The sequence below is a fragment of the Genypterus blacodes genome, unplaced genomic scaffold (genome assembly GCF_046128005.1).
Source record: "Genypterus blacodes isolate CSIRO-AG114 ecotype Tasmania unplaced genomic scaffold, CSIRO-AGI_Gbla_v1 ptg000054l_1, whole genome shotgun sequence".
NCBI lineage: Eukaryota > Metazoa > Chordata > Actinopteri > Ophidiiformes > Ophidiidae > Genypterus > Genypterus blacodes.
Genome location: NW_027466866.1, coordinates 1,827,297 through 1,971,475, shown reverse-complemented (window position 1 = coordinate 1,971,475; position 144,179 = coordinate 1,827,297). Strand labels below are relative to the sequence as shown.

Below are 144,179 nucleotides of genomic sequence, written 5' to 3'. Positions count from 1 at the left end.
GTGTGTGTGTGTTTTTTGGGAACAGAATCCTGGCGCGGTCACATGTGGATCTTCTGTTGGCAACGTGCACCAAACCTACGTAGTGTCTGAGCGACGCCCACCGGCACCGCGAGGGCCTCGGCCGCGTCAGCAGGTGCCGCTTGCCGACTCGGCATCGCTGAGTTATAAGACACAGCGGGGGGGTAATTGGCTGGAGATGGCATCCAGACAGAACGTTGTACAGCAGGAAATGTGCCGTGTTGGGCTTTTTGTGTAATAAGTTCTATTTTAGCCTTTGTCACAGCTCGAGGTTTATTTTGCAGTATATTTGATATTAGACAGTCGTCGCTGTGCTGTGCAGAGATCAGCTCAACTAAATCTGGGTTTCAGTAGGTGGCGCCATTTTCTTTGCGTGATAGCCGCCCCTGTGTTTGCAGTTACAAAGTTTATGTTCAGAAGTTGGCCGTACAGAGTAGCAACGACTTTTCGGCTCATTACCGTCTTTCACTTCCCCTCTCTCTCACACACACACACACACACACACAAACACACACACACACACACACACACACACACACACACACAGGCATACACAAACTCCAACAAAGAGACACACAGGGATCAGTCGGGCGTCTCCGTCTGTGTCCCACCTCTCACCCATCTCAGTGATAAATTGGACACATCTGGTATTTCCCCCCTGATCCGCCGGCCACTGTGGTTGCTTGCCAACAGCTCCTGCATGCTTTTACTCAATCTTTCATCAGGACCACCTTTTTTTCCCCTCAGCACAGAAAGCGCACTCACTGTGGCTTTCTTCTCTGTGGTTTACCTTATGAATCTCAAGAAGTTTCCTTTGCATGAAATGTCACAAATAAGCCCAAACCTGCAATACCTCCCACTCCCTTGTTGTGGTGTTTGAGTAATGGGGAAGGCAGGAAAACGCTGTGTGTGTGCCGAGGCCCGATCCAGCTCGCCCAGTGTTTGATCTTGAAGATCAGCCCCTGTGTTCTGCGGGGAGTTGCTCCGTGGCTGCATCTCTCGTTGCTCTCTGGCCCGACCACCTCTTCTCCTCTGCTTAAGAAACAAATGAAAAGCCAACTCGTTGTGACAGCAGCTATTCCTCGCCCGGACCCCAGGGGCCCCAAGCGGAGGGTTGCTACGGTGAGGCGGGGTGGGGCGGGGGCTGGGGGTTGTTGTTGTGAGGCCTAGTGCCTGGGAGCTGAACCCCGGGTTCCTGTGACCTGGGTTAAGTGCTGGGAGCCCAGGCTGCTGAAGCCAGATGGGTCTGCTGCTGGTGTCTCCTTTATCTTCAACCACAACGCTGAGAAGTGAGGTGATCCACCAGCTGCGTGTGCTGGCCTTGACCCAGGATGATGGCCCGCTCTGTTCAGCTCTTGTCAGTCATGCGGCAAGCAAGCGAGCCGGGCAATGACATGTTTCCTTTTTTTTCCCCCAGAACGAGCGAGCAAAAGAAAGCACATATTCCATCACGGTCTAACTACGCTGTAAATGATGCGTCTCTCCCTTCCTCTTCCTCTCGCTTTCTCTTTACTTTGCGTCCTTTGCTCCTTCCTTCCTCCCCTTGTATTTGCGTATCTGCGTGCCGACAGTCTCACTCTGGAGCGACGAAGACGACCGCATCTTACGTGGGGAGGGGGCGAAATGGACGCGGATGGATTTACACCGAAATTGTGTGATCATTGGGAATTAGGATCAAAAATACGCTGAGTGGGGAAGCTTACCGCGTGTGGCGTGTGTTTGTGCCCGAGCAGAAAATCACGCCGGAATTATTCATACACGTGTGAGGGCACGTCAGAGGAGGAATTAATGTCGCACAATAATTGCAGAGCTTGTATCGGCGGGGACCCCATGCCAAGAGTTAATCAAAGTAAGATTCCATATTTGTCGATGATGGTGCACGTGTGTGTGTGTATGTGAGCTTCTTTCACATGACTGATCCCCTTTAATTCCACCTCCCACAATCCTCATTTCCATGTTACTGTGCCGTAGAGGTGTAACTGCCAGCGATTCCAAAGCAAAGTGAGCGAGTAGCAGCAAATGACACCTTTGGTCAAATGAACACGGGGAGGAAGTGAAGGAACAATCCCCGCCATCCCGTTGACAGAACTCATCCATATTCACGAGCTTTCTTCAGAGAGAGAGGGAAAACAAACAAATCTCATATAGAAAATTTACAAATGCATGAGATTTCTTAACACCCCGGCCCTCCCTCCCTCCTCCTGCCTAATCCTCCCTCCTTCCCTCCTTCCCTCCCTCCCCTCGATGCTCTGTTTCCTTCTGCCCCGCTGTTCTTTCTCTCTCTCCCTGCGTCCGTCTCACTCCTTTTGTCAAAGCCCTCCCTCCTTCTCTCTCTCTCTCCCCCCCCTCTCTCGCTCTCCTATCCGTCTCATTGTTCGCCGCCTTTCATAGTGTGTTGTCCCGTCCCGTCGCTCACGCATGGCCCCGCTGCAGCTATTTATGTCACTCTTTAAAGTTAATTTCCTTCTATTTGCACATGTCTCCATTATAATTGAGGCAAAGCAAACTGATTTTTCTCTTCTCCTTTCGACGAAATACACAAATGTCAATACCGTTGTTTGTGTAATTTCATGGCTAGCGCTCACACAAAAACTGTGCCAACACCGATCACGTTCGCCGCCTAATCTGCGCGTTCATATTCTCGACCTTGATTGTCACGTCTCGACAGGATCGCACACACACACGGCGCGGGTGGGAAGCGCGCGATGCGCTGTGCTCCATCTGCAGCGTGATCCGTTCCAGCTTTCGATTTCCCTTTCATGATATGGAGATACATTCACCCAGGAGCGAGCGGCTCATCCCTGATAACTTTTTAACCTTGGGGAAATATGCATGTTCAGGCCGTCCAAAGAGCAAGTTGTGTCCAGGAGTAAATTGATGAACTGGCATGCATTAGCATAGCTCAACTGTTCCCCTAGGGAGCGCCAGTAGCCTGGACCTCTGTGCTTGTGTGTGTGTGGGTGTGTGTGTATGTGTGTGTGAGTGCCTTGGCGTGCGTTTGTGTGTGTGGGAGAAACTCCTACTCTGCGTGTGTGTTGCCTGCCTGCGGCCCCTCTTGTGCAGGTGGGTGGATGCATGTAAGCCTGTCAAAAGCACTTGGAGAGGAGCTGCCAAGGTGAGAGAGAGAGACTGACCTCGGCCACCTGTCCCTGACACCCACCCCACCCCACCCTACAGCTACAGCTCGCTCTCCTCCCCTCACACTCCTCCCTTTGCGCACACACTCTCCTCTTTGCACAGGTGATTGATTAAGCTCAGGCATTTTTTAAGGCTGGGGGAGTAACGAGGGAGGGGCGAGTGGGGATGAATGACCAAATGCCAGAACCTCTGTCCTGGATTAGTCAAGTCTGACTAGGAGACAAGCAGACAACACCTGCATCCGGCTGTGGCGTCACCTGTCGGGGCACCAGGGTTCACAAACGGTGACGAACCCCCCCCCCCCCCCCCCACACACACACACACACACACCGCTTTTATACTTTGCACCAGCTCAGCGTCATTTTCACTTAATCACGCACCATTAAAACTGTGATTCAGGCTGAGTGAGCTGATGCGATAATTTGGACGGCGGCGCAGATAAAGATCTTATCCCAGGTAAACGTGCAGCGGCAGGATTTGGAGACTGATGATTTTGTTTTTGCAACACGAGCCTGGTTTTTTTCCTTCCCTTTTTCCTGTCTGAGGGAAGAGGTCCGTCTGTCATCTGCCCGTCACACTGATTTCCGTTGACTTTTTTCTTTTTTCTCCACCTAGTTTCCGAGCTTAAAGGGCCTTGTTGACACGAAATGGGGTGAATCCTTGCCGGATGAGAGGGAACACCTCGTCTGGTTGCAGAACAACACAAGGGTTGGTTTTTGGTGCCGCTTTTTTGAAAAAACTCGGGAGACTTGGCATGGGAACGGCCTCCCCCTCACACACAGTCCTCTGTGTTTATGCTGCACTGAGACTTGTGAAAATAAACACTCGCCTTGGCAGCCGCGGCATTGTCAGCTCGCCACCACGTAACGATTATACACACTTTTTGAATGATTACAGAGGAGAAATTCATCACTGAAGTAAACAAGAAGACAAGACGGTAACACTTCCGGGACTTGCTGATGCTTTGGAATCATATCTTCTGAGGAAAAATTCATTGTTAGAGAACTTCAGACTTTTTCCTTTCTACTTAAGATAGAATCTGTAGTTTGATACACAGTACAGTTGTACAGTTGGATGTTTACATACAGGTTGAGTAATGCGGCAAGCTGTACATTCCATACAAGACAACACACATGATTCATGCTGATATACAATCATCCATCAAAGGTGGAGAGCATCGCCTGGTGAACATTCAGTCTTCATTTGATCAGGTAATTCAATAGACTGACATGATGGACGAAAGAGAGTGACATTTTACCTCCACGGTAAATGAAATTAGCTTAAGTAGTCTGATTGTATCTGTCTCCAAATTTAAATAGATGACTCAGAAATTGACGGGATTCATCATGATTGTTGTGAAGGAGACATTCTAATAATTTAAGAGAATTTTCTAAATGTCAGATTGAAATCTTTATGTGCTTTGACATTCAGAGGAATTTCCCTGTGACTGCTCTAACAGCTTGACTCCTCGTGAGTTTGGGCTGTTTGGGTACAACTGACGAAACTGATGAAATTAAGAGCTTTTGATTTGTGGCACTTTTGTGTTAGTACAACATTTTTTTTTGAAAGCCGCAAACTTATTTATAGCAGCGGGACAACGTCGATATCGCCTCGCGCACACTCCGGCTGCCAGGTTGGGTCGGAGGGGAGGAAGTGAATTGGAACATATTCAGGCCATTAAAATTCAAGTCGGAGTCAAACTGAAATCCATATTTGTGGCTTTAAGCTGATGCACTTATCAAAATCAATGACAGTAAGTCTGACTGGAGGAGTGTTGAGGTCAAACATTGGCCCAGACAAAAACAAACCTTCAGCTGATCAGGATATTACAGCCCAGCATATTTTTTTAAACAAATTCTCAATCCCATCAGTGGCCTTGGGGAGCGCAGTGGAAACAGGGACATACATACATACATACATACATACATACATACATACATACATACATACATACATACTGTACATACACAACTCATGTACATTGCTTTCCAGTCTCATTTCTGAAGGGATTTTGTCTCAGAGTCACTCCAGTGGAACACTTCAGGGATTTCCTCCAGGGTGCTCCGACCATAGCCGCTGCAGAAGGGGCGAGCTGGTCACGCTTGATTACCCACTCCAGAAATTCCCATACAATCCGGACTCAACTCGATGACTTTCCCAACCACATAAATATACGGCTTGCTTGAAAGGTACAATGAGATACTATGGGTCTATTTTCTGCGCGAGACAACTGTCAAAAGTGTGAAAAAGAAGAGAATCTGTCAGTCATTTGCTTGGGGGACTAATAAAGCCAGACTGAGGGTTAAACACACATCAAGGTGAGGCGCTGTGTTGGGTAAAACAAGACTTTCATAGAGCTTTTATTGACAACTTGCAGGTTCAGGCAAACATCGGCACAGCAGTTTGAATTTAAGTAATTAACTTCTGACACCAATGACAAACTTGTGTCAATAGCAAAACAGGTTTATGAATGGTTGGTACATATACAAATGGCTTCTGGCGGCAGGATGACCCAATGTGAAAGAAAATCAGACAGAAATCATTTAACATCTGCTTTTTCAACTCAGCAGTCCTCATGTTCAGTATGCGGCATGTTAACACGACACACTCTTGAACCTTCAGTGGCCTTGCGTGTCACGTATACTGTAGATTGTTCCTTTTCTCACCAGCTGAGCCCTGCATAGAACTCCTGCCAGTGTTTGTCTTTGTTCAGATGACTTCACTTTCCCTAAATACAGCACACAGTTTGTTGTTAGACGCATACTAGACGGTTTGAGTTGCCAATGCAGGACAATAGAGGTGCAGGAGTTTGAATGTACAGGAATAGGGGTGGAAAAATGATTTGATGCAATGCCATACCTCCAAAATGACCACAGACAAATCAACGCCTCCCTGATGCAGGGTCGACACAAACCGATCATATAAACGTCCCAAAGTCAGAATTTATTGCAAGGTTGTGGCATTGGAGTATACCGTTGTTCTATTTTCTGATGTCTTGGTGCAAAGCCTCTGTACTTTTACCCCATGACACGTCAGGCGAGATGGTTCTAGGTTCACTGTGCTGCACTCAACTTTTGCATTACAGCACAACGCGGTGGCCCATTTCATCATTTATTCATTCAGGCTAACGGGATCATCTGCGGGAAATCCATGATCCCCTCTCTCTTAAGAGATGCACTCTGCACTCCACACCCTAAAGCCTCTCCTTGGCCTCACAAATTGCATCTCCATGAAGGAATGAGGACGGGTTATTTTGTCACAAACACTGTTGCTGCCTCTTCGGGGGATTCGCCTCGGAACAGTAATTGACGCTGTCACGTCCCCTTTTCCCCAAGCGGGGGCTGAGGGGTGTAAGTACCCCGAGAGCTGAGTAGCGGAAGGCCTGGGTCGGATTGAGAGGTTTTTGCGGCGAACACCATTACGGCTGTGAAGACCCAATGGCTCTCTGGTGGGCGGGCAGCTCTAAATGGACGAGCGCGGTGGCATTCTAGCTTTGTGCTCCTCAGGGACAAATCATACTCAGCCTTTTATGCCAGTCGCAGCCCTGAAAGGATGGATGGTCGGGCCAGCCAGACGTATTATTGACAGTAAATGGAAGGCAAGAAGTATTTTAAGATGGCGAAAAGGCTTGAACGCTTGACATACGGTTGTAATCAGGTGTTTTCAAGATTCTGTGGACAAACATGAGGCGGTTACATATGAAGGATGACTGGTGCACTGTTGAAAGGCCTGTCTCCTGCATTGACATCTGAGGTTTGATTTGTAGAAATGTTAGCCTCGTGGTCGTTGAGGAAAGTTTGCACTTAACTGACACACAGCAACACACACACACACACTTGTCTTTGCTCACACACACAAACATTGGAACAAACGCTACTCTTTGTGCTCTTTATGTAACCTTATGATTTGTCTGTTTGGCATACAAAGACATACTTATGTATACGTATGATCGCTCTCCATCGCCCACACATCCCTGATGTTTCACTGCATTCCTGAGAGTGTTTATTCAAAGGTTTCGGCCTCCATCTTTCACATTTACAGACACAATAAGTCAGAGCCTTGGACGTGTGGGAGAGGCTTGAAACCCGTCCTCTCCGTGGTTTTCTGAGGCTACACTGGAGGAGGCTAATGGCCGCGGCGTTGGAGGTAGCACTTGATATATGTCTCATGATCGATCGTCTTACTTGTCATTCAAAGGGAGAGCTTCCGCCGAGTCGGGCACGTCGATAAGACTCCCAATTAATACCGTAGGGTCAATAAAAGGCATCTGTACCAGGGTCACTAAGCGTGTTTGGAAGCCGCTCACATGCCAGCAGGCAGAAACTCGGAAACCACATTTTCATTAAAATCCAACAGATTCAATGTATACCTCAGGACCTCATTATTAGCCTTTAGAGTATATGCCTGCACGGATTTCCCTATAGATGTTTCCAGCGTGATAAAAGACCATTTCATGAATTTGTTTTGCGAATCCTCAAGAGAGAAACGTTTCTGCTGAATATCTGTACGAATGTCTGTCTGTGTGAATATCAGTGTGAATCTGAATCTGTTTCGGTGGAAGCGCCCCCGTGAAACGCATTGCTCCAGTTGCTACACACACACACACACACACACACACAAAGAGAGAGAGAGCAGTGAAAGAAGTCCCCTGTACTTGTTGATATATCCTCCAAGAAATGCCTTCAAATGAATGGTATTGATTTGTTCAGCCTGTTCAGTGGAGCAGAGCAGCATTGGAGGCGATTTGAATGGAAGTCAGCGCATTTTTAACAGGCCCGGTTCCTGCCCTGGCCTCTCGGCTGTTATTGGCATGCTACGCTTATTGACATCTCAAACACACGCTTCTATTTCTCCTCTATCTGGAAACTCTGTACGGGTGAAAACTTTTAATCGCTTGCATGAGTGTGTGCACATGTGCATTTGGAGGTTATCAGAGAGCAGTACACTTTGTCTAACCCTCTCGGAAAAACTGTCAAAAATAAAGTGCGAGTGTCAGTTCATTAAGAAAGTTCGACACTGGCTAAGTTTGAATTTATTTAAAAAAAAATTAAGGTCACTCCTCACCCCTTGGATAAAATTACATGTAGGAGGAATCAAGTTTTCCACCACAGACGTAGGGAGTTGGTGGAGTGAGGCTGGGGGAGGCCAGCGGGGGGCTCTAAGTGCTCTTTTAAGTGAGAAACAAGAGCTCTCTAATCACCAGCAAATGAGCGAGTGGACAAACATGTGGTGACGGCGCTGGTTTATTTGCAAATATTTAAGCCGGGGAGTCATAAAAGGAGACGGAGTGTGCTGCTGCGGGGCACAATTAAGACTCTTAGCACAAAGGCCGCCTCCATTCGTTTCACCACCGCCACCAGCCAATGACGGCGCAACCCTGCCTCCCCCCCACCCTCCCCTCTGTGAACCCAAAACATCTTTGCAACAACCCCCCAGCAACCCCACCCCCCATCCCCCCCACCCCCCTGCACCAGTCCCCTTTCTGCACTTACTTTTCAGAAAGCTGTCAGTCTCCCAAAGTTAAGGGCAGCCACTTTACAGAGGGGCAACAGAGGTGAGGGGTCAAAGGTTAACTACGGCTCTTTGGGGCCGAAGCGGACTTTGATGACAAGTTGTGTTGCTGACGTGCCAAGAGGGGAGGTCAAACGGGCCCTGGCGGAGCTGCGGGCTCTTCATCACTTTAACTGCAGGAATAACAATCAATTTGTCAGCCGACGAAGAGGGGGCCTTCATTTAGCTGGCACCAAAACGCATGAACACACTTTTGGAGTAACTGCAACCTAGGGGAGGGTATTATTTTTTTTTAGATTTCACCGAAAAGTGGTTTCGAAATTTAGTTTTTCTCAGAACTGAGCTATGTCTACACACTTCAAACCGGGAGGAATGCCTTGATAGAAGCCTGCTGCCTTTCCTGCAAGTGTTTGTTTATCTTGAAGTCCTTAACAGCGCTTATTCAGTGTGCCGCTGATGCTGTCAGCATCATTTTTCACCACAGCTTCTATTCCTGAACCAACTCTGCATTAAGGCGTAAACAGATTAGCTGATAATGTAATCAATAGCACCATCTATTTTCAATAAAAACACGCGCGCACGCACCCACAGACACAAATGTTGTGCTTGCTAATGCGCGGCCTTTGATTATAGATGGGCCATTTGCAGACAGCCGTAACTGCACAATATGTCTCGCCATTACTTTCCTGACCTCATTCTGGCTTGGGGACAACATTATTCATGTGAGAGCCGGAGGAGAGAGAGAAAGAGAGATGAGGCCTGTGGGGGAAATGGTGTGTGTGCGCGTGTGTGTGTGTGTGGGTACGTGCATGTGTGCATGCGAGGAACAGAGGTCTGCAGAATTACCATCAATAACCCACCAGCCCCTCCTTGTACACAAAGAGATAGGTAGAAAGGAAGGTGGAAGGAAGGGAATGAGGGAGTGAGCGAGGAGTGACAAGGGAGGTGAGACAGGGTCAGGGAGGGGCAACCATTAGTCCCAAAAAAAAAGCCCAAGTCCAAATGCTATTTTTAAGTTCCTCTTTTCCTCTCAGTTCGGCAGCTTGGCGTAATTTAAGAGTGTCCAAACCCAGACAGCATGCGAGGGAAGAGGCATTCATCACCCGGAGAAGACACAAGCGTTCACAAGGAAAGAAGGATGAGGACCCCAGGAGAGTTGCGGGGGATGGAGGGAGGAAGATGGGTCGAGATAGAAGGAGGCACTTTTGGCTCGCATTGCTGCCCACTGGTGTGTGTGTGTTTCTCTGTCTTAATCCTTGGTTTATATTTAATATAACGAGAGTGTGAAGTCGTGTGTAACAGCTGAATGAGATGAGATTGGTATTCTGAGGGTGTTGGTGTGGAGAGGAGTGTGTTCGCTCAGACACAGAGCGAAATAGTTTGTGTTGTTTCAGAGACAAAATGGTGTGTGTGTGTGTGAGCCGGAGGAGTCTGTCAGTTATGTGTGTATTATGTGGAACGGATAACTGTACAATCAATTTTTGATTCTTTATTGATTGGCGGCTGATTCCTTTACCCGTCTTGCTCCTCGCACTCCTGCTTGGTCCAAATAGTACCCACACCGAGTTTTCAAATCGCCTCTGCCGTAACTAAACCAGGCCATGACTGTGACCCCGATTCTCCCTGATGAACTGGACCACTTCTCCTGGCATATGTCTTGTGAAAGTTAATCAGGCCCCCTGTTTTCAGACTTATATCAAATATCCCTCTGGTCTCACATGCTTGTAGGTAGAGGAGGGTAGTGTATGGTGTATGTAGCATAGCTGAACAGACCTGCTGTAACCCTCATCCAACACACAGATCCATGGGCCCCGTGCTGTGAATCTGGCTTCATACCACAGGTGTAAAATCTTGACATGAATGAAGAAGGAAGGGTGTGAACGTACACAATCTCTCCCTACGCTCATCCGCCGAGGCAGAGACGAGCCTGTTTGTCGACTTCAGCTCAGCTGTCTATAATCAGGATGTCAGGTGCCTTGTGGAGACGAACGGGGCCTCACGGGTGATCCAGCCTGCCCCGGAGCCACAGAGCAAATGAAAACGTGTCATACCGATGTTTGCACCTCAAAGGGAAGTCACGCAGAGAGGTATGATTTCCACTCTATCTGTCCATCAGGATTACATTACACATATCAGCCTGCATGTGTGAGCGGCTGGGACAGGCAGGGACGCGAGAAGATCAGATACGAGGCAATTCGTGTACTTAGGGCTTCCAAACTGGATTGCAACGGGGTAAAGTCAGACATTATGGACGCTTAGAAGGCCAAAATTAAGTTAGAAGCCTTGAATTACCCTTGAATTTAGGTACAGGCTCTTCTCTTTCACTTCCCTTTGGTGCGGAAACTGGCTAAATGCTCAGGGGTGGATCGCTTTTCCAGAGAAGTAAACTGCATTAGAGAGTCCAGCGGGTCAGCATGCTTGACCGCAGCTCGAGTCTACTGGGGGAAATCCAACCATGTGTAACTTGTTGGCTGTGACCTGCAACCTGGCCCTCTGCGCCGCCGTTCCAAATACACAATCTGACCCACCCTGTGAGCTGACATGGATTTGTAATCTGTGTATCAACAAAACGGAGCCAAATGTCAAATTTTCATCCGGACCCGAGCTGGAGGAGACGACAGATAAGACTAGGACTGTAATTTGAGATTAACAGGAGGAATGAGGGGACGGAGGTGCCGGAGGCACACGGCAGCTTCGGACGCCGAGGTCGAAAGGTGCCTCATGTTGTGTTGCGTGTTTTCCTCGCTTTTCTCTTCTCTTTCTCTCTCCCTCAGTCCAATTAGAAACTGGGTCTTGGCCCGCTTTGCTGGCAGCGCAGTGTTAACTTAATGCAGCGTGAAAAAATCATTATGCCACACTACAGATGGGGCCAGCCATGCAGAGGGAACCTTTGCACTCCCTTCGGAAAGCCAGTTTAAAGCACGGGTTCTTATTATACTGAGGCTCGAGCATTTGTTAATGGCAGTAATGTGCAACAGGGCACTAGGAAGGGATGGAGGAGAGGAGGAGAACCAGCAAACTGTCAAAAAAACAAAACTCGACTCGGACAAACGATGCAGAAAGTGGTCACGCGTTGTAAACTTGGCAGCGGGGTCTGTTGAAAAGTTTAGATAATAGCAGGAAGCCAAAAATAATAACCCCTTCAGATTTCTGCCACCCAAACAGAAACGTTGTGCTCTCTTTTGAAGGACTCAAAAAGGATCAAGGCTCTTACCCAAATCCAGGTTTCGATCCTTTAAAAAAAGAAATCCTTCAAAGCCATTTTACGAGTGCAAAGGAGTGTGTTTGCTTTTGCTTTTTCCCCCTCCGAACATCATCTATACCTTTCCTTCCTTTCATTCTGAGATTACTTCGAGGCGAAACAACGTAGAGGAATTAAACAGTAAAAATCCAATAAATCAAAAGTGCCCCAAGCCAAGAAATGGAGAAAGAAATCCTTTGAAGGTAAGGTCAGATGGCCGCTCCATGATAACCTTTTCACCCCTGTGCCCTTGGGGTCCCACCAAGCGAAACACATGTAAACATGTTTTATTGCAGCATAAAACTCTGAGGCGGTCAAAGCATGTCTGCACTTCCTTTGGGCCTTTTATTTGCAGCATGTAGGCATGTTCAGTCTGTGCTCTTAAATGCAACGGCCGTAAACATGTATGACTAAGTGCACACTAATGAAAGAGGTCGGGGGCAAGGAATGGCCTCAGTCAAGTATCAGATTTAGCTGCAGGAACCACAGGCCGGTGATCGTTCACATGCAAGGCTGCGGCACGACTACTTCCCGGAATAACAGGGTGATGTCACCGTTACATGAAGGAAAAGGATCAGAGGAAGCAGGAGGTCGACGGTTACATCGTAAAAATTAAAGAATGGGTTGGAACACCTGCTCACAGGTAGATGAGGGAGTTTTACATTTGCAGCTTAAGCCTGAAGTGTTTGCGCAGCTACAAACATGTTTCAGTGTTCGCCAAAGCCAAAGTTTCAGTTGCCAGAACCTTCCTGCAGCTGTTTTACTGCCCTAACCTGAACAAAGCTTTTCACATGACAAACTCATGATACCAGCGTGTCCAACGTGTCCCGTCCAACTGTCACATTTGTTTCATGGTGGAGCAATGTCCATAATGTGCAGTTCACGTCGGTGAGACCTGCCTGGCAATAGGCCAAGAGCACGAAGCGTCCTAATGTTGTTTAGACGTGAACCCACACGGCCTGGAGTCTGTGGTGTGCTGGAGAAAGAAGCAGGATATAAGCCAGTTCACGGGATACTGACACATTTATTACCTGCTTGTTTCCATGAGAGTCATGTTCCTGGCTTTTTATTACATTTGTTTCAAGACACAAGGTCACATAATTCCGCTTAACTCGACCATGAGAAATGCTTTTAGACTAAACAATCCTGTATTGAATGGTTGGCCAGTCATAAAACAGCGGCTTTGTCTGTTTGGCAAAGCAAAACAAAGAGTTCAGAGCTAAGCAGCTATCAGAGGAGAGAAGTTGGATGCAAATATGATTTGTATCTGAAGTCAGCCAGTTTAATGTGTCGGAGAACGAATATCCTCCTGACTGCATAATATTATTGCGCTAATTCGTGTCATGGCAACAGCAAGCCTGCAATCATCTCGTATTTAAACGTGCAAACTCATCTCTCGTATATCTGCACTCCCCGTTCACCCTTGTCTAATAGTGACTGCGGCACCAAGCTGCATGCCGATAACAAACTTAAAATCATTAGTGGCAATATCGTATGAAGGAACCACCGCGGAGACGAAAACATCCCAAAGCCCGAAACAATTATGTGCATATCGCACACAAACCCCAATGTAAACAGACGGAGGAATGCAGCGTGACTGCACGCAGATAGCAATCTGGAGAGAAGTCCAACGCCACAGAGACACAGCCACAAACCTCCGAGTGTGTCGGACGTAGGCATGGTTTTACGCCCGGCGGCCCTCACAGTGGTAGGTCTTACAATGGGCCTGCACTCTGTCACACCATAGTATCCTACTTAACCTTTGTTTTATGCCCCGGTTTTGCATTACACACATGCTCCGCCTGGGCCGAGGGAACGGCAGATTTGGGAGTCAGGGGAGCGGTTGACATTTAGGTGGTTGTTAGGGTTTATACAAGTCGCCTGCAGGATGCACTAGATAGAAATGGAGGTCCTAACTGCATTGGGAAGACCCAGACGTCATCTAGGACTCATTTGGGGCAATTCGTGTGGCATTCTTCTGCATGCATAAGTGACGAGACCTTTTGGAAACACTAAAACAGAAAATGCCAACGCTTAACTATACCTGGGAATGGTATTTACTGTGTCTATGCGGATAAAATTTGCGAGTCGTTGCTGAATTTCACAATGCGGCATCAGGTCTGCGTAAAATTAATCTGCGAGACGAAGCTCATTTCAGATCAACACAGAGGAGAAAAAAACAAGTTTGGGATGATTTCCAACAACGACACAAAGGAAGCAATAAAAAAAAAGCAATGAAAACAGCTTCATGCAGACGTGCCGGATGCTTCCTCCCCTCCCGCACACCTATTCACCAGCGTATATCAACTAATTCAAAAATCTCTACTGCCCTTAATCCATTTAGTGCAAGCAGCCAAGTCAGCGGTTCCACACTGTGAATAATGAGAGGCGGCTACAATGCTTGATGAGTTGCAAAAACCCTCCCCCCTCCAAAAAAAAGCAGAAATGAAACGGGAGCGATGTGGATCCCTGACAGCCCGACCGGCCCGTCGTCAGGTCTCACTTCTGTCGGAACTGATCCATCATCGACTCGCATCCGCACAGCTGTCCTCCACCTGAGTCCCCCCCGGAAACGTTTATTTATCTTCCCCTCCGCTCCGGTGATGAATGGACGGCATCGGGCGGATGAATTAATAACGGCGTTAGGGCCTACGATAATGGCGGCAAAAGCCAAAGCGTTATTGATGACTCAATCAGGCGCAGCCAACCTGCAGCCAGCGTTCCCCCGTTTCGTAATTAGTTCCCAGTTTGTAAAATTGCATTTTATCCTCTGCCAAACCTGCCGACCCGCTGACAGGTAATACGTAACACTCTTACTCTTTATTTATTTGCGACGGGGGTCATTTCATTTTGGTGATACAGAATACAGGCCCCCTGTAATTCCTGCTGCTTCTGCTTTTTAATAAAAATCCCCCTTTATTTCAGGCTTTTTTGTTCTCACTAAACTCTCATTTCCTCTTATGCTTGGGAGGTTTGGTTGTGGTTGCCTGTGTTCAGCTGGCAAAGACTCCTGAGTCAGTGTCTCCACCTTAACGCTTAAGTACAAAACCAGTGTCCTTGGCTCTGTCAGAGTGGGCAGCACAGTTTCAAAGAAATATCTCTACGTCCGGCTCAATTTGTACACGTAAAAGGAATGTGAACTCGGTGGCAGTGATAAAGCATATTGGGCATAATGACATAGTGATGCAGCTTTTCACAGTTTTAACAGACACTCTTTAACCTCCTTGAAGTAATTTCTCTGCCTGCAGTCGGATTATTGGCGAGAATATACAACTATTACTCATTTAAACCAGTTCAGCTGATGTGTTTTGATGTGGAATGAACATACGTACAGTGCACTGGAATGGAAGGCCTCATTCTATACATGTATGAGAGCATAAATGGAGCGTTTACCACTTCTCTCCACTCTTACCTTTCCCTTTGTTTACTGTCTGTGCCTGGAAATGAATGACCCATCAGTCATGCTGTGTCCACACCGCTCACCGCTCTGACACAGCCTGTGTTTGGACAGGTGTGTGTGGGTGCGCGTAAATGCCCACCAGTGTGTGTGCGTGTGTATGTTTGCCTTCTCCATGGGCCGGTAGAATAGAGAGGGCTTTTATCACCTGACTCGGGGGTGTTTCATCAGTTTGCACGCTATCTTTACAAACTCTTTTCTCCCCTGAGAGGATACAACTATTTGTCTTCCTTTAATAAATGAGCTCAATCGGGTCAGAAATGTCAGCGGCGCTTTAAACTCCGCCTTAGAGAAATGACCTTTGACCTCTGGGATGCATGTGTTCTCGGCTATGATGTAAGATGAAATGCTGGGTTGGGACGTGTGTGTGTGTGTGTGTGAGAGTGAGGGGGGGGAGGAGTCCTCTGCATACCACTTTAAGAATCAGCTTTGACTTATCACTTCCATTTGCATACACTGCATGGGAAACCTAACAAATAGACGTTCTAGAAGCCTTAATCATTGAGTCTCTGGATGACTGGATGACTGTGTCCTGGCCCGTAAATAAAGCTTTAAACCCCCCCAGGCTCTCCGGCAGCGTTCACAGGTTGTCAGATTTCATTATGGTTACACCTTCGCTGAGATTTCCATCTCCTGATTACTCCAGGAAATGACTGGCAGGTGTGGATGTTTGATCCAAAATGCAATCCAGGCGCGTGTTTTTTTTTTATCAGCGTCAATATCAAGTAATGCGGAATACGAAACGTCGAAAGCGTAGAGCTCCAACTCACACCGACGACAAAGGCTACGGTTACGTTTGTCAGATATCCTTGACTTCACTGTGTGTGAGTGTGTGAGTGTGTGCGCGTGTGTGTGTGTGTGTGTGTGTGTGTGTGTGTGTGTGTGTGTGTGTGTGTCTGTTTTTGCTCCGTATACATTCCACCACGTAGCTCCAAACAAGGCCCCCTTTCTTTCTCTGTCCAAAAAGTGCTTAGTTACCTTTTGGGGAGTGCTGCCTCAACTCAATACCAGATGCTGGCCCTCTCTCTCTCTCTCCCTCCCTCCCTCCCTCTCTCTTTCGTCCCTGTGTGTGTGTGTGTGTGTCGCACAACTTCCTCCCATCGGTAGCGCCCTGCAGCAGCACACAATACGCCATCAACAGCCCCAGTGTTACAACTAGCAGACACACAGTTGTAGGCACGCAAACGTACACACATATGTTTGGAGCTCTCCGCTGCAGCTGGAAGAGCGAGGTGCACGGAAATGGGACGCAACAAGTGTGTCCCATTAAGGCCTCGGCACGCATCATCCAGAGCGATTTTAGGAGAGTAGCCTAGTCGAAGTGACGTCATCGTGTACCTAGCTTACAACTCCAGCTACGCTACAAAAATACCTACAGGAGGTGAAAGTAAAAATGCAAGTTAGTATGATTTTATTTGTGTGGTGGGAAAAGAAACAGCCTCTCTTAAAGTGAAAGGGTGTGGTGTTAATTTTGAAATTACACCACACACACACTCACATATACACTTTACACAATCTTCCGGAACTTTCACAGACTTGAGGTGTTCCCTACATTGCTGAGGCATGTCAGAAATGTATATATGCAGTGTTTTCAAACATTGGAACACCGTGTAATCCCTTAATTAGAATAAACAATTCACACACACACACACGAATACAGTAGTTGTGGTCACATAGGTGCTGACAGAGCTGCGTCCTTGAGTGTTGCACGGTTGCTGCTTTGTTTGCGTGCGTGCGTGACATGGCGAGTGAAGCGATCGTGCTTATCCGTTTGTGTTCCAGCTCCGGGCCAACCTTTATTTAGATGCCCCGGGTTTTCCGGTGCGGAGCAGATGACACTGTGGCGTCTCGCCTCCCACGCCCGCCCTGCCCTGACTCACACTACAGCCGCTAACAGATAAGCTGTGGGAGAGCGACAGAGGGATTCTTCTCTGGCTGCGCTCAGCCAAAGATGACACATTAACCGCAGACAGACGCTCCGTCGTAGAAATGGGTCCATCGCTGCGTTTATCACAGATTTACTGCTGAGGTCAGCAGAACAGCGGTGTTAATCGCGTTAACTGATCATTTCCCCCTGATGACTTGAACTTTTCCTTTGCTGACTTGCTCCTGTCGTAAATAAGGAACCTGTGATAGAAAAATTACAAAACAAAACCTGCTCTCAACCTCCTATGGACCTCCAGGACCCAAACAAATGATGATTTGTTCATTATAAAGACAAACTCTGCAATTATGTACAGCGTAAGAATTTAACTAAACCTTACATGGTCATTAGGAAATCTGGAAAGGAATGTAAATCTCCTCATCTTTTTGTTATTTCAAACTCGAATTAGAGAAAATCTTGTTTGTTTGTGCTGTAATGTCCTTCAATATTTTGGCATTCATTCTGCGAATTTCTGCTCATTTGGCTGAATCATTTAGTTGGATGTTGACAGCTACGTTACAGTGACAGATTCTGTATATCATCATATCATCATCGGCTCCCCAGCTGATGATGGACAGAACCCCACACATTAGCAGATGTGGGCCGTGGAGCCTGCAGTAGGCGAGGTCAGCAGGTCAATCTCCCAGACGAGGTTTTGCGCTCATTAAAGTGTTTTTTTTCGCAGCATTGGCTAAAAGTTGATAACCCGTCGATTTACATTCCAATATCAAATCCTCATCTCAGTGAACAGCAGCTTTCAAAACAATGGCAGGGACCACCTCCAATAAAAGGCTCCGTTTCAGCCAGTGGGAAAAAAACATCTCTCTCTCTCCTCCTACCGCTCAACCCCCCACCACCATCACACACACACACACACACACACACACACACACACACACACTCTTTGCATTCCCTTTGGTAGAGTCCGGCAGCTCCGGGGGGAAGAAGGGATTTTGTTCTGCTCTTTCCAGATGACCTCCCCTAAACTTGGGTCCTGGGTTTAACACACAGGAGGAGCACAAGGGGGAACAGTGTTGCAAATTTGTCGCCCAGAGTGTTAAAATTCCCCGAGGAATGTTAATCTGCCCAGTCCTCCCAGCACACACTCCAATAATCCTCCACCCCGTCGCTTAAAACGGATTTGGTCGTCCACCACAACTACTTGTATTAAGACTAAGCAGTGGACCAACAGCAGCAGCTCTGCAAACTCCAGCCAAAATAAAGTTTGGTTCACATTTCAAAGTGTGTTTCTCTCTAAACGCGGATTACTTTGCCACGTCTCTCTGTATACGCCACAGTGAGACGGCGCCTAAAGACTATTTTTAAGTATTTTTCAATCATGCTGCTTTTGATGGATGTTTAAGTCCACGGGAAATAGTTTCATAGCAAATGAAGACATTTGCGGCAAAATGAGAAATTAACATTTCCACCTACATTTAAAATATGTTATTGTTATTATAATCCCTGCACAACTAATTTATAGCAAAGTAATGTGCAAAAAGTTATTTCTCTTATTTACTCAGGAAAATACATTTTATTTGTTTTTCTTTTCTGTAATATGCACATTTAGATATAATTTAAATCCCTGTTTTGATGCGACAAGGACGACAGCGTTCCTCGCAGATTGCTTATGGCTGTGGTCTTTTCTATTTGTTTATTTCTGGAAAATACAGGCTGCTTAGTTGTCTGATGTTGTGACATGTCAAATTTTCATTTTGCCGGCTCTCCACACACACACACACACACACACACATCATCACGTCACTGTGCATCGGCTGTATGCGAGAATAAATGGACACACTGTTTTTCTGTGCACTGCTAGCGCTCTCAAAATAAACATACATTCCCCTTGGGGCTACCGTTTATAATATTCTTTATGGAAATGTGTGTGGTATGCGTGTGTTTGCGCATGGAGGCACCCTTACTGTGCGCTGGCCTCCGCAGTAAAACGGGGTGATGTTTACTCGCAGAATGATTCCCTCTGATTTGACTGTTTTCTCTTTTTTTTCCCCCCTCTCGCCATCTGACTGAGAGAGAAACAGGAGGCAACTTGGGGCTTTTTAACTTCTTGACCTTCAGACATGATTGAATCTGTTCTGCTGCCAAGCCAGACAAAAGGCTTCTCAAAGCAAAGGGCCGCCTCATGACTGGGCCTTCATGTAGCCAGAGAGAGAGAGAGAGAGGGGGAGAGCGAGAGAGCGAGATCGTGTCATGCACTGCATCTATTTATTCAAACTGTCCATCTGCTGTGTGGCCTAAGCTTACACACACACTCACACACACACACACACACGCATGCACGTAAACATGTGCAGACACAGGGCCTAACCGTCGTTGGAGTCATTTTGCATCATTGTTTTCATTCGGTAATCCGAGTCAGCACACTGCAGGTCAGCCCAGTGCACATGTCACTCTGTCAAACACACAACAGCCACACAGCAGGTTCAAATGGACTGATTTCATTAGTCAATTTTACAAAATGTTATCATTCATGCCAAATATAATAATGTAGGGGAAAGAGGTGCATGTCTGTTTATGTGTGGAGCTTTTAAAATTGCTATTATGTGCTGAGAAACCTGTGAATAAATGGGATTAAAGATAAAAAATACCAGAAAATAACTAGTTAATGTTAAATCAGTTTTGCTGGTTAAATCATCATCATCATTGTTCATCGTTTAGTATTATCAAAGCGCCTACTAGTGGCTGCAGTGTGTGACTACAGCACTAATCGACTGCTTAAGAGAACTCCAACCCTGTGACCCGTGAGCTGTTATTTTGGAACGTGTCTGAGAGAGAGAGAGAGTGTGCGTGTGTGTGAGTGCGTGTGTGTGAATGAAGCCTGCCAGGCTACTGACATGGACGAGGGGAGTTAGTTATCCAAGGGGTAAAAATATGTTTTCTCACCTTTGACCTTTTTCTTTTCTCAACTGGAGATGTCGACGCTTTGTAGCGGTTCCCATCCGTGTCTGCTCATCAACCAGCCTGAGATCTTTAAATGAAATATGTGATTGAGTCCAGACTGTGTGTGTGTTGTTTCCAATCATCAGGAATGTCTGAAGCATCTTGTTGTGTCTGGATCATTCACCTCTTCTTTTTCTTCTGACAATATAACTGGGATCATTAGAATCAAAAGCCGACTTCTGCTTTTGTTGACATTTCATATTGTCATGACTAATTATCACTTACTGGAATTCTGACTGAAAAGACGGCATGTTAAAAGGATGTCAGCAGTCAGGTGGGTGGTAGTCGCCCATACCGTCAGTGTTGTGCTCCAGCAGAGCTCGGGGTAGTGATGATAGAACACTGTAAAGGAGGCAGCTGTGCAGGCACGGCGCATAAACAGCTCCGGTACAGTGTTGATGTGTCAGTGCTATGTTCTTTTGTCTTCCTTTCACTCTCCCGTTCTAGTCGCCGCCACGACGATGATGATTTGCTTCCTTGTGTGACAGCTCACACAGCCGATGTTGGGAAAACAAGCAGAGCCACAACAAACACAAGCGGTGTGAAAATAACCAGGGATTATGTTTGCCTGAGTGTGCAGAGATCTGCACATACATGTAAAGAGGCGCATGCATGTGTTACAGGAAGGCAGGGGGAGGAGGGAAGGGAGGGGTGTTGAAACGCTCTGACACACACTGCACGGCCTAAGGACTTACACGCACACACACATCGGCTCTCGCTTGAATCGTTCTGGCATCGTTCCAGTGTGTTGTGATGTCAGTTTATTTATGAAGTTAATTCCTAAGAACAAAGTGTCATAACACCAGGAGATGCGATGTGATCCGGTTCTCCGGTCGGGCGTCTGCCTGGCCACATCTAGACAACAGGATACCAGACAGCAATTACAGTTTAATAGCAGATACATTTCCAACAATCTAACATCAACATTAGACGTCAGGTTTTGTTTCCGTCTCTCAGAGTCAAAAGTCAATGATTTATTAGGAGATCATTTATCCCCCCAACGTTCAATCAGACAGCGGATTACCAATTTAGCCCATGTGAGAATGCAATTCAGCCACAAAGTCTTTTAGCTGCATATAAAAAGTAAATTACAACACGCAGAACTGAGTATGAAATTTCTTTTGTCTTTTCTGTCACCCCCCCCCCTGCTTTATTTATTGCCACTTTCTACCCCTTGCATCACTTCATCTTAAAATAGGTACACACACCGCCCAGGGTTGATTCTGATTTAATCTAACGTATCGTGTGTGGTTGGAGTGGAGGTGGTGGCAGGAAACAGGGGGGATAATTTTACAAGGAAAAGACGAGACCTGGCAGCGATGTCCAGTAGAACGGGCTGATATCCTTGATGAAATGTTCTGGGAGAGAGCGTGCTGTTATTACCCTGGCGGATGTTATTGTACAAAACCGAAGACAGATAATGAAATGATGTATGGTCTCTAGCAGACGGGGGTGTGTTTGCTCGCATGTGTGTTAGCACAGTGGTGTGTGTATAAATGAGGAACCAGGAGGCACCATCTGCCTGACAGAGGCAACAAAAGATGATGAGATTTTGTCAGAGAGGAAATCTAGTTGTGTTTGCCTTGCTTGGCCTCCCTGCTTGGGCCTTAATGTGTATGCATACACACACACACCCACACACACAGCGGCTCTTGTGACCTCTCACCTACGGCCTTGTGGCGTTAGAGTGTTAAGTATAAGAGAAATCTACAAGAAGGCATTTTGTTATCAGTCAGTGGTGTCATCTTTTTTTGTGGCGTCTTTGTTTCCCAGGTAGCTCCTGCCAATAAAGGATGGCAGGAGGAGGGGCGGCGGGGGCAGGGAGAAAGAATGAGAGAGTGAAAGCATTGGCACACACTATCACAGGAGGAGGGGAGAAGGGGGGGGGGACTAGGAGGGCGTACAGACTTACAGCTTGTCCCGCAGTTCCTGGACCGAGCGACTCTTTGTTTGACACCTCGGCTGAAAGCGGAGCTCCACCAGGCACGTCCGCCGCTGGCTGACAAACGGCATATCCTGTCTGCGACGGCCCACCTCTCCATTTTCAGCCAGTGGTGAGGGCGATGGAGAAACGAGAGAGTGACACACACACACACACACACACACACACACACACACACCCACACACACACACACACAGGGAGTGACAGAGCCAAACAGGGAGAGAGAGAGAGAGAAACACGAGGGAAGGAATGTATCAGGTTTTGCCACCCGTGCCAAGAGACATGCAGGAGGCTCACATTATTGGCATTTTTGGTCTCAAGATCCTCTACCTGACTTTCCAGTGTCCAGGTTGCCAGATGCTTTCTTGCAGATCTTTGGTTTCACTCAGAGAAGAGGCCTTTGTCCTTGCAAAGGAGATCGACGGCTCGATCATTTGGGCCTAACTCTTTCCGAAATCGTGTAGGAAGCGTACACAGTAACATTATAGCGTTGTTGAGATTGTTTAGATGGATTTATTACAAGTGTGCTGACACCTCCATGGAGGAAAAGAAGTCGTCATGCTCTTACCCACAGCTGCCATTCATGAAAGCTGGTGAAAACATGACCAGATTCTGTTAGCCAATAGGATTGAAGCTAAACTGAGTACAGTTAGATGAGGAGGGTTCAATTCAAAACTTCCACTCCTGACCTCATCCTTTGATAATGAATTAATGAATTACTGTAGAAACGAATTTGGCATCGTCGTGATCTTCATTTGGCTCGGACATGAGACAGGAAGAGCGGAAATGTTTTTCACGAGGGTAGAGAGTCAAGTATGTTGGACAGATAATGTCTTCTGCATGATTACATCTGTACAGCTACACAGGACGGGCAAGTTGCAACTTTCTCCCCCTCCCACTTGTTACCGGCCCTGACTGTACGCACTCGCGACATGTGAATCGGTGTGATTTCCATCTCACCGGAGGCTTGCTTGTTTTGCTCTGTTCCGCTTGTTTTGCTCGGTTTTAACCTCGCTCCTTTGCCACATTTTTTGGAAAAGGTTAAGTTCTTTGTAAATATTTATCAACATTTGAATTTAAATGCAAAGCCAGAAAGCAGAGAAAGAACAACAGTGGGGGGGGGGAATCAAGTTGGAACAGCAAAGGGAGGTAAACCCCGGTAATCCAATACAGGAAGACTCCATTACAACATCTTATTTCCAAGTTCAAATTAAGTCACGGCACTGTATGTGCCCTACTGCATAAGCAAAGGTTGCCTGACAAAAGAGCTCTTTGAGAAGAAAATCAAATCTGGATCTGAGGATCCAGTCAGGAGGTTGAAAATAGGTGCGCATGTGTGTGCCTGCGTGCACAGACGAGAGTGAATGAGCTGTTTGTGTACTGCTATGTGTCTGCCGTGATGCACACATGCATGCGTGAGAAAGGGGGGAAATGTCGTGGATGTGTACATACCCATACACTTACCTCAATGGTGAAAAAAGAACCGAAACCTTTTCCTGTTCAGACAACAACGTCTGGCCCGCACTGTTCCCCTTTCACTGGCAGTAACCACCTCTGACCGATCCCACACATTAGCACCAGACCCCTGTGGTAATGGCACAGGGGCGTAAGTGTGTGATCGCCCCGGTGGCGTTCTGAGGTGCAAGAGCCACGGCTAATTTGAGCGATGACCTTCAAGGGATTTCCGAAAGCTATTTCAGCATGGAAATAAACAAACATTTTTATTTCGCTCTACTGAGCGAAGGCCACAAAATAATAGAGGTCAGTGAGTCATGGGGAGAAACCAGGTATAGACATAACAAGCGCGTCCACACCAACTGAGTCAAGGCCAAGGCATGAGTCCTCGTCTAGGCACTGAGGGGTTTAAAGATCAAATCAGAAATGCTTGTGAGTCACAGAACACCACTTCAAAATCATCGAGTTAGAAAAATATGTCCTTAATTTTGAGGATGCAATTACGAAATTGATTCAGAGCCAAACAGGAAATGAGGGCAACTAGACGACTAGAATGTAAAGTAATGTTTGAAAGGAGTTTTCAACTTGATGAACTGAGCAATCTCCTATTTTAAGTTTTAAGTTTCTTCCAGCTGTGTGATATGTCACAACAATATCATCTGATTAAGTAGCAGTAATATTGAAACTGACAACATTTTTGGTTTAACACTCGTGAGATAACCTCCTGTAGTTTCTTTCACAACTGAGAACACTGTCAAAGGAGGAAAATCTGCCTGGGGAACTGTGTCTCACCATGATAAAAATAAGTTGCAATATAAACACAGCTAAGGAATATTTTAACAAACCTAATCAGGGGCCCAACATGAGTTTTGGTACAAGCAGAAGTAAAGAGCTAAAAACTGAAATCTCCAAACTCTAGACTAAAGAAGTTAGACATTGAAAAAAAGAGCTGAGTGACTTCATCCACTTTCTGTACACGAGGCAGTTCCTCTGTTTGACCAAACTCCCCGAATCCAAGGTTTTAAAAATGACACATTTTCTTTTTAATCAAAGCAGGAAATGGCAGTCCTGCACACGACAAGCATTTTGCAGATACGCTCAACATGAATAGTTTGGCGGTATAATGTTTGACAACAAAAAGTGCAGCTCGTCCTTAGGTAGTAAAAAGGGACAAAATGTCCAAACTTCAGTGTTGACCTCTGATCTGAGCCTGTTTCCAGCCTTAGTCCAGCCTCAGTCCTTCGGGTTTTGAGCCATAACAAAGAAATAATACTTTTATTCCTTACAGTAAAGTTCCCGCATGACCTTGAAAGTTCTTTTGTGAGAGGAGAGCAAAAAGAAGCAAAAACTTCCCCCCTTCTCTATGCTTCGTATACTAAGTACAAATGTAAATCAGCATATTATACATTCTGCTGACGATACAGCGATGTCACTGCATGGCTCATGGAGCTGTGGTGACTGATTCATGTCACATGTCTCATCCAGTCATTCCTTCATCTTAACGCCACCAAAACAAAGGATATGACTGTCTCTCCCATGCTCAACAACAACTCTTACAAATGGCTGTGATATCGCTTTGGTTGACAACGACAAATATCTAGGGACAGGTAATGATAAGAGGTTGAGGTTTGAACTAAACGCTGCTTTTGTTTGTTTATGTAAAGTACAACGGTGCTTTCATTTTCTGAGGAGTATGAATTATTTTCGAGTCTGTACCACTGTGATGTCTTTGTTTTGATCAAGTTTCATTGAATCTGAATCTTCCTTCTATTCTGCTGTGGTTTGGCAATCTCCAACTGGGAAGTAAAAATAAGATGAGAAGTTAGCAAGCAGATTTTCTGGAGTCAAGCAAACCCAACCTCACAATATCTATAAAAAGAGGGTTCTTAAGAAGACTCAGGTTATTCATTTACCTGCTATTAAACTGTTACTGCTTGAGTTAGGTTCTCGTGAACTGTCCAGAAGATGAGTTGTATACCAAGCAAACGTCTGTCGGTTGTGTGGTAACGTTTTTACTTGGCGGCAAACCAGTTTTCCCTCTGGGACAATAAAGATAAAGAAAATTGAAACGGGCGATGTACCAAACGATGTGGAACCGTTACACCTTTGGCATTGAGTTTAGAACACAGCTTGAATCTGTTTGTGTTTAACAAACACACTTGTTTTTGCTCGACACTTTCAAAGAACCGACTCAATTGGTTTGGAGACAATGGGGAGCGAATCCGTTGCCAGGGCTGCAGACTTACCCATAATGCAACAAAGAACATGTCTGAGTTGTGTTGTGTTGTAATTAAGTCATCATTATGCATGATAATTAAAGTGCTCTGTTGTAGTTAAATCATTAAATGCAAGATAATCAAAGATTTGTAATTACAAGTTAAATATTAACATGTTTCAACTCAGTTGAGCCTCCCCGAGTCAGAGCCATATCACTGTATGTCATCTTGGGTGTTTGTTTGTATGTCACCCACGTTTTTCTTGCATTTAAATTATAGTTTTATTGTTAATTAAAAATATTTTTATCAGCTTCCTACTGTAGTCAATCCCCTCCTTCCAACTGCTGACTCCTTCCCTCCTCACCTAATCCCTCCAGCTGCTCCATCACTCGCTATCACTCTCTTTGTGTCTCTTTCTCTTGGCACATCCTGCCATCATTCCAGGTCCAATGTGGTGGAACAGCAGCTGACGTCGGCTCTTCTTCTTCTCCGTATTGCGAAATGCCTTAATTGCTGGTCTCGCGCACAAACACAGAGCTGCTTTATCGCAGGCTGGACACACTGCGCTTCAACAGACAGCCCCGCAGTAGCAGCACCCCCCTCCTCCCCTCACCAACCCCACTGCATCCCCCACAACCACCTTAAAAGCTCCAATTAAACCATTACTGTAAGGGAGGGAGGAAACAGGAGTGGGAGGAAGGCAGTGGAGGCAGAGATAGACAAAGGATGCATCAAAGACAGTGAGAGGATGAGCGTCAGATAAATAGGAGATTAAGCATTGTTTTGCCATGTGGGGAAAAATGCCACCAGAAGGCAAAACATATAAAGCAAGCGGACAAACAGTTGGAGATTTCTTGCTATTGCAGAATGCAGATCCGCCCTGTAGCACCAGACGCTTGTATGACGCTACAGACAGAGGGAAGGAAGGAAGGAAGGAAGGTCTAGAAGGGAAATAGAGTAAAGATATTGAGGCAGTGATTTACGCTCCTCTCCGTCTTGGTGTTCGCAGAGCTCCAGGGTAGAGGAAATGGCAGAAGGCACAAGGAGATAAGAGTCTTTGTTCTATGGAGGTGTAGAGATCGTTACATTCCACCAGATAGCCTCACACTCCAAGCTCTGCTGGCTGGAAAATGAAAAAGTATGTAGGTAACTGTCTGAGAAGGCCAGACGCTATATTTTTTATGGTTTTGTATGGTGGGTGCCCTTGGCTGTTTTCCGGAAGCTGTGAATTGCAAAACAGTTTTACCAATAGTTAGAATAGAGGCCTTTGCTGAATGAATCCACTGGGGTTTGCAAGGTTTCTGCAGTCGCACAGACAATACGGTTTCCTAATGTGAGACTCTTCCATTACATGTTAATGTGACTCTGCACGTGATGAGTCATTTCAAATATTCAATTACAGCCTAGAAAACAATTTACAACCCTAACAGGTTCAGAAGTGGCTTGAAAGTGTGATGATTTACAACAGCAACCAGAATAATGAAGCCATTCTCCTATGAGTAGACGTGGGGTTGAATGTATCACAGGCCAGGACACACAATTCAAAGGGCCTCATAGGTACCTGGAGGGCTGTGATACATGATAATACTTCCTGCTTTGTTTGTCATAAATTCAGAGTCCCGTGCGATACAGCAATCGGCGTCCAAGAACTATGCTGCTGTTGTACCCAAGGCAGCCATGCGTCAAGCCATCTGTGCTCGCTAGTTCATCTACTCACCGACGCACCCCGAGGTGTGATTCATCAAGGATAACAGGGGCAGGGCCAGGAAGTGGCTATTATGTAGTCAAAACAGTAGAAAATGACACAAAATGGCCACGCCTAGAGAATCTCCGGCCACCAAACCGTCTTATTCTATTTAATAGCTTGACGCTTTTACATGAGCAACAAGTCGAGCTGAGAATACTTAGCAGTGAACAAAACTGTCACTAATGGAGGATGAGGCGTACACTGCAATACTCCACATCTCTGTGAAATGTATTGCAACACATGCGACAGCACTTGCAAGAAAAAAATAAGTGTTTTCTCAGGCACTCTCATATTGTCACACTTTGGTCTGTGAAAACCAGGATGAGTGAGGAGAGGGGAGAGAGAGAGAGAGAGAGGGGCAGGAAAATGATGGAGTGACCGGGGGGGAGAAGGTGAGGATTCAGGAGGGCACCCTGGGGCCTTCCCAGTGTGTGTGTGCGTAGTGGAGGGGGGCTAAGGTTAGAAGGCAAGATAAGATAAGAGTGACAACAGAGGGTGGGGTCGTTTAATTGTGTTTATCCAAAGCTTTGGGGGCTGTTGTGTGTGTATGTGTGTTTGAGTGTGTATGTTGAGGGCAAGCATCTCTCTCTAGGTCAACATGGCCTGGGAGTCATCCCAACCAAGCTTGACACCAGGGAGACGGATCACCACCACAAAGGACCAACACACACGCTCACACACACACACGCACACACTCACACACACTCACACAGACAGGACGTTTGTTTGTTAGCATCCTGTCTGCTTCTTCTCCTCCTCCTCCTTCAACACCAAATGTCAGAGAAAGACGAACGAGATTCACCTGCTAACTAAACATAAAATTACCCCCCTTGTGTATTTTTAACTCTGCAGACCCGGCAATTTCCACCCACCATCCAATTCATTCAGGCAATATGGGATAGCTGAAGGCAGCGACAAGCTCAAACACCATTCCAGCTTCTGTTAATAGCAAAAAACACCCTGCTAATGGACAAAATGGTTTATTGCCACTTCAATCACTCCTGACATGTGTATAGCTAGTCTTTGTGTTAGCCCCCACATTTCACAGAAGCCATTAAAGTAGCCATCTTCCTGGGCCGGGGGTAGGCAGGTAAAACAGCCCCGTCTAATGCAGCTCATACATTACCTGTGAGCTGTTAGGAGGTCAACACCCTGAGGCAGAGATGAATGATAATACCCTCCATTGCTTCACTTAAGTGTTCCTGTCTTATCACTTAACTGTATTGTTTTTGATACTGCGGAAGTGCAATTTAGACGGTTCACCCCCCCGCTTGCATTCCAATGATGGGTAGGTAGATAGATGGATAAACTTAATGCGTCTTGGGTGGCGTTTTGTCTGACTAGGCTAGCTATCAGCACGGCTAGCTTGACTCTTTCTTGCTGCTGTCATACAGTATCTGCACAAATTGGCCTCGTTTTCTGTATATTCACAAGAGTTTTGTGTGTTTTATGTCTTCCTTCCTGGACAAAGTTAAGAGCATTCGCGTTCCCACTTGTATTCTGTCCGTGACTCACGTCTGTGGTTGTAGCGTTAGCGGGCTAGTTCTGTACACTCTCCACCGTGTGTGTGCTGAGGATGCTACTTCCAAGTGACGTACCTCAATTTGGGAGCAGTAAAGGTGACGTAGACGGCTCGAGGCACCAGGTCAGGTTACATCTGGAATGTGCCCCGAACTACCTCCCAAAGCGGTCTGAGTGATCAGATAGCAATCCATCTCCAATGCGTCTTGGAGGGTATTTACACTTGGTCTTGGGCTTTTCACGCATGAAATGTCCAAGTGTAAATACCCTCAAAACACACACACACACAGATTGATGACTTACTCTACTGGCATTTGGAAGTATCAGGCTAGAAACGGAGACAATGAGAGCTCGAGATATCAAAAAAAAAAGAATGACCTGATGCAGAGCATTCTTGCCTGGCCTCAGTGTTTTGCTCAAGGCGCCCACATGTAAGCACCCACACGTGACACACCAGTGATAATCACAGAAAAGGCACATCAGCTGACTCACCTGATAAAACTTGCTATGCTCAACTTTGACCTAGTAGCCCATGCAAAGCTGAATAGGAGTGAATGCCAAACGCAAAGTCTGAAGTTAGCGATGATTAAAGATTCTTTATGCAGCTCCTCTTAGACCACAATGGAATGTGTTAAATCTCATGGTGCTACTGGGAAACATTGTGTGATAGCAGAGCTGCCAAGTGGTGCAGCACTAACACAGCCTGATAGCCTAAATATTAGGAGATGACTACACATAAAATTTGATAACTTTAGTGATTTGTTCTTTAGCTACATTGACTTTTATGAGCGAACCGATGCGATAATTTTATTTATTGCGCAACAATAAAGCATACCCAAGCGGAGAAAGTAATAGGTGATAACTGGTACAACACAAGCATGCTGGGCACAGTATGCACAGGTGGCACGGTATAAATGATTAGATTAGTGGCACAAAAAGCAGATTAGACAACAAAACCCAACACAAAGCAAAGTGAAAACAGGGCTTGGCCCGTAACTCGCCAAACCAGAAACATTGTCATCCCAAAAGATCAAGTGTCTCATGAAAGGAAATGACCAGGCTTCTGACTCATGCACGGTATTCTATTGCTCTATGGGATTCTATCAAAGAAAACACGCTGAAAGGACGTCCATTGTTCCAGTACAAAGCCACCCAGTGGATCACAGGAAAAGACTGAGTCAGGCGAGGGGACAGCATTGAGAGGAGCGTTTACAGGCGCAGAACAGTCACCTGTTCATACATGATCTGGTTATACTGATATGCAGAAAGTATATTTACTGTACATATAAGACTTGAAAATGTTTACCAAACAGAACACAACTTTCTTCTATACACCACTAACAATCCGCGATAAGGCCGCTGCAAACAGCCGAGGCTTTATTGAATGACTCAGCACCCAGAAGAGTTGGTGCAGAACAAAATGGAGCTTAAGTGCAGGATTTAATTCAAGTGGACAGAATCATATTTTGGTGAAAAACTAATGATGCTGTCAGACATAATAACTGGAGAAGTGGAAAGTACATCAGCATTGTTTGGGCCTGTTTTTTTATTTTGGAGTTGATTAATTGATTGATGCGGCTTCAAGTATCCCCAAATAAAATGCAAAAAATGAATCCGACCACAATTACTTGTAATTGGAATTAATTGTATATAATCTCCTAGAACAGTGAAACTAAGCATATTCAGAGTAGACCAGTGAAACATGAAGTCATACACTAAGTGCCCGTGACCAAACATGCCTGTAAATGACTGTTAAACACATCAGGGATCTGAAAATGTGAAGCGATATGATTTCCGAGCCGGCTGGGGAAATGAGTCCAGAGCTTATATCATCAGGAAGGAAATGGAAATGTGTAACAAACGCAGCAATGATAGTCCTGAAAAATATGATCCAGCCTTGTAAAAATATTTTGTTTTACATTTTTATACATTTAACGCTCAGGTGTGAATTCAGTCTACATTTGAAGTTGAGCAGATATGGTTTAATAATTTGATCAAATGTAATGATGTTGTTATAGTAACCCAGTGTCCTTCCTTTAACCACTGCTATTATCTTCCCAACATTTGGATCCTAATTACTCCTACTTTGTCTAATTTACTCATTCGTGCTGAGAACAAAGTACAGAGCTGAGGTCTCCACTTGTGTCACGCGGTTTTCCCCGTGCTTCAACCTGAACCTTAACACCACGTGTCAGTCTTTTAATTTGCTCTTCTCTGCGAGGTGAGATTGGAGGGTGTTCGCAGGGGGAAATCGATGGGAAAATGGGATGGAATCTGCTGAGTAGACCAGAGCGAATGGAGTCGGCTCTCAGGGGTCAAGAGGGAGCGTTGGAATGAGAAAGTCTGGACAATGTTTTTAACTTCTTCGAGCAAGCTGAAGACAGCAATCTGCACTCTGAAATCCCCTCAGCGAAATGTGCTTGCAAGATTAATTTCTTGTTATTCAGAATTGATCGCTTCTTAATGGACTCATTTAGGGTTTCATTCTACTCAGGCCGGTGCGATGGCGCTCTGCCAGAGGCACGACATATTCCAAACACACGGGATCATTTTCATAGAGAGTTTGATTGGCAGTTTAAGTGCGAGACTTGGATACCGCTGCAGGGTTGTGGGAAGAGAAGTTCCTTTCTGTTTCGGATGTGGTTTAGACGTAACACGCTGTTATTGTTGTTTGGATAAAGGGAATCACAATAATGGACACTAATTAGCCTATATTAATTCTACATATCATTCTGGACAATGCTCTTAGTTGATGGTTTGGATTTACCCTGGTTAACTTTGTTTAACCACGCATTCAGACTGAAGCCATGTGAACAAGCAGAGGGAAAATCCTTAAACTGTTGCTGTTGGAAACGGCTCTTAAACAGTTTTGCTTTTCATGTCTTTGTTAAAACATCACTGGAGTCAATTTAGTCTCGGTATGTTAATGAGTGTTTAATGTACGACGGAGTCTAATGTTGCTGCTAAAGCAAAACCAGTTAAGGTACAAAGTGTGTGTTGGCGTGTGAGTAAGGAAGGTTGGCTGATCAAATAGCATTTTCACCAAATTCCAGGTACAATATGGTAGGAGCTGAAATTCCCCGCCGAGTAATGACTTACACGTGTTTTGCTCCGTGTGTGTGTGTGTGTGTGTGTGTGTCACTATTCCCTTTGTCTCAGCATGTCCTTCGTTTTTCCAAGACAAACTGTTCAAAGATTTCCCCCTGAAATGACACAAAAGTCTCTGCCCTGGACGGCACCGAAGATTATCCCCAATTAGTGCTCTGCCAGTAGCACGCGCTCTCTCCCTGTCATCAGACGTGTCATTCCCACCGCCGCCCCACAACGCGCTGTCATCCTCTGGGCCCGTCAGTGTCACACCGACCTCACCGATATGTGACAGTCATTGATCATCGGCGCTCGTTTTTCCTTTCCCTCTCCTGCAGAATCACAAAAAAAAACAAATCCGTTAATTTGAAAACCTTGGCGTGTTTGTCGTTTGTGCAGTTGTCAATACCTCCACTCTAGAGACTCTGATCACGTGTGGTTAATGAGGCAAAGCACTCAGCCGTTTGAGGATGTTTACAACTCACACTAATGTTTTTACTTCACGTCGAAGCACATTTCTCCTCTGGTAAGTTATTCAGCTCATTCACTCCGACGCTATCACTCACTAGAATTATCAGCAGCAAATATGATTGCCGCAATTTATTCTGCCCTCCTTCTGTGGCGATGCGACTAAATGTGTTGAATAGAAAACATTACAGTTTCATCGCTCATTATTTCCATATTTGCAAAATGCTTCATGTCAGTGGATTTATGGAGATGATTCTTCCTATATGAACTGTGATGACATTAGGAACCCCAAATTGGTTTTTGTTGGTTTTCCTTTTTTTTCTTTATCAGTTCACTGGCACTTTTTCATTTACTTCCCGTTGACTCGTGTGACCCAGGTCGCTCCCCGTGGAAATGTGATAACTAAACGGTTATTTAGGGAAATTACAATCTGACATTCGCAATATTTAATTAAAATTCAACGGCCTCTAAAAATTGTACGAAATGATTAAATTCAGAACTGTGATGATCCCTGATCTATTCTGAATTTATAAGCTGCCGTATAAGAGCTGCTCTTTTAAATATGTATCTCCAGTTATTTTAAACTGTTAAACGTATGTGAGGAAAGTAGTGCAGATGTTTTTTGAAGATCTGCTTTAATTTTCATGCTAAATGAGCTTTGCGTTAAGATATAAATTCAGTATTCATATTCATATTTTGCATATTTCCTATTTTCACAAGCCTTTGTTGCATATTCTGGACAGCGTGTGAAGAACATTCTTTCTCTTTCTGTGACATTCTACAGCTTTGTGCGAGTTAATTTTTATTCCTACATCCCAGCGAGTTTTGAATATCGCAGCAATTTACCACAAAATAACAAAAAAAAAATCATTGCAAATTGGGCCACGATCTCCAAAAAGCCACTTTAAATCCAGACAGAGGAATAAAAATGAGGTTATAGAACGCTCGAGATCTGGCGAAGATAAATAAGTGTGTGTGTGGAGTTTTGACATGTTTTTGGGACGAGCATAGCGTTAAATAAACTGTCACAGAAAACCAAGACGCAGTTCGGAGTCTCGTTGAATGTCGTGACGAAGCTACAAACTTAACTCGCAGCTCATATCGCATGAAGGGCGAAGTAATACGCCCTGCAGTTTTAATGATTCTACCCTATAGTCTGAGCCAAGTCACTAATGATCAAACCATAACTCAGCATAAACACACAAAAGCCACTCAACGCTGCAGTTAATAACTAGCCGGGGCTGCTTTGGAGAGTTTATGAAGCCGGGCTAAACAGATACTGTCTCCATTTCTCACGCAACCACGGCGAGCTAATTATTTCAGCATTGTGCTGGGAGGAAGGCTGCATGCGTGGCTGTCACAGCATGGGAGCTCTTTTGATGTCACAAATCTGTCCACTCTTCAGCCTTCAGACTCCAGACTGCTAATGATTATTTGGCTCTGGGAGGGTTAGAGAGTCGCCGGAGCTCTCGTGAGATGAGGCAGCCGCAGCACTAACGGCTTTGGCACAAAAACTCCTCTTCATCATCTATGCACCCTTAGGTAGCAGTGTGCGGCTGCAATTGGACTGTGCCTGGGAGGTGTGTGTGTGGAAGTGTGTTTCAGTGGAATGAGACGAGTGCAGCTACTATTTGGACTTTACAGGAGAACATATGAGCGTGATTGCTATTTTTTGAGGTAAGATTCATCCATTAATAAATATTTAAACACATCTCACCACACGCACAGCCAAAGGACAGAGCTCACACGCACAAAAACACACACGCACGCACTTGTCAAACATGTTGCGAGTTAAACCTTACACGTGTTCCTGTGTGTGTGTGTGTGGGGGGGGGATGTTTCCACCTGGTAAGCCGGCGGTAACCCGAGGTCTCCACTGCGCTGTGCCCTGCTCTGCTGTTTGTAAAGTGACACTTCAAGGATGTCTGTGGGCCTCCCTTCCTGTTAGAGCCAGCAAGTCCACTTGAGACTCAAGCACCAACACACGTTGCTCTCTCACACACACACACACACACACGCACACGCCCAAAATAACCCAAGCCAGGGCTGGTGCAAGCACATGCCCCCCACGGTGATCAAGCAAATACAGGACCGTACCATCCAGGACTGAGAAAGAAGACGATGAAAACTCTTCCTCTGCAGCTATTTTTCCACGGGTTGTTGAACAAGCACTTGAGTGTGTTTCTTTTTAAAACTGGCACAAATCGTTAATAATGAAAGCATTACTTGGGAGAAGCTGTTGCTGTTGAGAATTGGCCCAGTTGTAGATAACAGCGGCACGGCAGTTGTGAGGCGCCACTACAAATACATAATCATGGCCGCCGGCTCGCAGAGTGGCTTTGTTGCTTTGTTTCACGTTAGCCAGTGGCGCCTGTGTTTCACCGCGTTCTCCCTGTACGGTGTTGTTCTGCGGGTGTTTGTATCCGTAAATGCGGCAGGCAAGTGAACTTTTTGCCTTCTCGGTGTGCCGTCAGCCTCTGAACTCAATCACTCATGTTTTTATCCCTCATGGTTCCCTGTCTGTAATGAAATTAATGCCACTTTAATTCGCGTAGCCCTCTTGTTAAGTCTGACGCTGCGGAGGGAAGGAGGCATCGTTTGACTGCAGGACAAATCAGAGAGAAGCTGAATCATGTGTGTGTGTGTGTGTGAAGGGGTGTTACCAGAGCGCCTGTTGTGCCCCGAGAATCCCAAAACTTTTCTTGAACTTTTCTTCCCTTTGCCTCAAGGAAACAGGAAGTATTTACAGCACATTTTTAAAAGATCCTTTACCAGGGTAAGTTTAAGGATAAGTCTATGTCGTACGTGGCAAAACAAAGGAGTCGAGTGAGGTTAACCAGAATCAGGAATTAAACAGACCTGCGGCACCAGAGACTGAAGCCGCTCACGTCACAGCGAATTTGGTCCAGATACATAAATCAGTTTCTTCTGCAGTTCTGTTTGGCAACGTTAAACAACAGCACAGTGCTACAAGATGACAAATTGCAGCCAGAAAGTAATTCCACGTTCAAACACTGAGGTGCAGTAGGTCACGATACAGTTTTTATTCTTTTCGTTGCAGGTCTATTCTGTGAGAACAAGAAGCCCAAAATGTGCAAAGGTGGATTTGTACTGTTTATCCCAGCTGGTATACACTTGTAACATTGCGTACCATTTTCTCATAGCACTCTAACGCAGCATAAGTCGCAAGTTTGTGTTGAAGGCATGATGGAGTTGTTATGTGAGCGAAGAACTCGCACAGTTCAGGTTAATTAAGTGTGAAGTAGTTCAGAGCGTAATGAGTCGCAGGCACAGAGATCATCCATATTCATTTTCTTTTTTTTGTACCTCATCACAGTTTCAAAAGGCGCAACCAGCGAGATCCTGAGGTCTTATCAGGAACCCTGTTGAAGAATTGCCGCGTTGGTGGTAAACGCATCGCGACAAGTGTATTCCACACCCCCCGACTCGGTGTCACTGGATCCGCCGAATCATTCAGTGTGAGAATCAATGTTATATCCTGGGTGTATTCATTCTCTCACAAAGGCAGGAGGCTCATTGATCACTCTGCTCCTTCTCATCACCGCATCGCTCTCCTAAAGCAGAAGTGGGAAGGAGAGCCGGGGGAGAGGAAAAAAAAAAATATGTATTTCAATGCAAAATGAGCCGAGCGATTACTCTGCATGCTGACAACCAATCAATTCCACTACAGTGTTTTCTGTCTTCAGTTGGAGGAGATGCTCGATAAAATGAGCGAGATAAACCAGGCATGTGAATCTGGTTGTCAAACCTCTCACACAGATGGACATTTTATGAGTTGGAGTGAACGCTCTGTGTGTGTGTGTGTGTGTGTGTGTGTGTGTGTGTGTGTGTGTGTGTGTGTGTGTGTGTGTGTGTGTGTGTGTGTGTGTGTGTGTGTGTGTGTGTGTGTGTGTGTGTGTGTGTGTGTGTGTGTGTGTGTGTGTGTGTGTGTCTGCACCACTACATCCCTCCCTTCCCAATCCAAGAGGGAACTGTATAATTATGTTTTGACAGTGAATGTGTGTGTCACTGATAGCTCAGCACTAATCAATGTGTACAGGAAACTTACTTTACTTTTGGCCTGAGAGAGGTCGGTCTTTTAAAATATGCTTCCAGCGTTGCATCGAGAAATTTATTCCCAGACCTCAAAAATCAATCGTTCTGTTTTTCTCCTCATCGGAAGAGGAAATAAACCACAGTGTCGGAAAAGTCACTGAACTATGCAGCAAAAATGCTAAATGGCCCCGAGTCAGGGATTGGGAGCAGACTTCCACCTGCTGGTTGTCAAATATCTCAGCTGGCCAAAATAGATGTTGTCAGACTCTACTGAATAATACAGAGCGCAGCCACCTGCTTCCTGTGACAGACTTTCCCACATTCCCACTGTCCACCTATTAATACTTCACCGACTTGGCCCTGATCAGTCATTCAGAGCTCATCAAGTACCATAATTGTAATTTCCGTTCGTGTTTCCATCCCCAAACGGTCGTTGAGTTCAATTCCCCCCGGATGCTGATTTCATGCGTTTGCTTGCCTTTGCTTGTCGTATTGATTTGTTCGTTTTGCTTGTTCCCTTTTCATTTTCCTCATCGCTTGGAATCTTTTTCTAATATTTCTGTTTAACTGGTGTGAAGTTAAACCAAATTAAATTCCAATCAAGAATATTAAAAAACGCCCCCACACACTCTCTTAAAGCACGTTAAAATCAGTGCTATGATCCATAAAAAGGCAGTCTAGTATGTTTGCAGGATCAGCCTTCATATTCCTTTAACGACTTCCAGCCAATAATGTAAAACAACACAATAATAATTTGTACAAAATCAGTAAAACTCCTCAAAGAATGAGCACTTCAGCGTTTGTTTGGCCTAAGAACAACCCTTTTGTTTTGAAGTTTGCACAGAGAACAGTTTGTATTTGGCTTCACACGCGTGTCTTTGGTTTTGGTGCGTTCGCCTTCTAACTCGTTCTAAACGCTTGATTGGACACAGTTTGGAGCTCTCGTGGCATTTGTTTGCTTAATTAAATCATGAGAGGCATTCTCGAGTGAGACGGGGTGAGCGAAACAGACGGCCGCGGGTTTCTTCGTCTAATCCCGTGGAGACGCTCGCATCCAGGAATCTGGCACTAACGATTTCATTAACATGGCTAACAGGGCACGGCTACACCTGTTCACAGGTCCGCCGGCAGATACCTCGCTAACCTTGAGACTACGGTTCCGAGCCCGAGCCAGTACTTTTTGTTTTTCTGCTTCTGTCTCGGCTCTTGTTGATCCTCCCACATACTTAGTCGGAGTATTTCCTTTGCTCTCATGCCAAAGTGACGTCAGCTACAGTATCTATCCCCAGTGTCTAAGTGATGATATCTGCCCCCATCTGCCGGGATTCAGTCCGACCCCTTTGCTTTTCCCTGAGAACAGTCAAAGCTCTAAATCAAACCAGGTGCAGCGTCTCTGACTGTCTCGTCCCTTCCGCTCGTGTCTCTCCCTGCTCTGACTGCGACTCTCCCTGGACCCCTTTTCTCCCATTATCCGCATGCTTTAATGGTCTGTAACATGTCAAGAAAGCCTATCAGGCTCCCTCACTCACTCATCTGCCTGCCTGGCTGGTGTGGTTCCCCCTTTTTGCTTCAGGATGTGATCGATAGCCCCTCTGAGCCCCCCCACCCCCCAGTGTCCTCACAGGTGGACATCATTATAGGATGATTGATGCTCCCTCCACGCTCCCTGTATACACTGAGACACTTAGAGGAGCTTTAACCTACTGTATGAATACACACAAGCACAAGCAAACAATACATATCACACACATGTACAGAGGAAAGTGTTTATTTAATTTTTCCACTCAACAGAAATAATCTCATTGGTTGAGTTAAACCTCAGTGGGCGGAGCCATTTTAAAGACGTCATCGGGCCAAAAATGCTGAAGCATTAAAAATTCCTGCTGATCATAAATCACAGATCTCAGGAATTTAAGGGGCGGCTGCTGTGTTAAATAATTAATCCATCCGCACCATTTTTTTTTTGCATTTTCACTTTGATCTTCAAGTTGACCAGTCAGCCAAATGAGCCGCGCGTTCGCCCTCAGCTCTAAAATAGATCCACACCTCCACCCATGGGTGTGCTGCCAGGGAGGAAAGCCTACGTGAGGTGGAGGAAGCACGTAATCCAGACACGCTGCTGCATTTAGTACACAACACCTGACCTGACACACACACACACACACACACACACACACACACACACACACACACACACACACACACACACACACACACACACACACACACACACACACACACACAGAGCCTGGCCACCTGTGAGAGGGAGGGAAATAAGCTTTGTGTGAGTAGGTGGAGATGTTGAACGGCATCACGCTGCATTGTTTTTGGATTATATGGATAGAGAAATGCGTTTAAAGACGTGTAAAGGTTAAGTTGTTGTTGTCAGTCCATAACTTAGTCGCTATTGTTTGATAGGAAGGATGATGTGTCGCTAATACAATACTCAGTTTGAGAGACGACAGACAGAAGTAGTACTACGATAAAGGCAACGCTAGTATTATTATTCTACTGTTGTCCTTGATTTCCAATTATTCTACAACTACTAAATAATTCATGAGTAAGCAATGTGTCATCATTTGTGTCAGGTTGTTTCCCAAACCCTCAGATTTGACAAAGTATCTTAGAGATCTTAGAGACGGAGCACTATGCTGAGTCTTCCCAAACCCTTGACGTTCTTTATGTCAGGCTCTGAATTCATCTCATGGCCAAATGCACAGTGGACACTTTTATAACACGTTAAATCGGTTTCAAAAAAATAAATCCATCTTGACCCGGTGAAATTTCCCAGCAGAAAGCGTTTACATAGTGTCCTGTGGGAAAAGTGGAACTTCCGAGTTGATATTATCAATCCACAGGTATAAACCCGGGACTTAGTATGACTATCAGGGTTTTCACAGCAGGCACACAAGGAGCCCAAACACACGCCGGAGAGAGAGAGAGAAAGTCCGACCCAGGCGCGCGCATGTGTTTGGAGATTCCAGCTGTGCCTGAAGAGAGAGAGCGAAAAAGGCAAACTGCCCCCGAACAAGCGCTACATTCACAAGTGCCATGGGTTCTTCTGCTAGATCTGTGCTGATATGCAGTGATAACAGGTTTCCTTTATCACACACACACACACACACACACACACACACAGACAGGCACACACAGGCACAGACATACAGTCGCCCTGTGTACATAGACATATTCCCTCGCTGTCTGTCTGTCACACACACAAACACACGCTCACACAGTCAGCTGGGTGAGATCCCATAACAGAACAAACAGTATCCTGCCCGGACTTTCACAGAGGACGGAGGAAACGCGGCCGGCCCCCAGCGCTCTCCCCCCGGCGCTCGCCCCTCAGCACTCGGCCTATTATTCTAACAGGTTCTTGTGTTTTCTCAAACGCTAGGGTTGCAATAGAATAACTTCAGACCTCAGCACTGCAGATAAGAGGCAGCAAAATGGATCACAAGGAGAGCTCAGCGCCTGTTTGCCTAACCTGTGTACAGACAACCTTCACCCGATGGAAGTGAGATTAATGTGTTTAAACATGGCAGTAAGTTTTTACAGCGGGCCGTGTTATGCTTTGCTTCTTATTATACTGTGTGATAAACTCCGAATGCTGAATAATGCATAAGTGTATCACTCTGGGGCCGCAGCGAGTTTGTTCCCTCGCTCGGAGCCTTAAACACCCATCTGTATCTGAATAAGTCTCCCTTTGATCTGGGTAAATTGAAACGGGAAAGTAGTCGCCGAGTTGCCGTCGTACTGTTTGTGCTCGTTTGAGTCGGAAAGAAACATAAATTTAGACGGCGGATTGGTCCGGCGGAGATACGCCTGTGAATTCCTGACAGGAGGAAGAGGCGAGGTTGTCAGTGTTGTCTGGAGTTATCTGCAAGCCGAGGGACCCGCATCCACCCCCTCCCCTCCTCCGGCCTCTCCGAGTCCGAGCCAGGAGAGTGATATATCAGACAGGGAGGGAAAAGGGAGCGAGAAGAGAGACGGAGGGAGGCTGCAGGGAGGAGCGGCGGGGGGGGTGGAGAGAGGCTGCCAAGGTCAGAGTTCACCGCCTCTGCTGTTTGACTTGGCGCAGCGAAGGGGGGGGGAGAACGTCGCCCCGAGAAACACGCGGCATCGCTGGCCATTATCAGCCTCTCTCTCCTCCTTACAAAAACGAGCTGTCAAAACGTCATATCGGAAATATGTTGTTTTCGGGGTCAGAAGCGCGCGCTGCTCTGCATCAGCGTGCGGTGTGAACGCTGCCAGACTCACCATGAAACCGGTTGAGACACAGAAGATGCTGGTTGTGTGAGTTTGCTCTTTTCGGTATGTCAGATATTTCTAAACCTGGAGGAGAAAAGAAAATACAGCAGTTTTCCCGGTGGATAACGTTGATCTTTGACCTCTTCACCTCTCCGTTCCACTTAGAACGGAGGAAATGAGCCGAAGAGGAACGTATGTACACGAGTAAAGCGTAAAGAATCAAACAATTATCCGCTAGCGTGGATGACACCCGTGTTGTGACTCTATTGCTGTGTGTGGGTGGGTGGATGACGGGGCGTATATTTAAGGCTGCTCATTTAGAGAACACTGACCCCTGTCGAGTTTTACTCTCCCGGTTGGAAAGTAAATCTAGGTGGTGTCTTTCAGGATGCTAATTTATGTGTCCCTGCTGGCAGCTTAAGCCCTGCTCCCTTTTGAATTGGCAACACCACCAGCTGGTGTGTCCTCACTCTGGCTGAAAGCAACATTGTCTGGGGAGCGCTGAAAAAAAAAAAAGTGTTTCGCCTTTAAAAACCTGTCCCCGATTCTGACAGAAGTGTGGGCCGAATGGGTTTCAGCCCCGGCACTTTGCGTATGTGTCCTTAGAAACATAAAGACCGTCTCTGTCACATGCAATGTTACACCAGAGGGTTGACTAAACAAGGCCTTTATTCCACGGCTGCTTATCGCTGGGTCATCCTGCCGTTTTCCCGGGGAGGGGAAGAGTTCAGCGCAGTCTTACAGTACATGTCCTATTTTCTTTGAGCTCTGCTATTTTATGATCACATACCTTTATTTTTCCCACACTGGACAACAGGCTGGGTGTGTTAGCAGCTATTCAGCCCAGGTCTATTTATTTATTATGTAGGGAATTGCACCCATAATGTGGCTGGTATTTTATCGCAGCGAGATGGAAAGTGACAAAGGCTGCTCTTTTTGTCGCGCTGACCTCACACCGAGTCTGAGTTTCAACTGACTTTCAGTCTAAAATTCATTCATTCAGTCATTGAGAACGGATATTTGCAGCAGAAATGACGTAATGTGTTACTTCTTGTACTTTCTGAAAGTCATAGCGACTCCTTTCCTTCTGAACAAGATGCTCGTTTGCTGTATTAGCCAAATATGCCGCTAGTTTTCTGGCAGACCGACCTCACACACACACACACATACACACACGCAGTAGTACAGTGATAACTACAGTATTTGCCTGCTCTCAGTTCTCTTGCATCGCAGCCCTCAGCCTGACAGTCTGGTTTCTCACAGCAGAGGCCATGACAGTGATCTCACACAGCGTGGCTCTCGGATTAAGGGTTACTCCCCGGGAATAATTTGCATATTTTGTTTGGCAAAACTCAGCTTTGGAATGCAGCTGCAGGCCCAGTTTAAATACCAAACCGATTCATTACTTTCAGAAGACCTGAATAATTACACGATCGGGTACAGGTGCACTTAGAAATACTCTAAGTCTCCCCGAGGCAACGCAAACAAAGGGATTAACCTGGAAACATAAATGCAACTCGCGAAACGTGTTTAATCCGGTCTTCGATTGTGAGGTTATAAAGGTCAAGAGATTCCGATTTCACGTGTACGTACATGCTGGAGTCTAGTATCTATTTCCTCGGAATGCGGTGATTCCGCTTCGTTTTAAGACAATGACGGTATGGAGAGCGACTCGTGTGAAGGTTTAGACTCCAGACTCCAGTAGAAAAACTTTAAGATACAAAAGGAACGCTCTGTTACCTCAGATGAACTGACGGTGTTAAGAAAATGAGTTTTTTAAAAGAAGAGATTACAGCGTGGTGATGTTATGGTCGGCGCTGCTCTTGGTAATTGCTGATTGCTTCCAAACCGTCTTATATCATCTGAATCCGGCAATAACGGTAAAATACAACCTCGAATTCCATTGAAATGAGATGCATCTTCGCACATTAGTGACTGTGTTTACTGCAGATGAGCTTGGGCAGTGATATACTACCAGCCAAGTAAAGTGGATGTCTCACATCAGAATTATGAAAATCTTGGCTGGCCGCTTGATGTGTTGTTGTGAAATAATGCGCATAGCAAAGTGGTGCAGTAAAGCGAGCACGCAGAGTAAAATCAGGCGATAAAGGTTCACTTTGTGCTTTTTATATCTGTGTTGTCCAAATATCAAAACATTTACAGTAGCAGCAGGATCATCAAACCTCTCAGCGCTCACCGCACCCAAAATATAACAAAAGTGAATAGGGCAATGATCACAAGACACATTTAAAGGGCAGATACAAAGGTTGAACCAGCAGGATGTGATCAAACCGACATTTGATAACAACAGTGAGCATCAAACTCTGACGCATTGTTGAGATGCTTTGGCCCCGAGGTACTCGAGCCGCCACCGAGTGTTTGTCTTGATATGCATCCGCAAGCCCCAACAGGCCCGACCGTTCTGTCCGACGCCGTGCGCCGTATACTGCTATCGCTCACGTCACTCTGTAACACACTGATAACACACAGCCACAGCTGGGAGGAGGAGGGGAAGGGGGGGAGAGAGATTGAAAGCATTTTTCTAAGCATTATCTCATCTACAGTCTGACAAAGTTATGAAGCAACCATCAAAAGGCTTCCAGTTATGATTTGGATCAAACCAGATGTAGACATGACACACTCCCATTTTTAGAGTTAACACATTGTCTCAGGCTCTTACAGCCAGTATGTTACACGTGGCAGGAACCGGCGCTGTTTGTTGTGTACTGCTTCCTTTTGGCGTGAAGAGGCCAGAGATCGTCCACAATGTCCCTCAATTTGTCCCTTTGAGTCAGCGATATGAATGTGTGTGTGTCATGAGAGGACAGTAGAGGGAAGAGGGTAGAGAAGGTGTTCCTCAGCCGGATCAGACCAAACTGAAAAACGGCCGTTAGGCTGCGTGCCAACATGTCGGAGGAGCAAAGAAAGCAGAAGGCACAGCGGAGGTAAACACCAGAATCAAAAGGCTCCTCGGCACAAAACTTTGCCCTGTCTCAACTTGTTGCCAATGTGAATGAATTACCTCGGGGGGGGGGGGGTTTATCAGGTTGTGTGTGTGTGTGTGTGTGTGTGTGTGTGTGTGTGTGTGTGTGAGTTTACAGGCTAGCAGAGATTATTTAATAAAAGATCCCTTTGCAGTTGTGTTACAAACTACAATAGGCGCTGCTCAGCTGACAAGACAAGACTGGAAAAGACTCAACAGGAGAGATGAGTCAGAAAAAAACATAAATATTTCATCGGGCCAACCGAGTCAATGTACAGAGACTGAAGTGTCCATTATGAAAACATGAATTAAGCAGAAATAGGATCATCTGCCAGTATTGCCAATTTGTTGTTATCTAGGTCACCATCAGTCTTCGCCCTGATCACCCAAACTTAACTTTAATGGTATTTTTCTCAGATACAATGCACATGAATTAAAACTGTAAATGTGATGTGTGTAATATGTTACGTAAGAAAAGAAACATTAGCTGGCGACAAGGAAGTACCGTTTAGTGACACCGGCATGATCGGTATGCACGTGGCCTGCCTGCCTGATTGCCCACACACACACACACACACACACACACACACACACACACACACACACACACACACACACACACTAGCAAACAGAAACCAAAGAAAAAATGGAAGAAAACCGCGGATAACAGATTCTCTCTACACAAACGCCACATCAAAAGCCAACAAAATAGCGCTCTGTAATCCTGTATAATATATAATTATCCTGTAATAACATTGTAACACTATAATAACATTGTAACACTATAATATGCAGGTGAATATGTCAGTCGGGTGCGATCCTGCCCCATCTTGCTGTTTCCAAACTGTTAGCGTGTTATCGCAGCAGAAATGCTACAGTGCATTCCTGCCCTGTGTCTCCTTAGTTCAGATTCATATCACACACACACACACACACACACACACACACACACACACACACACACACACACACACACACCTCCCCACCTCCCCACCCCAGTCCCAGATGTATTTGGAGTATTGGAGTACTTCCTTTACCCACATCGCTCTGTAAATCTCTCATCGCAGCACGGTACAGTAGCCAAGTGAAAAGAAGAAGAGAGAGTATGGGGGTGGACGGGGGAGGAAGGATGGATGGAGGCAGAGATCAGAGGGCCGCTGCACCGATGACAGCTGTCCACACATGCCCCGGGAACACCTTCGTGTTTACTGGAAACCAGTTTGACTCGCTATTCATAGTTTTTTTTTGGTTCGCAAACTCTTCTGCTGGCGGTCCTGAGAAAAAGGAATCGTTCCTCTCTTTCAGGTCGTCTCCAACTTGGTTTTGCTTTTCATCCATCATCCACGAGGATCAAGCGAGCAAAACAATAGGATGTCAAAAGAAAGTATGCTGCCGCTGTCGTCACCACACCACACTCACACACACACACACACACATACACACACACACACACACACACACACACACACCTGCCCTCGATGCCCTGCTTGTTCTATAAAGGAAATCCGTAAGAAGAGAGAAGAATACATGCAGTGTGTGTTGTTTGTTTGGTGTAAAGTTAACACATAAAGAGACGGAATGAAAAAAAGCTTGAATTATGAAAAAGAGATTAAAGATGAAAGAAGAAAATAACAATGATCACTGGCTTTTTTTTTCTTAATGCGGCAAAATTGAGCGTCTTTGAAAGAAATACACTGTAATACACCAATCAGGGAGATTTACCTCATGAAAGACGATAAAAAGATATGATTTCTAAACTATCTGCTTAGACTAGAAGCTGGTGACTGTCAGAGCCGATATGTGACACAGCTGGACTCTGGGACCGGAACCTGCTAACATCAGACAAACACATCTGCCGATATTCTCCAATCTCTGTGTAGAAGAGGCTTTGGTGTGCTATAAATGTATTAAATGCAAAAAAATAAAGCGAGGGTAAAACGCAAAGTGAGGGTGTGTTTTGCAGAGATTGCTGGTTAATCTGTCAGGGAGGTTAATTTGTTTTTACTTGCGAGTACAATTTGCATTCTTGAACGATCATTCAAAAGCAGTTAGATTTTCTTAGTTTGCAATTTCCCTCAAAGGACTCCAGTGGAGCCCCGCGCCGCAGTGATTGAAGGTTTGCGTTCCAGTATGAGCTCGTCACCACGCTGATCATTATTATTAACTCGGTGCACTTGAAAGCAGAAACACCCCGACTCCACCGTTCCACTCATTTATCACGTGTTTCCTGCTGCCGCTCGGCTCGGCACAGACGAGGCCGTGATTGTTATCGTCTCTGCTGAGTGACACGGTTCTTTGTTGGTGCGTGTGGAAGATTCACCGCAGGACACACACCGCCCAGCATGCAGTGTGTGTGTGTGTTTAAAAAGGATCCTTGAAGGTTATGAGTTGCTGCACAAGGTGTCAACAGACCACATTTTTTAAATTCCTAATCAGAGTGAATCTATAAATCTTTATCTGGGCCGTTCCCTCCCGTTGCGTAACTTTTGTTGTCTTGTATGTTTAATGTTTTTGTCTGTCTGTCGCTTGTTTCATTGTGGCGAAAATGAGGAAGAGGAGAGGGAGTTAAAAGGGGGGTAGGGGGTGAGGGTGGTTGAGAAAGGAAAAAGTCAGAGTATAATACATAGTCTCTTGTACCGCCTAAAGCAATACATCTCCCAAGAGAGTCTACTGCTGACAATGAGAGAGAGAGAGAGAGAGAGAACAAGAGACGAGGAGAGGCGTGGGTTGGGGGGCGGTGGGGGTGGGAAAGGTAATCACCTGCTACACGCACGAGAGGTATGAAGATGAGAGCGAGAATTATATCTGCATCACTCAGACAGACACACCAGGAGCACAAAAGCTCTTAAGAACAAAAAGGCACATCGTGGGTTAAAGTTTGCCTTGTTCAAGGTGGTTCGTAGAAAACGTAAAAGTCACTTGATCGCTTAAAGTGGACCGAATCTTTTCCGTGTACTCTCCGTGGCGTTCCTGGCCTGATGACTATCGCTCCTGCCTCCTTCCACATGTTTGGGGGTCGTTAGCTCTGTTTGCTCTGGGTTACACATCCACACAGCACCTGCAGGGCCAGAATGGTCAAGTTTCAGGCCAATGAGGTCATCAGTTCCATCCAACACACACACCTGTTCTCACCCAAATAACCCCAATGACATCATGTATAAGTCAGCATATTGAGAACACGTAAAGGTTCATTGATCGACATGTTTCAGGGCTCTGATCGCTTTTTCACTTTGAGTTCTAGCTTTCTGAGAGAATTCAGTCTGGCTTTGATCTGCAGAGCGTCGCCAGAGCTCTAAGAGAGCAGCAGCACACCGAGAATGCACACAGCTCGTTTGATTTTTTTGGCACACTGAGTGACACACGCAGATTGACACGCTGACGTGTGTGAGACACTTTTAAAGGGCATGGACCTGTGTGTGTGTCTGTGTGTGTGTGTGTGTGTGTGTGTGTGCGCAAGCATGACTCAGCGATGACACGAGGCCTGAGGCGGATCAGCTCGCCCTGTCAAAGTGGTGATTTTACTCCAGAACACACTCGCAGTGGTTTAACTCTATTCTGCCCCTTTTCATCGTACAGGTTTAGTTAGTTTACACGTTCAGGAATTCTGTGGGAAAGTCACAATTCCAACCTCGCGTCATGATTTTGGTATTTTAGGAATTTAAGCCTTTGAAAGTGTTGACAGACTGATTATTGTTGTGTCACAAATGCATGAGATTGCAGTCTGCAAAGCTGCACATTCGACACTAAATCAACTTTTGGGCTCCTGTCTGTAGCTCTGTGTGTGTGTGTGACTGTGTGTGTGAGTGTTATTTTTATAATTAACCTCACTAAGCAGGTTTGGGTTTTGCCTTCTGTTTGTTTTCTTGGCGATGACTCAAAATAGGTCTGGACCAAGTTCCGACAAAAGTTCCTAGATCTGTTGTGGAATCCAGGACTTCAGGTATCTCTACCACATTTCAATCATGTGGTAGAACAATCAATATGTGAACTAATCGACAATTGAATTCAACAATCGAACGTTATGAGAGTTAAGAGCAAGACAAAACAACAAGACTTTTGAGGCGTGAGCTTTGCGCGTCTCGCCCACGCCCTCGTCTCTCACATCTCTCCTTGACAGCTCAGCCTTAAACGTTTAACAGAGATGATTAAAGTCGACTAATAACACCCTGACAGGTTTGGCCCGGCAGATGACCGCAGTAAGCTAGAGCTGCTTTGTTACCGAGCCAAGTCGCTCAGGTAACCGTGCACGTGCGCGTAGACAAACAAGTGCCGAAGAGGCAAACACGGAGAAGGAAACAGGGAGGACGGAGAAAGTTGGTAGTGCTCGGAGGCAGAGCTGCTCCGGACACAGAAATGACCTCATCGATCCATATGATCCAGCAGACGGACAGACAGAGCCGCGGGGTTTTAAGTTACACTCATACAACTTTGGTAACTCGGCAAACTCGATGAGGAAGAAACTCAGAGCAGAATATCTGAAATATTGATAAATAAGAAACATAGGTCAACATATTCCTGCAATGTTTATTTATCTGTATCCAACAAGCAAAGTGCAGAGCAAAGTGACTTTATTATCAGAAATCAGATGCAAACCAGCGATCGGATTTTGTCTCGTCTTTACTTTGCACTGGGAATCGCAGCAAAATTCGAAATCAACATTCCGGTCTGCATTTAACTCTGCAAGTCTACGTTGCACCAAATGCAGCCACTTAAATACTGGCGTTAATGATGCATGATGCAAAGGCCGAAACCGAACTGTTCCACATTACGATAAGAAAAAGAAAAGATATGGAAGAACGAAAAGATATGGAAGAACCTTTTTGAATAGAATCAGCTGCTGCTCCTCTTTCAACCTCTTTTATCTCCGACTTTTTGATTTTCTGTTTTTCTTTACTGGGTTTCAGCCTAATGATGGCACAGAAACTGGTTCATGAGATTTCACTGAAACTTTCAGATTTCTCTGCTCTACCAGAAGTTCTGAGAAGTGTTGCGCATAATCAAACTCCTGCGCCACACACACGCACACACACACGTAGATTTCTCAACTTTTATTAATGTTCACATCAAATTTGAACACGGCAAAGCCCCGTCAGATGGTTCTTACAGCGGCTTGTGGCCTCCCCAAGACATCTGCATGAACGCACACACACATAGACATGATCATAATGGGACACACACTAACACGCGCACACACACGTGCACACACACACCTTGCCCAAAGCCAGGGAGACCCAATTATAAGAAGAGGCTGAAGCCGCGCTGCATCCGAATGGGGAGGAGAGGATTAAGAGCTGTGAAGTACGGCGTGCAGCGGTGAACTGGCAACTCTGTGGCTAACAGGCACTTTAAGCATCAAACTTCACTGTCTAGGAACTGAGCACAAACAGCTGCAACCAGCGTGTGTGTGTGTGTGTGTGTGTGTGTGTGTGTGTGTGTGTGTGTGTGTGTGTGTGTGTGTGTGTGTGTGTGTGTGTGTGTGTGTGCGTTTGTGGGTGGCTCACACTGGACTCTACGTGTCATAATCTGCCTCGTCTCCTCTTTGCTGACAGTCCAACATTTATTTTGGCTTTGGGGGGTCACTAGGGTTTAAGAGACTGACGGAGTGGATGAGCTCTGCCACTATGTCAGCCATTTTGCGACAGAATAGCTGTCAGATATTGAGCCTTGGAGGTGAATGATGTAAGAAAGGACCGATCCATGCTCAGCCTCGCTGTTTAGCTTGTTTGTTTTTTTCTCGCCGCGATTTGCCGCGCGCTATTAATCCAATCGGCGTTTATTTAACAGGGTTTCATTTGTTGATTGCAACGTCTGAAGGTTCTAGACAGGAGCAGGCCTGATTGAAAACAGGCCCACGCCCTGCTGCACCAGTTCAAGTGAGCTCATTTCCAAGGAAGCGAGCGAGTGAGCGTGTTGTGTTTTCTGCATATTAAAACACACACACACACGCACACGCACACGCACACACACACAGAGTCACGAGCTGCGAATGCCGTCTCGTTTCTCCCTCATAAGAACACAAACAAGTACACACAAACACATATGCATATTCACGCTCCCCCTCCCTCTCAAGCTGCGCAGCTGGAACAGATGGCCGGTTTCACAGGCATGTTTGTGAACTCCCGGCCTGGGTCAATCAAAGTGTTTTATGGAGCAAGGAAGAGGAGGGTGGGATGAAGAGGCAAAGCGGAGGGGAGGGGAGATCGCGTTAAGACAGAACCTCAAGCAAAGCGTTTACAGAGTGGAGCTGCGCTGTGTTTCTCTGAATGAGATTATTCTTTAATCTAATCTGAACTGATTTCTTATTGTCTGGTCCAGCAGAGGGTTTTACACAGAGCACAGACTGACCACTGGACAGTGATGGATCAGGAGAAAGGTTCTTCTTTATGTTCTTTCTCGTCTCTTATCATTCAGTCAGTGTTGCCAGAACTCACTGGACAAACAAGCAACCAGGTCTATGAAAAACAACAGCAAAGTAAAAACTATTCTTTGGCCAAATGCAGGCCACTCCCTCCATTAAATTATTTACTTGCTTATGTTATCTTCAAACTTTTATGCTGTAGGAAAGAGGTAACGCATAGCCAACGGTCATCTTGTCTTGTTTTTCTCCCTTTTTCCCAATTCTGTCCTGTTAAAATAAGCCAGAAGTACTGCAATTACGTCGAGGCTGTGACATCTCGGCCTAAATCAAAGGGAAAAAAAGGGACAAACAGGGATATTTGGAGCTCCGTCAAACTTTATTTAGGGACAAGGAGCGAACCAAAAATAAGCCACTTCATCGTATCTCTGCAAAGAAAAAAAACAGGTCTTCTTCATCATCACCATCATCAACGAATATTTCTTCGCCTTCTCCGAGCTCTCAGACGTCATTTCCAGTGTCCGTACGAAGTCTAAGTTTATGGCCTCACGACGATAAACCATTTTCAAGACAGGTTGCGAAAAATAAAAATAGAGACAATTGGGGAGAAAGAGTTTGTACTTTTTTGTTCCGGCATGTCAAAGAGTCGGTTTAGATTAGAGTGGAACCCCAGGCGAGGATCCAGCTGCATATTCCCACCTGAGCGTCGACAGCCCACCGTCTCTCTCTCTCTCTCTCTCTCTCCCTAACAAGAGCTCACCTTAAATTTGGTCTCTGTGGTCCCTGAGACGAAACCTTGTTAAAACCAACCGGGCTTACTTCACCGCCTCTCCATTCCTTTAAAACAGCACAGAAAAAGAGAAGAGGAGTAATTATTTTCCTCTGAGTCGGTCCAGGTGCATTTCAAGGCGGTCCGACCGAAAAAACAAAACACACACAAATAAAACCCAATCTGATCCGATGTCTGGTTTCTGCTTCAATAAGGACGGGTGGGTGAAAGAGGTTAAGGTTTTACTTTCATTTTCTTTCTTTCTTTCTCAGTCTAGACCCTCTCGGGTCGGCGTTGGCATGGGAACAAAGGCGATGCTTGAGTCCGGCCTTCGCTCCGAAGCTTCTGCAGCAGTGCGGCCATGGCAGCAGACTAACAAAGTCTGGGATAGAGGAGGTTGACGCCATCGCCTGAGCTGTCTAAGGTCTGTCTGATCTGTCTGAGCGAACATAATTAGCCAGGTTGACTCACTGTGTCTCTACCTCCAAATAAAACTCCCGGTCTCAAGACAATTTGGTGAGAAACTGATCCGACACAGCTACCCAGAACCAGATTAATACAGTGAGGGTTCAGTTTTGTTTGGATGCAAACTCAAACACTGTGTGCTAATTACCTCCAGGACTGTTAGAGTGTCTCCACTACACACACACACACACACACACACACACGTGCCTGGGAGCTTCTAAGCACTTAGCTTGGTAACCACTAACCAGTTCAAACAAGCCAGTGTGTACGTCCCTCAACCGACTCTTCATTAGAAACAGATACAGTACCTCTGACAACTTAATCACCCGGGACCTATATATCTATATATTGTATTGGTGAGCCTGACTGACTGACCAACCGTCAATACCGCAGATTGATCACGTCAGATAATGAGTCGACCACGGTTGTGAGTTTGTGTAAACATTGAGGGATTTGACTCTAACAGGCTCTTAGTCTAGATAAGACTGATTCTGGAGCAAAATGTGTGATTGTACATTGAATGATGTCATTTTAAAGCCGGTCTGAGTGAAAGTTTGGCGTTGAGTACAGTGCAGTTGTTGGCGGTGGGCTGCTAGCGTGTGAATTCTTTTGTGTGTGTTGTAGAATTTTTAGCAGGTCAGACATGCTAAGGTTGTGCCTCTGGGGAGAAACGCAGGTCTAACACACTCCTACTGAGAGTACCATGCAGACTGAGGATCACTTGGCAACATTACAACAGTATCACTCTTGGGAACGCACTCTGCAAAGCCAGGGTATGTGCCAGATGTGAGAGATGCCAAGATATCTGGGATCACTTTGGGTTTTTGGAGCTAAATATATACAGATATATGAAAGCAGCTTTGCCAGTCTGAGCAGAATTTGATTTTTCTGATATCAAAACATGTTTGAACACTGTCTGATTGAACACCAAGAGGCAGAAGTGCAGGAGAGATGGTACCTCGTGATCCGCCAGGGCTAAATTTGCCAAATGGACGCTCCTGGACTTGTGCGCTGCTTCCCTTGAGACGTGACGCCTGTAAATGTCAACGTCCTTACAGGGCTCACGTCTTCGCTCAGCAGGGAAGGAGGAGCTGTTGGCTCCGGGTCAGTACTTGGGAAGCAGTGATCCGGTCTGTATGTTGAGACCCTCACCCTGCCTGTGCCCTCTCTGGCTTCTCTCGCTGCCTTCTGCCTTTCACTCCTGTTTTTGCCCTTTTGCACTTCCTTTATACTCACTTCTTGCTTTGCGCTGCCCTTCCTTGTCCTCGTTTCCATGACTACTGCCTTCTTTCAATGAGGCGGGAAGCTAGGAGGACTGTAGGAAGATGCAGGGGTCTGTGATACATGAACATTGTCCTGTTTTAGGTCTTGAATCTTTATTTCTTTCAAGTCCGTTCAATTAACGGCGGCCAGAGGGAGAAGTCATGCTGATGGCGTACAGATCTGGGGCCTCCTGAAGTCCCATTTGTCCCTCCTTTTCTGACCCCATATCAGAGAGTTTCAAAGCATTTCTACCATTTGATAGTTGTGTGAAAGCAGCCCCGTTTAACAGCGGGGAGTATTTAAAGAGAATTTTACATCACAGTTTGGAGTCAAACCTGTTTTGCTGGTAGAGATGTGAAGTTTGAACCTTCTTTTGTCAAGAAGATGAACAACGGAGGAAATAGGAGATGGCAAGCAAGGTAAAGGAAGAAGCTTGAAGGAACAAAGGTGTACAGTAGACACACCAGGTTCACGGAGAGGAAATATAGCTGAACAGCAAAGGGGGAACAAGAAAGAGAGAAAGAGATGTGCGAGTCTCCGATGCAGATCAAAGTCTTGATGATGCCCTGTGAGGGTAGGAAAGGAAGAAAGGAGGAGGAAAGCACACGGGAAGTGTCTGTCTGTGTGTGTGTGTGTGTGTGTGTGCGTGTGTGTGTGGTGGAAGCAGAGGAAGGAGTGAAGTCTAAGAAAGGAAAGGCAGTGATCAAAGGACAGATGAGGCGATGGAGAGGCGGGAGGAAAAGTCAGAGCTACCAGGCCCGGGTGTGTGTGTGTGCACGCTGCAACTTCACTGTTTCGTGTACGGGAATGTTTACCTTTTCATGATCCCTTTCCGTCTACGCCCACATCCGCCCACGCGCACAACTGCCACCATCTTTCATATCCAGCCTTACATGTGCCAGGCGGGGGGGCCGACCTGGGTAGAGACGTCGGAAAGCTCCGGCAGACGCCACGCCACCTTCCCCGCGTGAACTCATTCGCCGCTCCCGCCTCGCTAATGTAAAAGCACGGACGGAGAGGAAAAAAGGAGGGAACAGAAAGCAAGTTTACATACACTTGGCTCCCGTGCAGTGGCAGAAGACGTCATTTGCATAATGCCTCCCCGATTACCCCTCTCGGCGGCGAGGTGACGAAGAAGGAGAAATGGTAATACAGGCCACATTGCGATCTCCTGTGCGGTTGTACAATGCCTAATGAGATATTAATTTGCCCGTGTGCCCTTTGGTGGCCTTGAGCTGCGCAGATCAAAGGGAGAGCGTTTGTTTTGTGGATGCGGGAGGTGTGGAGAGAACCAGCCGTCCCTACGTTCACTCCTCTGATTTCGGTGCTTTGCCTCATTGCCGATTTGCACGTGGCGCGGTGGCGAGGCGATAAGACACATACGTAAAGTGCCGCCTACATGTTTTTGTTGACAATGGTAACATTACACAGAGGAGCCTTTGTATTGGCTTTGTGATTGGTGTACACTGGATAAGGTCAGATTTGGATTAAGCTGTTTATATTAACCTTTGGCACTGTGCAAGAGAAGAGAAGAGAAGAGAAGAGATTTCCTTGGCAAAAATATTTGTTTCTACCTCGTTTTTCGCTGAACTGAGCAACTAGCTGATGCTGTTTACCTCAAAATACTTCTACTACTGATTGATTACAGATTGTAATTTGTAATTTGGTTGGTATCTGCTGTGGAGCTGCTTGAAGCTTTGACCCCTGCGCTTGAGTTTGAGAAAAGCATCAAAACATTTCTTTTTAATATCACATTACATGAACAACTTCCAGAAATCAAAAGAGAATGAGTTTTCCTTAAAAGCACTGATGAACAACATTACGGTACTCATATATAACTCTATTACAGGTTTGGATTAGTTGAGCAGTCGTTGTACTTCATCACAGCAGGCGACACACTCGTTAAAGCCATGAGCTGTACGAAAACTAGTAACAGTGACACCTCAGGCCAAACTGAGACACTGCGCGCTCGGGTGTTTGTTGACAGGCCGGATCCAGACGACACTTGTACTCGGCGCATAAGCAGGTTGTCACGTTACCGAGCAGACACGGCAACATAACTCACGGAGGGGCCTTGGCATCGAGGTTAGAAGTCTCCCCGCCCCCATCCCCGCGGTTGCTGAGGTTCTCTTAACAAACCTTATGAATGATGCATGGCAGGCAGGATTTTGGAGAGCGAGAGAGCGAGAGGGAGAGAGAGGGACAGAAGCAAATGAGCATTGATCAAGGGAGCTGCAATTACACTGACCTCAGCTAGTTCCTTCCACACCGGGTGCCCCCAGGACTCGAAGGCAACGGTCCCAGCCAGATGAAAAGGTTGCCTTAGTGTGGGCGTGTTGGGGGGTAAAGGGATGCATTGCAGCTCCAGCAAAAAGAATTTATCACATATTTGCAATTTTGGTATCCGCCCTCGCCACTCTTGAGTGACTTTCAAAGCAATTCAACCATTGAAGTCGGATACAAATCTAATAAAAGTCTCCAGAAATACATCAGCAGACGGTTTCTTCATTCCTGAAAAACGTACGCCGCTCAAAAGGTTTTTTTTTTCTGCCGTGACAGCAGTGTTATGGCACGGCTAAAATGGGACGTGAAGGTGACGGGCGGGATGTGTGGGTTGGGGAGGAGGGGAGGGGGCAGAAAGAGAGAGAGAGATTGAGAGAGAGAGAGAGAGAGAGGTGTGAGATAAAAGGGAAGGATGAGAAGAATGTGAGAGAGAAGAGGAAAGGTGATACGGTGGACCGAGGAGTCGACAGATTGATGGATGTGTTAGCTGCAGATGGATACTGAGCAGAAACAGAGCTCCAAAAACACACGCACACCCAAAACACACACAGAAACATCAAAATGCAATCACACACACACACACACACACACACATTAAAGAATCATACAATGGTGAACATGAGCATATGAAAACTATCACCCACAGTAAACACACACACATGTAAACATAACCGCAGCATGTGAGAACAATCACGTCTTAATGCAGACGCACATCGAGTGGCACTTGCAGGCAGTTAACCCATGCTCTCTCTCTCTCTATCTGTAACATGCACACACGAGTTATTAATGTGTGTCATGCAGCAAGGGGTAGTGCTCTGACTAATAACTGTAAACAAGTATCACCATGAGGCCCATCACGCAGCCCAGTAACGGTTATTACCCTCATCATTCTTCCTATGATTATCCAGGCCCATCCTTATAACTGGATCCTCTCTCCCGGGCCAAACGTACACGCCGGCGTCACGCAAACGCACCGCGCCCCTCTCCACCGCCACTCCAACACCCCCCAACCCCCCCGCACGCTTCTCATTTACACCCCGAGCGCATCTGCTCGCAAGACGCCACCTCTTGCCAAACGGCGCCAAAGGTTCCGAGCCAGTCCTCAACGTAAATCCTCGCCTCGACGTATCTGTAACAGGCGGCGACTTCCATCTGTTGGACGTGTTGTGTTGTAGCTCACCATGGTGGCAAACTGTGCAAGCCAAGGGTACAACAGCCGCATGGTGAGCAAGGGCTTGTGGGTAGTGTTATTAATGCGTGAGAAACGTATGTACTAAGTAAACAAAGAGCAACTGTTCAATGAAATCGGTCCCAGCTGTCGGTGTTTTCATATACAGTACGTCTTGTCTTGTCTTGTGAATGTTCCGGTTAGAATCAACACGGAATTATAATTTTTACTTCTTCCAATCACTTGTCTGTGATTCTACAATTGTACTGCTTCAAACCTTGAGCTGCAGATGAAGAGGAGGAGAAGAAACTTCTTTTCTTCAAATATGTCATTCTAGGAATGTGGGTCGTTCTTATCTGCCGTCATGGATTTTCAGTTTCTTTTGTGGAGTTTGTTGGGTGATGTCCTTGCTCTTTGGAAGAGGCGGCGCTTTATTCTCTTCATTAGTCGGCGTGATAATGCAGCGGCACAAACGAGCTCAATCGATAGCAACGGCGCTGGAAGACGATCAAAGCTTTGATAGATTGAGGCGTATTGGCTCCGAGGGCTTTGGTTTCTTACTGCTTTCCGTCACGTGTTCATCGTTGGTGCACACACACACAGGTGAGGTTTGGGAAGTGATCCTAATTTTAAACATCATCTGGAGCATAATGGGGTTGAGCTCGTCCTTTTTGTGTCTCATATTTTACGAGGGGGCACTTTGTTATTCCTATTTCCTCCTAATTACTGGGATGAAATGTCGAATTGCCCCTGCTAGGCCCCTTTTGATGAACAAATCCCTTACACTTCCAATAAAATCTTAACAGTCAAAAGCTTGATTTTTGAAATGGCCATGAAACGGAGCTCAGGGGAATAACGCGGCTTCACTGGTTATGATGCAAACAGCTTTTTACATCAGTGCACTTTACAGATATATTGGCTGTTAATGGGGAAAGAAATAGAAACAGAGCAGCCGGCAGCCTCCACTTTTATTGATTGGAGCTACAAACAGACACTTTATATCCCATGGACATCCGTACGAATCCTGACAAGGGGAGCCGTTTCCTCGGTTCATCCTGACGACGAGCTCTGCAGAAACGGCTTCTGCTACGTCGGCGCTCGGCTGGATGTTTTCCTGCCTTAACAGGGAAATGAATGTCCCTTTGTTCACACACGCCCACATAATGAACTCAGTCATTCTAAAGTAATTAACAAACGCAACAGTCGGCAGTTACAGGGGGAATTGTGGGGATTGGCCGCGTGCATACAGACGCACAAATAGATAGATAACAATGATCAATCGTGGGATTATTGTGGTTCTCCATGCTTATGCTGTTGCCATAGAAGACGAGCGGAGGAAAGATGATGGAAATGTTGCGAAACCTATAAGCTGGACTTGATCCCACAATTCTACGACCCCAAACTGTAAAATCCTGCTCACTCACTGCACTCTCACAATTAAAATGCAAATCCTCCTTATTTTCCTGAATACTTTGCGTCGTACTCTCTAGGGAATACTGAACGCAGGACTGTCTTGCAGTTGATTAAGCTTCACACTTGCCTTCCCCGAGGTTGAAACTTGGACATGTCTGAATGTTTGTTAACTTGTTCAGGGAATTAATTAAGGTTTTTCCCTCATGTCAAGGTCTTGGCTGCTCTCCGCCTTGACTGCACTGTTTGCACTTTGCTAAACGATGAATCCTTTATTCGAGAAAACTGCCTAAACTTGAAAACTCGCTCGGTTCCACAGTTTTCCCTTTTTTAATGAAACACAGGTTAGCGCTATCAGAGTGGGGAACAGCTGATCAAATTCCCATACGCGTCTTTTCCCATTGTGCCGCTATGTACACAGGCGTTTCCCGGCGTTTCTCTCTTTTTCTCTTTCATCCTCACTACAGTCACCTCGTAATGGATTAAAACACAGAGTGAAACAGAAGCGGCACTTACTCAACATGATGAATAACAATGCTTTCTGCTTGACATAAATACACAAGATAAAATTAATTGCTTATATGAACAAGCCCCCCAGAGGCAGGAAACACCAAAAAAAAACCCATTACTGGACCACAGTGGCAACATGAAACATGCGGTTGCGTCGTGTTATGCAAGATGTATACGCACTCACACACAACGCACAACTGCACAGGTTCACATATTTACATGGACACATTTGTACAAAGTCATGCATACACGTAATCACAGACAGTGTGTGTGTAATAAGACACACACAAGTAATCATGCTGTTTTCACGAACTCATTTCTTTTAAATACTCCATTGTTTATTTTTGCTGCTCCGTCCTTCAGCTTTAACCAGCCATTAGCTCTGACTCACACAACCAACAGGTCTGTGTGAGTCCATTAGCTGCCTTTATTCTAACCCAAGCGCAATAAAACACGTGGCGAGATGCATCTGCGGGATTAAACAAGACTCCTTCTGGATAGTAAGTGAGGATCCAGGTTCCATTAGGGGGAACCATTAAAAGCATTCCTTCACCCTCCCCACTAGTTTAGGTCATTAAACCCCAGACACACTGACTCAAGGCTCCTTTCTCTCCAAAATCACAGCAAAGTCTTTAAAAACTCAAACCCTTTTATGATATTGATTGCGTGATGTTTTGAGTTGAAAAGGAGTTCAGTTGTTGAGTTTTTAACAGTAATTGTTTATTACAGGGAAAATAAAAGGCCTGTTGTTGTTATAGATATGCAAGCATGACGCCAAGTAAGAACATGATTGGTAGCTTCAACCTCAAACAAGGAGAAACTCCCTATGGTAGTCTTGGATTACACTCAGGTCTGGTTTACTGCCTGCTCCTGTAGGTATCATCTATCCATTAAATGATGCCAGTCAGGCCTCCAACATCTTTACTTCAGCTCCTTTAGGTAGTAGAGTCCAGTAGAAGTCGCCATAGTCGTTTAAGTCATATGTTTATGTTTTGTTATCCATTTGGACACACCTTTGCCGTCACAGCAGCAGGAATCCTTTAGAACAGAGACTAAACTGGGGCCCCTGGGCACTGTGCATTCAGAGCATAAAGGAGCACTGACTTTGTTTGCAAATGTTCGCATGTGTGTACATTCCACTGTGTAATACTCCAGTGTGAACACATCTGTGTGTGCTCACTTCTTTATCTGTTTGTTTGATTGATTACCCAGCAGCCTTTCTGTGCCTTTATACTTTGCTATTCATCTCTTGTTTCTTTACACACACACACATGCACACACAGACGCACACACGCACACACACACACACACACACACACACACACACACTCTTTATAAGGGCTGTGGAGGCCCTGCTAGGGGCATATTAGCCACCTGTGGGCTAGCCAAGTGCTGTGTAAATACCCAGGGGAGAGAGGGGATGAGCTGTGGCACCCTGTCAGCCCTAATCTAGGGAGACACCTAATCTCCACAATCCCCCATGGAGCCTTCTCCATCACTAGCAGATGGCCGCGACTAGCACCTGAAGGTTTGGAGAGAATTCCAGGGAATAGTCGGGGGCCGCAAGACGTACGGCTTCTCAGCGTGTCCCTATTAGAGGAAACTGCTGAAAACACACAGTAATCAGTGAGGCTGCAGCCGTACACAGATCAGCTGTGGAGACGTTGGTACCCACCGTGTTCTCAGCTCAATCACTTCCTGGTGGCTGTCAGGAAGGTGGCATAATTAGGCAGTCAATGTTTTTTCAAAAGCCATACTAAAGGTGTAATTCGCGCATATGATTCTATTTTCAGATCAAGCCCTCTGGTCTCATTTCACAGCGCGTGTGAGGGTGATATCACTTTATTCCCTGTGCTTGTAAATGCTTCTCTGTGCTTCGCCTGGTGGGAGCACTGATATGCACAGGGTCCGGATAGGAGCAGGTAGCGGTCGGGACAATAAATAATACATTCCTTTGAACGCGCTCCCTTGTACAACAGTGTTGCCAGCACTTATAATCAGATACGGGCTGCGAGGGCGCACGTTAATAATTCAATTCTCCTCTGCTGAGGGGCCTGTAAACACATTGGCCTAGTGCGAGCGCCGTTAAAGCCACTGCCCGGAAGCGGAGGCAGCGCGGGGGAGATCGGTTTTGTTCCTTTTTTTTTTGCTGGAACAAAAGTACATTTCCGTGATACAGAAACCTCCAACCCTTAATCCAGTAACTCACACTCCACTGTCACTAATGGCGTGGCTGCACTTCAAATGGCACTCCAAAGGTGATCGGGGGGGGAGGGAGGAAAAACAATGGCGCATTTGCATTTTTCAAGCACTGTGCTGTCAGGTGGATTGCTAATGAACAGTTCCATGATCCATTAATCGCCACCTCGTTTGCGCGCGCCGGCCGTCGTGGCAAAGTGGCACTTGAGTTTGCGTGGCTCCATCAGAGGGGCTAATGGAGACAATGGTGCTAATCAGTCCAAAGCAAACAGCTCTCCTGCAGTGTAAACTCACCAAGCAGCCAATCAGATGGGTAATGGCCGATTGGGTGTGCGGTTTCAATTGTCTCCTTTGTGAATCGGCTGTCACAACAATAGTCCCGTGTGCAGAGTGGGAGACGCGTCGGAGGCGAAATTAAAGCGCATCCCCGATCCAGACGACAGGGAATAAGATAGATGAGAGAAAAGATGGATGACATCAGCGTTACATCTCCTGCAAACTTGAGAGGGAAACTCAAATCTCAGCCTCATCATCACCTCCTCCTCCATCCTCTACCACGTTTAAGCCGATGAAGCACATTTCATTCCTCCGGTGTGTCATAATCCCCCAGTTCTTCGTTGACAATCACACCTGAGCGTGTCTGTCTCTCTGTATGCAATCGAGGGCGTCTATTAACCCTTTTTTTCTGCATTCAAACGTCGGGGAGGATTACAAGGTGAGGTGACAATGGCGCAGACAAAGGCGGGAGACGCACACCTCGGAGTCTTGTTGCCGCACACAAAGGGAGAGCACAGGGACACGCTGGCCCAGCTGTGGCCTTATTAGGTAACCTCCAGGTAGGAGTCAGGTGGCGAGAGAGGACAAAAGTTGGCGACAGGTGATGTGTGACTCAGGCCAACGCACTGCGGGGGCGACGTGTGTGCGAAAATCACACACATAATCACAACACAACAAACGTCTGTTATTCTGTGTGCATCCACGTTAACGGTTAACATTAACAGTGTCAAAGTTCAACCGAAGGGAAAGCCGATAAGAGACGCAGATTGTAACGAGACGGCAGGAACAAATTAGACTTGACATTGAAAGGTTAACGCAGCCGCACAGGCTCTTTGTGCGCGGCGTGTGCCTCCGCCTCATACGGTGCAGCCATACGTCACTGCCAGCGCCACAATGTAAACACTTGATGGGGTGCAAGGCCTAATAAGTCAGCATGGAGCGCCGTCAACTGTGCTGTCATGAATGATTAAAAGCCACCGTGACGGTTCCGTTCAGTGGATTGAGTGTTTTATTATTGTTATCAGCAAGTCAGAGTGGCGTCGTCTGGTTTCAGTCGGGTTCTGTGTGCTGCTTTGTCCTGTGTCCTCGTCCGAATGAATCACAATAAGGATGAGTCAGTGTCGACCGTTTGGTTCAAAATGTAGATTGGAGGACAGGAACCTGGGTGTCCCTCACTGCCTCACTCCCTCACTCCATGTCCCATCCTTTCCGAAATGGCTGATTGAATTTCATCCATTTGGGGATTAAAACACCATCAGCCCCCAGTGTGAACAGATTAGATTTTCCATTTGACTGTCCTCCAGTCTGCTCGCTGGTAAATACTTGAATTGAGGTCCCGCTCATTTGTCCCCTCCAACTGATGCACACTGATATGCAAAATGCCACTGATCTACTCAGGAGACAAAAAAAAGGGAGACAAAGCAAATGTCAAACTGTGAACCACAGATCTGGGACTATAGGGGTGTAGCTGGGAGGGAGGGGTGGAGGGGGGACATTGGAGGCTCTTTTAGGGGAATCAGGGGACGGTTATGCTAAGTGTGTGTGTGTGTGTGTGTGTGTGTGCATAACTGTGCAATTAAGTAGATCTAAGCTGTGCACAAGGGCATGTTGGTGTGTGTGCATGTGTGTCTCTGTATGGAAATGCATATTACAGGCTTCAGAAGTCCTCTACCTTTTTACCATCCCATCACCACACACACACACACACACACACACACACACACACACACACACAGCTTCACAGGGCTTGATGCTTTATGCATGGGGGGCGGGGGAGAGGTGTGTGTGTGTTTGTGTTTGTGTGTGTGTGTGTGTGTGTGTGTGTGTGTGTGGTGTTACTGTGGGGCCCTAAGCCGGTTAATGATGCCGGTCACCAGAAGCACCCCAGATGGCTAATCTAACTATTGTCTTCCCCACATAGACCTTTAGAGCAAACACCCACCCCGGTGCCCCACACACACACACACACACACTCACAGAGCCATGCTACTGTTTACCCCTTTTTCTGCCCAATTCTAATCCTGTTTAGCAACATTCTCAAAAAGCAGAGGGGAGACTTTGTGGGGGTCTTTGGAGGTTCCCCCCGCTTTGTTTTTTCAAATGGTGGGACTGCCGGGTGAAGGATGGGCCACCGAGGCTCTCCTCGCCCCGTGTGAACGCAGGGCCGCCGGAGACGAGGGAAGGAGGGAGTGAATGAGAGCGAGTGAAAAGAAAAGGGGGGTGGGAGGGCGGAAAGGTGGGACCGTTTTGGAATGTTGGGGGTGGAGGGAGGGGGGTTTCTTTTAGAGGCAAGTTCATGCCCCCGCTAATTAACGATTATGCTCCGCCGTCCTCACAGTCACTAATATGCAGGGATGATGGATACGGTGCTGACATCTTCAGCCTCCTCGTGCTCCTCTAGACTCTCTATCTCTCTCCCTCTCCCCCTATCTCTCTCCCTCCCTCTCTCTCTATCTCACTCCCTCTGTCTCTCTCTCTCTCTCTCTCTCTCTCTCCCCGCCTGTCACTGTAAATCTGTCGTGTCAATCTGGGCCCCGGTCTGCCTGACTGGTACTCCCAGAATTCCTTTGCTTCTATCTGGCAGGAGTGCGTGTGTGTTTAATGTTCTGTGTGAAGCATACAAACACATCCACCCAATCCAGTCCTTTCCACACATATGCTCGATAACTGGAGGACCACACACACACACGCACACAGACAAACACAAACACAAACACACTGTCACCTCTACAAAAGCAGCCCAGTGAGGATCAGTGGATTTGCTCTGTTTTGCCCCTTTTGTTTGCGTTCATATCAAAGCGTTTCTCAATCCGCTTGCTCTGCCTGTTAATATGACACATCGGCGTTTATACTGATTTGAATAAGTGGATAAGGACACAAAGGCTAGGCACAGAATAGGGAATGACTTGAAACTCTTTCATCATGCCCTGAAAAGGACGTTGTTACCATTCGGCATCAGCGCGATTTCAGCGACGCGGGAAAGATTACACGCGACGAAAGAATCTACTTAACATGTTTTGTTTTGTGTTTCTACCTTTTCTCACCTCCTCTTTGCTCTACGGCGGACACGTGAAAAGGAGGAATTATAAGCAAATGGGATTGCCGTCTATCTGTTGCACCCAGGTATTGGCAGGTGCCGACTTCAAAAGCCACCGGAGTGCTTTGAAGTGAGGCTTTAAGAGAGACACCTGCATTTTCTCTCTCTCTCTCTCTCTCTCTCTCTCTCTCTCTCTCTCTCTCTCTCTCTCTCTGCTTGTTATAAATGTTGGGCACACTGATACTTAACACCCGGTCCAATGACAGGACTGGACGCCCGTGAACGTGACGACCGTGCCGGGGTGACGATATCCAATGACTGGGCAGGGGAAATAACACCGTGACCAAAATGATAGCTTTGTGTTCGGAGATGTAAACAGACAAATCCCAGAGGTGCGAGGTGATGTAGTCGCTCATCAAATATGAATTCATCTGCAAAGTGTGACAAAATGTCTCCCGACTAATATAGCGCTGATTTAATCCATTAGTTCCTCCTTAAGATAGTCTGGTTAAACTACTCCTTCATTCCCTCCTCTGAATCCTGGGAAAAGGGATTCGGGATTCTGCAGGAGGAACTTTAAAGTCAGGCCTCATGGCTGCTGTCTGTGCGTGTATTCACTCTTAAATATTCAAGACGTCCTCAGGCGAGGATGAGTTTTTCCATGTGAGGCATGAAGGGGAAGGTCTTGACTATTAAGTGGACCTAATGCCGCCTGCCTTGGTTAATCTGCGGCCCTACCTGTGACTCCTCAGCCTCGCCTGTGAAGATGAAAATAAAAAGGTATTATGTTTCTGACCTCAAGCCATGCATATGCGGCCCCCCCCTTCTCCCTCCCCCCGCCTCCCCCGCCTCCCCCTTGCTCCTCTCAATCGAAAACTCTCAAAGCATTTCTCGCATTCCGTCTTCTATCGCCGTGCTTTATCTTCTTCTGGCACGGTGGCTGCTTTTATCCAAAGGCTCTCACAATAGGAAGGCTGCATGCATTTTTAGTCTGGGTGGCACCTGTTTCAATTGAACCCCCCCTCCCCTTCCAAAGGGCGAAAACCTTGAATCTCTGAATCTTTCTCCCTTTCCCCGCCGTCTGGGATGTGCTCACAGAAGTAACCGGGCAAATTTTGTCTAGTTGAAGCCGTGAATAAGAACACCAGACGTAAAAACCACCGTGGGTTGAGCGTCTCGTTCTCAGAGACGCGAAGGACGACGCTCGTCCTGTAGCATCTGCAGCATTGGATCTCCAATCTGTTACCAAGCCAAGCAATGGGGAGGATCCAGCACAAAGGGAAGCTCTGACCCCCTCCACCACCACCACCAGCACCCCCCCACTGATGAGCCAGCACATCCCGTCTGCCCCCTCACTGAATCATTCCTCTAGTAAATGTCCTTCACCATCAGCTTTTATGCAGCACACAGCTCCCTCGCCCAGACTTCAGGCACTGTAAACGGCAAGCAGGGTCAGAGTAATTGAAATCATTAATCGTGTTTTATTCCACTTTGGGGCGAAGTAAGCTTGAATTGGAAAGAGGCGGGTAATGGGTTCATATCCCGGGCCGAGCTATGTACAGAGGAGCTCATGGAACAATACTGTGTGTAGCATAGGCTATTGAATTGCAAAACCTGAAGTGCTTGCAGGGGGCCTGTGATATTATAGTCATTATAAAAGTCAATGTTTATCTTTTGCGGATAATCTCATAACGTATTGATTTGTCGCATCAAATTAATGTCATGAAGTTATAGATGAAGAGTGCGGTGAAGCGGTTGCACCACAGGAGGCCGATCAAGAGGTGGAAGGCGGAGTTTGCGGGGATGCTAATTATACCTCTGCTCAGCCATGGCGCTCAAAACCTAAAAAACAATATTGATTTGCTTATTTGATTAGGTTTTGTTTGTCATTCATTATAAAGAGTACCCAGAGGTAAATATATATATATATATCCTAACAGCACTCCTCCTACATTCTTATCCTTCTGTGTGTTCCTTGTATATGTATCTCATCTTTATTTCTCTCCGTGAGCCAGAAACAACATTTTTTTTTACTCCAAACACGATTGATGTGCAGCTCAGAGTCAAACTCAACAAACAAACACGCACACAAATTTATTGGCAATTTGGACGTATAATATGGAACGAGGTATCCGAGCACAACAACCCATTCATTACATGAAAGCTGCTCACTAACCTCAGAATGTTTTCATTTCTTGCCTAATTCCCCGTCCAAAATATGCAAATGTGTTATATTTTAATCATAGAGAAAAACTACATAATATTTCTAAGTTTCTCGTCCGCACCGCGCACCAGATAATGGAACAGGAAATTACCTGTTGGCGTTCACGTATAAAAGCCGAGTTGTTTAATGTGATTTTCCTATTAACTTTCAGCATAACAAAGTCAGAAAATCATGTCGGATCACAGCTGAGGCAGTTCAGTCACGCAGCAACACTGCACTGCGTCGTCAGTAAAGAAATGTTTCATGGACATTTAATATTCAAGGTTTCATCACGAGCCTGTCGCGCTGACACCGGTATTGATGACAACACACTCAGTCACACACTCATTTTAAAAAGCTGACCACAGATGAGCAGACAAAGAAGGAAATAACTCAACACTGATGAAGCTTTTAGTGTTTATTAATCATCTGTGACCATATTTGCTGATCAGTCTTTGGTGCTCTCAGCTGCCGCAGATGTTTTTGTTCTTTATACGGAACATACAGGTCAGGAAATTGTGAGGTATATGAAATGATATATTAGGTTTTCAGTGTCAGTGCAGAGGATTAAATGCTGCTGTTTCCGCCAAGGGACGACGCATCGGCAGAAACAAATCACCTTCGTTCAGAACCACAACAACCTTAAACACGACTTCCCGATTCTGCTGAACAGTGCAAACAAATGGAGCAACAATTGAGGAGATCAGCAGTTCGCTTGTGAAAGTAAAGGAAACCTGGCTTAAGTGTACGATCCCCCCCAATACACATCATTCAAAGCGAATGCAGAACCATTTCATGACATTATAGTCACCAACAGAATAGACAAGAACGTTTTTTTCTTAATCTAATGAGCCCAAATACCTGATATTTAGTTACCTGACAGCCATTATAAAGTGCAGCCATTTGCAAAATAAGGCATGTTTTGACAAGATGAAAGACGAGTAAAGAGGGCATGCAGAACAAGTTCAACTAGTTGAGCATCATTAAGAGAGATTATATTCAGTATGTCGGTGTGCATAATTTGTCAAATTGCCCTCAAATTGAAAAAATTCAAAAGTGATTTTCTTTAATCTAGAGTTGTTTGCTGATGGGCAACGACTGCACTAACTAACAAAGGATTATTCTCTTTCACAAGCAGGGTTAATCACCAACCTTAACAGCGTTCAAAACCACCTCTCAACTTTTATTTTCATTGATTTTAGCCGACTACAAACTATTTGAAAAAAAAGTGGCTCCATCTTTCAAGGTTAAAATGTTTTTTAATGCATGACTCTGATGAACCCCATTAGATTCTAATGAATTCCCCTCAAAGTCATTTGAATCGCTTTTGTTCCTAACAGCAATTAGGAGACCAAACCTTTTCCAAGAGGTGTGTGAACCCATTTTGTAGTCTGATTGAAACCTATTCATCATAGCTGCCAGTCTTCTCAGGTTGGCACAGAGCAGAATGGCCTTAGCCTTTGTTTACTGCATTTGGCAAGAAAATGGCCTTTGGTACTTTAAGTTTATAAATGTTGTGTTTTTGTATTTTTTTATTTTGAGGTTATCATTCCAGGCCTAAGAGTCTAGCTCAACGTTTAATAGGCCACACACAACAGCAACAGCAACTATGTATGTAAAAGGACCGACAAGTGGATTAAAAGAATGTAAAGCACAGGCAAAGGTTTTAAACCAGTCAGGTGCGTGTGCAGGAGGAGATGAAGTGCAAAGGTAACGTCCTTCCTGTATATGCAGTTACATGCAGTCAGGAGTTTGTGTGTGGAGAGGCAGATGAGGCTGCAAGGAGACAAAAAAAAATGGAGAACTGAAAAGAAATGGCACAGCTTTATATTAATCCTTACAACATAGTGTCTCTGCTAATTTGATCAGGATGTTAGAAAATATGACCGTTGTTTGACACTCGGCGTAGAGGGCAGATGGTGATGGGGATTAAGCCAAAGGCAATGGTGGGTAAATGCGTGGTGGATCAAAGAGGACAGTGGGGGAGAGAGAGAGAGAGAGAGGGAGAGAGAGGGGGCGTATACTGATAAATGAGAGTCCCTTTTTAGAGCTTAGCTGTTTTTTATCCTTTCTATGTGCCATAACAAAGATATATTATCATAATCGCTGCTCGTATCCGCTATCACCCAATCGATTCAATTCCCCTCCACTGTTTTCCATTGCGAGAAACATCACTTTGTGTATTCAAGGTGAACCATGTGCATGCGTTTCTGTCTGTGTGTGAGTGTGTGTGTACCTACAGTATAAAGTGTGTGAGGCCTCTCCACACTGTGTGCAGAGAGATACTTTGGGAATTATCTCCATTCCTGTGAGAAAAATGGCTTAGAATCTGATGGACAACAGCATTTGTACACTTTTGATGCATTTGATCCAATAAATTGTTGATTTGTTACCTTCTGGAACATGTCATGTACAGTGGCGTTCAAAGTCATCCGTTCTTTTGGATGTAGAAACCCGATCCTGACTGTGACTCCAACCGGTGTGCTAGGTTAAGGCAAAATCTGATCAAAACAACGTATCAGCATCAGCCATCAGTCATCAGTCATCAGTCATCAGTCATCATGACGATTATGATCAGCGTTGGCTCGTGCGTCAGGCTGTTGATGGGGTGCATCTAACTGTGATGCTACACAGACACGGAGACACGCAAAGCACACAAACACACACAAAATGATTGGCTGTTCCATCGTGCCACCCAGTAGACAACAAGAACCTCCATGCTACTTCGATAACAATTCTTGTTCTTCATCTGTGTATCAAAGTGTTGCATATACGAACATACATGCATTTCTATGTTTACAGATTTACTATTGGCTTTGTAAAGAAACCTTAAAATAAGTGTCCCAAAATAAATTTTCCTCTATTTCCACGCACCTCCACCTGAGGCAAATAGCTGTAAATAACAAATCAAAGTAAATTATAAAACCTTTCACCTTCCCACATAATGAGCCCCTTTTCAAATCATTTAGTGGTATAGAAACCTTTTAGCCATTGCAGATGTTGTTCCTTTTGAACGCGGTGGGGCACACGTACGTTGCCAGGTTGGCTGCTGGCTTGGGCTCTGCCTGTGCACGTCTACCACAAATCTGCCGTGCCCCTCGAACTATGCGGTGTTTTTGATCACATCACATGGGACCACTGGAGCGAGTCTTTGCTGAGGAGGTGCTACTTGTATTGTTGTTGTCAAGCGTGCACAGGTTTGGCTAATCCTTTTTTCTGCTCCCCCGTCAGGCAGAGATGGTGTCATCGCGGCTGAACACACAGGCAGGCGCACGCTTACAGAAGAGTTTAAAGACATAAAAGTAAACCCACACACAGCGACACACACACACACACACACACTTGGCCCTGGAAACACTGACTAGAATTCCTTCCAAGTGATCTTTGCCAACAAATATTTTTAGAAATATAACATGAAAATGTGAAATTCCACTAAATGTTTTACCCTTCAAGTTAAGGTGATGAATTATCCGTTGATGCAAGATTGGAAACACAATTTGGTTCTAAGTGAAGGTACCGTGTCATGTGACAAGCTTCAGCCAATGTCACATGACCTTTCACATCAAAAAAGCACAGCAGAGAGGCACAGTGTGACTTCCAGTGTGACTAGAAGCAGCTACAATTAACCACAGCACATCCTTTGGCCTAAATGTAAAGTGAAGTAAACAACAGAATGGTACTGGGGGGGAAATGAAGACCAAGTATAAATTCTCCTTAGTCTCGGGCTCAGAGGCATGGGGTTGCTTCTTTTCCCGCAAGCATCCAGCAGCTCTGGTAAATTCTGTTATTTGTTTCAATAAACTGGAACATTATACAGCTATAAGTTCACACCTAAATAGCCTGCAGGACTCTTATCAGGAGACTAAGTTAACATCCGGGGAAGTGCAAAGGCACAGAAGTGGTGATGTGCTGGGCAGAAGGCACAAACAAAACTTATGAAACTATAAACTTTTTGTTTTGTCGTAAACAGCTCAGAAAAGTGGATGGAACTTCGAAAACATTACAAAATATTCTCACGCTTTCGGTGAATCTGTAGCATTGAGCAGCATTTTCTATTAAAGTCTGGACTTACCCTCCAGTTTCTTCCTACAAACTCTCAGAGAGACACAGAAAACACAGAAAATTAGCACGTCCTCCTTTTATTACAGCGGCTGATTCTGTGCAGCCTTTGATGTGTGGACCGTAGCTTTTACTCCTCATTTTCCATGTGTTTAATATGACTGCGCTAACGAGCTAGAATGCAATGAGAGGTAATTGCCGGCGCTAACTATCGAAAGCCTTTATTGTTCTTTATTGGACACCATTTGCACCCTGATAGTGCATTCTGTTAAATTAGGCTTGATGCATATCTGTGTTAATGAGGGATATGTGAATACTGTGTGTTTAGGCTCCTTTCAGTGCGCCTATTAAAATGCAGCGCCCGGTGTTGTAGCGCGAGCGCCAGATTAGCTTGACTGTTTGATTAGTTTGTTTAAATCTGCGTCTCGTTTAACAGAATGATGACTTTTCCTGTTTGCCAGCTGCCCTACTTTCCTTCTTCCACATCCACCCACCCCCTCCCCTTCATGGAAAAAAACAAAACACGTTTTACCCAGCATGCATTGCGGCGTGGCCTTTATTTGACCCTATCTGCCAGGATGCCCGTGTTAGGCCACGGGCGGGGTCGCGTGTCGGTCACTTTTATCCAATCGCTAGTCGTCTGTGGCAACCGCCTGACTTGATTGGCGCAGCGTCATAGAAACAGTTGCAGGAACCAGACACAACATGGCGTTCCTCGCAATTTTCGAAATGGAGGATGACCCACATTTGTTGAATCGTCTTATTACCGCACGCCCTTTCCCGCTGCGTTCCCCTCACACTCAGGCCGCACATTTCTGACCCTCCGCCTTTGTTTTCGTGTCAAGCTCGGGCCACTGATAGTGTTTACAGGTCATCGGCGGTGCATAGAGGGGAAGCGGAGTTTGTACTGATTTGACACTTGTTCCACACATGAAAACACCTCGCTGGCCTTCGGACCCGCACAGCTGCGACGCCCAGAAGAGCGTTAGCGCATTCGATGACACCCCCCCGCCGCCTCACCTTTGTCTGCCTGTCACCTGACATTAGCCCGTTTCACTTTAGCCTCAGTGGGGCCGAACGCTCCAGCAGGACACCTGACCGTAGACATTAAAGTCAATACTTTATAATGAGGCGAAGACATTAAATTACTCCTATTTGCTCATGCGAAAATGTATTGAATTAATAAATAATTACAATATTTACTCCATTCCAAGTTTACAAACAATTTGTGCGCCAAGCGGCATATTGAATTTCTGAGATGTAACAACATGATGGTGTTCTAAACCATATATTTGCTATGGACACAAAATATTATATTATCAAATACAAATATTATCACAAACTTTAGCGATGATGTATTTCATGTTTGCGCGGAACAAAAACAAAGCAGCTGCTGCAAATTTCCTTCATTCATTTCGATTCTCTTTTAGACTCGAACCTGAGATTTCCTCTTGCCAAACAGCTTCCTCCCCTCCTGTAAGCCAAGGACAGCGAGGAGGACGAGGTGTGATTGCTTTCACGTCCAGGAAGTAATCACACCGGGCCCGCCGCAGCTCTGATTAAGACTGATAAATATCGACGCGCCATTAATGAGATGTCAGGCCCCAAACACGGACCTACGCGAGACATCGACGGGCCAGAAAAATGACCTCAACTTGCCAATGTCACCACCGTCTTTCATATGCGCAAAGCAGACGCCATTAATTATCGTCAGCCGGCGAGCTAGATTGGAGGCGGTGCGGCCGGATTATTCACATCAAGGAAATAGTGTCCGTCTGATGCTGCCTTTTGTTAAACACAGAGCGCCATTATTGAGAATTCATTCATTCATTCATTCCTGTTTTTGATGAGCAGGTTCAGACAGACCTGAGAAACACTCTACAAAGACACACACCAGCAGGTTAATTAGCTATTTAGAAGATTATCTTAAGTGTTTGCCTATTGACTGTGCAGCTGCTTCTATGAGCCAATGCAATCATGAAGCTTAGAGTCTAAAGCCTATCAATAAAATCCAAACTGGTCTGGATTAGGAATGTCAGCGCAGGAGAACGTTTACCGTGATTCGGCTTTGCATAAGTGACACGGCATCGTGTTTTTTCTCCCCCCTGCAAAGTAAACGTGAGGCATGTCTGAAACCTCTCGCAGACACTGCAGAAATCTCAAGCGCAAACACGAAACCCGCCAGGATGAAGATGCCAGCTCAGCAGGGGGCCGAGGGGAATGTAAATTCATTATCTCGCCAGCCATCATGTGTACAATGCTATATGTGTGGGCTCTTTTCCCAGGGTAGCAGGGCCCATCAGTGTGGTTTCATGCTAGGCCATGTGATTTATGCATCGTGGTATTGTACTGTGCTCTGGTTACACTCATTTAAAGCTCTGCGTAGATGACTGCAGGCATGAGTGCAAATTATCTGTTCCACGCCGGCATTTTCCCGTGCTCATTCATAAGCTTTACTGAGTAAATGTCTCACATATGATAGATTTCCACCAATTAATCACATCTGACCGTGAACTTGAGGTCACCCTTTGGTCCCAGAGTGCGATCCTGTTGGCAGACACATTCGCGACCCATCAAACAGAGAGCCCATGCAGCTGCAACCAAACACCCAACAATAGGATGCTTGTTCCCAGGAAAGAAAAAAAGACAGGGTGCCCCTCTGGTGAAGGGGGCGACACGAGGGGTGGGGTCAAATATTTCTGGGGGTTTAAAAATGCAAAAGCAATTTTCTTCATCAGTACTGAGCTAAGCTAAACTAATCTCAATGTAATTGACAGCACAACTGCAGCAATACCTGACATGTATGAGTCACTGCATGTGGCAGAAATGTGAGTGGAAATGCAAATTCGACAAATTAACACAAACTTTTTTGGGTGAATTTATTTTTTAATTTGACAGTATTCAGATGACCAGCGGCTTTATTTGAATAGTGAGCCAAAGTAGAACAACAAGATGTCCCAAGATGTGTGTGTGTGATTGTGCTCATGGGGCACAGTCACACACACACACACATCCTTTCTTTGTTGCAAGTACTTGCCAATTAGCGAGTTGTGGCGTTGGAGTGGTAATTAGGCTTTCCAGCCGAGCGCTGCCTGTGTACAGCTTAGCAGAGAGAGGTCCGAAGCTAAACGCTCCGCTGTTTGTCCGGCAATTATGTCAGGTCCCCATGTCACCGTGCAGACACCACCAATTAGCTGTAGCCAAGATGAAGTGAAAGAGGGGGATTATGGCAGAAGAGATGGAGAAGGATGATGAAGTAGATAGAAAATGGGTGGAGGGGGGCGTTGTTACGGGTGAGGGGGGAGATGGGTGTTGGCGAGCGGAATTCTTTTCACGAGATGTGTGATCATGTTTCTCATTGATCCTCATCCTGACCGACATGTGGCTAAGACATGCTAATGCACGGCGATGTTTATGCTAATGCGGGCCGCACTGACTGGGCGGATAAGAAATTAATCTTTATTGACGTCTCAATAATTCTCCCTGGTGTCATATGACATATTTTGATGAAGCGCGCCTGCGTACGATCAATGCGCTCCAGCACGGAGTATAGTGACACTATATCAATAGCCGTAAGGAGAGTATGCAGCGCTCAGCTCCACACTGGCTCGGGTCCATGTTCGCTCCAGACTGACAGGCGGTGCTGTACTGAGCACTGCAGCTAGTCAAAACAGCTCACGGGTCATGATGTGGCCCCACTCACTCTGCTTCACTATGCTAGACTAGAAGTTGTGGTTCGACTTCTCCTCACATGGAAAAGAAGCTTTGGAAGATTCCTCCGCAAATGTAATGCCACACTGCTGAAGCAGCGGACAAACGGTAGCTGGTTACAGTTCCGAAGCATGCAAACCCTTTAACACACACACACACACACAAACAGGCCTGCCCGAGTAAATCCATCATCTGACAAGGAAAGTAAAGAACGAGAGGCTGCAAAGTTTCTGGAGGAGAGGGGGGGGGGGTCTTGACATGAAATTTATTCTGCTTGCTGCAACACAAAAAAGAACCCACATAATCCTCTGTTGAAAGTTCTTCATGCGGATCTGAGGGGAGCGTTTCTGCTCTACCCAGACACCGAGACCGCCCCATCTAAGGCTCCATGTTTAATTGGACAGGGAGAGGGAGAGAGGGGAGCCAAGGGACAAGACGAGGGGGTGGATGAGGTAGAATCTATGATCTGAGCATCTTTCCCTTTTTTGCTGGAAAAACAAGACCAAGTCTAAAACAAGACGGTTAGCTCGGTGCCTACAGAAACGACTGTAGCTCAAGATTAATTAGTGGTTTTGAAAGGCAATATGGAGAACTTTGTGTCTTCTATGGTTCGCAGACTTTTAGATTTGGTTGCAATGTGCATCGCAACTGGAGTGGAATTGTGGTAGAGGATTTTTGTTAATAGAGCAGAAGTAAGAACCTCAATAATTGTAGGGAATTTAGCAACTAAAGGAGCATTAAAAGTGGATGAGCGCTTGGCAACATTTCCAAACAATCCAGTCGTACTCAGTGGAATCCTTCAGGTAGGAAGATGAATGTGAGAATCGCACAAAAACATTTAATGGAGAGTGTTCCACTAATTGTTTTGGCGCTTTTTCAAGAGGAGGGAAAATAATGTGTAAACCTTTGTGAAAGAGAAACATTGAATCAGCTTCAAAGGATGAAAAGTAAAAAAATCCTCCTCCAATACAGAGACATGCTGATTGGTGATTTGAATGCTGTCGTAGCAGTTTAAACACCATGAAATCTGCCATATACAACGCTGGAAATTAAATGAAATCGTTCTAGCTAGCGTGCATGTTTGAACTTCACCAGGGGGCAGTGTGAAGAGGGCAACGTGAAAATGTCCCCAGCACCCGAAAACCTTGAAACAATTTCCAAATTCTGCTTTATGATGGAAACAAAGATTGTGTCATTTGAAAAATTTGATTACGAAGGTCCGAAGGTAAAACAACACAGCGATGAAACATAAAGCCACTGCATGAATCCTTACATGCGTGTACATACAACATTTTTGCAGTGGAAGAACCTAGATGATCAATTCAAAACACCACACAAAGACTCATACAGGAGATGGGGGTCACATTTCTTAAATAATTTAATTGCAAAAGGGTCTTTTTAAAAATATTTCTACAAGAATGCATCATCATTTTTAGTAATTTGTTGTGTATGTCTGCACCATTAAATACATCTCAATGCTTCTCAAAGAGGAATTAACAATTGCATTTCTCAGCGCTTTATTCTGCACCCCCTGCCCTCCCCCCGTTTGACTATACATGTACAGTACTCTAACAAAAAAAACATCTCTGTCGCTTTATGTAAAAGGGGTGGGGAGCAAAGGACAGACGTGAAGCAAAAACACCAAAAAAAAAAAGAAAAGACAGCCCTGTATCTATATCTTTAAAATAGACAACTGAAGAAGAACTGAAAGGAAAGTTGCAAATACAGGGGATGGGGAAGGGGGGGTGGGGGTCTGTCAGATGGGTGATGGGGGAGGAAATCTGGGAAAGTGAAAAGGAATGTCAGGATAGTTTGAATCCTATTGGCACACAAAGAGATATCTGACTCTGCTGATCAAAATGTATCTATATAAAATATCAATACTATTATTCCGCACAGTCACACACATACACACACACGCACGCACACATACATACAAAACATAACAGTCCATCGTAACGTCAGCATTGTGCAGTCAGGAGGATTCAGGACAAAGTGTGGATATGAAGCTTTAACTACTCTACCGCCGACGTTCCACTTGTTTGCGGTTGACAGGGTCGCAGTTTTAATCGTTCTGGAACGTGCAACAGTGCCAGTGGAGCTCGCTGCCCGGCCCAACCCCCCGCCGCACCATGTGCACCTCATCAATAGTTCATACAAGTTCCACAAGCGTTGCCATTCTGAGTGGGCACGTCTGCCATCTGATTGTGTTTATGCCCTCCCCCTCCCCCGTCTGTTGTTTTTTGTTCTTCATATATGCTCATCAACTGTGTCTTGTTTGGAGCCACACGCGAGTTTTGTAGCAGTGAGTCTGGGCTGATTGAATGATTGAGCTGAGCCGAGGAAGAGGGGGGAGGAATATATTGCTTGGAGAGTTTAGCGATAGTGAAGCTTCTTGATTGCTCTCATTGCTGAATGTGGACCGCGTCTGCGTTACCCCCAATCCAAATTACGTTTTGAAACCGACTCAGAGAAAGGACGTCGAGACCACATGTTTGCACTTTCAACCCTTTCTCATTGGTATAAAAGGAAAGGAAGCATTGATGGTACCAGTTTAAGGTTTTTAAACTTCTTCCTCTCTTCAGTTTGAGTGTCCAATTGAAGATATTACAGCACAAGCGTGTACTACAACTGTTCCGGGTTAGTAATAGAATATACCAGCAGTACCGAAAACTGCTGTGTTTGGAACAAAATGAAAGGAAACAATATGAAGAACACATTGGTATTTGGGGATAATATCTTCAATGGATTCTGGAAGGGTTTATAACGGGCTTGACAGAGACTTAGACACGACGTATGGGCACGGATGTCAATTATCATCACAGACCTAACGAGTAATATTCACATATTGCGCTGATCAGCAAGGACCCAAACAATGCCTTGACTGTCTTGGAGATGAGAACAGCGTTTCAGACCCTGCACCTTCAAACGCCCCTCTGTGCCCAGCAACAATGGTACAATCTCAGCTGCGATCACTTAGGATGAGCGGGGGCCTGCAGGTTTTGTCTGCCTGCGTGCCAGGGCTGTTGATCCCGCACTGTACTAATCACGCTGCAGGCTGAGACGGGATGATTGCAGGCCAGACAGGAAATGAAGACAGATAATGATAGGTCAGCGCACCGTATGTCTGCGCTCTCTCTCTCTCTTGCTCTCTATCTGGGCTAGTACTTCTCACAGGGGCAGACTGGTTCCAGCGCTAATCGAACTGACTGGCGGAGGAGAAGGATCAATAAATTCGTTGTTTTTGGTCAGACAACCAAACTGTAGGTGGCGTGATAGAGTTCCGCCACGGGCTCTGTTGAAATGGCAGAGCGAGTAAAGACGACGGGTTAGGTTTATTTAGTAAATCACGATGAGTTTGCAGGGAGGATTCAGTTAGAAGAACGTGACAGGAAGTCAAATCGCATCGACTCCAAAGCTTTTCCTGCTCTTCTTTATGTTGACAACGGATTGCAGAGATGGGCACACACGACATCGCTCTAACAGATCTACTGTACACACACACTCACACAGAACGGACAGAAAATGAACGGCTGTAGGTCTGATTTAGATATTCATAACCCACCGTCTAATTATAGCTAATGTCCCTCTCTCCCTCTGTCCTCCTCTCCTTTCCTCTCCCCTTGCTCTCCCGCCCACTTCACTGAGAGTCAAACATGTCACAAACACTTCCATTTTGTCAAAACACCGTTTTTCTTTTGTCATTTATCGTATTTTTGTTACAAAACATGTACAGGCTGTTTAGAACAACAACAAAAATACAATATCCAATTCATATGCAATTTCTTTTTTTTCCTTTCTTTCTTAATAATCATCAATGAATTTGTTGAATCCTCTTGCAGTCTCTCTTCCTTTTGATTGTTCAAAGTCCATTGTTCCAAATGGCCTGTGGTCCATCTGGTTGTTGGTGGTGTCGGGGGTGAGGGGTGGGTGGGGGCGAGGTACAAATAAATACATAGAGCAGGATACCAAGAAATTAAAACAAGAATTTTTGATTATTTCTAAATCCAGATAATAGTAAGTAGAAATTAAGGTGTCTGTCATGATTTGCGTTCAGTTTCTGTATGATGCATATATTTATATATATACGTCCAAAGTTCATTTTTTTGGATTCAATAAAAAAAGAATGTTTAACAGTTGTCCACAGAATATAGCGTAGTTGTTTCAGATATATTTGCTCCTTGTCACAGTTCAGTTCATGCGTTAGTTCTCCACGGTGGTGAATAGCGGGAAGCTGTATTGTACAGTATACTGGTGTGCAACTTCATACACGCACGCGCTCACGCATCAACACGAAACCACACAAACGCACTCGCACACGCGCACACACACTGCACACACATACAAAATGCACACAAAAGGCCAAGTGGTCTTTCTATTGTGTTGACACAGTCCTTGTCTCCCCCTCAATCACATCAAGCGTCCAGTAGGGGTTACCAAGTTTGACCGGCCATTTCTGAAACCACAGATCTCCCAAAAAAATGTGAAGGAAAAAAAAAAATCTAAATGGCAGGTGGACAAAGAAAAACAAAAGCATTTTTGCATGTAAAAAAAAAAAAAAAACACAGATGAGCAGGTGATCCCAAGTTAATGAAACTATCCTGAGTCGCTTCAGGTCATGGGAGCAAGTCGCCCGGTGACTTACAGGAGGGGGCGGGGGGGTCAGCAGCCAGAACAGTCGTTCTAGTACTTGGCCACGCCCCCTTTTAACTTCTTGACCTCAGATCTTCTTAATCCTCGAACCCAAGGCCATCAGATCTCCTCTTCCACCACCTCACCCTTCTCCAGCAAGTGCCCTTTCAGATAACCCACCTTCAATATGAAGATGGAGGGTAACAACACGTGCACAGTAAAAACGACTTCTAACAGTGGGGGGAAGGGGGATCTTGTCGTCTATCTTCTCCAGGTCCAATACTCTTTTTTTTTCCATTTATTTTCTCAGGGTGTTTATTGTTTACTATGAAATACGTCCATCATAGTTGGGGGGAGTGGAGGGATCGGGGGGGCAACAGGTTGGGGGGGGGCTCTTTGCATGGGGCCACACGGGGCTAAGGCCGTCCTCACTACAACACGCATGCATGCAAACGTCAACCCGCACCAGAGCTGGTGAGGCATGCATGGGATATACAGGGGGGGAGGGGAGGGGGTTAGTTCGCTCTTCCTCCCCTCTACAAAAAGTGAATCCTGGCTGGATGGAAGAACCATGAGTAACAAAAAGAAACGGGAAGAGGAAATGGAAGATTTAGTGCGGGCAGGGGGCAAAAAAAGAACAAAAAGAAGTAGTCAGAGGCACTGCAAGCCAGTTTGGTAGCGTCTAATTGGCAGAGATGGGTCAGGCAGCTAGGGTTTCCAATGGCTCTCTCTCTCTCTCTTCTCTCTCTGGCACAGTCCCTCACCCCCTTTTCTTTCCTGTCCGGCCGTCCGGTCCATTGGCTGCATCAGTCTGTGTGTCCTTTTTGCGCTCAGACCTGGACAGGAAGTGTTTGGTTCATCTGTAGTCTCATGTCCTGAATGCTACCCAGAATCTTCTTCTGGTGGCCGGCCAACGTCACCCCTATCCGAAGCAGGTCCCTGTGGAGGAGGGAGGGGGGAAAAAGAGGAGTCAGAACAGGTGGCTCGGCCATAAATATAAAAGTAGACAAACATCACACGCTGAAGAGCAAACTTTACTTTCACCCACAAGCAAACAATCTTTGCCAGGTGGGAGCAGGGATGGACAAGCACCTAGGCAACCTATAAAACCAGCTCTCCCCGGCAACAAAACAGGGACACTCATCCCGCTATAATGAACGTTTTTCCTAATGCGCCATACGTCTGTTGCCTGGCAGGTGGGCGAAGCGATGGGAGTCAAGCAGCCTTAATGCGATCGTTAATGATTAAAGAGCGAGCGTAGCTACTGTTTGGCAGCTGGCAGACTTCACACAGTCCACGCCACTCTGCATGCGAGCCAGAGACGCAGGGGGAAAAAAAACCCTGTTAAATTGTCAATTGTCACAGAGATTACACAGTTAGTAATCTGTCATTCACATGCAGAATGGGCCCGCGTGTCAGCCAATCAGCTCGCAGCTTTGGCCGGTGCTGCACGACATTCCCCGGCACTGCACAACATCCAAGACAAACTGCAGCAAATAGGACTGGGAACTGTAAATTAGAACTTTCAGTGTTTTACACGGCAGCTGTTATGTCATCTTCAAGAATAAAAGCCTGCGAGGACAGAAGAGGCCTAACCAGACGTCCAGGGTACAGCAGAGAATTATGAAAATACTGACATGCAGTTGACATAACGCCGCTCTTAAACAGGCCTGTGGGAGAGTCTACCTGCTCTGGCCGTCATTAGCAGCCATAATCTAATCACCAGGACTGTGTTGGTTTAACGCCGTACAATCGTATCAGGAGAACGTCTCTTTTCCGCTCGTTTGTTTGATTTCCCCAGTCGATAGCTAAGCGAAGGGCAAACCCCGGACGGCGTCTTGTGGAAGCGATTAGCCGACTGCCGCGACTGTGCCACCGTCTGCATTCTCTCCGTCTTCTCCCACACACACACAGGCGCGGATACACACACACACTCACACACTCTGTACTGGATAATCAAATTCTACACGCACACACCACAAACATATGTGCACACACAGACACACACACTCGCACAAATTCCCACTGCAAATCCATCCTGGCTTCCCACACACACACACACACATTTCGAATAAGGGCGCATCACCACAATTTCACACAAATAAATTATGTTTTTTTTCCCCTCCCCACATTTTTGCCATCGCCATCAGTGCAGCAGCAGAGGATGAAATGATAATAAATGGGGACCATTAGAGGAATTACTGGCCATTAAGGGCAACAGAGAGCCCCAGTACACCACACCTGTCAGCTTGGTCAAATTGAAACAAATTACCCCACCTTCATTGCCTATTATACAGCTAATGAGGATGATTTATTTATCATTATTACCCTAATTCATTTATTTGATCATCACTGGTCTCCAATTTCCTTCACCGCCATTGCATCACATCCTGTTGGTAAACACGCCAGCAGGTTGTTAAGTCAAGGTCAGTGTGAGGACGCGCGTAAATGAGGCTGCTACTGGAAAAGGGCCTCAAAAGAGTAAATATCCGATTTGTTTGTCACTTAGTTAATCCGATCGGTCAGTTACAGACCAAGTGCATAGATTTTTGTAATTCCTCATCTAATTTTCTTCATGATGTCTCTCTGAAGTCACGACTGGCAACTGAGTCGCGAATAGATTTGTTGCTAACATCCTTAATAAATGTCGCAGAGTGTGTGCCCGCGTCTCATTCATGGTTTAATTTAGCCATGACACTATTTTTATCCCCTCAAGGTCAATCTGTATTAACTCTAATTTGACTCTCAAACTTAGCCCAATCACTTCAGGCCTGATTAGCTGCAAAACGGCTCTGTCTCCACTCACTCTGCTGTCATCTGGGCCACCAGGTCGAAGGAGGCGAATCCGGCGTTGATGAAGTTGTCACGATAGCGGCTCATTTTGATGGCGTCCAGCCAGTCTCCCACAGTGGTGAAAGTGGAATAGTCCGGCACGCAGCGGTCGAGCAAGGGCTGGGATACCCTACATAGGGGGAGGGGAGGAGGAGGAGAGAAAGAGACAGAGAGAGAGAGGGTTACGGTCGTTACTCCACCACCTCTACCAACCTCACCCCTTAACACCACGCCAACACCACCTCTCCTCTCTCCCTCTCCTCTCCTCCACCTGTACAGAGTTGTGTGTATGTGGGGGGGAGGGGGTCCCACCTTTGTGACTGTGGAGAGACTGGCTGGAGGCGTGGCTTGTGCGACAGTTAGCGGAGAAAAGTGGCATTAGATGCTCTCAGATCTGATCTGATTGGTGTTACTAGTGCTTTTTTGTAGCTGCGACTGAGCATCACAGCAGAGACATCGGCGTTTTCTCCTCGCAACCACATCTCATCCCATATTGAAATAAGAATTCCAGGGATGTGATTGAAACCTCTTCCTGTACCCTGGCACTGGAATTCTCGCTTCCTGTTTGTTGGTTGCTGTTCTTGTTGTAACAAGATGTCAAGTATGGGTTGCGTAGGAGTTGACAAGACAGGAAAAAACATCCTTAGAATCCTAAATGAGTGGTCAGACTGAGTTACACTTTAAAACCAACAACAAATCTAGTTTACACTCTGTCTGGGAAGATTGGGTTGCACGTATTTTGTGCAAGACAGATTTCAGGGGAAGAAAGACAGTTGTGTGAATATACTTAAAGGCCGAAGGCTTTCTAATACTCGTCCCTCGGTGCGTTTGCACATATGTGCGTGCGTGTCATCTGAGGTTGGCAGCATAATAGGATGTGTGCAACACAATCCCACAGCGGTGGAAAGACATTTCAGACAAAGACTTCACAACAGGGGAATAATATCCGTGGAATGTAAACACAGATGTAGCTCACATGTGTGTGTGGTTGGGGGCTGGCGGATATTGGCAATGCACACAGGGAGTGACGCACAAACCTGTATGTGTCCATGTATAGTATAGTGGCTTATGCAGTGTGATAAATGCAGTGGGCTAAGTGTGTTTGAGCTTGTTTAAGTATGTTTTCCATCTGCCTACACACCTGTCGACCCGGGAAAGAAGAAGAAGACCCCCACCGCTGATCAATGTTACAGATAGAGAGGCCACCTTGGAAGTTTTAATAAAAAACGGTGCTACGACTCGTGTGTGAGTGGAGACAGGAGAGGAGGAGGCGAAGGAGGAGGCATGGGGGGGCAGGGGACCCAGGGAGGCAACGGAGGAGACGCGGACAAGGGGGCGAGCGAGGAGAATGAGCGCCACTGTCTTCCCTCCTCTCTGCTCTGCTGATCCCTGTCATCCGTTTTGATGGCATTAGATTCATTAACAATTAAGATAGGAATGGAGAGCGGGAGGGACAGGGTTAAAAAAAAAAGAAAGAAAAGGGAGCGAGGGGGAATTAATAAGAGTGATACAGAGGGCCCATTGACCGGCGCAGATGGAGTGATTTTTAATATGGCCGGTGCTTGGGAGCTCAAGGCCTCAGGACGTTGTTACGGCAGGACGCTAGCTCCTCTTAATGCAGCATTGTTAGCCGCTCCGCTCTGAAGTTTGGCTTCCGTGTCTGAGTCAACACAGCAGGAGAGCTCAGGAATATTTCACACTCACAGGTCAGTCAGGGTTTAGTTACTGTTTAGCTTTAGTCATACAGTATTTTGGAGTGCTAGCGTGGTTAACCTGTGACTGTGTGTATGTGTGAGAATAACTGAAGATAAGCAGAAGCTTGGTGTCTCCACATCCCTGTTTACTTTAACAAACGCTCAAACTTTAACGTTTAACGCTAAATTACTTTTTGATGCTGGACTGCTGGTTAGCCAACCTCCAGCGACCCTTCAACACTGCTGACCGGAGCGGTGGCATCATCTCTCACTCCTGCCTCGTTACGGTTGTCGGCAGGAAGCCACCTCTCCACTGGCCCGTTTAAAATCTCGTTAGTGGCTAATTAGAAGCGCTCCCATCTCCCTCTCTCTCTCTTTTTTTGCTTCGCCCTAATCGAGCTAATTAACCGCAAGCTTAATCTTCTAAGAACGTCACTTCTGTGGCCAACCGAGACCCCGGTTTCCCCCAAGAGCCCAACACAGGATTGTCTGTAGCCCTCCCACAGGACAGAAAGACCCTGATGCGGCGTCAGATAGGTAGGTCACCCCTCCCCCTCCCTGCCCACCACACCGTCTCCTCCGCACTGCTTCAACTCTGCCACCTTCCAGCCTTTCAAATTCTTTCCAGGAAACAGGTTGGACAGGAATGTAGCGCAGCAACCGGGCTACATTTAGATGTGACATCATCATAGATTGAGCTCCCCGTTGGGTGGACGTACTTCTTCAAGGAAGTCATCGAGTGCAGGTCCTTTTAGATTTACAAGGCCCTGGCTGTGTTTGTGAGAAGTGGAGTTGTATGGGAAAACTGTTTGGCAGTTTGCAGTGACTCATGTAAATCATATCAGTTTGGATAAGCAATATTTGCACAGTGGAAATCTTAATCGCAGTCTGTGTGGCTGGGGTGCCAGTGATATACAGCAGCTTGACTAAAACAAGCTCACGCTGACAAATAAAAAGTCAAGCGACTTCATTCTAAACACTGATAACCTTAAATTCAACAGCAGACTCCATTCGGTCACCTCCAAGATATGACGTAAGAGAAAAGAGACGATACTTACAAATATCTATTTGCTCTAATTTCGAATAGGCAGCGACCATTATTAGATTAGATAGACAACATTGTTTCATATGAAGACCCAACCTCATAAAAAGCAAAGCATGAACAATGGATACAAGCAACAACGTCACAGCGTAAATCTATTCTTGTAAATGCCACCTCCGAAGAACATATACACTAAACTCTCCGCAAGCTATACCATGTAATTGGGTTACTCTGTGCTGCCTGCCTACTTTTGCAGATCCTGCGTCCTGGAGCGTAATGTGAGCACTATATTTGTAGATGTTCGTATGAAAGCTTACCCAGAGGACTGTGTGCTGTTGGTGACCACCTTGAGGCTGGCGGCGTTGCGGATGAGCTTATCCAGCGTGGCCACAATCTGGGTGAACTTGGGTCTTAGGTTCCTCTCCTTCACCCAGCAGTCCAACATGAGCTGGTGCAGCGCGGTGGGACAGTCCATGGGCGGGGGCAGTCGGTAGTCCTGCTCCACGGCATTTATCACCTTAATCAGGGAAAGTGAGAGGGGGGAAGATGCAATCAGTGTGTGATGTCATCGGATATCTCACAGAGAGGAATGCCGCAAGTGAAGGATCAGTACTTAAGTCGGTTAAGGTCATAAAACAAAGACTCCACATTGATTTGAGCTTACATCCTGATTGCTCATGTCCCAGTACGGCCGCTCGCCATAAGACATGACTTCCCACATGACGATACCGTAGCTCCACACGTCGCTGGCCGAGGTGAACTTCCGGTAGGCGATTGCCTCGGGCGCCGTCCAGCGGATGGGGATTTTGCCCCCCTGTGGATATGCGAATGAGTAGGTGAGCGTGAAATACTGGGGGGGGTATGGAGCACATACACAGAGTCACACACACATACAAGAGGGAGAGAGAGGGTGAGAAAAACACAGTCTGAAAAAAGGAGCGAAGCACAAGGAGGGGTACACAGTACAGAATCGCAGCAGCACAGACAGACAAGAGCAGCAAGCACTTACAGAGGACACGTACGATCACGGGACAATGTTAAATGTGCTACAAATAACATGATCAATATCAAGACCACATCAGATTCATTTACAATCTGTGGTTTCCTTTTTGTTTGCTCAATGATACGAAAATGTTACATGTAGCACCTTTGAACACCATTCACACACGCAGGGAACACATACACACATTCCTATTTCTATCTCCGCCCCTACTCACCAAGGAGCTGGTGTAGGTGGGGTCTGTGGGGTCGTCCTCCAGGAAACGAGACAGGCCGAAGTCGGACACTTTACACACGAGATTGCTGTTCACCAAGATGTTCCGGGCAGCCAAGTCTCTGTGCACATAGTTCATATCTGACAGGTACTTCATGCCCGCTGCGATGCCACGCAGCATGCCAACCAGCTGGATCACTGTGAACTGCCCGTCATTGAGCTAGTGCAGGAAAGGAGAGAGGGAGAATAAATAGGATTTTAGATCAAGGGTGTACTTTCAAAAGGACATTCTCCAAAGTTTTTCTCCTTTCCTTGCATTTGTCCCCATCTCTGTTTGCAGCATCTCTCCCTTCATATATATATTCATATATCCTCAGTCCCATCTCTTCTCACTCTAATGTCTTTCCTCTTTGTCTCCCATATCTTTTGTCTCTCCCTCTCTTCCGTTCCTCCCTATCTCTCACTATTACCGCTTCTCCCAGGCAGACAATCTTTGATGTGACTTTGAGATGGTGATTCATTGGAGACTGAGCTCTCGGTAAATGTCACCAATTGCCTGAATGCAGCATTTGTCAGATATCCGTCGCAGGCACTGCAGCATAGCTTAAGAGGACCTTTTATCGCTCCAAAGAAAGTGAGCGCTAGATCACTCGGATTTTGATGGGCTTATTTGGCAAATTGTGCTGTATTAAGGATAAGATCAAAGGCGCGGAGACATTCTGAGTGTTCCATGTCAGGGTGTTTTTTTTGTGTGTTACGTGAAATCGTGTCTCTCACCCTCAGAAAAGAATCCAATGCTCCATTCTCCATGAATTCCGTCACTATCATCACAGGTCGACTCTTGGTGACCACCCCCTCCAGGCGGATAATGTTGGGATGGTCAAACTGGCCCATGATAGACGCCTCGGACAGGAAATCTCGCCTCTGTCGGTCGGTGTAGCCCACCTTGAGAGTCTTAATGGCTACGATGATCTCTCGGCGGCCGGGGAGCTTGAGTCGACCACGGCACACTTCCCCAAACTCTCCTGCGATTTTTCCCAAGCGGAAACAGCAAAAAAGAGGGAGATGGAGAGGAGAGAAAGAGAGACAGAGGGAGGGGAGAGAGGAATGGCGGCAGAGTGGAGGAGAGTGGGGGGAAAGAAAGGGAGAGGGGACAGTTAACTGGTTAGAACCAAGGAGCCAGGGAAGGGTAGCAGGGAACGGAGAATTCGCAAGAGAAGCGAGGACTCTAGAGCAGTGTCAATGCGAGGGAGAGATGGTGGTGATGGGGGGCGCATACAGTGACATCATGGCATGAACGGTCAGCTACTGATTAGGAGAGGCGGCGCGGTGAGAGCGTGAGGAATGGCGATGAAGTCAGAAGGTGTAACGATTTCAAAAAAATGCGTGTTGAACATGAAGAATACTGAAGAAAGGGGAAGAGAATACTGAAGAGGAGATGGAGGGGACAGAGAGGTGGAGGCGGTGAGGGTGAGGGAGGGGAAGGGAAAGGAGGGGAGGGCTAAGCGTCTAAGGAGCCAGAGAAGCGGACACGGGAGGAGGAGATAGGAGGTGAAAGAAGCTTGGTAGTCCTGGTGGCCGTGGATGCTTTACGTTTAGAGTCTACGCCAAGCGTGTGCCAGAGTAATATTAGGCAGTGAGAGCATTGTGGCCCAGCGTGGATGCAAAGGTGGAGGAGGTAGGGAGGGAGGTGGAGTGGAAGGAATGGGGATGAAGGTATGGAGGGAGGGGTTGAGGAAGGGGCGGGAGGGGGGAGGGTGGGGCAGAGGAGGAAGGGGGAGGGGAAGGGGACAGGGGAAGACAGGGGGTTGAGGGTTCGTCACTTTAAAGGCGAATGCTGAGAAGCGACGGGTTTTCAAGTAGTAGCCTCAGCAGTAGAAGGGCTGTCGTAGTAGTAGTAGTAGTAGTAGAAGTAGCAGCAGAAGTAATGGTAGTAGTAGCAGAAGCAGTAGTAAGGGCTCCCATCTCTGCCATCACGTCTTCCATTTTTGGCTCAGATATAATGCTAAGAATTGTCAGCCTCACTTGGCACAGTCCTGCAGCTTTCGAGCAAAGATATGACTATGAAATATATCAAATGCATGACAGAAGTTACGGTCAACAACATCAAAAGCTAGGGGGTGAGGGTTCTAAAGGAGACCACAACCACATGGTGCCACAGGTAACAAGTGATAAAGGGACAAAAGGGGGCAAATAGTGAGCAAGTAGCAAAATAACGTCAATAGGCTTTCTAGATGCATGGAGAGTAGTCGTGAACACGCACGGCCAATCCTGAAGCAGAAGAGGGCACATTTAACTATAATATAAACCATATTAAGATTGGATCAATGTTTCAGATGGTTGTGGCCGATTAATATTAAGCTGCTCCTTGGTAATTATTTATTCCAGATGGTGTTTTTCCCCGGTTCCAAATAGCAGGAATTGCTTAGTAATACCAAACATTCCCCCCAGACCACAACACATAAAATAAGTCATTGTAAACGTTCTATAGCCTCTAGAACGCTCATCGTAAGCTCGCCTTAAAAGCGTTTCATGAGATTTCGGGGCTCTGGCTCTAAGACCGGCTTTCCTTTTTTCTTCACAGTGTGTGCGTTCCAAGAAAGACCAAATGTTGGTTTAAAGGGTTTTGCATCGACTGCAATTGTTATTACATCCTGAATAACACGAACGCGTCGAAATTCAAAAGTAGGAAATGGAGCAGAAATACGTCTAAGAAAGTCGATCAGAATGTGTGAGAAACTGTAGCGCCGACGGGTACGAGAAAAAAACAGAAGGGCTGTAATTAATGCTGTGGTAAGAAGTGAATTATTATACATGTGCACTCTGGGCTGGATTATAATACTGAGTAGTGCATGCAATAATAAAATCCCCCTACATCCCCTACGGAAATACATGCCGTCTTAATGAGCCTTTAACCACAAAGCTTCCAGAAGATTTTTTAGAATCATTTCGATTTGACTGCTTTGTCATTTAACATTAATCATCCTTGAAGAGCACCTCTCCTGTTTCAGGTTTGGGCTAGACGAAAGTGCATTAAAGCTACTCTCAATGCAGAGAAAACAACATCAAGGGGCTACGGGAGGACTGTGAATGACACTAAATTAAACAGGACGTAACTTGTAGTGGACTTATGCAAAAGAAGGGTGGTCGAGACATTTTTTTAAACTGGAAAGGGGCTCCTATAAGGTGATGGGTGAGATACGGGAGGGAGTGAGAGGGCGGGCGATGAATTGAGTGGAAGTACCGCTTGGCGTGAAGTCCTCTAATGGTATGGCCTGGAGGTGACTAGCAGTCTTCCCCCTGTAGCTCAGGAGCTTGGGTGGGTTACCTGCGCCGATGACCTCCTCGATCTTCACGCAGGAAACATCGATCTCCTTGGCAAACTCGCGCACCGCCTCATTGGGGTCCTCGTAGGTGAAGGGATCAATGTAGACCTTCATTCCCGGCGTCACTATCGGGGATTCAGTGGCAAGAACAGGACTGTGAATCGATGGTGCCAGACAAAACTTTGAAAAAGGACAATTCTAACTTTAAGTACAAACTCTCCAGTCAGTAGACTTACGTTTATCATAACAATCTAATAAATGTTTGACCTTGGATTAAGTTATCTGTAACTGAACTAGCAGCAAATATTTGCTGCTAATAAATGAAGGAGTATCGCTGCTAGCAAAAGGGAGTGGCATCTCAGCAAAGATACTTACTGTACTGCTGCAGTTTCTCTGTGTACTCTGACTCTGAACCATTCCTCTGCTTTCTGTTGGGAGAGACGACAACACAAATTGAGTCACATGGACAACGTGCACAGCAGGGTGCAACACTGGAACAGAACAAAGGCGCGAGGAAAGAAAATGGATCCTAATAATGAGATTCCTCGTTAATGTCGCTGTATCCAGGGATACAGTTAAAGATAACACCAGTGCCTTGTGGTTAAGTGATTCATTATAATGCCATTCTGAACATACATTAGGGGCGTCGTGCTGTCAGACATCACTCCCTTCATTCAACTCATTCTGCCACACGCTTGGTTTTGCTTCTTTGCTGACATTTTTCCTTTTATCCCTTATCAATTTTGCATCTCTCTCTCTTCTTCATTTGTCTCTAAATCTCTTCCTCTTCACCTTGGGCCTCACTTCCTGTATCATTCTCCCTGTTCTTCTGCACTTGGGGGGGGCTATGGCAGGTTGAGGGGGTTGGGGTTGCTGAAATTACATGTTAATGCCCTTCCTTTGTTGTCAACCAGTAACCAGGGCATTAATACCCAATGGTAATTTGCATCGTATTTCAAAGTCAAATGCCATTCTGGAATATGCCGAAGCTCTGCGTTTTGTATCACTGCTATTCTTCTTGTTATTCTGTGGTCGTCACTGCAGGAGCTAAGCCAAGGCCCCGAGAGAGGCACTGTGTAGCGTTTTGAAAATGGAAGAGAGCAAGGAAGCAGGAGAGAGGAGAGGAGGGCAGATTATCATTTAGTCTTGTGTGACCGATGCCCACGCCTGTCAGCCCCTGCCTGAAATGGCTCGCAGACCAAGCCCAGTGGCGTCTAGTCAGCAGTTGGTGCCAACCTTTTGGCAAATGTACCCCCATACCGCATATGCTGCCAGACAATGACTGATACAAGCATAAGCGAGCACGATTAGAAGTAGCCGATGCAGCCTCAGACCCCCTTTTTTTTTTTAAGATGCGGGCAGTTGCAACGTCCCAGTCAAATGCAGCCAAAAGACAGGAATGCATCTGGGGTCTTTGTGGTCGGGCAACCGCACAGTCGATTGGGAGCGCCGAGCCATGAGGGCAGTCCTATCAGACACGACAGCTGCTCCACCATGCTGTGTCCAGCGCACAAACTAGCATTTTGTCTCTTTGCTATTCACGCATTCAGAGGACTAATCTGGCATTCAGGGGGCTCACAGGTGGCACAGAAATCCACCCGAGACTGTTCTAGGGTCATTTGGAGGACGGGCAAACAAAGCGGACATTTGAAGCTGGGTCATTTTTATCTCAAATCTTGAAGGAAAATGCTTCTATAAGCCATTGCTTTAGGTCAAACTGTTTTTGTCTGTTTTATGCCAAAAGAGAGGATTCCTTTTCTGACCTGAGGCAGACGATAGCGATGACCACAACTGCAATGATGAAGACCAAGATGGCGGTGCCTGATCCCACATAGAGGGGCAGCTGCTCCTGCAGGGACTTGTGTTGGTCATCTGAAGGGTCAAAAGTAAGAAGAGGGATTGTCTGATTATGCAAGTGAAATCATGGTAGGCTCTTCTGCAGCATATATTAGAATAGAGAGCAACCAACTTTGACAATTCATTCTGTCTATTTCAATTGATTAATGAGGGTTCATAGTCGACTGTAGATGTTTGGAATCGTAATTCAATTTCTCCATGAGGATTCTCCCTCTTTTCACTATCTCTAAGCTTTGGAGCCTCCACTATCATAACAATATACACAGTGTCTTTAAAGGTGGAACATAAACGTACTTTGTAGGTTGGTGCTGAAGTCAGCAGGGCTGCTGTATCGCCCATAACCGGCCACCGTACGGGCGCGGACCTGTACCACATACGGTGTTCCGGCCTTGAGACCTTCGATGCGGGCTGAACTCCTTTGGGCAGTCATGGTGTGAGCAATAGCTTCGCCCTGATCCTGCCAAGACAGACACAGTCGATGATTAAACTAATATCAAATAGCAGTAGCCCCCCTGTGTGCTCATCCATAGAAACACTGGTATTGGCTCTAATCCCTGCACGATTGACCAATCTAGTTATGCAGGTGGGTGGAAAAAAAGGCAGCGAAAGAGACAAAATGGTGAGACAGATTGGAGCCAGCATGTTAATCCGACAGGAGACGGACAAGACAACAAACAGAGCAGAAATACACTGGCTGCCTTTGTTCTCTCCCCGAGGCAAATCCAGTCACAGCTCTGTGCGCCACTGGAAAATACTGAAACTTTCAAATGCATGGATTGAGGCTAGAACGAGGGTACGAAGGAGAGATGGAATTAGGGTGATGGAAAGGGCACAGAAGCATGAAAACAGTGCAAAGCATTCTCGCGAGGGACAGAGACAAAAAGGAAGGGAGGAAGAATAGAGAAGAGAATAAGTAGAAACGGACACACTGGCCTCACTGCGACTGTAGAAAATGTAGTTTCCATATTTAGAGACATGGAATGGGATTGAATTAGGAGAGTTGACTTACATTTTTGCCTACCTTCTCATGGTACTTAATCTCGTAATCCAGGATGATTCCGTTGGGTTTCTCTGGAGGCAACCAGGAAAGGCTCATGGTGCTCGCTGTGGCCGCCATCAGGTGAACTGTGGGCACTGCAGACGGTGCTGGAAGGGAAATAGAGGGGAAATCAGCTTTATTTGCCATGCCATTTTTGTATCATTGTCTTTTCAAGTCCAATGTCCTTTGTTTGTCCACAGAAGCCCAGATACAAAGTCTTAGAACCGGGCTTTGTGAGTGGCTTTAATAGTTGGTATGCAGGACCATTCTGCAGTAATACTCAGATTCTCCCTCCGGGTTCTCGGGGAGGGAGTTGGAATGTGTAATTCTCTAACAAGAGAATCAAACTGCAAAACTGATCTTACATGCTGCTCCCTCTGCGATACAACATCGAGTGAGACACAAACACACACATACAAATGCAGGCATTTCCATTCTACGTGCCTCACTACTGCTGTGACTTTGTACCACCATCATCAAGGAGACATTTGGGAGTCAAATGTTTCTCTCTTTGGATCTTTCCAAGTAATACAACATTGGACAAGTATTGTTCCTACTGTACGTTTACATAAAACAGCAACAAAGTCAACACAATCTAGTGGATGTATACACATTCACACGCGCGCACTTAGAAGCATAAAACTACCTGCCACTCCACCCACGCCAGCGTTTCATGTTTTCTTCACATGTGCCTATTAACGGCCAAGTCCTGTCTGCCTCCCTGTCTCTCTTTCCTCTTCGGTAAGTTCAGGCTTGTTCTGCACCTCTGACTCACTCCCTCTTCTCACTCACTTTGTTCTATTGTTCCAGTTTCATAACATCAACTGTCTCACTAAGTAGTACCTTCTCTCTCCAAAAATACCTTTTCCAAATTCACATCCTCACTTTTTACAATTTCCGAAATTACAAATTTTCCTCCCAACTCTTCAAATTTTAATCTATCTTTTTTCACCACTGCAGACCTCCACCTCCTTTCTCTCTCGGCCACTTTCTCTCCCTTGCTCCCTTCCCCCTCGATCGCACCCTTTTCTGTTAAAAGCTTTTTAATCCGCAGTTCTGCTTCTTTGATCCCCCTTGTATTTCCTTTCTCCCTCTGCTGCTTGTATTTGCGACCAGACATCCTTCTGTTTCCCTCTCTTTGCTTCCCAAACCTTTCCTGCCCGGCCTCTATTCCTCCCCTGCAAGCTTCATCCACCCAGGCCCTCCTTGTCTCTTTTTCTACCCCAGAAGACAATGCTTCCTAGCCAGATCTCCTGGTTACTCGGGCTAGGGGATTAGGGGCCCTTCTTGGGAGAAGACCGTGAAGTAACCATGGAGGTGGCCCTCGAGGCTTATCGCCGCCTTAGTATTTATTTTGGGTTTTAAAAGGTGAATGCACATACAGGGATGGTCTTGGGACTACAACAGGGGATAATCTGATCACAGTTGATGCTCTCTTGTACCCTCCTTTCCCCTCTCCTGCTCCTCCTTCTCTCCACACCCAAATGACCATTGGCACCCATGGGCGGACACTACACCCTGTCACCCCAGTGCCTGACCCCTCAAAAACAATGAGGTCCTCACATGGGGATCTGTTGGGCCTTGGGGCCCAGGACCCGCAAGCAAAATGAATTCTTTAGGTATCTTTAGAGAGCAGGAACACAAGGGAGACGTGAGGAGTAGAGAAGTACAGGACCGTGGAAAAGAAGTGATGGGGTGGGGGTGGAGGTGGAGTAAGGGATAATCCGTGTTGTTGTCTAAGCCTGCCGAAAGAGCAAATTTAACTAAACACACCCAAGACACAACTTAAAAAGCTCTGGGAGAAACTCAACTCACACGATCCAAAGTGCAGAGTAAGCTCAATAGCACAGAAATATATGAAGAGGTATACGCTGGGAAAAACTCATCCGACTATAATTACCAGGATCTTTAAGTTATTAAAAACAAATCACACACTTTCATATTACTTCTGTGCACATAGACTTCCATTTTCTCTGCACAGAACACTTTTATCTCAGCACTGACTTGTACTCTGGCCTAGATACGGTTGTTGCAGTGGGCTGGAGGAGTGGTGGGTTGAAAGCAGTGGGCAGCGAGAATACTGCAGGTTCAACACTCCGAATAGACGCTGCCTCGCTATTGCTATTTGTAGCAGTGTTAGTACAGAGCGTCGTGTGGGCGTGTGAAAAAAAAGGTCTCTCTCTAAGCTCATTCAGAAGAACGTCTTTCCTCTCAATCTCTGTTCAAAGGAAAGACATGTAACGTACTCCTACATACAGCACACACATGGCAATTGATCACCATTTCACCAGCAAAGCCCAACCTATTCCTTGACATTCCCTTATATCTTTCTCCAGACTTTGAAAACTCGGCAGTGCCTAGAAATTCAATATCAACCTCTGACAGGTATCCTTCTATCCACAGGTGCCCTCAGGCCTTGACGATTGCACCTACCAGCCTGATTGGTGGTGATGTTCACAGCGGAGAACTGAGGAGTGTATGGACTCTTGTTGGAAACACCGTTGACCGCCTGGATCTCGAAGCTGTACTGCGTGTGCGCCTGCAGGTTGCGGACTGCCACACGGCGCTGGGTCAGGCCCAGGTGGCGTGGCGAGATGTCTACGTTGTCATCACACCGCGAGCACATTCCTCGCTCAGGTAGGCACTTCTTGCATATGACGTTGTAGAAGATGTCCTCGCGTCCCCCGGAGTCACGTGGGTCGCTCCATTCTAGCACTAGCGAGGTTTCGTTGACGATGGAGATGACGCTGCGTGGTGCCGAGGGGACAGCTGTGAAAAGAGGGTGGAGAGGGTTTTCAGAATTCAGAGTAATGTGTAAATAAATTGCTTTGGGTGAGCGTAAATGAATACTGAGAACCAACAGTGATACATAATACTGCCTATAAAACAGTTCATATACCATTCTACACACTGCACACGCATACATTAGCTGTACCTGCTATCAACACCCACGACCCGGTATCATGAACAAGCAATTTCCTCGTGCTGTGGCTGAATCTCATGCATTAATTAAACATATCAGCGGTGCACTAGAAGTGAGTCTGCGTCAGTAAAGTGCTGTGGCAGGGCAAACTACCGACAGAGTCTTGGCAGTTCTTATCCAATTACTGGAGCTTTATCTCCCACTGTGCACTGTGGAGGAATCAACATCCCCACCTACCCAGCAACAACACAAGAAGACCTTCCTCTCTTTTAAACAGTGAATGGATTAGTTGACACACCTGCGTACTGTTTTGCTGTAAATGAAACACCCTCCACTTTCTGTTTCTGGGAGAGAGGGTGGCAGTGGGAAGTGATAAATTTCATGGAGGGGGAAGGGGGCTGGGGGTGATAAGTTTGGATAACTCTGGGAAAGCAAGCAGAATTGTTTGCCTTCTCTGCAGTGTGGTGGGAATAGACTCCTGGAGGCTGATAAATACTCCAGAGGGCACAGTTCAGACATGGCGGCGTGGAAGTTAATCTTTACCTCACCGAGAAGAGTTTGACTTTGAGTTTATGACTGCCAATGCATTTGATCGCTGGATGGAGATGAGATGCAAAAACTGTTTCAGATTTTCATTAAGGAACCAGGAAATGGGTGTTTTTTTATAAGGGAAAGGAAGTAACAGTGCTGTCACCTTTTCACAGCATTTACATTCTGACAAGTAAATGATAAGAGAAGCCTTTGTCTGATATCAGATGGCCTCGCTAGGACAGCTTAGCATGATTGCACAGACAAATCCTGAGTTCTCAGTTTGAAAAATGCTCATAGATACTGCGAGAGACGAGAGTTGACTTCACTTACTCGTGCAGGGCGAGTCGGGAGAGTCGGTGTCAGAGCGGTAGTAACCATTTCGACAGGAGCAAACGCTGGCTGCTCCCGAGCTGGCACGGCTGTTGGCAGGGCAGGGCAAACAGAATCCGTCACCCTGCTTCGACTTGAAGCTGCCGGGGTTGCAAGCTGGAAAAGAGATTGGAGTGAAGAAAGTGTGAATATTCAGGCAGTGGTTATAGTAGAAACAAGAAAACATTACTTCTAAAATAGTCTAACAAGTTCTGCTCACTTCACTTTGTCAAGATTTTACCAATTTTTATTCTCCAAAACATGCTTTAATTTCTCAACTATATTCCAAAGTTTAATAATTGTGTGTCATGTTCTGACTTGAAGATTCTATTTGCAACATTGTTTCAGCTCACTGGTAAAAATGACTGACAGGTCTCATTTAGTTTGTTCAATGTGTGTGTGTGTGTGTGTGTGAATGCGTTTGTGCATTTGTTTTCCCCCCATCTCCCTTTCCCTTCATTTATAGCGAGGGAAAGAAGGGGGGTTTCTGAGCAGCATGGAGCTGTTTGCATAAACCTCATGCTCACACGAAGCGACTGTCAAACCAAATTATAAACACAACCCCCAGAGCCAGAACACTGGCATGGTGCTTTCATCTGAATTCTGCCTTTTATAAAATACATATAAACATACACACAGAGATTCAGAAAAGCACACATACCACATGGCATGGCAATGTGCATATGTGTAAGTGTACAAAGTTGTCTGTGTGCACACACACCGCGCGCACACACACACACACACACACACACACACACACACACACACACACACACAGCATCTAAGACTCAAAGTACTTGCAGTAGGCACTTGCCAGCAAAGCCCAATGCACTCAATGTTAAGAGGCTTTTCTAAAACAGACCACCAAAACAGCTTAGCCACATTGAAATAAATGCCCAAGACAAATTGTTAAATGTTTTGGAGGAGGACTTCATGAAAACACACACCACAATAATTGAAGATCATTCATAAACTCCCTAGACCCTCTGTCCTCATACGTGGACATCACATTTCTCCTTCCCTACACCTTATACATCATTTTGCTGAACTAAGACCTGATGTCTGGACATTTTTCGCAGCCCCCTACTCATATACAGTTAATACCACATTGGGTCGCTAGAACACGGCAGACAGGAAGAATGTTGTGTTATGTACTGTGTTCCATATGGACACATGAAATCAACAAAGGAAGGCTTCAAAGCTCAGTGTGTGTGTGTGTGTGCGTGTGTGACACAGATTGGCAACGCTGACATGCAAATGAGTAAATCCTGTGATAACGCCTCTTTCATGGCAAACTGTAAAAGAAGGTCATAACAGTCGTTCGTGAATGAAGGGAGGCGGTTGTTTTCTGTTAAAGTCACATCAAATCTGCCGCTGTGCTTTCTGAATTATCTCCCGTTGGCAACAACACTGCTCGCCATTGTCAGTGGCCTATCTCTGTTTATAGCAGCTGTTTGCAAGTTTATAACTCAGGTGATAAGCAGCAGGCTTGCAGCGAAGCGTCGGGGATCCAAGCGGCACTGTGATCCAGAACGCTTTGGCAGGGTCCATATCATTGATGAAGTGTCCCGTTAAAAGATGAAGGAGTTTGCCGTGGTGCTTAATAAAAAAGACGCAAGCAGGTAAGAGAGGCGCGGTTTACAGGGGGGGGCCAGTTGATTAGGCGACCTAGCCGCGCGTTCGCTCGTCAATGTCAAGGACACGTGACGTTTATCCCTCAGAGTGACATCTATCTCCACCGGGAGTTTGTTTTTCCAGTCCCTGCTCGGAAAACAACAAAGGTTAGAGGTCGACTCAACAGTGGAGTGGTTCCCTGGTTCCCTGCTACTGTCACGTTGTTTTTCTCCCCCGACCCCTACCTTTTTTTTCTGAAAGGTCAATATTAACACAAACCTACCACTCAACTGTGACGTTTACATTAGCACTGAGTGTGTTTGTTCTTCCACCATTCGTCAGACATACACGGCACTGGTTAACAGGAAGTGCGGCTTGATGAACAGATAAGGAATTTCCCCAGGTCCCACCAGGTATGAGAACAGTGACTTTCACTGGTAGCTACTCATGCAAGTTCATCCCAGTTCAACCGCTCGAAAGTGAACTAGAAGCAACTGCAGTGGATAAAAATGGTGGTTTTTGAACGTTGGCTAATGAAAAATGTTGATGGAACGTTCCCATTAGAGGAAGCGCTTTTCTTGGAAAGGTTAAAAGTGCTGATCAATCACTTCCACTGAGGAAGGGGTCATCGTCTTTCCTCTTCCTTTCATCCCCTTTCCCCTTAGAGGAGCCAAAGAAGAATGCATATGGAAGACTAAGGGGGGTGGAGGAAAAAAAGGGAGGGTGAGGTGGCGGAGGTTGAGGCATAGAAAATGCTAATCCAGCAGGCTCTTTTCTCTCTCTCTCTCTCTCTCTCTCTCTCTCTCTCTCTCTCTCTCTTCTCTGCTCCCCTGTGTCTTATCCTCTCATGCAGAACATAGAGCTTAAGGAGCTGATTAGGATGTGTGCTGAAATTGGAAAGTGTGGCACAGGAAAGAAGAGGCAAAGAATATTGGGGAGTGGGTGAAAAATGTGGAGCAAAAAGAAGAAATCGATTAATATTCATGCGGACGTCCTTACTGTAACTCGGGTGGCGCATTAATGAGAGCAACGGCCTTCAGATTAGGGGAAGAGCAAGAGGGGGCAGCGGGGGTGGAGGCTGATAGAAAGAGGGGTGGAGAAGAACTGTGTGTTGGACTAGAAGACGAGGCGAAAGGATGATGAGGAATGACGATGAAGTCAAAATAAAATATAGAACAAAGCAGAGAGGGGATGGGATGGGGGATGTATTCCAATGAATTCTATTGTGCTTCCCAATGAAGGCTGATTAGAGAACATTTATTCCGGGCCCAGTCGCCAGGGCTTTCACCTTGAAGTGTCAGAAACAAACAAATGGGTCTCTCTCACACACACACATAATGTGTCTGAAATGTAGTTATTCCCACGACATAACAAATGCACACAAACTGTACATGCTCAGACAAGTCCCTATCAGTCCCACTGAGACCAACTCTCTCTCTCTCAAACCAAACCCCCCCCCCCCCCCCCTCCCACCACCACACACACTCTTTCCATTTATTGCGCCTCCTCTTCCTGCTGTCACCTGCACTCCATTTCAGCGGAGACTGTTTAAATTCACCCTGCTGTCAACCTCTTTTGAACCTGTCATGTTCTCCATCAGACCTGTAGCCGTCCCCAGGACTCCCGGCACTCATAAACAGGCAGCCTCCTGTGCATTTCTATTTATTTATCAACCAGCTGCTGGGCCAAATTGAGGTCAAAGGAGTAAACGGCCTTAGACAGTCTTGCCGAGTGACTATATGAGGTAACTAAATGGCTGAAAGTAATGAGGCAGCTCGGCCATCCCATGGTAAAGATTGGAATCTGTAATCAAAACATTACAGGTAAAAAATAAAAACAAGTGTGGGTGTCCAGAGCAACCGTGTGTCCTTGAGCAAGACGGTGACTCCTTCCTATTCTCTCATTGTGATTCAGTCTGTGTAGGAGCGTCTCACACACAGCCTAAATGTAAATGTATTTTGTAAACAATAACAATTTCTTAAAACATGGATCTCCATAAAGAAATTCTGTCTTGACCCAAGTGCCGTTGCTTTCAGAGAAGGTCAGACGGTTCTAATCTCCCAAACTCGGCGATGCAATCCGACATAAACCTCTAGATGTCTGCAGTCAAAACTCTCACCTTGACATTGTGTATCCTTCATCGACGCTTCAAAACCAGCCGAGCAAGTGCAGGCACCTACGGGAACCATCCATTCTCCATCGCCGTTGCAATAAAGCTTCAGCGGCACGGACACCTCGAGGGCGTTAGGCACACAGGTTCCGGGTGCGATGACCAACGACGTCGCCTCGGCTCCCGTTGCTGTCTCGGGGAAGACGGCAAAGTTGGCGATGGTGGTGGAGCACTTCTTATAAAACACCCTCACAGAGATGAGCGACATGCAAGCGCCAAGGTCCTGGAAGGCCAAGTAGAACCCGGCTTTGGAGAGCGGCCCGAAACTTCGGACTTTGGTGTTGACCCGGCCAGACTCGAGCATAGAGAAGCTCTCGTCTGGAGCGATAGTGTCCACCTTCACGTAAGGGTTCTCCATCCAGAAAGGGCTTGTGGCTGTGGCTGAGTCTGAGTCGGACTCGTAGTAGAAGAGGTTGAAGGTTTCTTTGCAGGAACCTGGGATGTTGGGAATGCTGTTGCAATCGCGAACGGTGAATTTCATCTCCACGTATACTCGCAGGACGTCCTTTCGTGGGATGAAGTCGCTGCGCAGCCAGTTATTCTGGTTGAGCTCACGTACATTGCACACTTGATATGTCCGGATGGGGTTCATGGCGTCATCATAACCACTCACCTCCTCCCACTGCAAACAGACGGAGAAGATAGAGGCTTTAAATTTCACAGATCACATTCAAATGTTTCTATACATCCTAGTCAGTCTCTATTCATGATGAAGAAAGAATGAGCGGAACAGGAGGGAGGTTAAGGCCGAGTGAGACAGAAGCAAATTGAAATGCAATTTCTCGCTTTTTGGGTCTTTTGAGTCACAGTCCCTTTCACTGGCATTGCAATGATTTTTCATCTCTGGTTACTGTGGCGAAGACCAAAGGACAAGGACTGTGAATTCATCACAATTACAGCAAACTGTCAGACCCCACCACCGAGCTCCATATCTGTTTGGAAGTAGCAGCCACATTGCTTCACAACCAATTACACTTCAATTACAGAGCAATGATCGCATCGTCCCCTAATAAAGACGGGGAAAAGGCGCTGGTTAACCTTCATGCATTCTGTTTTTACAGTCTTTTACATCCTTCAGTGCTGCTACAGTGCCCAGGGGGTGAATTATCGAGGATAAAATGGGATTACATTTTCTAAACTTTGATTACTTGCTTCATTAAATGAGCACAAGCAAACGAGATGCCAAAACCTTCGGAGTAGGACACTCGTCTAATCGCGTACACTTTAAATTTTTAATGAGGGCATTACAATTAAATCATTTCCCTTCAAATTTGGATTCCGGTAGTGTGTGCCGTTTGTGTTTCTCTTAAACAAGCTTCCCCGATCTGTAACTCAGCCTACTTTACTTCGGCCAAAACAAAAAAATCTCAAACTTCTAAAATACTGAACTCTTAAATGTAAGGACACGATTCTTTCCACTCTTGGGACAGAAGTTTGCCTTAGAACATTTTACAATCTCCAAACTATTGCAAAAGACACCAATTTGTTCTCCGGAGCCGGTTGTTTCCATGTGAGCTCTGGGCATCTTAATTAAGGCGGTGGTATGGATATTCCGGAGACAGGGCTATTCATCCAAGACCCTGGAGGCCATGAGGGAGCGAGGGAGGGAGAGGGAGAGAATGGACGTAGCTTGGCTGTGGCATTAAAGCGATGGTCCGATGAGAGGGAGAGGGAAGGAGGGAGTGACCAAAGGGAATCGATAATCACCAGCCGGGTCAATGGGACGGCTAAAAGCATGAAGTGTCAATGGGTATTTAGTTCAGTGTAATAAATCACCCACTGCAAAAGAGCGATAGAGGCCGAGTGTTTGTGTGTGTGTGTGAGTTTGAATTTATGTCTCCTCTGTTCTTGCGCAAGTCCGTCTGTGTGCCTGGGTGTGTGTGAGTGTGTGTAGACGGCGAGAGAAAGAGGGAGAGTCGCTCCTCTTGAGACACACACCGGTGGCCAAACACTCTAAGCCCTTCTGCTTACCAAAGCCTGAATGAATTAAGTAGGTCATGTGAAAAAGGGGTCAAGTTTCTCTGCATCAATTTCCACCCAAGATGAATCGTTATGCACGATTTGAAGTCCACTCCGTTTTCCCTTTTGTGTCCCGGGCTTTACTTTTCGGATAAAAATGAACTTCAGAGCGCACAGGACAAAGAGAGAGAAAGGAGTCATCTCAGCTCCAAACTAGTTCTCACCTGCCTCACCTTCATGACATCTTAGACAAATAGCTCTTATATAAATACATTATAAAATTCTTATCTGCAGTACAAACACGTACTGTGGCTTTTATTTAATCAAGAACAAGCTCTCTGACTGTAATTTTGACATTATACCTTGTTTGCGACAGGTTTTAGCACGCCGTGAGACCATAAAGAACACGGTAATGCGCTAACAATAGTTATTATCCCGACAAGCTCACTAACTAGGTATCTTGTTATTCGAGGAAGGGTAGGGAAAACCCTGGAGGCTTCATTCCAGGCCTGAGGACAGCCCAGATGAAGAGTGGAATTCCCCCCTCTGTTTTGGATGATAAATGAGACGGAATAAGGGGCAAACAAACAAATGCAAACACCCACCAACGCTGAAAGTGAAAACAGGGAAATTCAGACAGAAATGCACGAACGCCGAGGTAGATGACAAATACACCGAAGCACACCCTGACATGCATCACTGTCCAGACAGACTACATGTCTGTCGTCTCACCCCTATGAGAGACGCTGTGACTCAGACCTGACCGGGTAGCGTCCCTGTAGGGGTCTGTGTACGCTGACATGTGTTTGTCTGGAGTTCTCTTGGCTCTCTACTATCTTCTCTTGTGTCCGATGAGAAAAGACAAACCTACGCGCAAATGTGTACAGAAAGACATGAGGAGAGGAGACTGACGCACAGGGAGTGATAACTCAGGGACAAGCACCATCTGTAGCACTTTCTGCCGAGAGACTTAGAATAAAGAAAGAGGAAGAGGGGAGAAATCGTGTCCAAGCCTTTCGGTCGGCATAAGGGGAAGTCTGTTCACTGTATCTATATCTGTTGAAAAGGAGCATCTGTTGGAGCAAGGCGTCGTCTCGTCCCTCTGCCCGCTCTGTGTGGGACCGGTGAGAGCATCGCAACCACATTGTAACTTAACAAGAGAGGGGGGGGGGGGGGCTCAGAGGAGGAGGCAAAGGAAGATAGATGGATGAGAGGAGGTGTGGGGGGATGGGAGGGGGGTCATCCTTGAGGTGTATAGTGTGTCTGCCTTCATTAGTGCCTAGTTGCTCGGAAGTAAAGCTTGTAGAGAAAGAGGAGGTGGGGCGACTTTGGAAACAGCTGGTGTGGCATTGCTGTAAGTGGTTTGGCGTACATAAAACAAAATATAAAATAAAATGGGCCTCCGCCTCTCCGTAACAACAACAGAGCCCAGTCAGAGGGGAGGGGAGGGGGGCACAAAGGCGAGGGGAGGAGCGCTGGTGGTCTTTGAAGTTTAGTTGAAGAGGGGTCAAGTCTCCGTTTCCTCCCTCCTCTGCCCTTTGTGGGGAACACATGGGAAAGCAAGATGGACCCGTCACCGCTACTTTGTGTGCGGTGAGATTTGGGCGCTTCAGTGTGCGACAGGTCAGCGCCCGGAGATATTTCACGAGGTCCGGATGGGAGGAAAAGTGGCATTATTCACATGTTTTGGGTGCGGTGAGGCGTGGAGGACGGAAGGGACCATCTGTGACTGGGCGGGGGTCATTGGAGTTTAATTGCGATGTTGTGGAGGCTTTTTTTTCATTTTTTTTTTACTGTTCACATCCCGCCAAACGTGCTCGGGACACAGAACGCACGGCCTCGCGTACAAGACCAGATCTGGAGCCAAACGAACATGAATATGCATTTCGTGGCATTTCAATTATGAAAAACAACTGACAATACGTCTGTGAGTGTTTGCTGTTGGTGACTGGCTCACTTCACACACACTCATGCATGTAAACTCACCCCTGTCTCTGGGTGTGCGGTCCAAGCTAATTCCGTCGTGGCCCACTTTGTGTCCATCAGCGTCTCTGTAAACACAAGCAAGCAGATAGCAGGCAGGTCAGACAACAGGGAACAGAGTGACAGATTAGGATCGATACAACTTTGAATAGTTTTATGATGATGATGTCATAAAGCCTCCGGAATGATCAATGGAAAAGGAAAGTGGCCGCTCGTGAACAAAGTCTACTCTCCTGGAGAGAGAGAAAGAGCGGGAGATAGAGAGAGTGAGTGATATTGGAGTAAATTAGAAGCAGCGTGTGTGTGTGTGAGAGGAAGAGGAGGGAGGAAGAGTGAGGCTGATCTGTCATTGTCTGACATTTCATTGCGCCTTCTTGGCCAGCTAATTAGTCTCAATTAGACATTTGCTTTTTTTCAGGGAATGGAAACAACAGCCAGTCTCACTGAGGGGCCGTTCCGCTTCCCACACACACATACACACACACACACACACAGGTTATAAAACTGCGGGAGATATACAACCCAGCAGACGGCGTGAATGGAAAGCGGCGGCCATAAAGTCAGGCCTGACAAAAGAAGAGCTCTTGACCAAAACAGAGGTCAATGCACTTAATTAGCTTCGGCGTTTTGGCCTTTCTGTCAATAGCGGGACACACACAACCTTTGAGGTTTACATTATATTTGCCTCCTACACATACACACTAAAATCACACACACACGCGAAGCTCCGACAAAATGGTGAGCGTGGGCACTTCCTGCAAATCCCTCTTTTCTCTTCTGCATTCATTCGCTCTTCTCGTTCCCGCTGATAAAGACTTTGTGAAAGTGTGTGAGTGTCTGTGTGTGTGTGTGTGTGTGTGGGGGGGGGGGGGTTCTACAAGATAGTAAAAGACGATGAAGCGTCCCTTATCACGGAGAGGAAGAGTAGAATATTCCCTCTTCTCCCGCACGACCTTCTCCTTAAAAAGACTCTTGAACTCGCAAAGTTTCGCCGTTACTAAATACCTGCAGCCTTCTGGAAAACACCGCCACTGACACACACACACACACACACACATATTCACACACATGGCCGCGTACCATCAAAACTCAAAAGACCCCTTGTGAATTATGCATTACTGCTCTGTCGAGACGGAATGTGTCCACAGCTGGGAATTCCCGCTGAATTCCGTCCCTGCTCGCTTTGACTGACTGCCTGACTTGTCTTTGTGCTGAGTTTGCGTCTCCTACGTTACGAGGACGTTACTGCTGCACCTGCAAGGGGCACCGGGTTAAATCTGGCTCCTGACCTTCATCCCCCCCCTACAAACGCTATGGAAATACTCGTAAACTCTGCCTTTGCCTGGAGCTCTTCCTCTCCTTCTTCTCCCTCTTCTCCTTCTTGTTCCCAGCCAAATGCAATGAACCACATTTGTCACTGGAGCCGCACGTCATTACCAAAAGTGTGTCAGTGGCATATTAGCTGCGGGACTCACACACACACACACACACACACACACTGACACTGTGTGATCTGGGACCTGTTACCATAAGACGCAGGTAGCTAAGACAGTGTGGTGGAAATGATATGGCTGTGCACGCTGTTTATTGTTATGGCTAGTGTGTGGGGCACCGGGTTGTGTGTGTGTGTTTGTACGGTTGGCCTGTCATTAGGGCTGACCTTGTTGAAATGACAACGCGGTGAGACACAATGACAGAGGGAGAGAATCAAAGAGAGACAAGGGGGCAGTGTGTGTGTGTGTGAGAGGAAAAACAGGGATATGCAAAACACACAAACACACACACACCTGCGTGGCCTGACTCAGTGCTTTGGGTGGTGGATGGTTCGGGAGTGCATGTGCAGCACTTACCCTTCCTCACCTTTCGAGATGCATCTGTGTTGTTTTAGCTAACCAGGCTGCTTTGTGTGTTTGTGTGTGTGTGTCTCTCTGTGTTTGACTCTGTGTGTGTGTGTGTGTGGGTGGGGTAAGTGTGTGTGTTTGTGCGCATGTGTGTGTTTGGTGCAAAGCCCTGCATTGTGCCCAAAGTGAAGCACCAATTCTGAGTCAATGGGCCAGAGCAAAAGCACTGGATGACCCCGACCTGACCCGGCCGCTCCCTCCCTGCCAGCATGTGTGTGTGTGTATGTATGTGTGTGTGGGTGAGTGTAGGAGGCTGTAGTATTCATTTATCTCTGCAGGGTTTTGTTTCTGTGTGTGTGGCTACAACACCAGGCAAAGGTGCAACTGCAGTATTCATGACCATACAGCAGAATCAGGCACCTGCGCCGCCGCCGCCAAAAAGGAAAACGAAACACAGAAACAAAAACAAAGCCAAAGAATAAAAACGAAACGTTCACGTATTCCGCGACACAAAGCGACGAGGCTCCTGTGGGTCAGAACAGGCCGACTGACGCCAGGCACGGGGACGCGGGAAGACAAGAGGAGGGAGAGCAAGGTGTTTTCAAAGTAAATAACTTCTGAGTGCCCGAAAGCATCCTGGCAGCTCGCCTAATGGGTCCGGTTTAGACGGAAAAAAACACAAAGACAGAAACAAAACCAGATGGACGGGTTGAGTGTGTGTATGTGTGTGTGTGTGAGAGTGTGTGTGTGTGTTCAGAGACCTGTGCAGGGCACGAACGGCGATTCGCTCCACACGGGAAAAGTGTAAAAGAAGGAAAAGTTGGCAGGGAAAATAGCAACAACGAAACTGAGCAGGGCAGGAAAATGAGCATGCAAATTTACTGATGTAACAAGCACTCACTCACTCACACACACACACACACACACACACACACACACACACACACACACACACACACACACACACAAACACACAGTCCTGCGCATCTGCTGGGAGGCAGAGCTGGATCAGGATGCAGAGTCGTACCATCTTCTTCGCTCTTTCTCCTTCGTTTTCAATGTCTCCCTCATCCTCCCTGTCAAACTATGGGGCTCATCTCCCTCTGTTTCGTCTTCCTACCTCCATTCTTTCTTTCTTTCTGTCTCCGCCCTTCTCTCCGTCTGTCCGTCTCTATCTGTCCGGGAGGCTCTGACCTCAGTGTTATTTATTACACAGGTCAGACCAACCTGGGCCAATGGGACGGTGAAATCAAGTGTTTTTGTTTTGTCTGCACTTCATTTTCCCTTTGTGAGAAAAATTGCAGAAATACAAACATGCCTGGGGTGTGTAGCATGCACACACAAACACATACACACACACACACACACACACACACACACACACACACACAGGCAAAGCCAACCCCTAAAGTCTAATCCCGTAATGACAGGGCAGACCTAATAACAGGGGAGGCCACTGAAGCATTCGTCCCTATGGCCTCATACTACACACACACACACACACACACACACACACACACACACACACACACACACACACACACAGAGTGCCCAAGAGTTACAAGCCTCTTAAAATATTTCTTTGTTCAAACAACCAGACTTCTTTTAAAAGAAAAAGAAGAAAAGAGAGAGAGAGAGAGATGGTCTGAGGGAGGAGAAGAAAGGGGGGGAGAGAGAGAGAGAGAGGGAGAGAGAGAGAGAGAGGAATGTGGAGTGGTTTCACAGGCTGAGGGGTCACAGGGGGCAGACAGGTGGAGGGTTTAACTTGGATCTCTGCTTTGAGCTTTGCCTTTGTTGCCATGACGTCGTCCAGACTACACCTGACAGGTAAACTATGTTGAACCCCCCCGACCGTCCTTACCTGCGGGCGTGAAGGACGGAGAAAGCGACTTGTGGTCTCTGACCCGGGTGAGGCGTCGGTTTGATTATCTCTTCTAAACAAAATGGCTTCCTTGCACGCAAACGCACCCAGACGCCATTTGAACTCGACTCCCTCTCCCCCTGAAATCCAGCAGCTAATGATCTTCTCCTCTCTTCTGGCCTTTGTGGCGTTCAGACGGGCCGAGCGCACGAGGGCGTCCCTCCATTAACACACCCTGAGCCGCCTGCTTCCAAACACTCCAGCCTCTGTTTAGGCCCAATGTGTCAACATCGACCCCCTCCCAACACACACACACACACACACACACACGCTCGACTTATTAGCCCGATTAGCCTAGATTGACTATGTGCGCCACCTTTGTTGCCTCGGCTTTTGTCAGTCTGACGCAACGCTGGAGAGAGAGGAAGAAGAAGAAGGAGAAGAAGAAGGAGATGTGCCATTCAAATTCAAATCGAGCAAACAGCCTTTTTTGGCCTTTGTGCTCCGGGCCAGAGAGCGATGATTAGAAGTCCCCCTCCATTTTATAGAGAGACCTCCCCTTCCCTACACACACACACACACACACACACAGTCACAGTAATTGGTTGCTCCGACATGGACAGGCCAAGGAGGTGATTCCTCTGTGGAATTCCTGAACAGACTGGCCTCCCATCCCAACCCCCCCTCCTCCTCCTCCTCTTCCATCCCCATCAGAGCACACACCTCCTTCCCACACACACACACACAAACACACAAATCACCCCACTACCACTCACTGTCAGTCATCCCACAATGGTTGTCACACACGAGGGTTCTCCTGTGTGTGCTAACAGGGTTACACTGGCAAATGAGCTCTTCCTCCCTCTCTTTCACCTTCCACCCCCCCCCCCCCCCCCCTCCCTGCCTTCGTTCCATCTAACTCACATCATCTGTCCCTATGGGGGTCGCCTAATGAACAGCGAGCCTGCACCCTTAAATTATGTCTCACACACACAGCCACACACACCTCGGGGCTGAATGCTGTTTGTGTTGCGTCCGTCTGCTCGGCGGATTGCTTCGTTTCGTAAGTGGTTCTTAAAGTGTCGAAGTCGGAGCTTTGAGAGAGAATAAACACAAATGAACCTGTTTTTGTGTGTATGTGTGTGTGTGCTTATTTCTTTTTACAGCGGGCACAGTAAAGCCAGCTGAGAGCTTACATGTGTTCCATGAGAGTGTGTGGTAAGTGCTGCTTTCAAGGGCTCGTGAAGTCTGGTCTAGTTCCTGTACCGCCAGTGGAAAAGGCCCTTTGTCTTCATCGCCCCCCTCCCCATCCACACACACACACACACACACACACACACCCCTCACTCTCTCTCTCTGTCGATCTGTAGCCTTCCATTCCCTTCTCTCACCGACTCCCCTAATTACAAAGCAGAGAGGATCTGACGAACAGGTAGCCCTCAGGGTAGCTGTCTGCAAAACCAGGTGTGCCTGTGTGTGTGTGCGTGTGTGCGTGTGTGTGTGTGTGTGAGAACTTGTACGTCAGCATGTGTGTGCACCAGTGGCCGTGCTGTAATTATGAGTGGTCATATTCTTGCGTCATCAATGTGTGTATTCATCGAAATTGTGAAAAAGTGTGTGTGTGTGTGTTTGCCTTCTGTTCCTCACTTAACAATCTCTTGTTAACTCGCCGCCCCTCAGCCTGGACCCATGAACAGGCACTTACGTCTCTTTGTTCTCTCCCATGGGGTAACTGGATGATCAATTTCCATTTTCGATTGAATAAAACACACACACACACACACACACGCATATTGGTCAATTATTTCTGACTCAAGCACTTTAGATCACCCTTAACAAAAAAAATCCAATACTGGAAAGGTTCAATGTGAATCTTCAATAGTGTGTGTGTGTGTGTGTGTGTGTGTGTGTGTCACCGCCCTCTTGGTGCACCTCTACATAATCAGCATTCTCCTCTGCTTGTTGTTCCTCTTGTTAACTGGCGGCTGTAATAACAGCGCAGCACGTTGTTGGAGACTCACTGTGTAATTTACAGCTGACTCGCCGTTTTTTTCATTCGCGGTGGCGTCGAACCTTTTGGTCACAAGTTCACTCCCCCCGCCCCCACGGCGAGGTGCCGACCTGAGCATTCTGCTCTCACTGAGTGTGAACACTTGTACCCATCTTGTTAGACATTATTCACCCTCCTCTAAACCGAATCTGGAGTTTCTTTGATTGGAAATTATGCAGCACCTTTCAAAATAAATGCTCTGTAAAGATAACGCTGCAGTGTGTATGAGCGTGTGTGTGTGTGTGCGAGAGCCGCCCAGATACAGTCATCTAATTTCCTGGTGAATGACTCAGCCGACTGAGATTGCAAACGCGTCAGTGAGAAGCAGGTACGCCATCTGCATATGGAAATATGGATCAGCGTGTTGGATTTTGTGGCTATTTGTGCGTGTTTATGTTTGCATTTGTCAGCGTGCGAAAGGAAGCGAGACCGACCAATTTGGCTGTCTATTTGTGTGTATATATATGTGTGTGTGTGTGTGTGTTTCGTGATTTAATTTCGTTTCACCTCTTGCTTCCTGTGGAGAGGAGGGGGGAGGGGGGCAGCAATACCTGGAATATGATTCATATTTAAAACACAATGTAGTGTAACTGCAACCTCAGCAGGCCCCTGATTGATTTACTAGTCTGCCACACAGCTGAGAGGCAAACAAATACACACACACACATACACACACTTAAGAAGGACTACCCAGGGCCTATAAAAAGACTCGTCTGACACGTACCGGAATAAAACGCCGGTAGCACAACTTATAAAATCAACTATGCCATGACTAATGTTTCCTACGTGTCTGTTTATATTCAAAAGAAATCTCTGCTCCCTGTCTGTAATTAAGGAAACACTTGCAGCATTGGCCCGTGTGTGTGAGTGTGTGTGAGAGTGTGTGTGTGTGTGGGGTTGAAAGCCTCTCATCAGCATCTCATCTCATATTCCGCAGTAGTAACAACACTCAACTCAAACATGCGCAATTACAGCTACTTAGCAGGTTTCGGTGCGGTCTAATTGCTGGAAACAAGGTGTACGATATACAGTATGTGAGGTACGTTAAGACGTGGATGTAAAAATAGATGCAGACCTTCCCTGCCTTGTGTACAGTGAGGTTCAGGTTCGGTGGCATAAAAAAACCCCAAAAATAGCTCACGTGATGAAAGAGTAACCGAGTCGCAGTCAGCAGTTAGTCAGCAATTCCAGGAAAACAGCATCCCAGAATTCTCTCTCTCTCTCTCTCTGTCTCTGTGTCTGTCTGTGTGCAGATATTCACCTGGCGCCTCTGCCTCTCTAAGGGATTTTGGGGGTATTAGTGATGCAGCCTAACACTGTGACAGGTGAGCATCCCCAATCACATTAAGCCTCCAAACTAACACACACACACACGCTGTCTCTGCCAGCCATCGCGCCCTCGCTTCACCTTCACCGGGGCCGCGTCACGTTCCTATAAGTAAGTCTTCTCGCCATTATGAGAGACGATTATGGGAGCTGGAAGAAGTCATGTTCAAGTTTCATCCCCTCAGGTTGCGTGGGAGTCCATCAGTGTCCTTGAGAGGGAAGATGAAACTGTATTTGTTCTGTTTAAAGGCTGAATTATGTCCTGATATTGTTGTTGTTGGAAAATGAAGGAATGTCCAGAATAGATGCAATGAAATGTGCTGCACAGCCCGATAGAGCCAAAGACAACCACATTTGAATAGGTTTGATTTGTCTGCATGAGCAGGGAGAGAGAGAGGGGGAGAGAGAGGGGGAGAGAGAGGGCGAGAGAGATAGAGACAGAGAGAGAGAGAGATAGTTTAGGTTCCCAGCTTTGGGTGTGGCTGTTTGTGATTAAAAAAAAATTCCAGTGCTCGCTGATTTATACCAGCGCTCCTCATGTCTACAACCTCCAAAGGGTTTAAGCTAAAGCAGACAGACAGAGAGAGAGAGAGAGAGAGGGGAGAGAGAGAGATAAAGATAAAGAGAGAGAGTGTGTCTTGGAAAAACCTGGAGGAGGGGAGATGCGACGCAAACGGAGAGATATTCAGAATGGAGACAAAGAGGGAGTGAGTGAGTGAGTGAGGGAGGGAGAGGAGGAGAAGAGCGAGGTAACAAAGGAGGAAGGAGAGGAAGCAGAGCAGGTACATGCTCTCTTCTTTCATTGCCACCGTGTTCCTGCCCTGCTGACACGCAGTAGTCCTCAGAAACTGTATGTGTGAAGTGTGTGTGTGTCTGTGTGTCTGTGTGTCTGTGTGTCTGTGTGTGTGTGTGTGTGTGTGTGTGTGTGTTCAACATGAAGCCTGATGGGAAATGTTTTTTGTCATTGACTTTGTGCAGTCGAGGGACCCATCATGTTACCTCACTCCTCTCCTCTCCTCTCCTCTCCTCTCCTCTCCTATCCTATCCCATACTCCCCTCTCCTCCTCTCCCCTCCTCTCCTCTTGCCAGCCAATCTGTCCATTCACAGCAGCTCAGCTCTGGCAGCAGCCTGTGTGTGTGAGTATTGCAGCAGAGCTTTGCTGACCAAATATATGAACCAGCGATAGCAGCAACGTGTCCTTGGGGAGCAACGTGTGAATTTCAATGCCGATATTTCATTTGTGCTGAGAAACGTGTGGGTGTGTGTATGTGTGTGTCTGCACCTGTGTGAGTGAATGAGTATTTGTTTGTATGGCTGGAAGCTGATTATCTGTCTCACAGGCTCTAGAAACTCACACACACACACACAAGCACAGCCAAGCACATTAACCTGCACATAGTCAGTTATTATCTTACACACACACACACACACACACACTGGCTGTCTGGCCTTTTCAATAGGAGGTGGGCTATTGTGCTGTTGTGCCTGTGCTGTGTTCGTGCACAGTTACCTCATTGCTTTAATAGCAGGGTTTCACACCGAGCAACAGCTGACTCAGCACACACACCTCAATCGACACGGGAGCGCAAACCGACACACACACACACATTTACATCACGCACAGTAACACCTAATCACAGAGCGCGAGACGGTGTTAACGCAATCATACTGCAAGCAAGCACAAAATAAGACACGCTACAGAGACGCATACACACACTCACACACACACACACACACACACACACATACAAATCCTGTTGGTGCTCTGGTCTGTGTGACCTGGAAAGAGCTGGAACTGACCAGTGGATAAAGCCACAGAGCTCTGAATGGCTGCAGAGCACAAGAAGAAGAGAGCTTAACACCCTGCAGCTTTACTGCTCTGTTCCAATAGATAATGACTCTCTCTCTCTCTCTCTCTCTCTCTCTCTCTCTCTCTCTCTCTCTCTCTCTCTCACTCTCTCTCGCGCTCCCTCTCTCTCTCTCTCCTTCTTTCTCTCCTTCTCTCTCTCTCTCTCTATACTGTCTTTCATCCACACATCACTTCCACTGCAATATAATCAAGCATGTTGTTGGATCTTCTAAATCAAAGATGGCCACTTTGCGTCACACCCGGAGCAGCTGTCTGTGCGTCGGTGAAACCAAACCGCTGGCCGCGTCTCCCCCCCCCCCCCCCGCAACAAATACCGACGAGCTTCCAATTACTTTATAAGAGCGAAAGCCGTTGGGGTTTCTTCCTTCCCTTCTTTTCTGCTTTCTCCTTGGAGACTCGCTCACGATGGAGATAAACAAGCATAAACAGATTCAGAAATAGAAGCACGGGACTAAAAGAGCAGAAGAAGAAGAAGATTGCGTTATTACTGAAGCCCGGGTCGGAGATGTTAACCGTCATCTCTCGCCGACCACAAATGATTTATGAAGATGTTGCAGTGTAATTATGGAGGCAATTATCACTGCCAGTCACCTTAATTTCCCAGGTATGCCCTCATTTACCTGTGAGGAAGAAGAAAGGGGAGGAGAATGGAAGAAGAAGAAGAAGGAAAAAAGGCAGATGGGGAATTTAACTAGTTGAGTAATTACACTTTACACCCCCCCCCCCCCTCGCACACACACACGCGCACACACACACACACACACACACACACACACGCCACCCTCACTCTGCCGTCCTCCTGTTTTCAAAGAGGTGGATGAGGAGGTGACGCGTGAAACACACCCGGCGGCGGACTGCTGCTTTTCACATCAGCTCGTTAGGGAGGCACGCAGACACACACACACACGCACACATACATACACACACACAGCTTGTTAAGCTTTTACCTGCCCACCTGGTCAATTACCGCTCAGGTCAAAGACGTGCAGAACAAAAGAGAGGTTAGAGTAGTTAAACGTAAGGAATGCAAGCACGCAGACGCTCCGTTCACTCTTCCTCGCTCTCCGTCTCCATTTTCTCCACTTCTTCTCTATCTCTCGCTCTCTCTCATTCACATGTACAGTCCAAGGCCAGCACTCCCATGTCTCCCTGCCATCCTCCTCCCTCTTCCTCCCAAGGTGTGTGTGTGTGTGTGTGTGTGTGTGTTTGCTGGCAAAACAACTAACCCCAGCCTGAGGATCTGTATCCTTTCATGTTCCCATGTTTCTTACTTCCATCCAGCAGCACCTTGGCCTCTTTATCTGCACAAACAGCTTCTTCTTCTTTTTGTTATGATAAGCCAGAAAAAAATACTGTTAATGGTCACCGCTGACAAGCAGCTGCCGATTGATTACGGCTGAGAGTTTATAAATGTTTTTATTTACGTCGGGGACTGACGCACTTTTTAATTAATTTCAGGCGCGGGCGTGGCAGATAAATGTGTTCATTTGTTGTTGGGCATCATTAACTGAGAGTACGAGGTTTCAGGGGGAGCCGTCGTTATTATTTATGGTTATTTTGCCTCTTGATGCCGCACGTAAACAAATGGCCGGGTGAGATTAATCACATTGATCTGTTTCGGAGTGGAACGTGCCCCTCCCTCCCTCTCTCTCTCTCTTTCTCTCCCTCTTTCTTTCCTTCTTTCTCTCTCTCTCTCTCTCTCTCTCTTCGCCGGACCTGAATTCTTAATCGCCGCCAAGTTAATTAATCTCACACTCGGCTTGCTGTAATAACTTGACTCGTTCGACCTCCTCCGCCGCGCAAATGGACTCTGTCGCTTCGCCGGCTAAAAGCAGCGGTAATGAAGCAGGCGGGAGAAAAGGCCGAGCGTCCATAAAGAGGCTTCCAACGCGCCCGTGTCGCCGCTAACATCAGCCTGACCTTACATGTACATTACATTTACATTTTAACCATTCATCTTTATCTGTGGAGCCTGTGCCAGAGACCGACCGACGCTTGGGTTTCTTTAGCCTGAGAGAAAGCAGTGAGCGTAAGTGACAACGCGAGAGGGAGAACGAATAAGTTATCAGTTGCCTCGTCGCTTCGATGAATGTTTGCCGCATTCTATTGAGAGACATTAGTATTATTATCATACCGAACTACCTCATTGCCGTGACGACTGGCAGGCAGGAGCCGCGCTACACGTTACACTTCAAACCCCCAAGCCACTTGGTCTGATTCCAGCGACCTGGTAAAGGGAGATTGCTTTGTGACGCAGCAGCAATAACCGGTTTGACATTGCAAACAACACACACGCAAGTTCATCGCAGGTCACGATTTGTGCCTGTGATGTCTCGGTGTGTACGGCGCTCAGTTGGAGCTCAGTTGGAGCTCAGTTGGAGCTCACACACTCGGACCCTGGCGTCGCCTCATTTATGGGGAGTTATGGTTTTAGCCTTGAATCCTCTGGCTAAATCCGTGTAATACAATTATGCAAAAAAACATCAAGAGAGTGAGATTCCAGAGTTCCGGAGCTCGTACCTGCTCAGCATTATCTGGTCAATCTCCTGGTCAGGGATTGGCGCGGTCCCAAGGCTTATTACATATTAATGTATTTAACCTATGGAAGAAGCCACTCGATAGACAGATAGGAGGAGCGGCACAGTCGCCGGCTCGGGGCAATTAAGAGGGATTGACGGACGGACGGACGGACACGGGAGGCAGCAGAGGTCCATATGGCAGGAGGCTATAAGAGGCCCACTTCAATTACATAAAGACCTCTGCGCCTTGGCATGATACACTGAGGACCCCAGACAGCAACGAGAGAGAGAGAGGGAATAAATCATACAGCAGTTAGTGACACACACACACACACACACGCACACACGGGTGCGCACACAGAATCTTGCAAGGACACAAATCCCTAAGCACAGAGGCTTCACACCCACACACATCCGCCTATACAGAACCGGTATAGATACACAACAACACACAGGCCGTCTTAACTCTCTCTGTTACACACACACACACACACACACACACACACACACACTAACAGTAACATATCCTGTCGCTGTTCAAGTAAGATGGATGTCTATATAATCGTGCCATGATTACAGCACCGGTTGCACCCGCTGATCCGTGCCACATGGCCCCCACCAACACACACACACACACACACACACACACACACACACACACACACACACACACACACACACACACACACACACTCACTCAAACCTGTACCATGTGACTGGACGCAAGCTTTATGCCTCAGCTCCCTTTTTCATCTAACGCGCGGTTATATAAATCTAATACAAAGACGCTGGCTGTGCGTCAGGATGAAGGAGGCTCCGCGGGGATGTCGGGGAACAGGAAGTGAGCGATGTGGAGCTCCGGATTACTGTAAATATATCAGCATATACTACAGATACTCTGTGTTTGGTCGTGTGCGTTTGTCTCCAAACCGCTTTCTTCCTCTGGGGATGAGGAGAAGGAATACACAGCGTATGGGCAACCCTGGCTAATGTATTATTCACCCTTCATTGATGTGTAACTAAAGCTGGCAGTTTGGGGAGGGAGTGGAGGTGTCACCGACCCACCACCACCCACACACACACACACGGTAGCTGGAGCCACAAGGCCGCCAGGCAGCCATTGATTTATGTGCTGACACACGCTGCACATTTGCACATTCACATGCATTTCAGTGTAGTTCCATCTTTACTGTGTGTGTGTGTGAGTGTGTGTGTGGGTAACTAAATATGAGTTCTATTGTCTTGCATGACAATATAAATCACTTTTGTTATGATAGGAATGACCAAAGGGAAGATGTGATGGAGATGAAATGGAGCAGTGTTTTTGGAGGGTTTGCACTTACAGGGGTCACCGGGTTGATAAGGTCAGACTATAGACGCTGTCAATAGTCCGTCTATACATTAACCTTTACTGTTTTGACAGCCCGGTCACTTTAGAATGACGCCATCGAGCTTAACAAGTCGGGTCAGGGGACGACTCAGTCACTCAACAGGTTCTGATGATGTCTGCTGGAGTGTTTCATCCATTTCTGTGAAGCTTTCTATCCGTCTCCATATCTTTCTTCCTTCCTTTGTTCTCTCTGCCTCATCACACCTACACACACACACACTGAATCTTTTATAAAAGGCGGACAGGGGGATTTCCGCGCTGATAATCAGATTCACATTTTTGGCATTTGGAAGTCAACCCCAATAGTCCGAGAGGAGCGAGGGTTAAATGCTTCATTCCTCCTCCTGATGTTCCCTCACCTAACTCTCCTTGTCCCTGTGCGATCCTTACAACACGCCCTGTGGCACAGTTAGCTAGTTAAAAAAATAACAATCCTCACATTTATGCCTAAGCTCAACCATTAGCAGCTGGATTCTGCTCTGTTGTGGCCTGTGGCAATGAATTTTGAAGGGAATAAACAATAACGAGGTGCAAGTTTTCCCTCCCTCCAAAACTGAAAGAAACGGGAAATGAGCTGTACCCAAAAATATCACCACTGGCGTAACCGTGCTGGAGTGTGTGTGCTTTATGTCCCGTATACACACACACACGTACAAGCCAGAGCACTTGGTGGTCCGAGCGAGCTCCTCCAAACCACAGGGTGTGGATCGGCGCTAACCTGATTAGTCACCGGCCCCGACCCTGAACCCGCCAGGAATTGAGCAGCGTGCAAATAAATCTCAGCGCCGCCAGCCAGTAAATCTGATTCAGGATCGGCGTTTATGGGATTCGAAACCACACCAGGCAAGGCCGCGGCGGATGAGCTCGCTGACCCTGATCGGTGACTTCATCGTCGGACGGAAGAAAGGAAAAAAGAGGCTTTCGGGGCGTTTGAGAGTTTGGCAGGACTGATTGGTAGTTACAGTAATCAGAGGTGGTTATTATCGGAGCGACGTTACCGTGCCGACGCGGTTGATTCGAAAAAAAAAAGGTCCGACTAGGGTGGCGGTTTAGACGCGCTCCGATTACGCGACTTAGACACCAATCTGTATAAGGAGGATATACAGAGCGGTAATAAATCATGGCAGGGTTCAATCAGCGGGGCCCCTGGGTGCTGTGGGAGTGTGTTAATATCTCACCCACACCCAGCCGCTCACTCACTCTGCTGCTGCTTCAGATGTGCCTCCATATCTAACGGCCCGACGGCTGGACACATTCAGACGTCTCTGTTCTTGGGTTAATGAACAGGTGAGGAATTACTTAGACCGACGCAGATGGAAATTGATTTTTTAAGTGTTGCCTCATTATCCCATATGGGGCACTTTATTCATTACCACGGGAAACACAACACCAGACAATGTGGGTTGTGTAACGCCAAGGTCACGCCGGGGGGGGTGTTATGGTTCTGTGTGTGGATAGATAGACAGACTCGGGGGGTGGAGGGGAGCGGTGGGGGGTCGGCGTTGAGATGGTATGGATCGTCTGGGCGAGCTAGGGGGCCATTAGTGACGCACTAATTAGGGGGGTTGGACGAGCGAGGGGTCTCCAATACCGGTCGAAGCCAAGATTCATAAATAAGTAAGTGCGGAGAGGGAGGGGAGGGGGGTCGCTTAATTAACAAAGCGTGAAAAAAAGGGCGTGAATCCCAAGAGGGACTGAACCCAATCTGGTTTGCAAGGGGAGGGGGGGCGATCAGGCCGGCGTCCTGGCTACCTTGGTGGCATTGATTGATGGAGCGCCAAATTGAATCTCTAATCATCACCACCCTTTTAGTTCCTGCACCCCCAGGGACCCGCAGAGGCCAACAGTGGCACGAGGGTGACGCGTTTGTATCCCTTTCCTGACACCAGTGGCGTAAACATCGCACACTCCCCCCCCCCTCTCCTCCCCTCTCCTTCCCTCCCCGCCCCCGCAATAACCTTTCCTCCCCCGTTCAGTTGACCGTGCCCATCTGGCCAGAGGTTATCCGACCCCTCTGTATGTCCCCCCCCCTCACACTTTCATGTCCCTGCCGATTGTTTTCACACTCCGGCTTGTTCGACTGAGGCATTTAGAACCCTCACACGCCTCACACTTAGACACCCTCAGCCACCTAAAGCGACGGATCGCGTTGCAGCAGCACTCTCGCCCTTTTCTGTCTCTACTTGCCCTTCTACACTAATCTTTCTATTGTCCCATGCAGACAGACGAGTAAACTGCTAGGTGGGGGGAGCGAAAGAAGCCGTGAGCGACAATGACGGGTTGGGAGAGAGGGTGTGTGCTAAACCTGTCATGTAGGTGTCATAGCATGAGCCTGACGTTTGGTTTCCCCCTTTTTTTTGCTGTCTGCAGAAACAGCATTTGGCCTGTATGAGATACAGGAAATGTCGGTCGGGGGGGTGAAGCTGGATGACACACCTCTGCCATTGCCTTTAAACTGCAGACTTCCCTCGTTTTCTCTCACAATAGCGGGAGTCATCTTGACAGTCAGGACCTTATCAAGCGACAAGGCAACAACAAAGGGTCGCAGGGCAGTAAATAGCATCTGTCTCTCAGCTGCTGACTGTCGCTACGGTGATTTTTATATCACAAGGGCATACCGCAATTAGGAGCGACTGTAACCCTGATAAGCTGCAGTCACAGAGGGCAGGACGGTGCAGAAAGGGATCAGATTAACGGTTCAAAGAGAGACGGGCAGGCTAGGGGAGCGACGGGCAGGGCCGGAGAGAGTGAAGAACCCGGAGGAGAAGAGGGCGAAGAAAAGGAGGCATTGTGTGCGGAGGATCTTCTTTAATGCCCACCTGTTTTGGTGAGAAGCGTTTGGGTACCTTTGGGTTTCTTCCTCTTTGGCAAGACGCAGCGCCAGGCTGTCTGGCTGGCACAATGCTGACGGGAAGCTTGAAGTCACTGGCACCTTCTGATTACGCTCCGCTAAACGGGCAGGTACACAACGCCAGACTTCCTCCAGGTGAATGGCAGTAAAATACACAGGCCCGTGTAATTCAGTCACATCTGCACTCCCGTCTGCCCGTCAATAAAAGGGCTTAATATTGAACCATGATACTGTGATTTATTTCAAAGAAAGCGTTGATTTCCCACAATGAGTAATAACCTCCCCCACCCTTCACTTCCTCTGCCCCCCGCTCAATGGTGGTGTCATTATTTCTTTCCAGCTGCCATCGACTCACCTATTTTGACACTATCGAAGGGCTGCGTCGCGAAAACCCGGCCGCGCAATGTTGCCATTGATCTGAACGGCTCTGCTTGTCAGATTCGCTTAAAAACTGTTGGCAGATTTTTCCTTCCAGGCTGCATCAGAATCCTGCACCTTTCATCTGGCACGAGTGAGACAGAGAGAGGGAGAGAAACGAGCAAGGCCGAGTGGAGTGTAGGGGAGACATGGGAAGTGAGAAGGAGGTAGATAGGGGAAAGAGGCAGCTCTTCCTCTGTGCCCTAATCATTCTGCATCTTGTGGTTGGCGCGTGTCAACACGGAGGATGGGTCGGTGGCAAACATCCAAGACAGGAGATTGCAGTGTCTCTGCTTAGATGGATCTCGCCATCCTAGAAGGCATTGTTGCTCTGTCCCCCTCCCTCCCTCCCTCCCTCCCTCTCTATTGCCCCTCCGACTCATTTTACCTTCACTCCCTCTGTGAAGCCGCCCAGTCCGCATTGTCGCTTCCCTCAACACCTCTAGAAATGAACTGGCTGGGCAATAAACAGAACCAAGTGGCCTTTTGAAAGTGAGAGCCCTCTGTTTTCTCTCTCACTGGCTTCACACACACACGTACACACACACACAAACACACACAGGCTGCTCCACAACTTTGCGGGGGCTTTAATGACTAATAACCTATTTGACTTTGACTCGGTAGGTGGGAGAGGAGAGCGTGGCGTGAGGCGGACCCACCGCGCAGCGCCGCTCACCCAGCCAAAGTCCAGGCTCAAGCACCAGAAAGGGAGGGGTGAGGCGGGATGGTGGGGGAGGGTTGGGGGGGGGTGAGAAGGTTGGGGGGGGGGAGAGAACTCGAATTCCGTGCGTCTGAAATCCGCCGCCCGCTACCTGAAATCCTCCCTGTGATGTTGGAAACTGCAGCGCTGACACACGTGTGCAGTCTTGCAAAGGTAGTGGGAAGGTCAGACGCCGTGGATGAACTCTAGAAGACACTTTGCTTCATCTCCTCTCTCCATCATCACACACACACCTTCAAAAAACCCTATATACCAAAGTGGATTAGAGGCGAGTTGTCTTTCACTTCAGCCTCCGCGGCACCCTGCTGGGGGGGGGGGGGGGGGGGTGTGATCAATGGGCTCTGACAGCAATTAAATGAATGGAACCAGCTGATTGATTCATTAGCAGGGGAGTGGGTAGGCATGTGGGCACTGACCCCAACAAGCGGGGTCGGGGAGTGAAGGTTTGTGCGGAGGGGGGGGATGAGTATTGAGAGGAAACATGCGTGTGCTTGTGTGTGCGACTGAATAACTGTCAGCATTGGTGTGTGTTAAGTGTGTGGATGTGTTTGTGTGTGAGCAGAGGGTGTGAGAGAGGAACAGGGGGGTGTTTGGGGGGGGGGGGGCGACCATTTGTGGGCCTGACTTGGCACAGCAGGGAGGGGGGGGGGGGGTCAGGCCTATAGGGTCCCGGGCTTTCATCTGCGCTCTTTGCAATTAGTGGTTCACAGCGCCACTTGTCTAATCGCTCCGTGTGTTAAAAATCACAGTCGCCCGCGTCACACGCACCTGGCATATGTGAGTGAGTGAGAGAATGAGTGTGTGGAAGTGTGAAAGTCATTCGCAGCCGTGTTTGCAGTAAATCTGACTTCTTTTCTGACGCCTTAATGAGAAAATCAGCCGTGTAACACATCTTAAATCTAATAAACTCCACCGGCTGCAGCTGATTGCATCTTACTTCGCAACGCAACAACTTTTCCCTTCTCTTATCTGCTGCAAACACCTATTGTGAGTGTATTTGTGTTCTGCTCACCCTCCTCCCCCCCTCCCCACACACACACACACTTTACAACTCTTTCCAGGCCACAGTTTCAGCAGATGCACAGGTGTCGAGGCGTAGAGGAACTTAACGCCTCCCCATTTGCTCAACTGCCTCCATATTTGCCTTCATCACAGCCGCTTTGTGGCTTTGTGACCCCTGCATTCATTGTCCTCTAAATCCATTCACTTCTGCATTAAAGTCAGTGTAGGAACCAGACGCTGTTTGGGCTGGAGCTAAGGTTAAATAAATGCTCCCCACAGCTGGCAGAGGAACCGCAGGGATTATGGAAAATACGCCCGAAAAAAAAGGTCACGTGCAATCGCCGCTGAGAACTGCGGAGTTCACAGCGTGCGAGGGAAGACGAGTTTGAGGCGTTCAGAGTGAATCCGCCTGATAATGGGGAAGGGGGGGGTCCCTGTTTAAGCCTGCCGCTGTCCTCCAGAAGAGGAAGAAATGGGTAACAGGCGCGCAAAGCCTTCTTCCTGCCTGCAGGCCCTTTGAAGTGCAGATGAAGAGCAGGTGGAGAGTCTATCTGACGCAGATGAAGAGCACAGGGATGAGCTGAGGTGTGAGACTGTGGCCTGGTGGAACCACACGCACGCACGCACGCACACCTCCAACCCTTGACCACACACTTTTCCCTGGTGCAGCTTTTAACTGACACTTGTGTTGCTCTTCCTTGAAGCTCCCCTCCTCCCCCTCCTCCTCCTCCTCGTCACACGTCTGCATACCAACGATGACTGTTTGAAAATGAACAAAAGCTGTTTCCCTGCTCTTCAAGGGAACAAGGCCTGCAGCGAGACTCTGCGCCTCAAAAAGAACCTCCCGTCTTCAACCGCTTTGCTACGCTGAAGCTCTCTGCCGATCCCTCTCTCCATTTAACAGGACCAGGAGGAGCGGAGAGACCAGGTGACCGGGTCTTGGTTTTCCTGCCCTGTAGGCAAAACTGTTTCACAGCCGCACAGATGGAACCGGCACGTTTCGCTTTTTACACACAATATCAAAGATTTCTCTCTTCTCTCTTTTCCGCTCCATCGGCAAAATTCGTTAGGAGAGTCTGCGGCTTGTAAAGCAGAGACATGAGACGGATCAAACAGCCATTTTGGTGACGTCACCCACCCCTCCCCTCCTCCCCTCCCCTCCTCTCCAAACTCAAACTCCACGCCTCAGCCCTCCTCCTCCTCTGCTCCCCTCAGCTGGGCCCTAGGCATCCCTGACCTGCTCTCTGTACTGATTGTTAGAGTGTTTATGTGTGTCAACGAGCCGGGGAGAGCCGCACGCTGTGTCTCTGTAAATACACACACACACACACACACACACACACACACACACACACACACACATCCTCTGTCTGTGTATTTTTATTCGCCGCTGCAGTAGCATAACCCCTGGAGCTTGATTGTGTTAAGACGGCTATTGTGACGAAATAGCAAGACTAGCCAGGCGAGTGAACTCCTCCCCCCCTCCTCTTCCTCATTCATTCAAATCCCCCCCTCCATGACCTCTGGATGGGGGGGTCACAGGACATTTTGACACATGGGTCGCTTTATGGACATAAAACGCCAACCTCGATGGCCGTTAATGTGACGTCAAGCATTGGGTCAGCGTGTTAAAATCCGTTAACACAAGAAGAAGGCAGAGAGGGAGGAGGGAGGGGCCCAGAATGTGTGGACACACCCATCCAGCCCGTTCACACACACACAGACACACACACAGTCCCAGCATTCAGTGTTAAACGTACAGATGCCGACCTCGCCTTTGAAAAATAAACAAACAAGTTCTAACTTGAGTGTTGTTATGGAGTTTGTTTGGTTTTTCCCAACACCAAAGTCATTCTAGCTCTTAAATATTGGCATATTTTTATTAAGCAAACCACCTTCCCAGCTGATACGCAGCTTAGCCAGACAAAACCCAGCACCAAACACACACACACACACACACACACACGCAGACCCTTCGCAACCCCAAACATGCTTATATACACACCCCTGCCCCCTAGCTGTACCACCCATCTCGCTCTCTCTCTCTCTCTCTGAGTCCACACACACACATCTCTGCCCTCCTCTCTCTCTCTCTCTCTCTCTCTCCCCGTCTCTCTCAAGCTCTCTCTCCCTCCCTCTCTCTCTCTCTTGTTCTGCTTGGCTGACTATAGACAGCAGCAGTGTGTGTGTGTGTGTGTGTGTGTGTGTGTGTGTGTGTGTGTGTGTGTGTGTGTGTGTGTGTGTGTGTGTGTGTGTGTGTGTGTGTGTGTGTGTGTGTGTGTGTGCGTGCAGTGGGCAGGCCCAGACACATTTGCCCTCCCCTGCTTGCTGTCGACACTGAGTGTCAAAGACCTGATCTCCCACAAGGCCTCACTGTCGGATGCCAGGATGGCCTGCACACACGAACGCCACATACTGAACACACACTCTCACATCCACACGCATCCGAGCGCGCCGCTGTGAGTCCATTCTGCCGTGTATCTGACTGTATACTGGACACTACTGTGCTTATCTGCTGATAACTATGTATCTGGATAGCATTTGAGACAATATAGGTCAGTCTGCTTCATCTTCAACATAGACTCCTCATCACAGAGCCGGAGGAATAAAGCTGACTCTACTGCTTCCCTATATTTCCAGGCTTTTCTTCCTCATCCTCATTGACGTGAAGGTCCCAGCAGGCCTGACATGGCTGTTGGTTGCTCGCATGAGAAATTCCAGCTCGGTGAATCTTTACGCGCAGCCATTTGACCCGTGAACTGTCAGCCGACGCACATGAGCTCTCTCCCGCAGGCCGGCTGCATCTGTAGAGTCTGTCAGTGCTGCTGCTCTCTGGGGCTCTGATCCAAAGCTGCCCCCCCCCCACCCCCCTATCTCAGCCACCATCAGCACCCCCCCGCCCAGCCCCACCCCAACCCGGCTCCTAACATGTCCACGATCACTCCCCCTTCCTCCTGAGCGCCTTACACCAATCTGAACCTAAGTCACTGTACATCTGTTCAACATGGCTGCCGCCAAGCGTATGACCTACCCACTGGCTGGATCTCTGTCGAGGTCAATATACAACCATACTAGGTCATGGATCACGGCTCTTTCTTCTATTCCTTTATTAATATTTACTCATATTTGATATTTATATAATTTATAGTTATTTTTAAGTGTATCTATGAATGCCAAACTCAATCGATGCTGCTGTTCCACATTATCAGCCTGCAAATGTGATAAATACAATAAATGTCGCGAAACGTGATTAGTTCACAACAAATCTATTTAATGTGGATCCACACAGAACCATAAATAAGACACTTTACAAACTTTCCCAAAAATGTCTTCGGTGTTGTAGAATTATTACGTACTTACTTTATAACTTGTGCTCTCATAATACTGCCAGCAAAAATTATAATTATAACGCTCAGTTTTTCAACTTTTTTTATGTTTTTTAAATATAAAATCACTTTTTGCAAATTAAATCAACCAAAAATGATCCGATCAGACAGAAAACTAAACGATGACATAATGTTTAGAATGAGTCAATAAATCACTATATTACTGATTTAACAATTAATCACAAATATTAATATTATCTGCATCACTTAGTGGAATATATTATAACATATTACATATATTGTTTATATACTTTTACTTTTATTTTGACACGACCTAAGCAGAGTCAGTCTGCGTCCAGCTCATTGACTCAGGGCGCAGTGATAGATGCTCTTATAAAGTGGTGATGGCGTCTACGGAGCAAATGATGTGCCTTAAACGCCTCATTCCTGCGATCAATAACACCGTGGCAATTCACACTTTGTAGCGAGTGTGTGTGCGCGCGTGTGTGGGCGAGTGGATGAGGGGGATTTTTAAGATTAAGTTAGTTTATTTTTCTTTTTTGTGTGTTTATAAAACACAGAAAAACGTTTATATACGCTTAGATTAGATTTTTACCACATATTGTGTTGAAAAAATAAATTTTAATAAATTAGATAGATAGATAGATAGATAGATAGATAGATAGATAGATAGATAGTGATTGGTGTCTTTTCTTTTCTTTTCTTTTGCTAATTCTCCTCCTTCCTCTCAGCTCTTCTATAGTCACTCTGATCTGCTCCTATAGAGTCGCTAATAGTTTCCCTTTGTCGCTTCAATTGTGACCCTAAACACATTTGTTGAGTGATTTTCCTCTGAATGCCGAATGCAAAATGGCTCTTTAGGGAAAGTGGAGCCTGACCCCCGCTCAGGCCACACACACACACACGCTGATATTGTAAATGAAGGCTGACAGGCCTACGGAGAGTAACTATGCCGACAAAATGGCCCCAGTGCGCTTCAGCTTTAGACAAGATGAAACTATCCCAAACCATAAGAATTAACTTCAGATTTAATCACGTGTGTGTCTTATTTTGAAACTCGTTTTGTTGTGATGAGACGCTCACAGGTTAACATCGTCACTCCCTCCCGTCACTCACAATATCCCAATAAATCACCAACTAATACCTTCGCTTGCTTAGAGGATATTATTATAAAGGGAACACTGGAGGAGGTTCAGTGCTAAAGAGCGAGAATAGCGGTTAAATGAAGGAATGAGGAGAAGAATAAAGAGCCAAGTGCAGAATGAGGCCGAGGAAGAGCTCCTGTGGAGGTGTGATCTCACCCACACTGAAGCAGAGAAACATGTGCGCTTCAAAGGCCCGTGGATGAGTGGAATCTGTCCACAAACGCATCACCATAAACATGAGAAAGAAAAGCCCATTTGTCCCAGTTAAGAAGTAAAAAAATCACCTCAAACGGCTTTAGCTTTTGGTCCAAACTCGAAAACAAACGATCAAAACAACGTTTCAGTTAATACAAAAGTCTGCTCAGATTAGAGACGTGAGGGATAGAACTTCCTCTTCTGATTGCAGGGTGAAATAGTGGCGATAAGAAAGGGAAATGCGTGTTTATCGGGAGCTTTGAAGCGCAGACAGACAGCGACGCGTATTGGACAATAAAACGGAGACAAATTGCATCAAAGCAAATGATCTTTGGACTGTCGGAGAGAAGCACGGAGGTGTTGTGCATATTTTAAACTCCTCTTCCTCACTTCCTCCCTCCAGCGTGTGTGATTTACACACCGGAGAGAGAAACCGAAGCCCATGAACGCCACACAGGACTGTCAGCGGCGCGATTAGTCTCCGGCTGCACAATGAGACACAGAGAGAGGGAGAGAAGCTCCAAGTTCAACAGCCGAACACACACACACACACACACACACACACACACACACACACACACACACACACACACACACACACACAAAACCATAAAACATCAGGCTCTGCTCATTTAAATAAAGATACAGTAAATTAGATGGAATGACGTGTTGTGTTTACGGGCTTCTACTCTCGTACACATGCACACAAGCACACAAAACATCAAATTGTATTAAATGTCTCTTTGAAATTCAATAATTCACTAAGTAACTAAACGAACTCCCCTCCAAAATCACTTACATACGTCGATATCAATACGATGCAGCTGATTCTTTTTTTCTTTTTGGAAGTTTACAGCCACCGAGGCAACACGAACCAGACCAACCCTGCGCTTAATAAGACTTTAATGAAATAATTAAAAACAGTCTGAATTGTCAAGGAGAGGGGAAGAAAACATATTGAAGACACATTTAACCGCGAGTACAGGCAGAAAGTGGATTAAAAGTGGGGGAACGAAGATGAATTAATTAAGGGCGCTTCTCCGGGGTTTGTGTGGCCGGGAGAGGCGCAGGCCAGCCGGGGGAAAGTTCCCCCATCGGCCCGCTCGCTCCTCCACTAAATCACCATAAAGCCGGAGAGCCCAGAGGAGTCCCAGCGGGAGGGGGGCATAAATCACCTGGCTGGATTAGAAGCTTAGGTACCCCCCCTTCACCACCCAACCCGGCCCAGACCCCCCTTCCCTCCCAGCCCCCAGTCAGGCCAGTCTGATACAAGTTATGGCGTCATTTACGTGTGGAATTGACTGTTGTAACGAAATGCATCAACCCAGACTCTCTATCTCCCTCTCTCTCTCTCTCTCTCTCTCTCTCTCTCTCTCTCTCTCTCTCTCTCTCTCTATTCCTCTTCCTCCTCTCTCTCTCTTCCTCTACTTATCCATTCAGGACCATGTGTTTTAAGTCAGTGGTTCCCAACTGGGGTCCCGTGACCTCTTGGGGGGAGCACTGTCAGGGGTCCAGTTGGGACGATGAAAGCGTCTAATCGCACCATAATGTAACTCATTGGAGGGGAAAGGGACTCAAATTGACTAGAACACGTCACTCGATTCATCTATTCACTCCCTGACATCACAAACTGGTGTCTATTCTGTGGGGTCCGAGCTTCTTTCCTGTCGTCCTGTTATCACGACACACACACACCAATAATAAACCAGCGACTCGTATCTGATCAGCTCGAGTCTCTCTGTGGTGTTCTTCGTGTTCTTTACACGTCTGGAGAAGTAAAGTAATCAACGAGTGGAGTCAGAAAGGTTCATATATGAGCTGGAGTGTTACAGGCCAGAGGAGGTGCGCTTGATTTAGGGTCAAAGCACCAAAACACGGCGGCTGGATAATGAAATATGATGGAGGGAGTCGAGCTCACACACGGTGCTGATGTGGCAGGAGTCTGATGGCAAATGTATTTAAATAGTCCGAATTTGATTTCGCTTCCTAATGAGGTCATCTTTTAACCCCTGTGTTGATAATTTGACTGGATCGTTTGCGATTAATCGAATGATATCGAGTTTGAAAATGTATCCTGACTGTGTTTGCTGGATGTGTGTGTGTGTGTGAGAGAGAGAGAGAGAAGGGGGAGAGAGGGAGAGGCCGAAATAGCCGTTAAGAGCCCAAGTAGAAAATTCCTTCAATAAAGTTAAAGTTGTGTTAGAAAGTAGCACGATTTCGATTATTCGTTTAAGACACAGACGATTATTGTTTATGATATAAAATGACCTCATATTTACACTCGAGATAAGACTTTATTATGTTTTTGATTCGGGCTTGTTGTGATCGAGCCGAGGGAGCGAATCAGTGACACAGTGTCCCACTTTACTGCACACAGACCCGACCAGGCTCCGGGCCCCTATAGTCTACATACATACACTCACGCGCACATACACGCACACATGGAACAGCGTGAGGGTGTAAACGCGGAGAGAAGGACAACCGGAGAGCGGGGAGCTTCCCGGCGAGGTAGAATTTCTCCAAATCGATTTTACGCACCGACTCCATCCGGCTGTCAACAAAGGGAGTTTGCTTTATTATGAGACGCTACTACAGTAAATGTAGTCTGTTAGGAGATAACAAATCGATGAATAAATCGGGGCTACTTTGAGAGAAAATATAACCAACAAAAAAAACGAAATTGATATCTAAGAGGATATTTGGATACGAGGAACATTTGACTTGGAAATGTCAGAAAGCTGAAGGAAAAAAATATAATTTAGCGCATTGTTTATAGTATAGGACTTAGGCTGATAGTCTATTTGTGAAAAGGCCACACACACACACACACACACACTTAACAGTGCCCTAAAATACGCGGCGCCGACCCGAGCGAAAAGGTCCGGAGGTCTGGAGCTGCGGCGCCCTGGTGAGACGCAGCGAGCAGCCTGGGATCAGTTAGCAGAGCCCGGACTGGAACACACACCAGCGGCATTGATATGGATGAGCTTTGGGTTGACGCGCATCACAAATGTGTATTGAAACCTTTGAACCAACCGGAGAAGCTTCAATTCGCTGCGTAAAGCCATTAATGTCATTAAGGAGCCTTCAAAAAAAGACAGATGGCCACTTTGGAAATGAAATTAGGAGTTTAACAAGGATGGAATAGATGAATTTGGGTATGTGGGGTTTATTTAGTGCTGCGTTACCGAGCCGCTGAGGGTAAACAGAAGCTTGGAACGCGACAGGAACGCTCCTAGATAAAAAAGGTAGAAATAAGGAATCTTACCTTCAACGGCGGAGATCACAGGCAGCAAGAGGCTGCAGAGGAGCAGAAAGTAATCCATTGTCAAAAAGCGGTCAGGTCGGACATGTAAAGAGACCCACGGTAATACAATCCAGTCCCAGTCCCGGTCTCAGTCCTGATCCCTGTCCCAGTCCCAGCTGCGTTATGCCAACAGGACCGGAGTTCGCCCCATTCACCAGCAATGCGTAACGGGGGGAAACAGCCTCGATTCGGGTTCAAAACGTGCAACCAGCCGCTCCTGATCCCCAGCGTGTCTTCCTGTCTCAACCACAGAGGCGACGGTGGCTGGAAGTCCCTCCACTGGCTTCACCTCGCACCGGGCAAACCGAGTGAAAACAAGTAGTCCGCTCCGTGATCACCGCGCATCCGTGATATTATAGTTCCAGTGGCAGACGGAGAAACACAGTTAATCAAGAGAGATCCACACACACACTTTCTCTGTGATCAAAGAGGCAGAGAGCAGCAGCACCATGGTGTGTGTGTCTGTGTGTCTATGTGTCCCAGCTGGACATGTGCGCCGCTCACACGCGTCCACGACCGAGTGTGTTAAGTCCCGTGGTGGAGGAAGAAGCAGAATCAGCAGCCGCGGGGATTCGAACAGATGATTCGGGTGAAACTGTGTCCCACCGAGCGAGTCTGTCTGTGTGTGAGAGAGTGCGTCTGTCTGACCGCGGTGTGCTCCGCTCGGCGTGCGGCGTCGAAATGAGTGGAAGGAGTGGAGACGTAGAGAGAGGGAGTGTGTGTGTGTGTATGTGTGTGTGTGTGAGAGAGAGACAGAGAGAGAGAGAGAGAGAAAGGGAGAGAGAAGGGGGGGGAGGAGGGGTTACGGTTGAAGCAGCTGCACTGCAAAAATGTCCATCCTGTCACTGATTCAGTCTCACGTTTATCCTTAAAAACAATCAACTTTTCTAAACGTACAATCTACTTCCTGTCCATATTTATGTAAACATCGCTTTTATTCGTGATACGTTTATTATTTTCTACTTTTCTGCACGTTTTTCTCCGGTCATATTCCGCGACTCTTTCCCCGTCGCCCTGCCCGCCTCTCCCCTCTCATCTCCCGGTCACTCTCGGCAGGGTGTCCGCCTCTCCCTCCCTTCTCCCCGGCTCTCCTCTCCGCGGCTCTACGCTCCGCTCCTCTCCCTCCCCGGCGCCGGTGCACTGGCACGGACACCGAGCGCCCCCCTGCGGGTCCCTTCCGCTCCCTCCGAGTGCAAACGGAGGAAAGGAAGTTTCTTTGGAGTTTTTTTATTAATGTTTTTTTGAAAACTAAACGCTGCTTTTATGCAGGAAAAAAATCAAACTAATCTCGCATCTCCAGCGACCAAATCTGGAATATTACGCATCAGCCACTTCCGTTTTCCTGTGAGTATCATCGCATTTTAACGCGTTTATTATGTTGGATTCCGTTTAAAAACAACATGTGATTAATCTAATACTACTTTAATCTTTATGTAATATAACTGAGTCCGCGTTAGAAGCATTAAAACATCTTCTTTCATCCTGAAAGCGCGTCACAGCGACGGAGACGCGTTTTAACAGCGGAAAGATTTTACAGCGCAAGTTTGGAATCTTTTATTTGCGTTTCTGCTGCTGCGGATCGACGGAGTTAAAAACTGGAATTTTGCCTTTTTCTCTCTCTTCCGGAATAACTCAAAAGACAGAAGTTAATTTCTCTTTAATCTCTCCGTTTACAGACGCGTAACGGGTTAAGCCTGTGTATTATTGTTCTAAACCGCTAATAAACTTACATCTCGACATTTATTTCACTATTTCACAAGGCGAAACAGGCGAAACTCTTTTAATTTGGCTCGTTCTAAGGATGTGAGGAAGGTTATTGGACATGAAATAGCCTCATAACCCCCGCACACCCTGCTGTATCAGGCAGTTACACGGATACTGCAGTAATACTGACAGTTACTGTAATTTGAAGTAATATTCCGGTCTATTGTGTCTTTAGTATTGGCCAACTCATGCATTTAATTAAGTCTCAGATGTATAAGAGCAGATGACAGGTCCAGTTCTGGAGGCTGAACTTGGCTCAGTCAGCATTAATAACACTTGGCCACCACAAAAAAAAGCAGGCAGAACTTCATTATTAATTGTGTTGAATATTGATGCGTTCTTGGCTGTTTGCCTGTAAAGAATGAATGGAAGAGCAGCAAATAAAGTTCTTATTATTGGTAGTATAACGTTATTTTCACCGATAAGCACAATTCTCCTTGTAATTATCTTGAGTGGATGCAAAGTATGAGGCTAATGTTGTGTAATTGTATATATTTGTGGGCCCCATTTGTTGCTGTTTTGGGATCATTTGAGGTGAGAATCTAAACTGAAGCTGTGACATGTTGAAGTGAAGCCAAATGGCTAAAGTCATAAATAAAGAAGCGTATTCTTCCTCCATTTCCTGGTTGGTGAGCAGAAGCATATATACTTTCTATGTGTTGTCTGTTGTCACGGTCACAGTTTGTCTCTGGTCACAGTTACACAGTTAGGACTCATCTGCCAGCTGGACACTTTACACACTAACTTAATATTCAGTATTATGAGTTACTCACTAATCCAAAACTGTTAAAATTACTTGCCATCGCCTCCTGAATATGATGTGACACAAACACTGTTTTTGCCCTTTAAACTACATTAAAATGACAGAAATATACAGAATTGAGGTTGTTGGATTTTTATTTGAAGCAGAAAGAGACAATACTTTGGTTCCCTGCCTCTGGAGCTCAATTCAAGTATGATAATGTTGTGTTATGTTGAGTTATCTTAGGTTTGAAAAGGATTTTTTTTGCTGACATAATGTCATTCTGCTCTCTCACAGTTACTCAAGGGTAGAATTTCAGAGCATGAATAGATCCAACACTTTACTAGATTTCTGTTACTCATGCTTGCATGTGTGTGCGTGCCTGTGTGTGTCTGCGTGTGTGTGTTTAGAGCATATGGTGTGACCCTTACAAAACATAGAAGAAAAGACTGCAGTGCTGAATGCAAAGATGTATTTTTTTTATTACGACAATAAAAATGACAAAGGGGAATTTTGGGAGGGATGTTGTTATGGATACAGATGCAAAATGAATAAACAAACCACAGAAGAAGAAAATGAAGAGAATTAAGAAGAAACTTTGCTGGTGGGAAATTAGCAAAAACAATGACTTTGCAACATTTAGTTTGTAACGGTTTTGTCCCTTTTGTAATTACTTTTATTTGGTGTGTGGGTGTGTGTGTGTGTGTGTGTGTGTGTGTGTGTGTGTGTGTGTGTGTGTGTGTGTGTGTGTGTGTGTGTGTGTGTGTGAGAGAGAGAGAAATAGAAAATAGAGAACCCATAAACAAGAACAAAAACTCCACTTCTCAGCATTACTTTTTCCTTTATTGTGTAAATGTCACACTGATTTTCACCTCAACTTGCTTTCTTTCTTGCTTTAAAATGTGAAGATTTGAGGTCCGAAATGTTTTGTTTCTGTGCGTTCTCACTCTCTGGTGTGGATCAGTTTGAAATATTTACACGTTTGGCCTTTTGCACTGCATAAAGGGAAACATGGCGGCGTGTTTTTGTGAGCGTCGGCTCCTTTGACGTGACCTGCAAGTGGCACAAACACCCAGAACTGGCTGGGAGATAAATTCCATCCCGCCACCGCGCGGTGACGGAGGCCTTTTTTTGAAACCAATATCACTTCATAAGCACGACAACTTTGAGTAAGAGGATCTGCGGCGGCTCGAAGGGGAATCTGCTGCTGCTGCTGCTGCTGCTGTTCCTGCTGCTGGGGCTGCTGGGGCGCCGTTTGTTGCCAAAACCGCTAAATTCCCGACTCTCCTGCCTGGTGGCGATTAAAGGGCGACAAGAAGACGACGGCGAGTTCATAACGACGGTGACGAGTTCATGGCGACGGCGGCCACCTCTGTTGCGTCCAGACGGCAGGAAATGGGGTTAAAAAAGACTTTAGAGCGACTTTACGCAGAAGGAGAAACCCTATAATATTAGAACATTAAAGTCCAGGATTTGTGTGTGGAGTTTTACAGACTTTAGTGGGGAGTGTGTTACAGGTTTTTGAGGCTTTTAAAGAGCTCGGTCAATAATAAACAAAGATTAGTAAGAGCGACGTGTGTTAGCGAACGGCCTGATCCCCCCCTATGGCTCTGCTGAGGAAGATAGAACAGCGTCAAACTGTAAATGTGGTCTTGATATAAACCCACACACCAGGGGGGGCCGAGGGAGGGGCGGGGTCTCTCTCCTATGGCTGGGAAGTCCATATTAATAAATCAGCGGCTCTGCACTTACAAAAGTTTTATAGCCAGAGTTTATACTTCTGGCCTGGTGCTTTACATTAGACGTGTTGTTGTTGTTTGGGTTCAGTTTGGTGTTTGACTTTGCCTCTGATGTGAAGGGAGGCACTTAAATTGTATCCAGCCATTTTGTTTTTTAATGGCTAGAAAGGGTGGGGATTCGCTTTGGGAACACATCAAGGCACACACACACGCACACACACATATTACAAAGACTTAAGATGTTTTACACACGTGTTATATTTCAATTCATGCTCTGTACCGCAATTAAGGTGGAATTGTGGGATCAGACTCAGTCGTTGGCTGCATGTACGCTTCAGTCGTTGCTTCATGGCTTAAAGAGGAAACGAGTGAATCTGTTTCAGTGTGCACAGGTTTTTAGGAAAGAAATGAATTTATTGTCGTAGTTGAAGTTGAAGTTTCACCGCAATCGCCTCACTTGAACTCGTAACCACAACCAGGTCTGCTAATCTGCTAATCTGTCAGAACTGTTGCGTCACAGCAACAAGGTTTCGGGTTTGAATCCTGCGCCGCAGGCCCCCTGGCCCGCTCGGCTCTGTGGGGGGTTTGCATGTTCTCTGGTTTCCTCAACATCAAAAAAAAGAAATGTGTGAAGCAAATGCTCCTGCCATTGCCCTTGACCAAGGCACTATAGGGTGTAGACTTGGTGTCCGTCCCTGAGTCATGTCCCACAGGCTTTGTCTTTGTCCCACAGGCTTTGTTTTTGTGCCCACATTTGTTGAATAGTTTATACTTTGTAAACAATAGTTGCACATATAAACACATCTTGCACACACACAGACAGACACACACACATTAGCTCACAGACAGGATCCAGTGAAGTCCCCCCCCCAGCACCTGGCACACATTAGAAACTCAATAAGTAAAGTGGCAGACATTTTATTGCCATATGGAAATTTCTCAAGCTTACACCTACTGAGGCCGATCCAGAGCCTCACTAACCTCATCCATCCTCACTCCCACTCATCTCGTGCCAACACATCACTGTCTCACTTTCCCTCCTCAACGTAACATTAGGGGCTCACACACACACACACACACACACACACACACACACACACACACACACACACACAAGCAGACCCCCAGCCCTTTCTAACACCAAAACTGAAACCCTCCTGCCTACCCCCCGCACAAATCACATGCTTAGATGCAAATACAAACACATACATCATCATACACCACCCCCAGAAATGCTTTTAGACTTCTCACACACACTCGCATACACACACATGCTTACACATACGTGGATATGCCTCAGTCCGGCCTGAGCATGAGAGGATTGCTTTACTTTGGCAAAGTTAAGGATATGTGTGCGCTGTTGGTTATATTATAGTGACTTTGTATGTGTGTGCGTGTGAGTGTGTGTAACTGAGAGAGAGAGAAAGAGAGAGAGAGAGAGAGAGAGAGAGAGCACAAGCAAGGTTTAGTGGTGGAGCTGGTGGAGGAGGAATGGGTGGCTCTGGAGAATCTCACAAAGGCTCAAAGCTAGAATCCAGGCAGAAAAGAGGTGTCTGTGTGCGTGTGTGCGTGTGTGTGTGTGTGTAAGGGGGTTGTTCATAACAGTTTTGGGGGGCTGGGGGGGTCTAATCCTCCAGACCTTCACCACTGACCGAGCACTTAACACTGGATCACAAACGCAGTCCCCAACAGAACCCCCCACCGAGACCACCATCAACCAACCCTCCTCTTCTCACACACATGCACACAGACACGCACGCACACACACACAAACACACTATTACCACCACCACCAACATCCTATTCCGTCTCTCTCTGGGGTCCGGCTCCAGCGTCTCCTTCCTGGACTCCTCCTCCTCTTCCTCCTCCTCCTCCTCCTCATCTCCCTCACCAGCACCAACAGCTCCACCCAGCTCCTGCATGTGTGTGTGTGTCTCTGGTGTGTATCTCTCACCTTTCAGCACCTCCACCTCCAGCTATGCTCCACCGTCTCAGCTGAATCCAGATTTATGACTCAGCCGACGCCCCCCCTTACCCCCCCGGGCCCCCGAGCCACATTGCACATACACTCATTGTGCAGACAGACAGACATGCGGTCACACACACACACACACACACACATTGGAGTCACCGTTCCACGCAGGCACACACACGCAAAACGCTGACGAACAGCTCGAGCATTTCGAAATTACACGTTACGCGTTTCATTTCCCTAAACACGATACGATTACGAGAACCGTCACGGAAGATTTAGTTTCATACGAACCTTTATCGAGATAGGTTGTTATATTTGTGTCATTTATGACATATATATAAACTTTAACTGTGGACAAAACATTTCTGTGTGTTTGTGTCGAAACACAAAACAAGTCAAAGCTGTAACAAACAGCGAAGCGAAGAGGAAACGATGTCGTAGGCCCCACATCAGGCGCGTTTACGTCCCCGTCACTCAGCCCTCAACACGTTTCCTCCGCCCTCGTTCCGCTCCGGTGCCTTTACTGGCCTGTATTAGTGGTTGTATAGGTGTAAAGGGGGGGCTGATGGAGGCAGGTGCATTACGCCATTACCACTGTTAACACATCGGCTTCTCTCGCTCTGACCCCCCTCTCTCCCTCTCCCTCTCCCTCTCCCTCCCCCCCTCCTCCCCCCTCCCTCTCTCCGTTCCTGAGGCATGCACGCCTGTACATTCCAGATTTATACGCCGTCTCCTAACATCCGCGGCCCGAGCTTGAAATATCTCAAGCCAGCCTCCGTGCCAACACAATCGCTTCGGATTCATAAATATTCCAGACATTTCCATCTCTGCGGCTTCGCATAATGTTCGACCGAAAGGAACACTCGATTTACTTTAATAAGTAAATATCGGGGGAGCAAAATACGGCCGGGACTGTTTTCCTCGGGGGGGAAAGGAGGGTCTGATGCCCAAACAGGGGGGCGGAGTAAGTGCAGAGGTGCGGCCCAGTTTTTCCCACTTGACGTCGCCCCAATATCAAAGGTCCAGGATGAATAATCACCGGAGTTGGTCCAATAACACAATGATTGATTGGCTCACAGCCCCTCGCTGTCTGAGATAACATTGTTCAAAGTGTCCAAACACAATGTCAACACCGCGCCTCCCTGACGGCCTCCCTCCTTCCTCCGGCGCAGAAAATCCTCCGGCGACCCTTCACCTTTCAACATGACCAGCTGCAAAACCCCGATCTCCCATGTGGCGGGTGTGACCCTAAAGGTCGGCGGCGGTGGCACAACAAGGCCGGCGCTCTCTACTGTAGGATATAGGGAGCAGGGGAAGAGAGACAGAGGGGGGTCACTGTCAATACACAAGTCTGGAAACAAACTTATTAAATAGGCCGGGAGGTGTTTGCTGCTATTTGAAACACATCAGACGCGCTGATGGTTTGGTTGCGGCTCGGCTCCGGCGTTATTAAAGTTCAACTGAAGCGTCGCAGATCTCACGGCGGCGTGTTACTGTACGCCAGGCAGTGAGGCAGAGGTCAATAGCTCCGCCGTCTCAATTTTATGAGCGCCAGATCACCACAAATCATCCCCGTCTAGTTACTGTCACTCAGGTGAAAAGGGATTTTCTTCCCGTCTCTACCCTCTGAACTCCCCAAGGTAGTTAGTCATGACAACGTCTCTGACCACAGAAGCACATGGTTTCAGTTTAGACCTTGCTACCATTCAACATGGCTCCCATCCGGTTCGCTCCCTTTCCTCTCTCTCTCCGTGCGCGATCATGCTAACCATACCATATAGCATGTCCCAAATCTAATGGGAAGCAGAGGGCCTTAACCGCCGCCCACCACCCCACAGATCTGGGCGCTGCATGGGAAACGGCGGCCACATGACGGTGGCGGGGGAACTCTGCTGAAGGATTCGGAAACTACATCAGGGCGCGTTAATGCAAGTAGATTGAGGTGGTGGTTGGTCTTTGGGTTAGAGGAGGTGACGGCCTGCTGGCACCTGGTGGGATGGGGTGTCATTGCGTGTGTGTGTGTGTGTGTGTGCGTGTGTCAGCCAAGTCCTTATTACCTCAGTCTGTGGAGGCGGGTGTTTTTTCTTGCGTTTTTAGAGTGTGTGCGTGCTAAATCCTTATTAGCTTTGCGTATGTGTAATGAAACCAACGTACTTATTACTCCGGCAGGGCAACATGTGTCTCTGCGTGCGTCTCCTTATTATGTTCTTCCTCCTTTCCAGATGATCCTCCGAGTGTGTGCGCCCACACAAACATTACCAACAAAACACGGTAGCAACAAGTTGGATTTTTTAACCCTTAAAGGCATAAATATGACCAATAAGTCAGATGTATTTGTTGATGACTCTGCAGCCGGTTGTTTTCTGCTGTTTCCAAGTCCTTAGATGAGTACAAACATGAGTCCTTAGATGAGTACATACATGAGTCCTTAGATGAGTACATACATGAGTACATACATGAGTACCCTGAGACAAAGAAGTCTAGCCATACTGTGGATGAAGCACAGACGAGTGATCTGCAGTTTCACTGTTGTCTCGACGGTTTGGACTTAAGGCAAAGTCAGAGGAAGCAGCTCGCCGTTATTGTTGTGCCTCTGGGCACTGACGTGTTTGTGCGTACACGGGATGACATCATCGATATTCGGAGCAACAAGTTAAAAGCGCACTGCTCTGAGGGCAAACGCTTCACCCACTCATGAGTCACAGCCACTCGTGCTGCTATGGAGGCATCATTACAGCCTGTCTCGTATCAGAGGGAGCAACAACCAATAATCAGGGGAATGACTCAAGATGATTTTGGATCCATCAGTTTATTTAGTGTCTAGTGTTTTTCTCTTTTTTTGTTGAGTGGGTGAGGTTTTTGTTTTGTTTCTAATCTTATTTTTCCTTCTCACATTCTGTCACTCTCACAATGCTTTTGCTTGTATAATCTAACTAAAAGCTTCACAAAATCAAAACCGGAAAAACTACAAGTTGAAGTTCCACTCTCTGTTTTAACGGATGAATGAGCAAAAAGACAAAATTCCGGTCCTGAGACGCTAATTTTGTAAAACGGATATGTAACTGAAGAGCAGGCGTCCATGCTGGGAGCCTGCACATTTTGCACATAGCAATAGGAATGAATGCATGCACTTGTGAGCACGCACACACACACACACACACACACACACACACACACACAAGCACATGACTGTACCCAGTAAGCATTTGACGGACAGCAACATGCAGGAGGTGGCCGAGTTCAACCACTTTCCCCTCCCAAATGTCATTTAACATGACTTGCAGGTCGACTGGTTGCAATACAAACAAGCAGCATTTCTTCCCTCTCGATACAATACAGTAAACTGTGTGGAAAATATTCTGTTTATAATTTAAAAAAAAATATAATTAAAAAAACGCTGGCTATTATCTGAACTTCCACGACTTATACTGTAAGAAAAAACCACAACTTTTCTACACGTGCAACCTCCACCGAAAATGATGGCTGCCTTCCTCACAAACTACCCACACATAACCTATAACTGCCCCGAGCTGCTGATACATGGAGCCGGCGCTGAGAGCCTCTGCCAAGAAGGATCCAGCGGTCAGGACGGAGGCCGGGTGATTTGTTGTGAGCAGGTGCGGCGCAGCAAATTGACAGGCGACGTTTTATCAAGACGGAGCGAATTTACTGCTAGCAAATTGATAGTAGACATAATGAAACAATAAAAATGTTGTAGGGCCGGCCAGGATAGGGCGTGCTGGGTGTTTGTGTGTGTGTGTGTGTGTGTGTGTGTTTGTGTGTGTGTGTGTGTGTGTGTGTGTGTGTGTGTGTGTGTGTGTGTGTGTGTGTGTGTGTGTGTGTGTGTGTGTGTGTGTGTGTGTGTGTGTGTGTGTGTGTGTGTGTGTATGTGTGTGTCAGACAGAGGCCATTGGCTTTATGTTAGACACTCTTGTTCATAATCTAGTGTTTTCCTAACGGATAAGTAAGAGCTGGAGGTGTTTGCTGAATGTGTCAACAACAAGAGAGGGAAAATGGAGGCGATCAAAGGACGAAGAAGAAGGAACAAAGAAACACATGCACAATATGTTAATGCATGTTTACATTTCAACGCCAATTTTCTCTCTAATGTCGTGCATCCCTCATTTCACTTCACCTGCCGTGCTTCCGCTCAGCAGACGTGTAAACAGAGACTTGTGTGTGATCAGGGATCAACTTCCAAGAGTGTGTTTGTGGGGCGTGTTTTGAGACACGCTTTGACGTTTTTGTGGGTCATGCATTCAAGGATCGGAGGAAAACCAGGGGAATAAATTAATTCACACTCTCTATAAAAGCACATTTTCTCCTTGAGTGACTCTGACACACATGTGGGGTCTGAGTCGCTCCACTCGTGTGTATGACACATGAATACACAGACATGAGACGGAATATAATTCGACATATGTTGCTCTCGGTTCCTTGGAGTAGACGGGTGAACCTTCTAACGAGTGTGTGTGTGTGTGTGTGAGTGAGTTGTGGGTTCAACAGAGCAGCTCATTTTCAGCTTTGTTGCACTATTTCACTCACTGCAAGTCATCACTGAGTGTTTTGTGACTTTGGCCAGTACACTGCCAATACCCTTCTACCCCACCCACAATATACACACACACACAGACACACGCACGCACACACAGGTCTGTCACCCGTGGCGATGTGACTGATCTCTGTGTGGACCCTGCTGAGCAGCTCAGGGGGCATCTGGTCTTTTTCCCCTCTCAGTCGTTGAAATGTAAACACTCCGGTCGCCTGGATTTGCCAAATGAGCACCTGGTATTTCAAAGTGGCCTCCTGGCTGTGACTTTTCCTTTTTTTTCTCTTCATGTTGGGGTGGGAGGCAGAGGCTGTTCTGTATTATGTAGCCGTACACACCAGCAGGCTTGCACGCACATACTGGTCGTATGTCCGCCGACGTATAGTGAGAGCGGAGGCACCACGTTACGCTTTGAGACACGCCAGCAGGCCCACACACGCACACGTATAAGCACACATACAAGCACATGTACGCACACACCAACCCCGCTACTTTAACTCGTAAAAAACGCACACACACTCTTTCTCTAACGCACACACACATACACGCACGCAAGCCGCACTCCGTCATTCTCTCACCTGGCCCTGTGTTTAGTCTATATGCAGTGTAATGGTATACGGCAGGATTACGGCGACCCTGTGAGGTGCTGCGGTACAGCAGTTGTGGTGTGTGTCAAGACTGTCTGTCCTCATCCACGCCGGACACTGTGACCTGTCATCAGAACAGTTAGAGCGCCGAGGCAAGCCAGAGCCTCAACCTCCATACTGCGAATTTGAGAAGAAATTGGGGTCATCAGATGGAATAGCCATTGTTCAAATGAAAAATAGCAAAGCCAGAGGTTCTACTCGTTTTTTATCTTTGCGGCTGAGGAGAGCAGATGTTTTCTGTTACATGGCCAGAAAAAGAGACATTTTCACCAATTTAGGATTTCCCTGCTAGGGAGCAGAAAGAGTGTGGCCGGAGCTTCACAGCACTTAGCGGCTCACTGAGGAGAGAAGGTGTCATGACGACGGTGACTCTCCAAAAATACCATTATCTCCTCGGTTTAATTACCAAGTACAGATTGTTAAAAAAGAAACCGGAGTGCAGTTTTGGCATGTGACTCTTTATTAGCGGGTAACAATGAATTGCAGCATTTGTTTACATATTATAATTGGAGGAAGAAATTCCATTAGATTCAATCATAAGCAGGGATGATTCACCGTTTTCAAACCAGTTACATGCATATATAAGTGTTCACTGTGCAGTTGCCAAGCTGAATCTTGGCCAGATTTTATTTTGACATTAACTGCAAGTCTGAGCAATTACTATTTGTGCTCTTATTGCCAAAACTAACCGAAAAGGAAACTCAGCTGATAATGAGTCCAGACGAGCACAGAGCAGCGCAGGGACACAAGTAAGAAGCTGTGATATTGTTTCACACACACACACACACACACACAGTGCAAACCTTAATCACTCTCATGACAAAACCGCCGCCTGGTCCCAAGAATAGATCACCATTTGGCCCAGGGAGCCTTTTACTCATCCCTCTCACCTCTTCCTTAAATGGAAAACAATCCCTCTCATTGCTTTCTCTGATGTTAGTTGTGGTCTGTTAGCTTTCATGTGATACCGGAGTGTGTCTTGCCTCTGCGTGCCTCTGCTTTGACAGTGTAAGACACCGTTGTCGCGTGTCTGTCATCAGCGCACCCTGACACATCCCGGCCCACGCCCACCCCGACCTGTGTGAGGCGGTGTGGGTAGAAAGTAAGGTGTCTCCTTTTGGATTCCCAAACACATTCCATAATGCTGAATCATCCCATTTTGGCTCAGTGAGAATCCCGTGTGTGTGTGTGTGTTATTTATGTTTGTGTGCATGTGCGGTTAAGCTTGTTGAAGTGGATAGATGAGTATCAAGTTTGGCCTAGACTGGGTGTGTGTGCGAGGACCTTTTTTGTGGGACAAGAGCTTGGCGTGTGAGTGCAGATCAAAGTTTGTTTTTGACTCTGTGTGTGTGTCTCTGTGTGTGTGTGTGTGGACGCATGAGACGTCATACACGTCTCAGTGAACATATCGGGCTCATTTCTCTCAGCTTTTCACGAGGGACGGATACGTTTCTCAACGCACGCCAGCACAAAAGTAGCGTTCATGCCTTTGTAGCAAATCCCTGGATTCTCAACTGACTGCATCCACCGGGGGAACACAACCACACACACATTCTCCAGACAAGCATGAGAAACACTTCGACAAAACAGTCTACACACACTACAGAAATACTGATAACGTCAGTTTTTTTCTCACCCACCTACCCCCCCATTTCTGTTACCCACCTACATCTGGCGCTATCTGTCATTGTTTGTCAGTTCGTCTTGTGCATTTCTGCTGCACTGTGTGAATGTTCAAACGTTTCCCATGGGTGCTGATGGGAAAAACGACCCTGGCAACATTTCATATTGACTACCCAAGGTTGCAGGACCTTGAGACATTTCCCTCCCTCACAGCAGCCAACCTCTCCTTTCATTACCTCTCTTTGTCTTCCTCCTCTCCTTGTGTCCTTCCTTCTCTGCAACACTTCCACAAAATGGGAGCTCTGTGGTCGTCTCCTCTGCGCCGGGGGCAGAGGTGCTCTCCATTAAAAGGAACCTGGCAAATTGAATTCACCCTTGATGAAACAAATAGATTTGCATGTGTCTATTCGTCTGAGACGGGAGTGGCCGGCTCCAGGCAAGGAGCTGTCCCACCTCTGAACGATGTAATGTGCTGAACTAATTAATGGACTCTTACTGGCTGAATGTGTCATAGAGTTTGAGTGGAGCCGATAGAGAACTTTGTAACCTCAGACCTATAAAAGACCCCTTTTATAGTTCAAAACACACCAGACAAAGCAACAAAAGAACCGGCTGGCCAACCTGTTGTACAGGAGAAGCCTTGTTATGCCACTACAAGCCTGTTGGGGGCACAGAATTGTCGAGAGAGGTCAGTAATCATTTAATTTGGTGCTAAAGACAGCAAAGAAGATCAAGAAGGAGATGTTACATTGGTGGTCTTAATCAAAGTAGGAAGGAAGATTCGGAACAAAAGCAGCAGTTTCAAGGTGTTACAGTTCTGCCTGCTGGTCGCTCACTAATGACACAACCAGACATGTGATATTTGGAGCGTTACAGCCTGTTGGAGGTATCGGAAGGAGCCAAAGTTCACCTTTGGGACCCTGCACGAAGAACACCGCAACAGTGTTAATCCCTGTGCTTCTGGTGATTTATGCCTTTTGCGTGGGGATGGTACAAAATAACCATGAAGCTATTTCGGGCACCTCTTGGCCCCGTGTTGTCTCTCTACTGACTGCCAACTCGGGGGTCCGTTGGGAAATCATTTGGGGCACCGGCGGCCGCAGATGAAACTGTTTTTTTTTACCTCGCTGGGCATGATGGCAAAAGTCTGTAGGGATCAGTGTGGGCAGACTGGCTGACGCGTCACCTCGCCCTTCGTGGATTTACCCGACGGAGGTCCCATTCAAGCAGGAAATTCACATCCTATTGACAATGTGGCGTCTGCCGGCTACATCCCCCCCCTGCACCATCTTACTGCAGTTCTCTCCTTTTCCGTCTCTTCTTTTCCGTCTCTCCTCTCCTTGCCCTTTTCCTTTCCTACCCCATTGAAGATGTTCCTGTGGGCTTCGGACTACACACTAAAGAGCCGGATGGTCAGTGGAGAATGTTTGGCTCGGGCGTGGCTGTATTTTTAAGGTGTTCTGCTGGCGTAGATGAAGGAAGGGAACGTTGGCAGAGAATGGTACGGTCCTAGTCAAATATATAAACTCTACTGTTCTCAATTATAGGCTTTGTGGACGCACAGTATGACTAATGTCATGGAAAACATCTGGACCGCTTGTTTATCGGTCACTTGTGGAAAGGAAAGTACATTCTTAACACGGACTTCCCAATCCAGATTTACACTATAATTTACCCAGGGACGTTCTTCACAGCCAGCAGTTATCTACTGCTCTCATGACGGTGTAAATCTCTCACTTTTACCTTGCTCTTTGTAAGGGTGTGGGGGTGTGTGTTCTCCTTGTAGAATACGCTGAAACGTACCAACGGTATAATTTTTCCAGTGAGGAAATATTCCCGATGTTTAGACATTCCTTTCATCCAGACTGATTTTGCAGACAAATCTTGGAGTGGAGATTATGAGTTACAAGTTCCATTTTATTGCCCCCAGAGGGAAAACCGTCCTCTGCCTTTACTAACTGTCAGGAGCAGAGGGCAGACACACACACACACACACACACAGTGGAGAAACCAGGGGACAGACTCCAGATCTACAGCCTGTAGTGCCTTGATCATGAGCAATGGTAGGAGCATTAACTCCTAATGTATCAAATCGACACCCTTTCAGCCAGTCATTCAGTCAGGCGCTGTGACACGCCGTGAGTTCAAAAGGGTTCGGCGATGAGAAAGACGAAGAAGGTTTGGTTGAAAAATTGTCAACATGTAGCTTTTACAGAACATTTACTGGATAAATGTGAAATTAGGGATAAGTTGACATATTGCTGAGTATCATCCACAAAAAAATTACAAATGATGATGAAATATGGAGGACTTCTTTTTAACCTATACCAAGTGTTAGTATGCTGTATTGCTAAATAATGACCCTAGCAGGACCCCCTACATATCTGTACGGATCAATAATGTGTTCATTAGTTCGAAGAACCACAAT

At 46.7% G+C, this 144,179-nt stretch overlaps 1 protein-coding gene across 9 annotated transcripts; it reads right to left on the bottom strand.

The window, feature by feature from the left end:
* Positions 1-76,940: 76,940 nt before the first annotated feature.
* ephb3b (eph receptor B3b) lies at positions 76,941-129,450 on the bottom strand. 9 transcript variants are annotated; one of them, XM_076151255.1, is made up of 16 exons: positions 128,674-129,450; positions 102,873-102,937; positions 98,877-99,549; positions 95,105-95,260; positions 93,754-94,089; positions 91,291-91,427; positions 90,576-90,738; positions 90,188-90,296; positions 88,800-88,852; positions 88,343-88,561; positions 85,876-86,123; positions 85,103-85,318; positions 84,550-84,699; positions 84,203-84,402; positions 81,124-81,279; positions 76,941-79,256 (listed from the first exon to the last, which is right to left on the bottom strand). In XM_076151255.1, the coding sequence occupies exons 1-16, from the start codon at positions 128,729-128,731 to the stop codon at positions 79,148-79,150; spliced, it is 3,048 nt and encodes a 1,015-aa protein (XP_076007370.1). In that variant the 5' UTR covers positions 128,732-129,450; the 3' UTR covers positions 76,941-79,147. The 9 variants fall into 9 exon arrangements, with proteins under 9 accessions (XP_076007370.1, XP_076007374.1, XP_076007372.1 ...); XM_076151259.1 differs by having other exon boundaries at positions 88,427-88,561; XM_076151257.1 differs by having other exon boundaries at positions 88,343-88,549.
* Between the last annotated feature and the right edge of the window lie 14,729 nt (positions 129,451-144,179).

Bases quoted from the DNA above. Each gene is read 5' to 3' on its own strand.
- ephb3b (XM_076151255.1), bottom strand. From the start codon at position 128,731: ATGGATTACTTTCTGCTCCTCTGCAGCCTCTTGCTGCCTGTGATCTCC. The intron at 85,319-85,875 runs GTGAGAGACACG...TTCCTGCACTAG, and splicing joins CATTGGATTCTTTTCTGAGG to CTCAATGACGGGCAGTTCAC. The intron at 84,403-84,549 runs GTAAGCTCAAAT...TCCCTGATTAAG, and splicing joins GGGACATGAGCAATCAGGAT to GTGATAAATGCCGTGGAGCA.